This window comes from Ixodes scapularis, unplaced genomic scaffold, assembly GCF_016920785.2.
Source record: "Ixodes scapularis isolate PalLabHiFi unplaced genomic scaffold, ASM1692078v2 ptg000597l_1___fragment_3__unscaffolded, whole genome shotgun sequence".
NCBI classification, from domain to species: Eukaryota; Metazoa; Arthropoda; class Arachnida; order Ixodida; family Ixodidae; genus Ixodes; species Ixodes scapularis.
Genome location: NW_024610008.1, coordinates 1271616 through 1415794, shown reverse-complemented (window position 1 = coordinate 1415794; position 144179 = coordinate 1271616). Strand labels below are relative to the sequence as shown.

The following is a 144179-nucleotide window of genomic DNA, read 5'->3' as shown; positions in this document are numbered from 1 at the left end:
CGCTTCCTTTCGAGATCTTCGGAAGTGACACGGCAACAGAAGTGGATCACTGCAGTGTGATGCATCAGGTAAGTAAATTCTACAGTAATTGTTGCTGTTGAAGTGAACGAAAATAGATGTGCAGGCTTGGAAAGTGGTCTGACGAACTTGTTTTGCAGACTACTCAGCAAAATAACAATTTTATTCAAGTTGTTCTATGAGTCCCTATAGTCCGTTGCAACCTAAGAACGAAGGGCGAGGGTAAGACGGGCCGGGGAGGAGGAAGCAGACGGAACGCTGGAGAAGAGAGGGGAAAACCTCCTTCTCTCTTTAGCGTTCCGCCTGCTTCCTCCTCCCCGGCCCGTCTTACCCTCGCCCTTCGTTCTTAGGTTGCAACATACTATAGACACCACATAGGGAAATACAATAGGAACAATTGGGCCGATTGTTGCTTTGCTGTGACGACCATAATCAGGCGATCAGGCCTTCAAGAAGCGAGAGGCCCGTCCCGGCAGTCGTAGTTGTATGTGCGCATAGCCGTTCGGAACACGCGCGGTCGTAACCAAAACCTTCCAAACCTGCGAGTTCTCAAATAGTAAATTTTCGCAGCACATAAAGCTTTGTTTGTTTCGGCAACAAAATTTAACGCTTAATCTGGTAACAAATGTGACGGCATGCAGAAAACAGGATGCGTAAGTTTTTCTTTAGAAAAAGCTCAAACGAAGCGTAAATATCCTTCTCACATGTGCACTTTGTTGCCTGTCACCTTTTCACACCAGGCTTGCATATCACGGTACAGCCATTGTAACGTGCATACTGTTCTCTAGCATGCAGAGCATGTTTCTAATTACTCACATTTTCTAGCCGGGGGCGAGCGCGAGGAAACAGGAAGAGCATGCCGCACCAGGCTGGGGCCGAGCAGGAACGATGGAGCCGTTCTGGCTGGTCTGGCTCATGGCGACTCCTGGAGCGTTCCGCCAGCGAGGTTCAGACCAGGACCGGCGGAAGCGGCGAGCCCTGGCCACACCGACCTAGGCCATGACGATCCCGGAGTGGTTCCGCAGCGAGACTCGGGCTGTGATAGCCCGGAACAGCTTGCCTACGCAGCGCTGGCGTGGGGAGGACGATCCGCAGGCCTGGACACGGACAGCGACTGCGAGCTCTGAATGACGGGCGACAACCCGGCTCGGCGGGCCGCAGTGCCGGCTCTCGAAGACGGACAACTGGGAAGTATAGTAAACCGATTCGCAATCTTCTCGTTGTATTGTGTCACTCCCTGGGAGACGAGCTAAGCACATGCCGATCGCGCGGCGATTATTACAAAGAGACCCCACAAGTCGTGAAGACAACTCAAACTGGTGTCCAAATGACAACTCTAGAATATGCTTGCCGGCTAGCAATGCTGGGTAACAAAGACTTTCGACCTGATAGCCTCCCGGAAATTTTTCTTCTGTAAAGCTATACATTCAGGCTCGAATCGTTCACTGAAAATAAAGCTACAAGTGTCTCAGCAGACCTAATAATGCGAAATCCCCACATGGTAATGCCGCAAGCACAAAAAGAAACAAAGAAATATCCTTACTCCTTACCTTTTCTCCCAAGACCGTTTTTTCCTTCGCGCTCAGCTAGTACACTGCAGCTCAGCAGCTCGCTATCGGGGCAAATTGCCCAGTGTGCACAGACGCCGCCGACGATTCCTAGCTCTTCTAGCAACACTAAAGTTTTCCTTTCAATTTTATTTTTATTAACCTTTTTAGGTACTTTAAAAAATGTTTTTGTATTTTTGGACACATTCAATATAAAAATAGTGTTTTTGGGACCCAAAGCAATACTCATGCAAAATGTTTAACGTATCTTAGGAAATACATTTTCTGGTTTCGGTTTCGCGGTCTCGACGTTTCGCCTCGAGGGGTTTCCAGATACTCCGTCGCACCGCCGGCTGCGATGTGCATGGTGGCGACCAAGATGGGTATCGTCCACGCCGTGCTACGCACTTCGACCTGCTGTTACAAAGGTAAGCAGTACTTTGCTGTGAAGTATGCTAATTTTGAATTTTTACAAGTTCTGGATTACATAGCGCTGACGTATTTTACCCTGAAACGTATGAACGTCGGGGAAAAAAAAAGTCACATGCTCTGATTCTCGCCCGAAATCGGTGCGATTTCTAGTATATGTGCGATTAAAATCGCAGTCGCAGTGTCGCAGCGGCTCTGCAACTGGTTTCCACCAAGTTGGTATTTTGCCGCAGAGCCGGTGCCATCGCTTTCTCGTCAATCAGCCGTTCATTAGCCAGTTTTCATCCGCGAAAATAAATGTAGGCACATAAAAGCTTCTGATTTAATGCTTCGTTATTATAAATTTCTGGTTACATATTGCATTCCTAAAACATGTATGCTTATTAAGACGTTTTTGTTGTATATTAGACAAAGTGAAACGCGTCGCGTCCGTGTCCGAAGCGCCAGCCGCTCCGACAGAAATCGCGCGGTTGTTGGAGCATGTGAAACCAAACATTGCGATCGCACTCGCTGCGTCGGCTGTCGCACCGATTTTTTTTTTTCGCACAGTCGCTGCATGTGAAACTGTCTTAAGAGAGGAGTCGCATAGTAGCTCTGTGATTTCTGTGGTGTTCCGTTCCGTGCTTAGATTTGTCAGTGTTTCAGTAGTTTACTTTAGGGGCGGGCGTTCACTCTGAATTTTACATACCTGTGCACGAGGAATTGGCTGTAATTGTCGGGAGAAGGTTCCTGTTTGGCGTGGTTTAGTACATTCCTGTTTTCTGGTAGAATTTGACGTGGTGCTCTTTTCTTTTAGGCTTCGTATTCTACTGCTGCCCGAAGGAAATTCCATCGGGATCTTTCTACCAGACACGGTGTCGCGATCGTCCCTGTGTGGTTTTGATTCCAGAAAGTGGAACAGTGTCTGATGCGGGACTTAGTGATAGTGAAGTGAGTGACAGTGACGAGGAGAACTTGCCAACGAAGGGCCTAACAACAGAACTTCCAAGCGATAACGAAACTGAAGGCAGAACGCCCGCCTGTCCACTTCTGTCAACATCAAGAAAGAAGCAAAAGTCACCGCCGCAGGTTTTTGACTGAGGAAAAGAAGACCGGTGTTTTCTGGAGCCTGCGGAACCCATGTTTACGGCCTTTGATGATGTCAAATGCCGACTGAAATATTTTCAAGTTTTCATTGATGACAAGCCGCTGATGATTGTTGACGAGACAAACCTGTATTCTTTCCATCAGGCTATTGCATATACGTAAACGTTTGTTACACTGTGCCAACATGCTTACGCAAAGTACATATTATTTGAAGTGAATCGTTGCATCGCCCCTTCAATTAAGCACCTTATAAAATCAAAAGGGGTGTTTGAGCTCTGTACATCTTATTTAATTTTACAAGAAAACATGTTTTCATTCAACACCATACATATATCCGTAATGTGTGCTCACCAGAGGCACCCTGGTGTGCATGTCAGGCCAGTTTAGTGTGCCTTGGTGTGGACATTAGACCAGTCTGGTGTGGCGTAGTGTGCACATCAAGCCATTCTGGTGTGCTGTGTTGTGGAGATCAGACCAGCCTGGTGTGTTTTGATGTGCACATCAGACCACACTAGGATGATGTGATGGGCACACCAAACCAGCCTAGCGTGCTCTGGTGGGGACAACAGAACACGTTAGGCTGGTCTGATGTGCGCACCAGAACACACCAGGCCGGTCTGATGTTTACGTCAGAAAACACTAGGACACACCAAACCGGTCTGGGGGATTTTTCAACAGGGGTGTTAAGTTTACACAGCACCTCGTGTGTAGACGAAAAACACAGATGGCCTCGTGTAAAACGAACACGTTTCGACGTGTCCGCTATGGGACAGCGGTTTACACGTCTGGGCGTGTTATTTTGGCTAACAGTGTAACCAAGGCCGCTAGCTTTTCGTTAATTTCCTTTATTATGTTATCCTGGTCTAGGATCTTCTTTCTTAGCTTCTCGTTCTCACCCCTGAGGGCCTTCACAGCCGCCGAGTCTTCCTGTCTGTTTTTGTCGTGCTGGCTATCTGCTTTAGATTGTCTGTCTCCTAGCTTAGGGGTCCTAACCGTGTCGGCCCAAGAGGTTTTTCCTCTCGGCCGCGAAGCTTCTCTTCGTCGGATGATACTTCTGCCTCTTCTCTCCATGCTATCTACTCGACGGTGACTGTCCGCCCTCCTTCTAGATGCACTATTAGTCCTCTCGATGGCACGCGGTCCCAGCAGCGGGAAGTCTCCTGCTGTTATTCGGCGCTCCGCAGCGTCGGTTTTCTTTTCCCATTGGCGACAGTTAACCACATACGGCTGCTTGTACTTGTTCTTGCGATTACGCTCTCCCGTCGGATGAGGTCCCCCGCAAAGCTTACATTTTGGCTGGCATGCGAGCTCGTGCCCCTCCTCCGGGTCTACTTTCCCACAGCCAAAGCAGAACCTGTTGCCTGGGTTAGGGCAGACGTCCCTTCTGTGTCCTACTTTACCACACGCCCTACAGACGTCGAAATGTTTGCCATATAGCCCGCATTTCATCAACAATATTCCGTACTTGATGTAGTGTGGTACCTTGTTACCAGCGAAAAGCACTACCACTGTGGTGGAGTCTCCGATCCGGTGTGCCTCTACGGCCGTGGGATTGTGCTTATCGACGTATTTAGGGTAATGTCCTCTGCCGTTTCATGGATGTTTATGCCTCTCACAACTCCCTTAACTGTCCCGTCAGGCGCCGTTCTATGAGCGCTGACCTCGTACGTCTCCCCTCCCTCTTCGATTGTCGTCATTTTAGCGTACCGCGTAGCTCGCTGTTCGTCTGGAGTACTGACCACGATGATGTTCTGCTGGGCATTTATGCCGACCGTGTCCTCGCTTGCCTCCTCTCTGGTGACCTTCGCAGCCCTTGTAATCGCCGCCATGGCGGCCGGGCCCCCCATCTTTGCAATGTTAAGTCCGCCACCCGGTCTGACTACGATCTTGATGTCCTCCTACGGCATGCTAACTGGCATCTTTGCCCCCTTAGTGTTTGCCGACGTAATTTTCTTGACGTAGTTAACCCTAGTTCTGGGTCTAGATTGGCGTTGAGTTGCATCGGACTCACCACCGGACGTGCCGTTCACGATCTTCTTGAGTTTCTTGCCCGAGACTTTCCATCCCTCGGTCTCACCCGGAGAGATTCGTTCCCCGGGTACCTCGCCGAACGTACGCCCGTCTACGTTGCCGATTCTAGGCACCGTCTGCTGCGTCTTCTCTGGCGTTGCGGTGGCCGGTTGTTCGACCAGCATCTCGAATATGGCTGCATCGGGTTAGGCCTAGTGGTTGGCACCGATGGCCGTGCTAAATCTAGGCCTACTTTAGGCTACCGCGTAAATGGGCTTTAACTCAAGGGCCGATGTGGAAACGCGTCCTCTCCTCTCGGCGACCGCAGCGCCCTCTCTCAGCCATGTTTTGCGACGATTTTTTTTTTTATAATAAAAAAAAAAAACGAATATTCGGACAGACGTGATTGGAACACCCAACCGCACAACAGCCGACCATTTTCTCCTCAGAAAACTTAAAATACGCAGGACACCATGCAGCCCTGCATACACGCTCGCGCTGGACTGGGGTCGTTGCTAGGCGGTTGTTAGGCGTGACCTTAGCTCTATGGGAGCAGTCTGGAAGGAAGGAAGGTACGGCGAGAGGTCACCGAGGACAATAGATATCCAGACTCGTCCCCTATATATGACTCTGGTGACGAGGTTTCCGTGTCTCCGGTTAAAATAGGACGCACTGACATTTAGTGAGCCTCTCTGTGCCCGCTGGGTTGCCCGAACCAGTAGCGGAGGCAGCGGAGGGAGGGGGGGGGGGGGGCGGGGAAAGGGGTTGGGGGTCGAAACTCACCGCCCCCCTCCAGCCCTTCCCCCCGGGGGCCCGTTTGGTCTACTGCTCACGCCGTCGGTTTTGCAAGGGGCATGGAGCAAAGGGGGAGCGCGTGCTATCTCCAACTTATATGCTTTCGGGAAATGTGTTTCCGGGATAGAAAATGCCCAAATTAATAAAATAGTCAATATTCCTTCGGTCATGTTTATTCGATGGGATGTGGAACTTGAACTCAGATATATCGAAAACGGATATTTTGAAACATTTGTGGGGTGAAGGATGGCAATTACAAGGCAAAGTGTAATAAACAATCCTCACTAAAATGCAGAGTTCAATCAAACCAAAGCAGCATAATAAAACGAAAACATGGTGATAATACAAACCAATTTCAGTTATGTAAGTAATACTGTACTGATCAGAATTACGAACTTTCGACTAGTGATTTCAAAAAGAAATTTACAGCCTTTCTTGATTACCTCAATTATGACAAGCGTTTAGCAGGGCATAAAGTCAGGAGGGTCTCGGGGGTCTCAGACCCCCCGCCGATTTCGATGGGTCGTCTGAGAACCCCCCCCCCCCCTTTTCCTTCTCAGCATTCTGAAGTAGCCATCTCCAGAGAGAGAAAACCTATATGTTGTGAGCAGCCATGTCGCTTTCGTGTGGGACAAAATGTCGGATGTTTCAGGGACACTGTTAATTCTTCACGAGAAAGAGGATCAGAATCCACGTTGTTCGTTTGTTTTTGTTTCCTGATAATCATGCAATGTAACTCATACGTTTTAATCAAGTCGGTTGTGTGTGCATCTAACATAAGCCCCCTCCCCTCCCTTTACAAAAGAGCCCCCGAAACTTACGGGACACTATAAGCACTCGCGCCTACACATTAAGATGCAGCCGCCTGCGTTCACGGCAAAGAATATCAGGGACGACCTCCGCTTAACTTCAATGTCGCGGTTAACATTGAGAACCTAGACCGAGCAGTCGCCCATTCGAAGTGGACGCTCTCAGGTATGTTTTCAACCGTGGTAGTGAAGAGAACGAGCGCTCAGCTTCCGCCGTTGTTACGCGCAGAGTCGCTACCCAGGCAGCACACCAATGTCGGTCCGACATTGGCCTAACGTTGGCAAAGACCGGCCGCAATATTGGACAATATTGGAAGCGCTACCCTTTCCAACGTTGGCCCAGTGACCGGTGCCAATGTTGGGCCACTGTTCAGCCATCGTTCCAGCCAATGTCGGCCCAATCATTGGTGCCAATGTTGGGCCTTTGCTAAACCATGGTTCCAGCCAAGGTGCACCCACATTGGCGAAAACCGGCGTAATATTGGACAACACTGGAAGCGCGACCCGATCCAATGTTGGCCGTTATGCTGATTTTTGGCCATCGTTGCACTCGCCCAGCTCTTTGCAAGTGCATTCACCAAGTTGTTTGCAAAAAGGAAGGTAAACAGACACAAGGGATTGTTTTAAAATCTTCAAAAAGTTTATTACACACAGCTTATTCTGTAGACAGGCACAAAATCAGCAATTTGTAATATGTGAAGAGGTACTATTCAACTGTGATACAACTAAGAAGATTGCAAAGCAAACACAAACCGGGGTAATTCTTGGGTAGTGTCCAGTCTCCCGGCAGCTGGAAGAATTTTTTCCCCAAAATTCTACCGCTATTCGCCCTTCATTGGCGGTGCAATCAGTTTATCGAACGACATTTCATAGACAGATCGTCTCATCAACACGCGATGTTTCATAAAAAAAACTCAAAATACGTCTTTTTCCCTCTTTTTTTTATTTTGCAATGAACCGCTTCAGACTTGGCATGAAGCGGCGTGAAAGGGTGGGCTGGTTCGGTGAGCACGCGCCTCAGGAATACACTTGCGTTAAAATGCCCCTAGAGCGTGCAATTCGCGTAACGCATGTCAAGGAAACGTTGCGCCTCAGGAATACACGCACGACGAAATGCCCCTACAGCGCGCAATTCGCGTAACGCGTGTCGATGAAACAAAAATGTCGACGAAAAGGTGGCCACGAAACGTGTTTTCGCGAAACGCACGGAGAATAAAAAAGTCAGCATTCTACCTGCAGTTGTGACATTATTTCAGACAGATAATGGCAGGCAACTGTCGGTAAGATTGCGGGAAACTTATTCTCCCGGCTGCCAGGAGATAGGCCCTGCCCAATTCTAGAGGTTATCCGAAAGATTACCCATACAAGAGCGGACAATGATCACCAAGTAGGTTGCAGCGCACTTACTTTGAAAATACCGGACTTGAAAGGTGTAATCCGACATATATGTAAACACGGGCACTGCAGAAAAACCACTCAAACACAAAAACCAGAAAGAAGTGATCCGTGAAGATTCAACACGATGTAGCACACGCTGCCATTTGCCGAACCGAACACAAAACGATTCACAAGAATGTCTTGGGCTTCTATGAAGAAATCGACACGGGTGGGACTTTTCGAACGAGATACCATTTACCACAGAAGCGAAATCCACAGCGGACCCGCACTCCGCAGGCCGCATCACACGCGAAACTAGGTCTGGTCTTCTCGACGCAGGCATTCCGAGTTTTTCAACGGCTAATGCGTCATCCGTCAAACCACGTGATCACGCTTCTGCCGTTACCCGCGCACAGAGAGCGAACTCAAGCGATAAAACGTGTACGGTTCATTGGTCCGGCGAGTACGGACCGTCTACCGCGCCTTCAGCTTAGGGAGAGAGAAAAAAAGAGAAGGAGGACAAAGCAAGCAGGCCAGAACGGGGGTGGGGTGCGCTTACAAAAGGCTAATCTTCAGGGGCATCGCAACAATGAACGCAGCGAGAGAATTTGTCAGTTCTACCCAAGGTTGATAGTGCAGTAGATGTTATGCGTGAACTTGGGCTTTAGGCAGGCTCCGTGCTCTGCCTTATCACCAGCTTCGAGACCGTAGTCAAGTGACCCTAACCGGAGACACGATTGGCCTTAAACACGCATAGCGTCTACCCTGCTGTCAATACCGATTTAACAGGACAGCTCTTTGAAGGTCAGCTTTTGAACTTCTAAAGAAGCTCTCCAGCCCAAAAGTGGTTCTAAACGGGGCAAGTTTGAAGGCAGTATGTTTTACGTCGTATAACGTAAATATAATAATATATAAATATATAATATAATGTAATGAAGTACTAAGCGCGACTATTTTTTGCGCTCGATGTACACAAATATATCTATAAATATATAAATATATTTTTTATCAATAAATTTAAAACTGTTTGTACGCTGTTAGGTTCGTGTTTTTAAACTTCAAATTGTTTTACGAAAGAGTTACACATAAAAGACACCCCGAACAGCACATCGTCCGAATTTCAACACACGATGAATCGCCGACGCTCGCAGACGGAAGGTTGCGATGCTGCGAGAATGGTTTCTGAAAGATGCTGGGTAGGGTACTCCGAGCGCAACGGCTTCGCGACCGTTCGAAGGGCAAATGATTCGCGACAACAGAGTAGGGTCCAGCAGCTTCAGTAAGCTAACGGGGCTCGAGAGTCCCACGCTCACATTTCCGCAGAGCGAGCGCGGCCGGCCAGATCGAGGCGCAGTGTGCTCTCGCGTCGCGATAGCTACGTCGTTGCTCTGCCTACCCTGATGACATGTGCACTGGCAGTCGAAGCAACCCTCTCGAGACTTCACTTGAGTTTAATATATGACTTTATATCGCGATATACTCTCGTAAAACTGACAGTCACTTCGGTTGCGGCGTAAGCGGCGGCTTTATGTTTGTTGACACCTGCGTCGACAATGACTAAATATGCACAGAATCATTAGATATAAAAAATAGAGCACGTAGAAAGAAATACAAACATGACAGGGGCACGGACAAAAACAAGACGTTAACGCTACGTATATATAAAAAAATATATTGGAAAAGACAAAAATACTTAAATCTAAAGAAACGGAGTTAAGTTGTCAACGCCGAGGTAAGGCAGTGCGAATGGAGAGCAGCCGGCAAAAAAACTGCAATAGTCCTATAGGCAGATAAGGACGTATTTGTGATCGCGGTTATAAAGCGCCGTCGACGTACGCCCCATGAAGTTGGCTAAATAAAATTCTCGCCCGAGCGAGCTCATGAATGACTCTTTTCCAATTTCCTATTTCTGCAATGCAAAAAAGAGGTTCGCGGGTCTATAGCCTAGGCGACGTAAATATCGTTAAGCCATTGGTTATGGCAGTACCAATATTGACCAGCCTATACCAAGACATCACCAATATTAGAAAACTCTTGGCTTTGACAGTTTAATATTAACCAGCTTAAGCCAACGTATATTCAATATCGCAAAACACATTGGCTCTGAAAGTCCAATATTGTACAGGTTATGCCGGCGTATATCCAATATAGGAAAGCTATTGGCTTTGACAGTCCAATATTGGACAGCTAATGTATCCAATATTGGAAAGCCATTGGCTCTGACAGTCCAATATTGTACAGTTTATGCCAGCATATATCCAATATCGGAAACCTATCGGCTTTGACAGTCCAATATTGGATAACTTATGCCGGCATATATCCAATATTGGAAAACAATTGACTTTGACAGTCCAATATTGGACAGGTTATGCCAGTATATATCCAATATTGGAAAGCCATTGGCTTTGGCAGTCCAATATTGGATAACTTATGCCAGCATATATCCAATATTGGAAAACCATTGGCTTTGACAGTCGAATATTGGACAGGTTATGCCAGCATTTATCCAATATTGGCAAGCCATTGGCTTTCACAGTCCAATATTGGACAGCTTATTCCAGTGCATCACCAATATTGGAAAAACATTAGGTATGATAGTCCATTATTGGCCCAGGTAATTCCAATATTGGTAAACACATGGCTCAGTTGGGCCATTGTTGGGCCATTCTTTGTCCCATCAATTCCAATGTTGGCCCAATATCGTGTGCTGCCTGGGTAGGATCTTGAGGACACGATGTACGCTGGAGAATAGGGACTCCGGACAGAGGGTGTCCGCCTGTATACTGCAAACGTGACGGGAGTTTCACGTTTCTCCCTGTTGCATTTGGCAGCCGATGTGAGCAGCTCGTATTGGAGTACAGGAACTGACACCAGGCCTGAATAGAACTCCAAAAAATGAAAGCCGTTCACAACTCCCTGTAACGCCGAATTAGAGCGCAGCTCTTGAGGAGGAGTAGGGAAGGGTGCTGAGGGGAGAGTATACTCCTCCTCACCTCCTCCTCATGCTGCTCCTCCCTCGGAGCGGTGTCGACGTAACCCCCTTGAGGGGGGTCAGGAGACCACGTGACACCCCTCCGGGGGTCAGGGGGGTCGCGGACCGTCCTCACGGGGTCACGTGATCCCCCTGACCCCCCCCCCCCCCCCGAAGGTATCACGAGGCCCCCTGACCCCCCTCGAGGGGTGTCATGTGACCCCCCTGAGCCCGCTCAAGAGAGTCACGTAAACCCCCTGACCCCCCAAGGGGTGTCACGAGGCCCCCCTGACCCCCCCTCCCCAGGGGTGTCACGCGACCTCCCTGACCCCCCCCTCGGGGGCGGAGGTGAGGGGGGCCTCGTGATACCTTCGGGGGGGGGGGGGTCAGGGGATCACGTGACCCCGTGAGGACGGTCACGTGCTGACGTTTCGGCACGGTGCCAAAACGTCACCATGCCGAAACGTCGCCGCGGTCGCCGCGCAAACCGTAGCAAGTTCTGCTACGGTTTGAGTGACATGTGTGGCAACTAGTCAACGATGACCCTGGTCATTATCGATAGACCCCTCTCTCGGCAAAGAGACTTCTTGGAATTCGCGTTCAAATGTTTTCGTGGCGGATAGAGCGGGACGTATGGATAGGATAGGCAGGTGAGAAACAACTTATTTACGGGTTTTCTTGGTCATGTAGGACGCAAGCAAAGTGCTGCAGTCGATTTTTTTTAAATCTTGTAATAGAATGGAATATTGTTCTTCGTCGTTATCTGCGTGCTGTTGCGTCGACATTTGTAAATATGCGTGGTAATATTCTAGTTTTTATTAGAAGGTGAATAACAAGTTTGTGATTATTAAAAGTGCGTTGTTGGTACTTATGTGTATATTTATACTAATATTACTTTATTGCCTTTACCGCGTTTATACTACAATCTTAACTGTATTAAGGTAACAGTATTATTGTATACAAAATAAGTTTTATTTTGTTCTAAGGCAGTTCAAGTCCATAGGGAGAAGTAAATTAGTTGACTAAATAGTAAGTTTAGTACCCCTGCCACATGGAAAAGTTAATATATCAGTTCGCGCTCTTGAGTAATTATGCGAGCGTCGCAAGCTGATTTGTCGACTCCATAATGTCACTCGAAGGAAAATTAATTAATTTTGCCATGTGGCCGGGGTATAATGCGAGAATTCAGTGACTGCACGCGATAACAGCCGCTTATATGATCGTAAATGACACTTGTCTAGCTGTGTCTGCGTCTACCTGATTTTTAACAGTGATCTGTTTTGCTGTGTCCAATCAGTGCGTGTCTCGCCATTTTGCCGAAGTATTTCTGTATAAAACATGCATTCCTACAGCAATAATTGCATGACTTAATGCTTTCGACTTAAAACAATCATATTTGTCTATAGACTTCTTTTACGCATACCTCGTGCCATTTTGTGCCGATTATTTAGCACTGTAATGCTTTTTCCGTGTAATAAAATGTTTTCTAGGGCAGTTGCTATGTGCAGCATTCATTTTAGCTAATCAGACCCACGTTGCGACGGTCGATCCACGCGCGCCGCCTTCGCTTCGTCGCCCACCCCCGATGACCTTCCGTTGCTACGTCACGAGAAGAGCGCTACGGTTTTATTTCTAGGTGGTGGTGGTTAGTGTGCAGTTGGGCTGATGTTTGTATGTGCCGTGTATGTGTGTGCGCTTAATGTATATGTTCAGCTGATGCTTGTGGTATGCGTAATGTATCTACATGTGTGTATAATAAAGGTGCCAAAAAAAGCCCGAAGCTTAAAGGTGGCGTGAGCAAATAAAAATATTTTTACCACATAAATTGGGCGGTATCTGTAGTCCGTTGCAGCTCACGAAGGTAGGGCGAGGCTAAGACGGGCCAGGGAGAAGGAAGCAGACGGTACGTTAAAGAGGGAAGGAGTTTTCCCCCTCTCTTCTCTGCAGCGTTCCGCCTGCTTCCTCCTTTCCTGCCCGTCTTACCTCGCCCGACCATCCAAGTACTCTGTAGATATACGTACGATATCTGGCGGGTGCTCGGACGACACTGCCAGTACAAAATTGAAATTCTCGACCCCCGACGGATACTCAGCCGACGCTCTAAGTACTCTATACATATACGCCCGATACCCAGCAGGTGCTCAGACCACACGTCAGTTCGATTGACATACGCGACGCTCGGTGGGTACTCAGCCGACGCTCCAAGTACTTTATGAATATACGGGCAATATCCGGCGGGTACTCCGACAACTCGATTGACCTTGGATTAACACCCGACGTCCGGCGTGCACTCAGCCGACGCTGCTAGTACTCTATAGGTATACTCGGCGTCCGGTTGGTACTCAGCCTGACGGTGGCGGTACTCGAGTGATATTGTGCTGGTATTGCCCCGCTTTTGAAACGATACTGTCTAAACATCGCATAGATGGGAAGAACCGTATATTCTGAGTATTTGCCAACAATATTGTGTAGATACTCGCCTAATATTCTTGTGCCGCTTGGGGGAGCGCTTAAAATGTTTTTCCGTGCTTCCAGCGGGAATGCTAGAGCGGTGACGATGCCCACTTGTTACTCGCTGCATCTGAATTTCAGCTTCCGCTGCCTCGGCCATTTTAATGACGGCTTGGAATAGTGCCAAGTGTCCACAAACAATCACTATAGTGATTGTTGTTGGACACTTGGTCTAATTTTTAGCGTCAAGATTTTTTTTTGTTTATTTTTTTGTGACAGGATAATGATCATTTTGTTTTGTCTGGCCGGCATCCGTTGGACATGCAGTGGTACAGTACCTCGAAAAGCGGAGGGAGTTGTGTGCTGCGAGGAAGCTTTTAAAGTTGGTGGGCCGCAAGTACGACGACAGTAGAACAGTGTGTCACCACGCCCGTATTCCTGTAAATGAAGCATGCTCTGTTTTGGAAAATGACAATGCAGCTTCACCCGTTTTATCTTAACAGCGCCTCCCTAATTTTTGCGTGAGTGTCCGTACCACCGAGTTCACCCTGATTCGTATCATTGGGAAGGGGGGGGGGGGGGGGCTAAAGCCGATGACATCCCTCCCCGCCCCCCTTTCCCCGAAATAAAATCCTGGCTATGCCTCTGGCCCGAACCACAAAACATGTGTAAATGCCCCAAACGACCTCGCCGACAGCTCCGTGAGCCACCGTCCGCGTGCCAGCAGGTCCATCGGAAGAGAGCAAGCGCAAGACCAATATAAAAACGGAAACGGCAAAACAAAAAAAGGACAAAATAGTTATGTCTTGAACACTACTGGGAGGCAGATTTTCTGCGACCTTCGTTATAGATATTTCCGGACGATCGCCCTTCCTCGTTTGCTCGTCAATACGTGCGGAACCGTCACCGTTGCGTTCATTGCGTAGCTCCGTAATCCACCACCAGATATAAGTTCTCATTTTTGAAATGCTTTGAAAAAATGCTTTGGCTTTGTTAGCTGCTGATAAAGAGGGGGGGAGGGGTTGTTGCCATGCCAAAGTAGGTGTATGGCAAAAAAAGCCTGCGAGGCAATTGTTTCTACTTTCAAATGTGCTAACGAAACCTCACTTGAAAAAGTCAGCAAGCAAGCTAAGAAGCTGTATCTGTCGCTGGATTCTAGTCATCTGCTGAAGTCAATAAAACAAAAAAGCCTCAGTTTAAACATGTTTTTCACTCCGAAAACCCATAAGTTTGACTGCCCTTTAAGAGTGGTACACTCTCAACAAAAGGGTAGTCGTAGGGTACTACATTTGGGGTAGTCAAAAGCCGTCACAGATATCGCTACCCCCCTTGGTAATACTAACGACCCCACGCGCAGTCACGCGGCATGAAATCAACAGGTAGACACAGTGAGCACCCCCAAAAGCAACATGGCGGCTGGCAAGCGACAGTGGAGCAATACGAGTAAGGCCTAGCGAGCTGGACTGCTTTTTGCTAAAATACGATTCACAAGTGCGCATGCCCGTTCGCTGCCTTCCGTGCTCACTAAAACACTCCAAAACGCGCCTCGAAGCACCGGCACCGCACCTATTACGAGTAGGGGCGGTGATGTGAGGGGGGGCATACGAGAGGGTTTGTCCGGGGCTGCTTTCGCGCGGCCGGCTGCATTTACTTCGCGGCCAGAAAACATTCAGAGAAGGAATCGTATAGCGACAAATGAAATGATGTCTTTTATTGAACAGGGAATCTGCTTGCTGTGCTTGCCGCAAGTGATCCGGCGTTTTCGGTTGGTCGGTTTCGATCGTTCAACGCTCCGGCTCACCTGTTAGCATCCGTTATCCACTTTCAAGTCCCTGGTAATCCCTACCGCGTCTGTGCACGGACTACTCACCGCACGGAACACCCATTCAACTGGCTATGGGACTGATCCACTGATCCCACTGGGACGAGAGGCCGAGAACCGAACCCTTTGTGTCTGCTTCGTGGAGCTATGGAGCGCCTCCATGCTTTCCACTCAAATAAGTAGACACATAAGCGCTCGACTCCTTGAATTGGGCGGCGACACGCGCCACCTAACGGACAGCGGTCAAACTAAGAAAAAAGACACCAACAGTCTTCGCTCTAGGCGCCTCGCCTGACAACACGTACTACATATTCCACACCACACTTCACACATACGCGACATACAGACACCATACAGTATTCTACATGAACGCGGTCACAAACAGCACAAGTTACAGCATGAGATATTCACACTCTACATTCCTATATACACGACTAGTTGACACCACCTGCTTATATACTGCTGTATTTTCTGTGACCAATTAGGATGGTGACCACTGTCATATTTTGCATAAATACGAAAATACTGTGGGAGATTTATCCGTATATATTATTTACTGCTACTGCCCTTAGGAAACTGCTCGTGTCTCTTATGTAATCCACTGGAAAAGTCAACTGCAGCTTATAAATCAAATTGAATAGTCGCTACACGCCACGTTTTGATCAGCTTCGTTTTCTCGCTTGCCTACACTTCAAGTATACAGAAGCCTGTTTAATTAATTGTATTCATTATCGAAACCAATTTCAGCTATCATAACTTTCTGAACACGCTGATGCATTTTCTTTTCTCTTTTTACATATCCGAATAACTTCAGCGGCGGTTGAAGAAATGTTGAGTACACTGAGCGCGCGCAGATGATTCTAGCGAAGCCCGTCCGCCGGTCCTCCCCGAAGCGTTGTTTCATTTTTCTTCTTTTCGCTACAATTGTTTCTGCTCAAGCGCGTGTCTTTCAAATATGCGTTCTATGCGCACGCGCTCGCGCCAAGACGACAGTGCAGAATTGCCGTTTTCGGGCCCGTGCCTTCACCTACAGCGAACGCGAAATACGTATGCTGAATTATCTGAAGCTTGGTTCAGATAGAGTGCCTCAATTACCTTCTGTCTAGAGTGATGTCACCCTTTGTAGTACCCGATGCCGACAGCACGCGCTCACGGGGAAAATACAAAGAAATCAACGAAAACAAAATGTTACCATAGCACATTCAGCGCCACAGACGCGTGCAAAAACACGCTCTTTCACGCGCTTGTGAACAAAAAATAAATGTAAAAGCGGGAACAATATGGCCAGATGTCTCCGACCTAAGCAAAGCGCACATGAAGGCACCCTAGTTTCAGACAGTTGCGTTTGACTGCGTTGCGGCAGCGAGAAACCAGGACATTCCTGCTGCTTATATCGCGTGCCAAGACGATTTCTTGAATTAGATTCCACGCTTCATACGAAGCACAGATGTGCCGTTGAGTCGCTTACGGTTCTCGACGCAACGCTGTCATACGCATTCAAACTCAAGTGTCTGAACCGGGCTCAAGCATCAAAGAACGCCGAGAATATAGACGATTGCAAGCTGGGCGACTGGCCGCCGCCATGTCTCTGCTCGAGCAGGCACGCCCGTGCGATTACGAGCTTGCCAAAGCTACGTTCACCCGCGCGTTGCACACGCTTCCACGCATGGGGCACCACTTGTGGCGCCACGCTTGCAATTTTCTATAGTTCTCTGCGCTGCACCTGTCGGCTTCTCCAGCAGTACTTTTTCTAAAAAAATAAAATATACGAATAGTACGTGTATGTTTGCCAACGCCTTATTTTTGGAAATTTACTTGGAATCCTTTATATAGGTAAAAGGAACGCGTGCCGAAAGGCTGAATCCTAGTCCCCTTCAAAGTACTCCAGCTTGGATGACACACACTTGTTTGAAGCATTTTTTATCGAGTATGCTCGATGAGATGTGCCAAATGAGCCAGTGAAGGCGAATCAAATATCCCAAGACAGAATTTTTTCAAATACACAGGCATGATCTCAGATATCTGTGTACGTTCGTCCTGTCCGGCCTCAGTCGTGCTGTTCAATGCTTCATACTTCACTGCACTTGAAAGCAAAAAAATTGGGTATGACAGGCGTGCAAGGTCGGCGGAACCGAGGAGGCCATTTGCAACTGATCTGCACGCATAACTGACCGATCACACCTTTAATGAGAGCACGCTCTTGACTGAACCTCACAATAAAAGACGAAAAGAGTATCACGTCCGGCGAACATTCCAGTCTACTCACGCCTGTGCGTAGCTTCCTGTGCTTTTCTAAAGATTTGGTTAAATTTCTCGAGCAACGACGTCAGCTGCCAACTGTTTACTAGCAGTACATGGTAAAACCCGCGACGAAACCAAAATGGACAACCGCGGTACTTTTTATCTGCCTCGGGTTTTAGTAGGTGCCTACCATGGTTGCCTGTAGTCTTTGGCATGTTTGTTTTCTGCGAGTTTAGGCGAACTGAGCAAGACGCCTGTTTTGACCGGTTCAAATTTGAATAAATGGTAACCAACGCACAAATAAAACAAGTTTCAAGTACTTTTTGAGATTTTTTATGTGACTTCTACTATTGAACGGCTGCAGGTACTTGAATGTTCAATTCAAGAGTTTATAAGACGTGACTACCCCATGCTTGTCACTGGCCAACAGGGTGGTAACGCTCAATGGCTCGAGTACAGTGTGTAGTTAAGTAAGCCTGTGTGATGGTTACAGCCGTCAAAACGCATGATTACTAGGGGGGGTCCTCACTTTTTTTTAGAGTGTAGTTTCAGAAAAGGGGACCTGGCGGCAAAAATTGGTGTCCCTGTTTTTGCAAAAGCAGTTAGACCTACTTACTGTCGACGAACCCTTTCTTCTATGGGACTCCAACAAACTCATTGGGGTTTTAAATGAACATAATGACAAAATTGCATTAACGCATGCTCTTTGGACATCGAAGATTTGTTTTATTTACTACGCCACGGGAAATTCCTGTTCTGTGTCGAAAATGCATAGATAGGTTTGGGTCAGTCGCTTTCCAGAATGCGACAGGCGTGTCGGTCGGGAGCTTTGTCGAATTACTTTCCTTTTATCTTAGATAAACGCTCGCCTCATGGGAACGGAGCACTTATTTGCAAAGTAAAGGTGTGTGCATACGGTCTTGCATCACCCCCATTCTAAGTGACATCTACCTCGCACATCATGACAGATATCTTTTTGGCCTTCTAGGCTGTTGCAATGTGGTGAAACATTTTATATGCGTTGACGACTATCTCGCGATTTTAGATAGTGCCAAGCATGATGTGACCCACTCTGTGTCAGGTGCAATGTCTGTGTTTGGTGACTGCTTGGCCCCATTGGTTTTGACTCACGAGTTGGCTGCCAATAGGTCCATACTTTTCCTTGACCTCCGTCTTCATTTTTTGGAAGAGCACCTTTGTTGGTCCTTGGAACCTCGTGGACTAAAGCCATTTTTATCTTATCAATCCGCCATTCAAAATTGGTAAAAACAGGGCATCATGAGTTTGTGCTTTTCGAATGCCCTGAAGAAATCCTGCTTCCATCAAGCACAGGTGAGCTTTGACGCTCAAGTTTCCCTCCTTCGGTCAGCATATTATCAGCAACACCTATTGGCGTCGGTAGCAGGCGCTTCGTTAAAGAAAATTAAATTAGACGGCGATGCAATTATGGAAAACGTTCCTAAAGAAAGAAGAAACAAAGTCGCTGTGGTCCCCTATTTACATAACATTCCCAATGGCTTGAAGAAAATAGGAAAGCAGGTAGACGTCACTGTAATCTTCTCTGCCTGGAACAAGTTGCTAAGTTTTGCAGAAATGTCAATCAGTCTACCGGGAGGCCTCTGGAGTGCACAAAGAAGCATCAAAATTGGTTTGTTTATTGTACAGAGAAAGTTGTTTACTCTATTCCACTATCTTGTGGTAAACGTACGTAGGTGAGACGGGCAGATGCCTTAATGATAGGTGAAGAGAGCATTATTACAATGTAAACAGGGAGGTATCAGGCCACTTGGGCATTGATTGTCCTGACTGTGGCTGTGATGCGGAATTTAACAGAATGTACTGTCTTTGGAAGAAGTACCAATGCCTTGATCAAGGAGATTATAGAGGTAGAGGCTATAGTGCGCTTGGGGGAACAGTGTGTCAGCGCCCCCTCAGTTCTTTCGTCGGCTAAAGAATTAGAATTTCTTTTACGACGACAGCATGCGCGATGATGGTGCGGGTTTTAATGAGATTGTTATTGGCTTTGTGTGTTTCCTTTGCCTGGTCGTGTATATAGGCTGCGCCTTGACGATTAAAACTTCAGCTGTAAGTTCAGCGGTTGTTTGTGTCCTTTCTTCCGCCCCGTCTGTATGGCTGTGCGTTTTAAATAAGTATTTTGAACGACTGGGTGTATTTTTCGCTCCAAACGGTGCACTCGAGCAAGCGCTCGAAGAGAAGCGAACAGAGAGCGCGATGCGTCATGGGATATCAGGTGCAAACAAAAACAGAAAATAAAGATTCCCCGCATTCGTGATGTAGAAAGGCTGGCGTGGTTATGAGCTTGCCGTTGGTGGTGGTGTCAACATTGTCAACGCGCTACAACCGAGCCGTTCGAAGTGCGTGTGGAGTGACGAGCGTGTGGCTGGCCCAAGATGCACGTTGCTTATACAGCACAGTTGTCAGCTTAGGAGTGAACGGGGTGGGAAAAGCAACTTCTGTCCAAATTTTGAGTGACGGGCTAATTTTTTAGACGGAGAATGGCTGTATCCGGGTACACAAACGAGGGTCCGAGCAAGAGTAGAGAGCCTCCTTTCTGTCTTCTTAAAGTGCTTGGTACAATGCGCGATTTGTGAGTTCAGGAGGAAGGCTAAAAAGGAAAATACTGAATTCCAAAGAGAGGCGCCGCTCAGGTGGAACTTGCTACATCATGACTACGTACAAAGTTTCCCAACGTTGCTAGATTACTTCCAAAATAGGCTCCTTATGCATCTACCAGGTGCACATTGAAAGATCGAATTAGTTTTCTTGTGCCTTTCAACGAAAGACTGGTATTTTGGAGGTTATGCTGCAACATGCAACACATTCAAGCTAAAAAGGAGCGCTGAAATTTCGTTTCCGCACCCCTCTAAAGGATTAGTTTGTTCCACCACAAAGAATGCAACTGCTGACGCAAACGCTAAAAAATGAAAAAGTAAACCAACGAAAACGTCTAACCTTTCAAAGACGCTGGTTGGAGAAGCACAGTTGGCTGGTATATAGCAAGCACTTGAACGGTGGATTGTGCAAGGTTTGAATCTTATTTCCTCAAAAGACGCGACGCTCGTCTTACAACCCAACATCTTTCTGAAAAAGGCTTTGACAAATCTGTCTAAGGCGTGTTGGAAAGAATGATCACTCAACTCTCACGAGCCCAGCTTGGGTCATAGGGAAGCAACGCTCCAGGCAAACACCTTCAAAACAGCGCTAGAGAATCCAGCTAAAACAATTTCTGCTATCCTCTAAAAGGCAAGAAAAAAATTATACGAGAAAAACATTCATAGTCTGATGTGTGTCGGGGAAACAGTTCTTCTCGGTGGCAAGCAATCAATCCCTCTTCTAGGCCAAAGGGACGACCTTGCAGGCACTTCTGCGAACAAAGGTAACTTCTTTGCAATTTTGACTCTTCTTGCTAATAAAGATGTTCTACTGAAAGACCATTTCGAGGAAGCACCACGAAACGGAACACTAACGGCTAAGTCCACGCAAAACGACGTAATCAGAGTCACAAAATATCTGGGCCTTCGCCCAGATATTTTGTGAAGCCTCACAGCCTCACCGAGGCGAGGCGGTGAGGCTTCGTCGTGTGTGGTTTGGTTCGAGGTGTTTTAGTGTGAGCTTACATGCCATTGACCCCGTAAGTGACTACGTCACAACATGGCGTCAGGGTTGAAACAAACCGTTGCTAGGGACGTTGCTATGGATTATGCATAGAAACTCCAAATGAGGCTAGATTTTTGCTTACAAGTAAATAGTTCTTTATAAGCAACCTAACCTTCTTGATATCTATTTATGAAGATGTTCTTGACGCCTCAGTGTCGTATTGCAACGATGAAAACCATTTCTGAAGTATCACACTCCGCTTTGCTTTGGTAGCTGACGACACTATAGATTTGCTGGCCTCTGTTGCAGCGGGCGTCTTCATTGAATTGCGTCGGTAAACGAGCGACAAAAACAAATGCATCGCCATGGCCGTAGAGGCCTCCGGAATGTGCGTTTTTTCTTGTGAAGAATCCAGCTTACTTCAGATGGGTGAAGATGCCGTAACATCCAACCGCGTTATGCAGATGAGTTACGACAACGACCTGAAGTGCATTACCGGCGGAGTGCAGGCTAGCCTGAGAAACAGATCGTACGCCGTCGAGGTAAGTCGTTTATTCGTATTATTATTGAGGCTTGTACTAAATACTAAATGGAAAAGCTAATCCGAACAGGAGAACATACGAAGAGCACAATGAAGAAACATCACCAATGTAGACATATAATCATAAACAAAATAACCGGAGAGCGCATGGACACAGGCATACTTCTCAACGCTGTTTTACCACAGCAGTGTAATACTACTGTAAGTTTGGGCAGGATTTTGCTCTCACTACTACTTGCGTGCAAGTACTTTATCAATATTATAGTAGTAATACGTAAATATAGCGCCATATTTTAAGACATTATGACCGAACAGTATATGTGTTTTACGTGCTAGCTCTCGGTTGGTTTGGCCCTTTTTTTTACATCAAGGCAAATCTTCACCAGTGCTACATGTACTCACCTTCTGTTTTTTATCCAGTTCTTTCGCGCTTGGGAGTCTTGCGGAAATCTGAAGAAACTGCAAGAATCTTTCTCCACGCGATCGTTACAACCAGGTGCGAAGCACTTTCCCATAGCGCGAGTCCGCAAACAAAATTTGGGATCTCAACCAATCACCTGAAGTACTTTTCTCATGGGTGCAATGGGCTCTTTCAGCAGGCGATCATCTCGATCGACGTCCGGACTTTCGATAAACAATATTTTGCATCGCACCCCACTATGAATTCTTGTGAGTCTCTGAAACTCATTATATTTGCAACAAATGCAATATAAGAATATTGTCTTCAATCACACGATTCAGAGGCCGGCGCTGGCTTGGTCGGCCGACGTGTGGCAACGGCATACTTCTTGCATTCGTCGTCTGTTGCAGGCCCCTTTAGGACCGGAAGTTGCAGTCGTAAATATTTCAGAAACAACCGATTATCGGCAAACCTCTGTCGAAACATATATGGCATTCAAGCTTTCTATATCTGTGATTTTTATAAGTTTAAATCCTACTCCTGATTTTTGAACGGTCTGGTGTTCGTAGCGAAACCTAGCCATGTGTATTTCCCCATAACAAAGACCCTAGCAACGGTTTGTTTGGACCCATGATGTCACACAGAGTCAATGAAGGGGACAAGTGCGAGCCCACCGCTCCGTGCGTTCTTGACTTGCGCGCACGCTCGCGCAGTCTGGATTTCTGCAGACTACACGCCCGCGCTTGTATTTGTAGCGCACACACACGCACAGATATATCTGTGCGTGTGTGTGCGCTACAGATACAAGCGCGAGCGTGTATCGCAGGAATCGGAAGTCGATTCCTGCGCGGACATAGCCCCCCCCCCAAAAAAAAAAAGGGGGGGGGGACGAGGGGAGACGAGGGGGTACAGCCACCCCGGAAGCGACGTAGTGCGTCGATGGAGCCTTATCTCACACCGTCTTGCCTACATCCCCGCGCGTGAATGTAGACACTCTCTATTTCGAAGCGCAGCGTCACGCTTAGCACTTCCGGCGCCGCGCCGAGCTTCGTATTCCCTCCGGCGAATCACCCAGCCGCGCAGCAGTCACCAGCGAGCCAGGGTGGTTTGCGCGGCGCACCGCAGCACTCCATGCCGGCGCTGCGGCGGCTTCTGCCTTACAAAAATTAACAATGAGTTTCAATTGAGGTTCTAATGTGTTTTTATAGAGTCACATAAAACTCATAAGAAACGCATCGTTAAATGAGTTTTATCATTACCCACTCCATATCTGTTCTTTTGAATTTACTCATTACAAATTCAAGTGAGGTTATCGTTAACCAATCAATATCAGTTCTTTTGAGTTTACTCATTACAAATTCAAGTGAGGTTCATCGTACCCCATCAATAGCAATTCTTTTGTGTTTACTCATTATATATTAAAATAATTGTTATCAAGAAAAAAAAAAAGTCTACTCCCTACTGCGTTGCACCCGAAACAAATAGCGCGTCGGTGCTAGTTCTGATATACAGATTTATTTCCTGTGCTTAAAGTAATAACTGTATTCACCCTCTTTTACTCCTAAAGGGTTATTCACACGATGCATCTTTTCAACGCGCCACAGTTTAGCGAAACCAAGATTTCGCGAAATTGGTCTGTTCACAAGTGGAGTTTGACGCGCGAAACCAGTGAGGTATTGACTCACGAGAATTTCGCCAAACCTTGTCATCTGCAGCGGGAATGCCAAGCGTTTTGCATCAAAATGATATGAAGTACGCACAGTGTGATGAGACAGCCTGTTTTATTAATAAGACTCAATAAATTTCGTCAGATTCGGCTCACTGGGTTCAGTAGTCCTGCCAAACCCGGGAAAAACCGCGAGATGACCTCGAAGCATTTCGGATATTTTTGTACCGCTAATAAAGAACGTCATCCCCAGTCATCATGTTTATATACACACCCGCGCACGCTCGCGCACGCTCAGGCAGTCGGGATCCACACCCGCTGCGACTGTTGACGAATCTGCACCGCGCCCCCAATCCGTACTGTAGGCGCCTTTCAGACACCTGTAACCGAGTAGGACCATGACTCGTCGCCCGTACCGTACGCACCGCTTCTCCGCTTGTCACTCACCATGTTTGTTTGTTTTCTTTTGGCTTCGGCTCGCGTACGGAATCGGCCGAAAATCAGACTCCTCCAAAAGATCGCTCCTCCTCGAAGGACAGACGTCATAGGGAAGTCGAGCGGCCATTGGCAGCGTCCGCGTTTCTCGTACGGGCGTCGGTGAGGTTTCATCGAAAAATTGCTCCAGAAGCGAGAAACACGCGCCACTTTTTTCGGAGGCGCGCCACTTTTTTCGGAGGCGTGCCACTTTTTCGGTCGCGTTCAGACGGGGAATTTGTGTCCCGAAACCCAGTTTCGCGACACAAGGTGCATCATGTGAATAGACCTCATATTTACGGCACCCCTCTATCGCCATTTGGTCAGTTTCGGTTTCAGTATTGTAACATTTACTACTTTCGGTTTCATATTTTAAGGATCGCGTCTTCGACGCCCCATCGGTAGCGACACCAGTTCTTTGTGTTTTTTCTTCTTTCTCCGGCATGGTTTCGCCAGTTTTGCGACCGTTGGGCCGTTGGGTATAGACCTTTGCAGAAATCGCCTCCTGCGCGCTGCCATCTTTGTCTGCTGGGCTGTGGAACGCCTTCTGAGTATGCGCTGTTGATCTGCTGTGCGCTATATCGGACGCTGCGCATGCGTCCACAGCTCAGTGACTCAGCATTTTTTGCCCGCTCGCTTCGTTCGAGACTGCCGCTGGAAAGGTCTATAGACGCTTTGCAGCAGCTGGGCATGGACGCCGCCATAACTGACCTTCAGTTTTTGTTTCCTCTTATTTCGTTCATTTCACTTCACCATTACCATAGCAGGCCAGGTTATTGCCATATTAGAATCAGCTGTGTCCTTTTCTAAAGAAATCGGCCTTTGTAGAGGATCGTCGACTACCGTCTCAGTTGCTCGGCATCTCGGTAAGACAAGAGAAGGTCAGCAATGGCGGCTGTAATTTGGCGCGTGTGTAAAGCGTCTATATGTGTGTCGGGTGATTGAAATGCATTTAGACATAGAAATGTGCTAATGTAATCAAGTTTATATATATATGTGAAGTTTTCTCTTGTGCTGATTATGTTCGAAAAGAGCGCGGAAGACCGACGACGCGACAGAACGAGCAACTCAACGCAGTTGGTAAGCATACGTCTTTGTTTCCATTATACGCGCGTTGAACGAGAAGTGAACTGGTGAAGGGCGAGCGGGTTGAACATGAATACATAAAATTGAAAGAATAAAACGCAGAGGGCAAGCACAGGACAACCACTTTCTTTCATTTAGCAACGCAGACATTGCGCACTTCATTGCATTGGGCAGACATTGCACCCTGAGCGAGACCCCGACAAGATTGGTTAATAAGGGGGAAGGCTAACAGGGGGAGGGAAAGGGTGATATGGGGAAGGAAAGGAAACTTGGGAGATGGAAAGGCGATAAAGGGTAAGGGGAACTGGGAGATGGAAGGGGTGATAGTAGAATGAAGGGGGAACCACGGTGCACGGGTAGAACTACCGGGATGTTGTGTATTTACGGGGAGTTGAGATATTTTCCAAGTTCAGGCTGGAGGAATTCTAATTCCCGTCTTGATAAGGTTACTGAGGCCGATGAAACGTTGTTTTCTGCGTTGTGGATTAGAAAAGATTTGATGATTTCACGTCCGTGGCGATTGCGGTGTCCCCCTCTTGTCTTGGTTCCTGCCGAAGTCACGCGCGCATCCGATGCATTCGTTCGCGTGAACCGCGATCGGATGAATGGGGTTGTCGGTTCTTGAAGTGGCCTCGATTTCGTGCTCTCTCAAGCGGTCACTGATACATCGGCCGGTTTGTCCTATGCACTCGGCACCGCATTTGAGGGGGATGGAGTAAACTTATTCTGTGCAGCAGGTCCGGAAAGGGGTGGCGTGCTTTTTTTCACAAGCCGGCTTGGCTTCTTGTCGGTTGATCATGTTGCACATGCTTGCCAATTTGAATCGACTGCAAAAGACAAATTTCTTGTCATAGCGTGACGCAATGGATCGGATACGATGGCAAGCATTTTAAATCTGTAGAGGGTGACCTAACGTGTCTTAGGAAAGGACAAGGAAGAGGAGACAGGAACGAACGAGGGAAGGCTCGAGACCGAGGCAGCATACCGGTGTTCGGACATCTCGGACGTCTTATTTATTTACATAGCTTCCTGTATATAGTTCGTCTGCTGTAAAATAAACGGAAGGAACCTTCGGTTTCTTCAATTGGTGACCCGGGTTGCACAATCCTGCATCATGGATTCATCCGGAGATCCTCCACCGTGCGACCACCTCTCAGCAATTCACCAGCTCCGCCTTCCAAAATTCTGGTCCTCTGATTCGCAGGTATGGTTCGCCCAAGTGGAAAGTCAGTTTAACATTAGCAGGATAACTTCACGAGCGCAAAGATTTCACTATGTTGTGGCAGCTGTGCCACCTGAGATCTCTATGGAGATTCGGGACATCATTCTTGACCCGCCGGCTGCCTCTCCGTACGATGTGTTAAAAGCAGAGCTGGTGAAACGCACTTCTGAGTCTGAACAACGACGACTCCTACAACTCATAAGCTCAGAAGAGTTGGGAGACCGAAAGCCTTCCCAGCTACTTAGGCGTCTCCAACAACTGCTCGGAGAAAAGTCTCGGAACTTCGACGTTGCTCTTTTACGAGAGCTATTTCTTCAGCGACTGCCTGTCAACGTTCGCATGGTCCTCGCATCGGCATCGGGACTTCCGTTACCTGAACTTTCCCAACTGGCGGACACTGTAATGGACGTCGCCACAGCGACATCCTCCCAGATCTCCGCTCTTACCGATTACAGGCCATCCATCCTCGAAAGACCCGTTTCTAGAAACACCTGCACCCTCGATGACATACGAGAAGAATTCCGCCGTGAAATGAGAGACATTTCAGCGCAAGTAGCTGCCATCGCGACCCGTTCGACTTCACGAGCGAACCAACGATCTTCTCAACGTTCTCGCCACAAGTCTCCAGCTGCACCTCGAGCGAGATCACCCAACACCAGCCCCTGCTGGTATCACCGGACCTCCGGAGACCTTGCCCGCAACTGTGTTTCCCCCTGCCCAGCCTCGGTAAATGCGTTGACGCACCACTAGAGGCGGCGAGTGGTGTTGGTAGCCAGGCCAGCCGCTTGTTCTTTGTGACCGATCGCGACTCTGGCTTACGTTTCCTCGTAGACACCGGCGCGGAGGTAAGTGTTCTACCCACCTCTGCTGTGACACGAAGATCGAAACGAACGCGCTCGATGCTACAAGCAGCAAATAAGACAACCATCTCCACTTACGGCGAGGAGCACATGACCCTTAACATCGGACTGCGAAGGGCATTTCCTTGGATATTTCTCGTAACAGACGTGTCATATGCAATCATTGGCGCAAATTTTCTCAGGCACTTCAATCTGATACTTGATATGCACAAAAAACGCCTTGTAGATGCTACAACACATCTAAAGCGCAGGAAATTGCGTGCGCCGCCTCCGTCATTGACTGGGTGGGACGCCTGACCCCTATGTCCCCCTACCAGAAACTGCTTCAAGAGTTCCCAGCCCTAACCCGCCCGAGCAATTTTCTGCGCCCTGTCAAACACAGCATCACTCACCATATCATTACAACCGGATCACCCACTCATGCCCGTGCACGACGGCTGGCTCCAGATCGCCTGAAGATAGCTCGCAAAGAGTTCGAGCACATGCTCAACATGGGAATCATCCAAAAATCTTCAAGTCCTTGGGCGTCACCCCTCCACGTGGTGTCTAAAAAAGAGCCAGGAGATTGGAGGCCATCTGTGGACTACCGGGCTCTCAACAACGCCAACGTTCCTGACCGATATCCCCTGCAAAACATAGCGGACTTCACAAACTCTTTACAAGGCGCTACAATTTTCTAAAAAATCGACTTGGTGAAAACCTGTCATCAAATACCGGTTGAGCCATCTGACATCCCAAAGACGGCAATTATCACTCCCTTTGACTTGTACGAATATCTGCGGATGCCTTTTGGTCTCCGCAACGCGGGTAAGACATTCCAACGTTTTGTCAACAACATTATCCAGGGGCTTACATTTTGTTATGCCTATGTAGATGACCTGCTTGCTTCCAGCAGCACTGCAGAGCAACATCTTCAACATCTCCGTCTGCTCTTTGAACGCCTGAATGAATACGGCGTGATAATTAATAAGTCAAAATGTGAGTTCGTAGTTTCTCAGCTCAATTTCCTTGGCCACCGCGTGGATAAGCATGGAGTACGACCTCTTCCGGAAAAAATCGAGGTCGTCCAAAATTTCCCACAACTGTCAACAGTTCGGCAGCTTCGGGAGTTTCTGGGATTAATCAACTTTTACCGACGTTTTATTCCAAATCGCGCCTCCACCCTACTTCCGCTTACTGAGCTTCCAAAGGGCGTCAAGCGAAACTCCGCATCACTCACTTGGACAGACACAGAATCCCGTGCCTTTTTTTTTGCATGAAAAGTGACCTACCCAGCGCAACTCTTCTCACTCACCCGCAACAGAATGCGCCCATCAACATCATGGCAGACGCTTCCGTCGCCGCAATCGGCGCCGTTCCGCAACAATACATTCACAGTGCATGGCAACCAGTCGCTCTCTTTTCAAGAAAACTCACCCCGACTGAGAGCCAGTACAGCACGTTTGGCCGGGAGCTCGTCGCAATCCACCAAGCCATCAAACACTTCCGCCATTTTTTAGATGGTCGACATTTTTTGTACTTACCCTCCACAAGCCACTAACCTACGCTGTCAGGTCTGCCAGTGACAAATTCACCCCTCGTGAGATACGCCAGATGGCGTACATCTCTGAATACACCACAGATACTCTCCACATAAAGGGTGCAAACAACGGTCCTGCTGACACGCTCTGGAGTATCGTGATATCTTCCTGCTCCTCCATCATACCAGCAAGCATCGGTTTCCAAGTGATGGCGTTGGCTCAGCAAAATGACCCTGAACTGCTGAAGCTCAGTGCTTCACATCATCGACTTGATTTCAAGTCAATTGTAATTCCGACGTGTTACGTTCCTATCATCTGTGACTGCTCATCGCAAGTGCCACGGCCCTTCGTAACACTTGCTTTCCGACGCCAGGCCTTCGAATCGCTCCATTCACTGGCTCGTCCTGGAATTCAAGCCACCCAACGTATAGTAACCCAGCGGTTTTTTTGGCCAGGAATTGATAAGGATGTTCGGAATTGGGCGCGAACCTGCATCAAATGTCAAAAGGCAAAAGTTCATCGGCACACATTTGCACCTACGATGTCATTTCCACTCCCGGCTGCTCGTTACGATGCTATTCATATAGACATCGTGGGCCCCCTTCCACCATCTGATGGAAACAAATACATAATGACGTGCATTGATAGATACACTCGCTGGCCGGAAGCGCTCCCTATCCCGGACATCACAGCCCAAACGGTTGCAAAGACGTTCGTGTCTGGCTGGGTAGCCCGCTTTGGAGTCCCGTCATCTATCACAACCAATAGAAGCAGACAATTTGAGTCTTCTATGTTCCGACAACCTGTGGCACTTCTTGGAACTACCCGGATTCGTACGACAGCCTATCATCCCAGCAGCAACGGGATCGTCGAACGTTATCACCGCACACTCAAAGCGTCGCTTAAAGCTCATGAAGATCGCATCTACTGGAGCACAATACTTCCTATGGTGTTACTCAGTCTCCGTGCCACACACAAGGCGGACATTGACTGTACGCCCGCAGACCTAGTCTATGGTGGACTCTTTCGTCTCCCGGGAGAGTTCTTCAAATCTAGTCACAACCCTACGGAATATGATCCTGCTAGCTATGCGACCCAACTTCGGGCCTCGATGCGTGCAATTAGGCCGGTGCCCTCACGGTTCCAACAGCCTGATGCCCCTTATATTCCTAACAACCTCATGACCTCCAGCCACGTATTTGTTCGTCGTGACACGGTTAGAAAACAATTGGAATGCCCGTATCATGGCCCTTTCCGCGTCATGGACCGTCATGCCAAATACTTCCGTCTCGACATCAACGGCCATAATGAAACCTTCTCCGTGGATCGCCTCAAGCCTGCGTTCATCGACAAAAGCCAGTGTACACACATCAATAGTACGAACTGTTTGCCACTGTCAACAGGACGACATTCTCACCGTGCCAGGCAACCTCATCTCCTCAAGCACACTACTTCATCCCGAAAACCCGTAGTTCAACGTACTCTACGTTTCGACCTGCCAATCAACCCCATCGAAATTGGAATATCCACCACTCTCGCGCCTCGTAAAACAAAAATCTCACCACAGCCGCCCACTTGACACAAGGCACCCAATCGGAAGCAAATCCTACACCGGACGTCCTTGCTAGGCGGGGAGCCCCTGTAGAGGGTGACCTAACCAGTCCCAGGAAAAGACAAGGAAGAGGAGACAGGAACGAACGAGGGAGGGCTCGAGACCGAGGCAGCATACCGCTGTTCGGACATCTCGGACGTCTTATTTATTTACATAGCTTGTCGTATATAGTTCGTCTGCTATAAAATAAACGGAAGGAACCTTCGGTTTCTTCAACTGTAAGATATGCTGGCTATCCTTCGACTGAAAAGCATTTTCCTAGTTACTTTTCGGTTAATAAGTTGGTGGAAAACGGACACGGGGCGTTCCACCGGATATCCGAAACTCAGCGGTCGTCGAGTTTGGGTCGTTATGCTATCTGTTGCCGAATGTTGACAGGATTTCGTTTTAGCTGATGTGAGTAGCGTCTTGATGATACCTATCATAACAGTCTTTGAATGAGCACTCTCAAAAGGGAGCACCGGCTTTTCTGAACGCTGACTGAACTTCCAGCAAACGCCTTCGTTGGTTTTTTTTAACAGCAGGTCTAGAAATTGTAGCCCTTCTGAGAAAGGATGTTCCTTTTTGAATTTTAGTTTGCCTCCTGCGCTTTCGAACGAGGCCACGATCACCTCGAGTTTATCGGCTTCAGGGTGAATAATCACGTAGTCATCAACGTAGCGGGCTACGCTGCATTCCGGACTAGTGTCCTTGAGCTGTACCTGTATGGTCCTATCGACAAAAGACATGTAGATTTCATTTAGTCACTTAATTTCACTTAAAGCACGCCACCCCTTTCCGGACCTGCTGCACAGAATAAGTTTACTCCATCCCCCTCCAATGCGGTGCCGAGTGCATAGGACAAACCGCCGATGTATCAATGACCGCTTGAGAGAGCACGAAATCGAGGCCACTTCAAGAACCGACAACCCCATTCTTTCGATCGCGGTTCACGCGAACGAATGCATTGGATGCGCGCCTGACTTCGCAGGAACCAAGACAAGAGGGGGACACCGCAATCGCAACGGACTTGAAATCATCAAATCTTTTCTAATCCACAACGCAGAAAACAACGTTTCATCGGCCTCGGTAACCTTATCAAGACGGGAATTAGAATTCCTTCAGCCTGAACTTGGAAAACATCGCAACTCCCCGTAAATACACAACATCCCGGTAGTTGTGCCCGTGCATCGTAATTCCCCCTTTCCTTCCCCTTACAACCCCTTCCATCTCCCAGTTTCCCTTCCCGTTTATCGCCTTTCCATCTCCCAAGTTTCCTTTCCGTCCCCCATATCACCCTTTTCATATCCCTGTTAGCCTTCCCCCTTATCAACCTATCTTGTCGGGGTCTCGCTCAGGGTGCAATGTCTTTGCCCAAAATAAACGTCGTTGCTAAATGAAAGAAAGTGGTTGTCCTGTGCTTGACCTCTGTGTTTTATTCTTTCAATTTTGTGGAGAAGTGAACATTATGGAGTTTTAGAATAATCTCGTGGCTGCTGTGCATGCGCAGAACCAAAACAAGCTTCGGACTCGAGCTTTGGGGCCCGTTATTTCTCGATGATAGCGTGGGTACTGCAAAAGGCGGCGCCCACGACATCTCCGTTGATTGCGTCTTCGACGCCGTCGCCCGCTCGGGAACTGCGTGAGTCGCACTCGGCGACCGCGATCGGTATGGTCGAAGCGTGTTGAAAACGCCACGGATCGCTGGATTCGCAGCTCAAAGCTATCGAGGCGCGTGTACTTACGATCGCGGCAGACATGTAAGCATGCCTGGGTAATGGATCGTCTGGGCTTCGTAAGTACAACACAGCTTGGCAGTGACAAAAACAAAACATGCGGCATTAAGTATAAAACAACTATAAACATGTTAGTCTGGACAAAAAGCTTGTTTAATTTTCAGGATAAAACGTTCTAACTTTTAAATAAAAGCTGTCGCGACATCTTGGTGGCGTTTTAAGCGCGAGATGCTTGCGTTTGTGGGGTCCCCAAACGCAAGCATCTCGCATTTATATTTATTGCTGGTCGGGGCGGAATAGCCAAGTGATGAGCGGCCATGTTTTCCCTAAGAAGTTTGTAAGACACCTTGGATAATGTCGTAATATTCCGTGGTAAGTCACACAAAAGTTGCGACACTTTTCTCTTGTTAATACGGATTGCTTCTCGGGTTTTGTCATACGCAATGTTTCATGGCAAGTTTGCTTTTCGAATTCGGCGTTTGATGTCTCAATCCTCCCAATAATTCAAACTTAGTGTATTGCATCGATTGTGAAACAGGGGTGGATACAGACCTCCATTTTGGGGTGAGCGGAACATTTTTAAGGATACTAATCTCACATTCTTTCTTGTGCAAGGGGTGTCCACTCATGTCAAATTGCCCTCCGGGAAGGGGGGAGGGAGGAGGGTCGACTTTGTTGGGGTGGGGGGGGGGGGGGGGGGGGGCCCGCCATTCCCCCCTCGGATCCGCCACTGTTGTGAAAGCTGAAGTTGACACTCACCCATTCGGAGCATCTCTTTATGATCCGCATAGAACCCTATTACTGTTTCCTACCTGTCCATTGTGCTTAAAGATACTTCTTCAAGATAGTAAACAAACACAAAAAAGTAAATAAAAATACACAGGGACACGAAGTGGACACAAAACACTGGCGCCAGGGTTTACCACCACTTATTGTCTATAAGTTTTTTGCGGCGCTTGTCTACGATCATGGATCAATTGGACCGAATCGCCATATTAATTCTGCGAGATGCTTACAAGTCTTAGCTTCTTTATGTTCAAATTCGGCAGACTTCATAAGCGACTATATCTGCTCGCTTATCTTTGGTAGACCTTTTCAAAAGCCGAAATAAAAGAGTGCAACGTGGCAGCCAAAACAGTGAGCCATTGATTCTCGCAAATTCGGGGGCAAAACATACTTTTGCATTAAGGTGCCCCTGACAAGGTTATTAGTGCCACTCATTAAACTATCAAGGTACTGTGTAAATTAAGTACCTGGGTGAGCAAAAATGTAGGAATTTTAAATGTGACTTTCCGCATTTAAGGCTGGTTCACTCATACAGTGCAGCGCTAGCTCAGTCCTGTTAAGGCAACGAGTCACTGCTACTTCCATGGCTTGTATCGGTTGTTCTGAGTGTCCTCCTTTCATAAAGGACTGATGCCCCGGTTTGTAATACTGATTCAGCGCTGAGGTAGTGCTGCGCTGTGAACAGGATACCTTTCTCGGACATTGAAGTGTAGATAAGCAGATCAACGTGCAACTGTGCATCTTTTTTTCTTTATAGGTTACCAGTACAATGTTTCCCATGGACACGAAGGCAGTCCAAGGTCTCCCATGGACACGAAGGCAGTACAAGGTCAACCCATGGACACGAAGGCAGTGTACCGTATACTCGAATTTTGCATTTTTAATAAACCAGTTATTACTCCTTCCCACGGTTTTATGCAGGCATCTTCTGATCCCTGCATGCGTATATAGGCCTACATATAACTGACACTTGCACTCACTTCCCCTTCCCTCAAAACAACGGTTACATCCGGACCACATGTCATGCAAACTATTGCCGCCTTCCCTCTTAGAGCCCTCTATCTAGAAACCCATGCTAGGAGAATAATTTATAATACATTTCATTTGAAAGTCTAGATACACTGCTTTGCGTCTCTGTTGAAAATCAAATGTTTTTTTCTACTGCGTTGCAATTCAGGGTTTGATGGGCCATCTCATTAGGTATATTCCGACTCGTCGGAATATACTTAACGAGGTGGCACGTCACAACCTCAAGTACAACGCGGTAGAAGAAAACATTTGATTATCAACAGAGACTCAAAGCAGTGTATCTAGACTTTCAAATGAAATCTATTAGAAATTCTTACGAAGTGGCACGGGAAAACCTTAATTGAAACGCGGTGGCCAATAGTTTTTGTACACTACTTAGGGACTCGTTACAAAAAACCAATTGTGTTTCAACACAGACTCGAAACAGTATCAATAGACTTTCAAATTATATTCATATGAGATACATTAGAAACGTCATGCGGTAGCACGTCGAAACTTCAATTGGAGCGCGGTGGCCAATAGTTTTCGTAAACTCCTTACGGATTCGTTACAAAACGTGTTTGCATTTCTATTGAGACTCGAAAAGATGCAATGACTTGACTCCATAAACTTTCAAATGAAATTCATTAAATTTTTTTGTAAGGGTGATGGCGCTCAAAATGAATCTCTGGCATTCATGAACACTGAAGCACGCGTTCGTTTTTCTCCCCACGCAGTAAACGTCGCAGAAAAAGAAATCGAGCAGCGTTCACGGCCTTACCTCGCAGCTGTGCTAACTTGAGCAGACGACATTCCAACGGGCAAAGAGAGCTTCTTTATTGAACGTGCTATACTTATAGGCGCTTGTCACGTGACATCCGTGACCGGGGTGCGCACAGCCGATGCGCCGTGGTGCGCCGTGACTTGCAGCGCCACGCTGCTACATTCCTTCCCTCTCACATCAGCTTCGGAAGTCCTCCGGTTTGTACCTGTCCGGTGGACGCCGCACTCGCGCACTTCTTCTGGAAGTCGGTGCCTCAGTACAAGGCTCCGGTGTCGTCACTGGCGCACTTGTGGAACTCGGTAGTGGAAGCGGCTGCTGACGCGTCCGTGTAGCTTGTTGACTGCCGGCTTGAGAGTCCGCTGGCATAGCAGCAGAAGCAACTTGTGGCACCATCGGCTGGGTTTCTCGAGGCACCGGAACATCTGGGAACGTAGGCTCCTTCGGCGTAGGCGGTGCAGTAAGGGACGTCGGGCTTGCAAGGCGGTCTCGGATGTGGTCGGCGTGTGTGAACCGCACAACCTGCGCCACTTTCACTAAATATGTCACAGGACTGACGACTTGAGTCACCACACCTTCTTCCCATGACACTAGCTCGCCTCGCACCGTTTTGACCAACACAGTATCACCCACAACAAAAGACCGGTTAGCACCTCGCGACGCATCACTCTGTTCCTTCAGGTGCTGCTGTTTGTTTTGCATGGCTTTTACAAAATCATGTTTAAGCAAAGAAAGTTTCACTCGTGGCTGTCGCTTCAAAAACAGCTCGGCTGGAGTGCGACCAGTGGTACTGTTTGGGGTGTTTCGATAGCTCAGTAAAAAGCTATCCAAACGCTCGAGCAAAGAGTGTTTCTTGCCACTCTGTTTCTCGTCTAACAATTGCTTCAGCAGAGTTATTTTTGTGGTCTGCACGAGACGCTCTGCTGCGCCGTTGGAAGCAGCATGATAGGGTGGCGTCTTAACGTGCTTGATGCCGTTCACCCTCATAAACTCAGAGAACTCATCTGAAACAAACTGAGGTCCGTTATCACTCACCAGTACCTCTGCTGGCCCATAAGCCGTAAATACACTTCGCAATTTGTCGAGTGTTTTACCAGTAGTGGTGGAAGACATGGACCACACTTCGATCCATTTCGAGAAAGCATCCGCCAGTACTAGGAAGACATGGCCTTCTTTAGCAGCAAAATCCACGTGTACACGTTGCCACTGCTTAGTTGGATAGCTCCATGGCTGTAACGGTACAGGTGGAGCAGCGTTCTGAACAGACCGACATACGCGACACTGTCGTACGTAGCCCAGGCAGCACACGATATTGGGCCAACATTGGAATTGATGGGACAAAGAATGGCCCAACAATGGCCCAACTGAGCCATGTGTTTACCAATATTGGAATTACCTGGGCCAATAATGGACTATCATAGCCAATGTTTTTCCAATATTGGTGATGCACTGGAATAAGCTGTCCAATATTGGACTGTGAAAGCCAATGGCTTGCCAATATTGGATAAATGCTGGCATAACCTGTCCAATATTGGACTGTCAAAGCCAATGGTTTTCCAATATTGGATATATGCTGGCATAAGTTATCCAATATTCGACTGCCAAAGCCAATGGCTTTCCAATATTGGATATATGCTGGCGTAACCTGTCCAATATTGGACTGTCAAAGTCAATGGTTTTCCAATATTGGATATATGCCGGCATAAGTTATCCAATATTGGACTGTCAAAGCCGGTAGGTTTCCGATATTGGATATATGCTGGCATAAACTGTACAATATTGGACTGTCAGAGCCAATGGCTTTCCAATATTGGATACATGCCAGCATTCGCTGTCCAATATTGGACTGTTAGAGCCAATGGCTTTCCAATATCGGATGCATGCTGGCGTAAGCTGGTCAATATTCAACTGTCAAAGCCAACAGCTTTCCAAGATCAACTCATGCTGGCATAAGCTGGTCCAATAGTGGACTGTAAAAGCCAATTTGGATTTCCAATTTTGGAGGTATGCTGACTTGTGCAGGTCATATTGCACTGCCAAGGCCAAGGGCTTTCTAATATTGAATGTATGCTGTCATATGCTGTTCAATATTGGAGTGTTAAAGCCACAATTTCCAGTATTGGAAATACAGGGATGAAACTGGGCAAAGCAGCTTTGGAGAAATTTTGGGAGCAGAAAAAAACTATTTTCATGAGCTACTTTTAGTTTGACGAGAGTCTATCGCGCTATAAAATCATATATTAAACTCGAGTGAAGTCTCAAGAGGGTTGCTTCGACTGCCAGTGCACATGTCATCAGTGTAGGCAGAGCAACGACGTAGCAATCGCGACGCGAGAGCATACTGCGCCTCTATCTGGCCGGCCGCGCTCGCTCTGCGGAAATGTGAGCGTGGGACTCTCGAGCCCCGTTAGCTTACTGATGCTGCAAGACGCTACTTTGTTGTCGCGAATCATTTGCCCTTCGAACGGTCGCGAAGCCGTTGCGCCCGGCGTACCCTACGCAGCATATTTCAGAAACCGTTCGCGCAGCATCGCAACCTTCTTACTGCGAGCGTCGGTGATTCATCGTGTGTTGAAAGTCGGACGATGTGCTGTTCGAGGTGTCTTTTATGTGCAACTCTTTCGTAAAAAAATTTGAGGTTTAAAAACGCGAACCTAACAGTGTACAAACAGTTTTAAATTTATTGATAAAAATATATTTATATTGCCGCGCCCAGGGCTGAGAAAGCAACGCTCGGTCACGGACCTCTAGAAAGTTCTCGTTTATTCATGTACCGCACGTAACTTCTATCATTTATTCCTGCTTTTGTTTTCTAGAAAGTGCGTGTTCATTCTCGCCCGATCACGCGACGCTCGAGCCGCTTTCGCCGAATCTTCGAGATAGCGACGCACTCTAGATAAGAGGCCGCCCGCGACCTTGTCAAGGCAGTCTCGCCCTAGCGCTCGATTCTGCTGACACGCCGACTTCGACGCCCGCGACGCTCTGCTTTCTTCTGTTTCCTTCTTTATTTTTGGCACAAGTTCGCCACATTAAACGTTCATTTATTTCTGTTTATTTCTTGTTTATTGGTCACCACCCGTGACATTTTGACCAGTTGGCGGAGACTGAAATCCACACGGACGCCAGCAATACCGGTCTCGGTGCGGTACTCGTTCAGCGACAAGAAGGGGCAGAAAGAGTAATCGCTTACGCAAGCCGGGCGCTGTCTAAGGCAGAACAAAATTATTCAACGACCGACAAAGAATGTCTTGCGGTCGTCTGGGCGATAACCAAGTTCCGCCCGTACTTGTACGGGATCCCGTTTCGCGTGGTCACAGACCACCACGCCCTCTGCTGGCTCGCAAACCTCAAGGATCCGTCCGGACGCCTCGCCCGCTGGAGCCTTCCAGCGGCAGAAGCGGCCGGGCCCGACGGCAGAAGCGGCCGGGGTCTGCGCCTGGTTGGCCATCGTCGTCTTCGGCTTAGTCGTGGGTGGCAGAAGTCCGTGTTCCGGGGGTAGACCTCGGATGCGGCGACTTGACCGGGTCTCGATCTGGTCTTCGTCGGGTCCTCCGGAGCTTGGGTTTGGACTTGTACTGCGGGAACTTGGCGGGCTGCGCTGCACGAACATGCGGTACCCCGCACCTCCACCAGAATGTCACGGGTGGTGACCAATAAACAAGAAATAAACAGAAATAAATGAACGTTTAATGTGGCGAACTTGTGCCAAAAATAAAGAAGGAAACAGAAGAAAGCAGAGCGTCGCGGGCGTCGAAGTCGGCGTGTCAGCAGAATCGAGCGCTAGGGCGAGACTGCCTTGACAAGGTCGCGGGCGGCCTCTTATCTAGAGTGCGTCGCTATCTCGAAGATTCGGCGAAAGCGGCTCGAGCGTCGCGTGATCGGGCGAGAATGAACACGCACTTTCTAGAAAACAAAAGCAGGAATAAATGATAGAAGTTACGTGCGGTACATGAATAAACGAGAACTTTCTAGAGGTCCGTGACCGAGCGTTGCTTTCTCAGCCCTGGGCGCGGCAATATTACTCTATGAAGCAACCACAAAGGGTTCGGCTCTCGGCCTCTCGTCCCAGTGGGATCAGTCCCATAGCCAGTTGAATGGTGTTCCGTGCTGTGAATAGTGCGTGCACAGACGCGGTGGGGATTGCCAGAGTCTTGAAAGTGGAAAACGAATGTTAACAGGTGAGCAGGAGCGTTGAACGATCGGAACGGACGCCGCTTGAATCGGTGATGCCTCGCCTCGCCGCTGTCAACCGAAAACGCCGGATCACTTGCGGCAAGCACAGCAAGCAGTAACAGGCTTGAGCTGAGCTAGTTGGTTCATAGTTTACTTAAGGCCAGCTGAACTAGAAAAAACATACACATAAAGAAAAGACCATTCACGCCGCTGGACTAACAACTGATTTTCTTTTTCCTCCTCTTCAACTAGAAGCCACACTTGAGGGAACAATTCTCTTTTCCTCTTTTTTGCTTTCTAATCCACCTTAAATTTTTTTTTTTTTTCCTTAATTTTCCTTAAAATGTTAACCCCGAAGAAATCTTTTTTCTTTCTCGTGAAGCACGAGAGAAGGTGCGCTAACGCAGTCATCGCCTTTTTCCTCAATGGCAAGTGCCTCTAGGATTTCACGTCCCAGTTTTGTTTTGTTCTTTGACACGATGTTTACGTTGTAGAACAGTGCCGAACATTGACACGCACGACAATGGGTTGGCAAGTGTCCTCCTGCTGACAGGGTTTTCACTGATGCAGCGTGCTCCCTCGTCCGGTCGTTAATGCATCGGCCGGTTTGTCCGATGTAACTTCGGCCGCATGTCAGCGGAATGTGGTATACCACCTCCTTTTCACACAGGGCGTATGGAGACTTGTGAACTGTGCCACACCTCTTCTCGTTGTTACTTCGCTCCTGGTTGACCCGGCGACACATGGAATAGGCTTTGTTTGGGGCCGAACACACCACCTGAACGCCTTGCCGTCCAGCTACCTTTTTCAGCTTGTGGGTCATCCCGTGAACATAGGGTGCTACCACCACCGCATGTCGAGTCTTTTTCTTTTCCTTTGTGCTTTTATCCGTGCACCCTAATCCGCGCTTGATGGTCGTGCACACCTGTTCGCAAATTGCTACCAGGAGCGGTTTTGGGTACCCAGCATCCTGTAGTCTTGAGACCTGAGTTTTAAAACTTCGCTCAACTTGATGGTGACAGGTCTTCTTTAGGGCGGATATCAGGGCTGTGGTGGCCACCCCTCGTTTGACATTCTTGGAGTGCCCCGAGTCAAAAGGTAGAAAGCCTTTGCACGACCTGGCTTGGTATCTCCAGCACACGTGGTTACCTTTGAATTCCAATGCCAGGTCCGGGAACCTGATGGAATTATCCACGGGGAGTTCATGGGTGAATTTGAGTCCCAAGCAGCTCTGTTCAAAGCATCGCATCACTGTGTCTCGGCACCCGTCTCTTTCTTCATCTACCTTTGTGTTGCATAGAATTAAAAAATCGTCGACGTACCTGAAGATGCCTTCAATCCTTGGATCTTTCAATCTTTCTTGAATGGCACTTCCGCAAGCCGAGAGGAAAACATCGCTGAGGTACGGAGCCACGCGTGAGCCAATGCATACTCCACTTCTTTGTACATATGACGAATTCTCGTGCGACACTACTGTTGCCGTGAGGTACACACGTAGGAGCTCCAAGAAACTGTCCAGGTTCATGCCGGCTGCGTTTTGGAAAGCTATAACACCCTGCTGTTCGATGGTCTTTCGAAGAATTGATAGCAGGCTTGCTTGTGGTATGGAGTAATATAAGTCCTGAATGTCGATAGAAAACCCGGAAACAATGTCAGACCCCTTCTCCCGAATAAAGGCGATCACACTTTCGGAGTTGGGAATCCTGAAAGGATCTTGCGTCGTACACTGGGACAATTGCTTTGCCAGATAGATTGACACCTGTCCTTGCCATGTGTTTCTTTCGGAGACTATAGCCCGAAAAGGAACGCCGTCCTTATGTGTTTTTGCTGAAAAAAACACCGATAGGTGGGTCTCCTTTGTTCCTTTTATTTTCGTTACGAGGCTTCCTTGACGGTTGTCTTCGAATATTTCCAGGATGGCCTTTTTTGCTGATTTAGTTCTTTTTTCTTCCACTGGAATGAAATCCTCTCGGCTTGCGGAAGTGCCATTCAAGAAAGATTGAAAGATCCAAGGATTGAAGGCATCTTCAGGTACGTCGACGATTTTTTAATTCTATGCAACACAAAGGTAGATGAAGAAAGAGACGGGTGCCGAGACACAGTGATGCGATGCTTTGAACAGAGCTGCTTGGGACTCAAATTCACCCATGAACTCCCCGTGGATAATTCCATCAGGTTCCTGGACCTGGCATTGGAATTCAAAGGTAACCACGTGTGCTGGAGATACCAAGCCAGGTCGTGCAAAGGCTTTCTACCTTTTGACTCGGGGCACTCCAAGAATGTCAAACGAGGGGTGGCCACCACAGCCCTGATATCCGCCCTAAAGAAGACCTGTCACCATCAAGTTGAGCGAAGTTTTAAAACTCAGGTCTCAAGACTACAGGATGCTGGGTACCCAAAACCGCTCCTGGTAGCAATTTGCGAACAGGTGTGCACGACCATCAAGCGCGGATTAGGGTGCACGGATAAAAGCACAAAGGAAAAGAAAAAGACTCGACATGCGGTGGTGGTAGCACCCTATGTTCACGGGATGACCCACAAGCTGAAAAAGGTAGCTGGACGGCAAGGCGTTCAGGTGGTGTGTTCGGCCCCAAACAAAGCCTATTCCATGTGTCGCCGGGTCAACCAGGAGCGAAGTAACAACGAGAAGAGGTGTGGCACAGTTCACAAGTCTCCATACGCCCTGTGTGAAAAGGAGGTGGTATACCACATTCCGCTGACATGCGGCCGAAGTTACATCGGACAAACCGGCCGATGCATTAACGATCGGACGAGGGAGCACGCTGCATCAGTGAAAACCCTGTCAGCAGGAGGACACTTGCCAACCCATTGTCGTGCGTGTCAATGTTCGGCACTGTTCTACAACGTAAACATCGTGTCAAAGAACAAAACAAAACTGGGACGTGAAATCCTAGAGGCACTTGCCATTGAGGAAAAAGGCGATGACTGCGTTAGCGCACCTTCTCTCGTGCTTCACGAGAAAGAAAAAAGATTTCTTCGGGGTTAACATTTTAAGAAAAATTAAGGAAAAAAAAAAAAAAAAAAAAATTTAAGGTGGATTAGAAAGCAAAAAAGAGGAAAAGAGAATTGTTCCCTCAAGTGTGGCTTCTAGTTGAAGAGGAGGAAAAAGAAAATCAGTTGTTAGTCCAGCGGCGTGAATGGTCTTTTCTTTATGTGTATGTTTTTTCTAGTTCAGCTGGCCTTAAGTAAACAGCAAGCAGATTCTCTGTTCAATAAAGACATCATTTCATTTGCCGCTATACGATTCCTTCTTTCAATGTTTTCTGGCCGCGAAGTAAATACAGCCGGCCTCGCGAAAGCAGTCGCGAACAAACTCCCTCGAACGCCCCCCCCCCCCCCCCCCCCCCCCCTTCCTCACATCGCCGCCCCTACTCGTAGTAGATGCGGTGCCGGTGCTTCGAGGCGCGTTTTGGAGTGCTTTAGTGCGCGCGGAAGGCAGCGAACGGGCGTACGCACTTGAGAATCGTATTTTAGCCAAAAACAGTCCAGCTCGCTAGGCCTTACTCGTATTGCTCCACTGTCGCTTGCCAGCGGCCGTGTTGCTTTTGGGGGTGCTCACCGTGACTACCTGTTGATTGCATGCCGTGTGACTACCAATGGTGTCGTTAGTATTACTATAGGGGGGGGGGGGTAGCGATATCTGTGACGGCTTGTGACTACCCCAAATGTGTGACGCCTTCTGACTACCACTCGTTTGGCCCTACGGCTACCCTTTTGTTGAGAGTGTATGACAACCAAACTAGTCTCCAGGATGTATTACTTCAGAAAACAGTGATAAGAATTGTGTGCGGCGTGCTTTAATATGATCATACTAAATAACTTCTTGGGAGGCTGGCTGTTTTATAAATACTAAAAAAACGCTGTTTTTTTTTACTTTGTATGAAGTATGAAGAAAAATGTCATGAGACGAATAGCCTCTTAGTCTTTTTTTGGCACCACTTAGAGACAAACCTATAACATACTCCACTGGTTACTCAGATATCTTTGTAGTAGAGGCATCACACGAAGATTATGATAATAAGATGATTAGAAGGACCTTGCCCACATTACTGAACCTGATTGCGCGCTATAATTTTGACATAGAATCATTTAGCACACGTGATAATATGAAAATAAATGTGTTATCAAAATAAATACTTTATATTCTATTGATTATGCAGTAGACTTTAGTATTGCTTTACCTAATTGTTTGCTAAGTGTTTGTATTTTATAATTTATTGGGCGTGTTTTTCGCAACTGGTATGCACCTGTGTGCGGCTGAGGACCGCTCAAACTGCTTGTGCACCTTCTTTCCTTATTTCTCTCCATATCTATATGGTATATGAAGCTATGATTATTTTTGGAATCATCTCCCAATCAACATATTCCTGAAAGATTATGTAACACATTTTCATTAACTCATGTGCCGTGATAATGATATCTAGTTTTTTCTTGTCTACTCATGTGTATTTTACTTATATTTTTCTTATGTAACTTCATAGCTAGTTTATAAAATGTTTGTAATGCTGTCATGCTTACATTTTTGTTAATAAATGCATATTTTATTTTATCAACTCATCCCTTTAGTAATATTTTGAATAAATAAATAAAACATAAATGTTTGCACAATCAAAAAGCTCTAGGGACCAAAAAGCAAACTAAATAATAAAACAAGGCCATTCTTGATACTGAGGCAAGGAAGCGCAACGAAGCTCTTAGTTCTGAAGAAAATGAGTCAAATAACGTTGAAATAAAACGCCGGTACGCTCCACAACCAGGCAAACTTGCACCTTTTTTTGCTGGCCCCCCTTGTCGCATGTGTGTAAAAGTGCTGCGACAAAAATAAACTGATCCTGATTCTGATTCTGGTAGGGTTGTCTTGCTGCATGCCCATCCGGGAGGAACAACACGACGCCGGGGGTTTTCAAAACAAGAAGCTACATTTATTAGTGTAACAGAAATGGGTTGTTATTATTAAAGTATAACAGTGTCGTGGCGTTCGACCTAATGCCCCTGAATAAAAAAAGTAGCGACATATTTTCCCTCCTCCTATGCCGTGGGTACCTTTTATCTTTATGTTTAGCTTTTTTATACCGGCGCGTCGATATCAGCGCCGCCTGGTTTGGCCCAATATAGCAGATGGCTTTCCTATACTTGAGCCATAGCGCATTTAAAGACTGAAAGACACGCGAATACATACAAACAGGTTAAATGCCACAGTCGCAGTCTGCCGGCCTCGAAGGATATGCTCAAAGGAAGACGATGAAAGCCGTGACGCTGCACAGTCGGCGTTATTTGATTGGCGACATGGGCTCATAGCATGCACTGCAATCCAGCAGCATAGGCCTTCTTTCTCTCTTCTCCTCTGACGCGCACACCTTTTATCTTTATGTTTTGCTCTTTTACACCCGCGCGTCGAGGGTAGCGCCGCCTTGTTTAGTACAAGTTAGCAGGTGACATTCTTCAAAGGATGTCGCTACTTTAAGTATAAAGGGGCTTTAGTTCGATTTACACGCCTCCGTGCCCTCGGTCTATCTCCCCCCGATTCGTAGGCGTGTCCCCTCTTTTATAGGCTCACGCGCCTATCCTTCATGTGCTGTGGTGCGTTTCGGACGCTTCAGTCGAACCATATCCGCGGGCTCCTCCCGCCGATATTCTTGGATAGGAGGCTAGCTGCAGACGTGTGTCTGCCCAATGATAGGTTATTTATTTATTTATTTATTTTTTTTTGCGTAGTTTATAGGCAGCGTTCACTCTAAGTGAGATACCAGCCCCGGTACTCAAAAGCGCAGCAAAAGGAAAACCGAGCAAAATGATCGTCATGGATGGCTCGATCATTTCGATATTAGGCTGAATCCGACATCCCGAGGGAAAAAGTGATGCTGCGAGCGTGATCCCCGCTGTGATAGTGGCTATGGGCGGCTCCCCAGTAGGGTTCATCGGCGCCGGCCGTAATTGTTTCCCGACATGGTTACCACGTGACCACCCAGACTCTCACGGCCCTAATGGCGCATCACACTGGAAGCGGATCCGCGATCGCTTCGCGAACGCGGATCCGCTTCCAGTGTGATGCGCCATTAGGGCCGTGAGAATCTGGGTGGTTCGCGAGCGACCCCGTTCAGACACACCGAGAGGCGGTTGGCGGTTTCTCGGCGATCATGCGTGATCTTTTGAGACTTGCGTTTGGCACCCCTGTTTTACAATCCAAAATACACTTTAATCGACGATCCAAAGTGAAACTTTTGCTAATATTGCATTCGGAATATTTTTCTCCGGGATGTTCGCACGCATCACGAGTTCAGGCAGCGAAAAAAGAAGCATGGACCCGCCAAACTCGCCTGTAATTCCCTCGACTTCATCCACAAGCAAAGCCCAGCTAGGCGCGCCTTGCAAACTCAGAACAGGATGCCCCCGACCTTTTCTTCGAAGTGGACCTTATTTTCGGGATAGAGGGCCAGTTTTCCCCCCTCGTTGTTGTTCGCTCTTATCATTTTTGAAGTTGTGAGCGGTGGGGTGGACCGTGGTGCGGGGGAATGTGTTCGGTGCTAGCCGGTCGTGGCTTCGTTGGTGGCGGACTCTGCTCTTGTCACTTGCTCGTCGATCGAGTCTACTGTTTGTTTGGCATTAAGCTCAAATAACCACCGTATAGATTACCTCTGTATCGTCTGGTACGTACACTTTATTCCTTCAGTAGGTTCCCTTTATTTATTTTATTAGTAGTAAACGTTACAGGTCGAGCTAGCGCAGGCACCCTGCCCCCTCCGCGGCAGTGCGTTGGCTACGCAATCAAGCTCACGACGTCTCTATCTGCCTTTGTGGTGGTCATGCACGGTGTCGAAAGCTTTCGTTAGTTTACGCTACTATCCTAGTGGGTAGAAAAGCTGACATTTCGGTCGATCAGGGGCGGGTTCAGACGTTCTACAGGCAGAGATTAACAAGGCAGCGAGCTTCGGCTGTGGCACCCGGAATAATAAACAAACTCTTACCCGAACCAAATCACCGGTGCGAAGCCCGTTATAATTTCGAGTCAATTCTTTTCGTGGCGGATTCATGTGATGGACGTGAACATCAAGTTTCTCCATTGAGTTGTCGAAAGCTAAGACTACAGCGCTAGGACTACTGCGCCTTGGACGCCTCACCAGCGAATGGTGCTATCTTGTTTCGAAAGTCACTGACGTCACGTCAGCATCGCGTTGTGATTGGTTGCCGCTTTGCGGTTCGTGAAAGCGGTTGGGAGAAATCGGCCCCGAAGCGGTTGGCAAGAACGCGCTCCAACCGCTCGATCCTAGCCGCTTTGCGGTTGAGAACGCGCGGATCCGCTTCGCGAACGCGGATCCGCTTCCAGTGCGAACGCGCCATTAGGCGTGCGAGGGTTGACCGGAATTCCACAATCCCTCGCTCACTTTCACCACTTCCGCCATTTTCTCGGTCTGCCTGGAAGTAGTATTTGGGCACTCTCTTTGGAAGTGGCCGCGCTGTCCACAGTTGTGGCATTGGTTCGAATACCTGTTTGAGTCGCCTGCACAAGGGCGCTCTTCGGACGTCGTCCAGTGGCCCCGGATTGAACCAAACTGGAATGCCTCCGGTTGCTTTGATTGGGCACTCTGCGCCCGTCACGTGGAGGTCTTGGCGCCGGGATCGCCTCGGGGCCCTCCCAAGCACATGCGGGTTGGAGAGAGTTTGCGGCCAAAGGCTGTGGAAGATAGCTCTTCTGAGAGAGGAAGATTTCCACTGTGCTGCGGGTATGCCGGGCTGGCTCTACCGATATTATTCTTTTTACGGTCATCCGTGATCAGAAAATTGTTTGGATACTGCGATTGATTTCAATCATCACGGAACTACAACTAATAATGTTTTCTTTAGAGTTGTAAGAGGCATTATGCGAAAAAGGCGCAGTTTTTCTAAAGCAATCAATTTCTTTAAGTTTGTTTCCTTTAATAGTGCGTACTTGTGTCTAATATCCCTAAACTATATGAAACTATATTGGATTGACTAATCTAGGTGTAATCGAGCGTGTTCATTTTGAATCATTTGCGTATTATTTTATTGTTTTATTTCGCTGATTTGTTTCTACAGTTAAAAAAGAATTTGTGAGTTCGCAAAATTGGACAGGTTGCATAACAGGAGAACGATCAGTGAATTGATGTTTTTCTGTGTAGGATCACAAATGGTATATTTGATTCACTAGCGCTACTCAGTCAGGTCTACTTGCTCTTCGCTCGTAGGTCCAGGAGAATTTAATCTTTGTTTAATTATCGTGCTTTATATCACGGAGAAACCATGAAACGTCTTCAATTGAAGCGCAATCACATAAAACATATTTCTTGGAAAGTTAGCCTAGATACTTTTGATGAGGGGTATCAATTTAGAAAGCCTTCTGCTACTATTGTTTTCTCCATACTTTCTGTCCTTTTATTGCGTTCGAACAATTATACATCTGACATTGATAAATGTATCACTCCGTCAAGCTCCGTCAAGCTGTTTGTGGGTCACTAAATAAAATAAGTGTCCTAAGCGTCTTCGAGGATGCTTGTTGCATATAAATGGATATGAAGGGAATTGTGAAGGTACCACTGGCGGCCGCAGCACTTTTTTCTTCATTTCAACCTTCTAGTCTTCTTTAAAGTGAAGTTGGCACACAGCACTCCTAAATATTGCCTGCCACTGGCTTTTTTTGTCTCTGTATTGCGGTAAGGTGTTCAGTAACCATTCATCCCGAAGGCTTTCATTAGAGGGGAGCTCCAGGCATTACAGAGCGTGGTTTTTAGCCGTATTCAGTTTGGAGCACGGCACGCAACATCTTTTAATCAGTGCGTGCCTCGCAATTCAAGTGAATATCTAGACTGATTAAGTTGCATTAAGGAACGACAGATAAATTAGCCTGCTCACACGAGTGTCGATAAACACTGTAGAGTTACAAGAGCACCTGTAGTTTAGCCGCGTTCACTAATTGATGCTTGGAGCGTCCGGTATATTCTTGCGGCTGCGTCTTTAATTTTCCTCGAGAGCGCAAGCCGGAAGCGTTAGTTTATGGTCGGCGTTTTGGGGCAGTGACAGACAATGCCTGGTGACGGCGATACGGGGGGTTCCTAACAAAGAAGTCGCCGGGGAAGCTACAGGGTAAAGTGTCTCTACTTTGCAATTACCATTAGTACCTGAAGCGGAGACGCGATTGCGACTGGGTTCGAAGGCTGGTCAGAAGCAGTAACCACATATTAAAATTTCGTTGATCGGCGCGGCTCAACCTCGGACAATTCTGATGGTCTTGTTTCACTTCAGATATTGTTACGCTTAGCCCTGCCCATCCGTCCCCAAGGTAATAAAATATCTTGAAGTCTTAAAGAAGGTGTGTTTAAAGGAGCTGTGCAACGATTTTAACGTTGAAAGAATTGGCATCTTCTACTTTTGACACTGTTCATCTTGTCACAAAAGACAGACAACACACCTCCTTCCTTAGAAATGTTGCGATTCCACCGCGTAATCGCGAGGCAAAAATTAGAATATTCCCCGACCTGGAGCCGCGAGCGGAGGCCATGAGAAACACGCGGCGTGACGTCAATGGGGAATCTTGTAGAAAGATAGCAAGTTGTGCAAATACCTGCTCGATAAAAGGTAACTTTTCTATAAATATTGTCGTTGCAACATTTATATAAATACGTCAAAATACTGGTAATCATCGACAAAACTTTTATTTTACGGAGTTTTAGTGGCGCCATCTATCCTAGGTCCACAAAACCGCCAGCTCTCTCTGCTACCGCGAACAGTCGCCACAAGCCGGAGGGGGAAGGGGACAGAGCCGGACGGGTACAGCTGGACCCGCGTGAGACTTTCCTATTTTCACCATATTGTTCGCGGTGCGCCAACACCTCCTAGAGATAAGGCCGTACCACTCTTCTTGCGACGTCTCAAAGGAAGGCCATCGGGGGCGCGCGTCGAAGCGAAGACAACGCGAGTGGATCGACCGTCGTAACACGCTTTTAGTCGCCTACGCGTGTCTTATTAGCTAAAATTAAAACAGGAGATAGCAACGGCTCTAGAAAACATCTTATTACACGGACAAAATGTTACATCGCTAAATAGTCGGTACAAAAATGCACGAGGTATGCGTATCAGACGTCTATAGAAAAATGTAGGTGTTTTAACTCGAAAACATTGAGTCACGTAATTATTACTGTAGGAATGCATATTTTATACACAAATACTTCGACAAAATGGCGAGACACGCAGTGATTGGACTCAGCAAAACAAATCACAGTTAAAAATTAGGTAGACGTAGTCAACGCGGATACGGCTAGACAAATCTCACTTACGATGTTATCGCGTGCAGTCACTGAATTCTTGCATTATACCGAGTTCACATGGCAAAATTAATGTAATTTCGATCGAATGATGTTATAGGGTCTGCAAATCAGCTTGCGACGCTCGTATAATCATTCAACACCACGAGCTGATTAAATCCCATATAATTTATTTAAAATATATTAAAGGACCAGTGCAACAATATTCTATTGGGATGTTTTTCACTTGACACGAGCTTACTGACACACCTGGGACTCAAGGATACTCACACGCAACGCCACAGGCCAATAAACTCCTTTGTGTAATTTCAAGGACAAAAGCGATCATTTTCATTCAATCTCTCCTTTGCAAAATTTGATGACGTAACGTGGGGATCGCAGTACACCCAAGTGACGACATTTGAATGCGGTTCATAGAGTGGACCCGAGCCCTGTGTGGGAACTCGATTTGGGCTCGTGATAAATACTAGCTCGAGAAGCATTCGGGTAGTCGCGTGCGTCCAATCGCTGCAACGACGACAACAGCCGAGCCATAAGAATGTCTGGAACTCAGCGCGTGTCCTGTGCTTTGCCAACCCCAGCGCGTGTCTATGATCAACACTGGCGGCATATAATCGGCTTCAGATCACGTGGCCGCTTGTTCTGGCTGCGAGTTGAGGGGGTGAACGCTGCTCGTTTTTCTTCGATTTTTTTCTGGGACTTCTATTGCGTGGGGTGAAAAACGAACGCGTGTTTCGTAGGTCATTAACACTAGGGATCCGTTTTGAAGCGGTATTTGCGCAAAGTACAAAAGTTGTTGTATCGCTCCTTTAACTTGTCCATGTGACAGGGGTACTAAACTTACTATTTACGGTCAACTAATATACTTCTCCCAATGGGCTGGAGCTGCCTTAGAACAAAATATAACTTATTTTGCATACAATACTACTATTACCTTAATACAGTTAAGAATATTTTATAAACGCGGGAAAAGCAATAATTTTTGTATAAATAAATACCACAAGCACAAACAACACACTTTCAATAATCACACAAAATTGTTATTCACCTTCCAGTAAAAACTACAATAGTACCACGCATACCTACAAATGTCGACGCACCTGTACACGGATAACGACGAAAAACAAGTTTCCCTTCTATCACGACATGAAAATGAAAAAAAAAAGAAACAAATATTGAAGCATTTAACTCGCGTCTAACATGACCGAGAAAGCCCGTAAATAAGTTGTTTCTCACCTGTCCATCGCATCCATACGTCCCACAATATCCGTCAAAAAAAAAAAAAAAAACATTTGAACACGAACTCCAACAAGTCTCTCTCTGTCGAGAGAGAGGTCTATCTATAATCGACCAGTGTCATCGTTGACTAGTTGCCACACATGACGCTCAAACCGAAGAAGGACTGGTTCCGCTAATCCACGTAAATGCCGTAGTACCAAGTGAACACGACAAAAAACTACCCGGGACTGCGGTGATGACAGAAAAACGACAAAGAAAGAGGCAAAAGAAGTCTCAAAAGAACCACATGAGAGCAGCGGTAGCATTCTGAGACGAGGCTTCACGTTGTCGACCCATCTCTTGCTCGTGTGCGCTCCCTGAGGCGACGAGAGGGTTTTTCTTCGGTTCCCTTCCCTTCTGAAAGGTATCAGCGTTCCTTTTCAAACAGTCAGCGGCTCACACACAACGTAAATTTACCAGAATCGGAGCCCGTATGAGGGAAGAAAATGTCACATACTGCGCCGCTGGATCAGAAACATTTTTCTCACGTCGCTACCAGACATAGTTTCTCACGTAGTTACGCCATGGCCTTCCTTCTCCGACATTGTGACGTAACCGCTCGAAGCGCTACGGCTTTATTTCTAGGAGGTGTTGCCTGCGCCCACCAGCACGTGGTCGCGCGGTCGCGAGCGGATGAGTTCTCGCTGCTCAGTGATAGCTTTAGAGAGAGAACTTTACCGAAACCCCGCGCCTACCCCATCGACGTCACTTCGAACGTGACCCGGAAGACGATGTACGAGTTGAGAGGTGGCAAAAACCTGGATCTTTTTCATTTTTTTAAATAAAAACTGGGGTATCCAGGCAAAATCTGTTTTCTGTAGTTCGCTTCAAAAGTGTCAGGCATCAACTTCCACAATTATTTAAGCAAGGCCCTCAAATTGTTGCACAGCTCCTTTAAGCATCTGATATTACCAGAGTTTGTCCTCGAGCGCGGGACCATCCATAGATCAAGATAGAAAATGGCATACGTAGTTCTTTCTTAGTTACAAGAAACAAAGTGAAGGCCAATTACTCTCAGTTCAATTACTCTCTTGTTCAAAGTCATTTTGTATGCTAGACCAAATATATATTCACAAAAATTCTCATTCCAACATTACTTCATTTTTTTCTAAATAACAGACAGTGTGGCTATCCTACCTATGGTAGCATACCAAAAGAAATAACCCTTTTCTGCAATTCATAGGGAAGATAAACAAGAGAAACAGTGATGTTTTCCCGTACCAAGACACAGTAATTAAAGCTGGCAAAAAACAAAGATCTATAAATAAGAGAGAGCAAATCACGCACATACGAGCGTAAAGTAGCTTTATGCTTGAAATGTATACCTACGATATTTAATAGATTTTTTAATAATTTGGGGAGCTCGGTCCGGCTCCATGTGTTCGTTTAGAATCAACCAAGACAGTTGAGATTTTATAGTATATTTACATGGCATCGAGACTAATTGCAGTGCTTAATATCTTCGACCTGAATATAGTAGGTTTTGTTTTCTTGCCGCTTATAATTAATTACTAAAAGATCAAGCCCCGAGCACACATTTAGAAATAAATAGCCAATCATGAAAAGTTCAGAGATGTTGAACTGAACAATATACGGTACTGTCATTTGCATAACATTTCATGCTTTCTTTGCTGTCAGTGTTTACTGAGTCGTTGATACTGAGCACACAACGGTCCCAGAACTTTGCTTCAAATGTCTCCCTTTGTCCGTGCCATACCGTGAAATGTTCCGCAACCAGGCATCCCGAAGGCTTTCAGTGGACGGCACCTTGTGATATCGGATATGTGGGTTTCTTACCATACTTGATTTGCAACATGGCACGCTACAAAAATGCAGTCTTGTCCAACATTTGCCATGAAAACCCAGCAAATGTAAAGATGAGTGTATAAAACGACTGAGAAATCAGGCTACTCACACGAGCGCTGACAAACGCTGGGGAGCGGTAGAAACGCTTTCACTTTGGCCGCGTTCAACGCTTCCTCCACTGCTTTGGCTTTTGCGGTTTCGCAATTATGAAGCGACTCCACTATCCATCACGGCAAACGGAAGAAATTCTACCCATCGCGAATGCTCTTATTTAATCGGGAGAAATCGGCAGGTCGCTTTTTGGGGAGCGAGAGAGGGGATCGAGGTGTGGTGCAATGGGTATAGACCCTCATAACTTAGACTTAGTTTATAAGACCATTCGTGTGTGTATTCTGAAGAATCATACAATACATTTTAATTGTGTTCGAGATTGAGTACGCCCCGCATTCAGGCTCTTAATAGGTACACCATATCTTAGAGTGTTAGATTCGAACACCATTTTAGTGCCTTTAAAATATGAACCCATTTTAATAGTGGTAAAAATAACACCATGTGTATAGGTTTTTGTTACTTGAATAAGAGTGTTAGGTATGTGAAAGAACAAAACTCGCAAAAAAGAGTTATAATTTCGATTGTTTCCACGGTCACGGTGTCGTCTCTAGTGCCGTCGCGACGATGTCCCCGGCGACTATTTCGTTCGCTTTCCCGTGTCCATTGTGGCCAACCAGAAAGAGGGCACTTAGAGGTCTCCCTTTTCCGTAGTGTACTGCTCTGTGAAATACATTCCGTGCGTGGGACGGCAAGCAGACGCTGAGCGAACGTTTCTTTTTTTGCGGTCACCTGATACACAATGGCAAAGCGGCTTTCCGGCACAAACATCTTAAAGGACACATGCAAAAAAAAGACATTTTGAACAACCTAGATGGGAAAATAATGTTATAAAACAAATTTACAACAAAGAAAAAAAAAGCTCGATGTACACCTAAGCACCTTTTATGAGTTGTGAATGCAAAAGTATGCAAACAGCACGTCCTCTCCCTTTATTCGTCTGCTCTTTACTTTTCGTCGCCGGTCAGCGAGCGCGCTCTCCTGGGCGGACTGACCTTGGACGCGCCGTGTGAACGGCGCGCTGACAGACACCCAGCGCCATGTCGCTGAAACTGACGCGCAGCGGCCAGTGGGAGCCTCGTCGACGCGCGCCAGCCAATGGGACAGAAGCCGAAAATCCATCAGCTTAACTCCGCTCCTTTAGGGGATCGGGGAAACTAGGTGCCGTTGCCTAGGTTTTTCGCGTGGTTTCATTGCTGGGAGCAGGCTTCACTTGGAGAACGGATTTAAGGTGCTGTTTTCGCGCTTCAAACTGATGACGTCGGCTCAATCTATGGTACAGTTAATGATTTCGCATTAAAATTACAGCTATATTTACGGCGCAAAACGACTTTGCAGTTGGCTCCCATGGGAGCCGCCGCGAGGCTCGTGGTAGACCTGTGCATCGTCGCGCTGCGTCGCCGCCGCCTCAAACTCACGCAGCGGCCGCACGTGAAAGTGGTGCGCCGACGGTTTAACGCATTTCTCCACGCCGGCGCCGGTGTCCCAGGGCAAGTTCGTCTGCTCCGAGGCGCCACCGCCGTTATCTGACCGGCGCACATGTCTATCGCGTCTGCTTGAGCATTTTCAGGAGCCTCCTTTGGGCTCTAAAGGCATACTTGTTAAGTAATCCGTTACAAGTAACAGATTACTTGTAATCCGTTACTTTTTTAATTAATTTTGTAATTGCCACGTTATTCTTTTAAAGGTAATTTGTAACACAATTTCATTGCGAAATATTGATAATGGCTACTTTATTCACTCGTTACTTTAAAAAAAAAACTATGAGCATAATGGAGTAACTGGAGCAATACAAACTGAACATTCAGCAGCATAAAGCAAGTTCAACAAAATAGAAAACATGAGGAAGGAGAGAACAGCCGAAAAGAAAACACGATATTTTGTATGACCGTCCATTAGAACCACTAAAAAACGGACATGCATAATTAATAGAAATACAAAGATCAATTAAGACAATGCCGAGTAGGCTCTCCATAGCCTTCCATCGTGTTTTCCTTCTTCTCCCGAGCAGAAGAAATTCTCTGCGTGTTTATTTGGTTTTGTTTTTTGCACCGTTTCACACTTTCCATCTTTTTTGACGTCTCCCACCACCTGCACAGAAATCAAACGCGGGTTCGTACCCCTTCGATTCATGGGTTTACAACTCGCGTAACAGAAGATGTAGCCTCGCGCGAGGGGGTCAAATTCTCGTTGTCTTTGATGTGCGTTACTTCATTCTTGCACGCTCTTGATGCACTGCTGAAAAGCACCCGGCGCGAGGCTAAGAGCATCATATTCGAGGGTATGGACGATACTACTTTTGGTTTACCTGTCTGGGCATGGTGGTCGAGTCCACTCCTCATACCATAGCCGTAGACTTTGGGGGGGGGGGGGGGGGGACATCGGGGCTCGTGCCCTCCGCCCGGGCCTTGATCCTTACTGAGACGCTGTTTACGGGCCATGTAACGATCTTCTAGTAGTGGCATGTAAACAAAATAACGCCCACGTTGCCTATATCGACAAAATACATGGGAAATGGAATCCCAGCGTGCTTTCGTTAGCTTCTACGCCGCTGCTTCACACTACAGTCAACTGTTAACATAAAAGGGGGGGGGGGGGTAAGGTCCTCTAAGAAGAACTGACAGAGAGAGAGAGAGAGAAATGCGTAAAAGTGGTGTGATCCTCTATTGTTTTGTGAGACCAATGGCCACCGCTTCTTTCACTTTCTATGCCCCCCCCCCCCCTCCCCTGGCCTCCACGAATATTGGCATGAAAGTGAGAACCGATGAACGATCGATAACCCGTAACTGCCACTTTTTCTCCGACCGGTCGAGTTTTTGGAACATCTCTGATTCAGCTGTTCAAAATTCATGACATTAACGAGAACATGCAGAAACCTAGAGTTTAAGCGCCTACTTTGCCTGCCAAAATAACACACATTGTCATCACCAAGAACAACGAACTCTTGTCTACGGAAGCACATCAGGGTAACCTGGAACACCTGCATTCTGCATTGGCTACACGTTCTAACGTTAGAGCCAAGTTTTTCTTTCTTTGTGAAGAACAGGTGAAAACCCGAGTCAAAAGGAAGCTTTCGTAGATCGCTTCTTTAGCTCCGAATCTCGTAGCGGAGGTAGACGGTGCTACTGAGCACACGGACCGCTAGCTTTGTCTGCACAATTCCAGGGATCATTTCCGGAGGCCATAAGCTAGCGAGATGGTGGGTGTGGTTGTAGCTTTCGCTGTCTTGTCAGCTTACAGGTGAACAGACTGCACCTACACCTTTTCTCCTAAATATAATATTTTATTTTTACAAGGACTACCATAATACGGGCGTATGAGGAATAAACAGTAGTGTTGCAGAACATTTTTGAAAAATATTAGAATTGTTCTTATTCTTTTCTTGATAAGTGTACGGAAAAAGAAAAGTGAAAGTAATTTGTAACGTAACGAGTACATTAATCCGTTACTTTTCAGAGAAAGTAATTTGTAACGGTAATTCATTACATTTGAGGCTCGGTAATTTGTAATTGGAATCCATTACATTTTTCAAGTAGCGAGCACAACTCTGTCTAAAAGTTACTTATTAATGTTCGTTTCTTGTTGCACTTCGAACGAAGAGGAATAGGTACCCTTTCGAGACCATAGGAGAATTCTGAAAGAGCGGAAGCACCATGTGACAAATAGCGACCATTTAGGTAATAAATAGAGGGAACTTTTCTGCGGTGGCCGCGGGCGCCAACTGCAAATTCGTATAGCGATATAAACATAGCTCTTACCATTTTCTTTTTCGATGTACATTCGTTTTATGTTTTTTTTTGTTATTTTTTTTTCCAACAAAGGCTGTTAAAAAATATTCCGATTTCCTTTCCGTGTGCCGTTTAAAATAACAAGTCGCATCCTTTGCAGACCCGTTAAAACTATTTTGATGGGTTACGTGGTTTTCGGGATAGATCGTGGCAAACTCCTCCAGGCCTATCAGAAAACCATTACGGACCTATATACACTATATACTTAAAGGTTTTGGAAATATTTCTGGGCCCCCATAAGATTTTTCAATAGCGCCGGCAGTTACCACCCATTGTTCTAATTGTTCTATTGTATGCCTCAAAGACCTCGCGGCACGATACGTGCGGTGGTGCCTACTCTTGCAGGAGTTCGGCTTTGCGATAAATTACAAGTAAGGGCGGAAACACAACAACGCCGACTGGCTGTCACAGGCCTATATCACGATGGACATAGACGACGGCGATGTTATCCTCGGGGCGCATAACAACACGCATATGGCGGTTCGGCAGCGGCGCGACCAAGACCACCGCGAGCTGATAGCGCAATTGGAAAGCAAAGAAAAGGGTGTTCCCCAAAGCCTTTGGCAGTGTGTTCTGCACAAGAATAACTTTTAGTCTTGAAAGTGACCATGGATCACGGTTGTGCCGTCAGACCGATGTGAAGAACTTTTCGAGGCTCGTCACGACAATCCCGCCGACGGACGTCTTCAACGATCGCACACATTCGCGTGAAGTACTGCTGGGCGAAGCTCCCAGATTCCCTCTGTTAATACATTAGAATATATCAAGAATGCTAGTTTCAGAAAACGCCACCCAGACAACATGACAAATTTCAGCTTGTCGCAGCGTCAGGAAAAACCGTTTCAGCAGACGGGCATGAATTCGCTCAAGTTCGTTTCATACATCCACGGCCATAAACAGGTGAGCTACAGAGGTCACAGACTGTTTGACGCGATACCTTGATACAAAGGCCCTATATAATCTGCTGTAGATGCTGCCAAGTTTGTTTTAGAGTGTATTATTGTACGGCACGGCGCCCGACAAGGCCTACTCACCGAACTCGGGTCCGCTTTGATGGTGCAGATAACGCTATAGTTCCTTCCTTTAAGTCACACGAGCCATCGCAGGACAAGTGTATACGATCCGTACACAAACGAAAGGTCTGAGAGACTTAATGAGATAATTGCTAACATGACTGCCCTGCACAAAAATGTGGAGCACAAAACGTACAATTAAGGGCTGCCCTACAGTACCTTTGCGTACTAGATTGCGGTTCAAAAACACAACCGGGAGCGCGCCGTTCCAGCTTGTACACTGCGGGTAACTTACCACCACGTTCGACGTCCTTCCTCAGGAGCCAATTGGCCATGGCAGCCACTAAATAAAGCAACGACGGCGCTCAATTTACATATGAGAGTGCTAAGGAGGTTTGTCAACTGGCAACGGTCAATGTTTGAGACCATCAGAAATCCGACGCAAACCGGAACAACGTTTGTCGTGGCGTAGTACACTTTGAGCCCGGAGGCCAGATTTGAGTTTGGACTTCGATACGGCGCCGCGGTTTCAACGAAAACAATAAAAAACAAAACTTTGAACCATACAAGGTTCTTTGCCACATACGCACATCATTAGATGGCACTGATGAATCCATTTAGCCGACGCGCAAGTAACTCTATTAAGAGTTCTGCACTGATGTCCAGATGCCATTTCGTGCGAACGGCGGCGATGGCAGGAATGTTGTGACTACGAAACAAGAATTGGTGTTCGTGAAGACAAGTGTAACACCGAAATTCATAATCAAATGATGATCAAACTGCAGCCCTTAAGTGTTATTAGATGAGGAGGCTGAATGCAACGATATTTTTATTAGTCATGTGCAAGTTTTTCAAGGCAAACACAAATAATAAACAAACACCTCTATATTTGCATTGGTGTAGATTTTTAGCCATATTTCAAGCGCAACTTTAAACGTTAGCGACTTCGCGAATCCATGGATACCGTCCATCTGCCCGTCCTTTTATTTAGCGCATGATTTCAGAGTTAACGGGTTAGCAAAATTGAACTGGACACGCGTGCATCTTCCGCCGCAGCATTCCTATAAGAAAAGAAAAAAAAATAATTTTATATTCTAATCTAAACAAGTTTTTCCACCGAATATGACGACGCTGTCTATATTGACAGACACCAATACGGAGTGAACATACCAACCATTGTTCTTTTTATTGTTATTTACTCGAACTGTGAGTGGTTACAACAATTAGTTATGAACGCGTTGAAGGAACTATGGATCATGTTCTTAATGAATGTTTAGAATTGTTTTTGGAACCATGAACGCGGTCCGTGCGGGTGAGATAAACGGCCAGGTGTATAAAATATATGGTCTAGTAGTCACGATAAATCTATCACCTAAAATTTCCGAATTAACTTTTATAATATTTAAACTAATCGTATGCATAGCACCAATCAGAAACGTGCCGAGCGTCATCGAGATGCACTAAATAAAAAAATGCAAAAATATTTGGAGCGCACGAAACTTTGCTCTCATTCGCGCAGCACGTGGAAGGCGTTTAATGCGAAAACGTGGATGATTAGGACTATCATTTGCGCTCTCCATTGCCCGACTGATAACGTGGTTTTTGATGGCGCTCAAAAACGTTCTAACCAAAATCATAGGTTCACTTTATTAATAAAACGTTACATAACGAATCATTGTGAATCAATTGACTTATCTTAAATTATTTCACAAACTTCAGTACACTTCTGCGGTACGCGATCGAAGCCTTGACTTTCTTTGTAATAACCTAAATTCAGCTCGAAATCGCCGTGCTCGTTTTATTTTGTCTTACTACCATCATGAATAAAAGGTTTCATTAACGAAAGCTACTTTAAACCTTTATCCTCTCTCTGTGCGGAGAAAAGTTTCTAGATTACCCCTTTTTTATAGGATTTATCATCAAAATCATAAACTGAAAAGTGAGTTGTTTTAGAGCCGTCATAATTGTCATCCCATGCGGAGCATAGTCATAAGGTGGGTTTCCCTCATTGTCGCACTAACATGTACTTTTTTTCATTAATACTGAAACAAGCAACAAATGGAACCACCTGGATACCTCAATCGCCACCATAACAGATTCTCATTTTCAAAACTGCCATTGAAGCTTTTTTTGTCATATTAACCCGCTTTTTTATTTTCTTCTATTGCACATGTGACGTTTTTGTTTGATTGTTATAACAAATCCCTTCCTTAGCGCATTCGGACCTTTGAGGCATTGAAATAAATGTATAAATAAATAAATATTTAAATAAAAAAATATCGTGACAATTATTTTAATTGCTTCCTCTGCCACATAGCCCACCACAAAATGCGTCAATGTAGTTTTATTACTTCTTTAAAGCAAATCTCTAAAGCAAATAAAACACCCTGTATATTTCACAGATTATGTTACACATTTATATACCTCGGCTTTTTTGGAGAATAAGACAGTAAAGACGCTAGTTCGCCTCTAATTACTAAACATTCTTGAAAACCATTCCACAAGTATCGAATGTGTAGCACGTCACTACAATATATTAGATTTTATATCTTATTTCGAGGAATTACCACCCGTGGATGCATTTTATGTAATACGCACCAACTATTTCTCGGAGAGTTTTTAAAAATAAAACAAAAGTATTGCAATGGGCTAAGCGTAATACCGTACAGTGAATATACAGCGAAAGAAGTGCCTCAGAGAAAAATGGCACTATAAGCAACTTGCAATGGTTTGGCGCAAACTAGCGAGTAAAGCGAAAAAAACAACATTTGGTATGACTGGAAGTGGAGGCAACAATCTTAAAAGTTGAGCTAATAATCCGTTGGGGCCACATAATCCAGTCTCTGAAGCAAGAAATATTGGGTCGGCCAGGAAGCAGTGGTCGCATAACATGCAACTACTGCGGAAGCTACAGCCCTGGCGGGCCAATCGGAATATGGCTACCTATCCCTGGAGTTACTGCATACTGCGAAGATGCATCAGGCTTTTCGCTGCCTCCTGCTCTAATGCGTTGCGCCAAAAATAAATTGCCCAGTCTTTTACACATAGTGAGAAACTTGATTGATGAAAACTATGGCCTCTTTTTTCAGCTAGAATTTGATGAGCTTTTGCAAGTACCTACTGATACCATAAAACGTCATGTAATAAGGGCTAGTGGAAACAATCATATAATAAAATTTAAAAAAAACAATGCCGTCATTTTAGCTCCAAAGATAGAAATCTTGACCTTCCAAGTTATATTTATTTAAACTCCTCGCCTATTGAAATAGGTAGCATGTTTAAAACTTTGGAGGTGATTTTCACTAATCACATTAGTCGGACTTAACATGGGGATTACATCAGTTCGAAAATACCTTGTGTCAGTGCTACATTAAACAGACATCGCCATGTCATTCCAACTGGAGATAGTTCTTTTTTTTTTTTTTTTGTATAACTCAGTATTCGAATCCCTTTTGAAGTACTGCCATCTCCTCTGGGGTATGACAACCAAACTAGTCTCCAAGATGTATTATTTCAAAAAACAGTGATAAAAATTGTGTGCGGCGTGCTTTATTGTGATGATACTAAATAACTTCTTGGGAGGCTAGCTGTTTTATAAATACTGAAAAAAACTGCTTTTTTGGTACTTTGTATGAAGTATGAAGAAAAATATTATGAGTCGAATATCCTCTTAGTCTTTTTGGCACCACTTTGAAACAAACCTTTAACATACTCCACTGGTTACTCAGATATCTTTGTAGTAGAGGCATCACGCGAAGATTATGATCATAAGATGATTAGAAGGACCTTGCGGACATTACTGAACCTGATTGTGCGCTATAATTTTGATATAGAATTATTTAGCACACGTGATAATACGGAAAAAATTGTGTTTTGAAAATAAATACTTTATATTGTAATGATTATGCAGTAGACTTTATTATTGCTTTACTTAATTGTTTGCTATGTGTTTGTAGTTGATGATTTATTGAGTGTGTTTTTCGCAAGTGGTGTGCACGTGCGTGGGGCTGAGGACCAGTCAAACTGCTTGTGCGCCTTCTTTCCTCATCTCCCGCCATATCTATATGGTAAATGAAGCTATGAATATTTTGGAATCATCTGCCAATCAACATATTCCTGAAAGATTATGTAACACATTTTCATTAACTCATGCACCGTGATAATAATATCTAGTTTTTTCTTGTGTACTCATATGTATTTTGCTTATAGTTTTCTTATATATCTTTATAGCTAGTTTATAAAATGTTTGAAATGCTGTCACGCTTACATTTTTGTTAATAAATGCATTTTTTATTTTATAAACTCATCCCTTTAGTAATTTAATGAATAAATAAATAGAGCATAAATGTTTGCACAATCAAAAAGCTCCACGCACCATAGAGAAAACTAAATAAGAAAACAGGGCTATTCATGATACTGAGGCAAGGAAACGCAACGAAGCTCTTAGTTCTGAAGAAAATTAGTCAAATAACGTTGAAATAAAACGACGGTACGCTCCACAACCAGACAAACTGACAGCCTTTTTTCATAGGATGTAAAGAAAAAAGAACTTGCACATATTATTCCTGTGTTTGATGAATCATGCAAAATTTTTCTAACACCCTTATTTTAGAGATCATAGTTGATACTAATTTGGAAGTTAAAATACCGTAACAAACTACAAGTTGAACGCAAGAACCTACTTAGCATTCTCAGTAGCAACAATAAATTATTTGCCCACAGCTTGCTGGTCGCGTTCAAGATGGGATAACCACAATCATAGGAGACCACCAAACCGGTTTCATAAAAAGAAGAAAGGTATAAACAAACATATGTATCGTGCGGTCTATAGCTTGGCCATGCAATCGAACCTCACAAACAGCTGTGATAATAAAAATGCTACAAATTGACCTTGCAAAAACCTTTCCCATAGTGGAACAGTTCTCTCTTTTTCTGAATTATGAAATATGTTTATATACGCGAAAACATTCTTAAGGGCCTGCAACTTTTTTACCATATCTCAGCAAAATATTCTTTACGGAACATTCTCAAGATTCGTTCAGGCTTAATGCTCGGTGCGCAAGAATGACCTCTCTCGCCAATTCTCTTCGAGATATATTTGGAGCTCCTCTGCAGACACATCGCAAGCAACAGCATGGTGCACGGTTCTTACTTCCATGGTTGTGAGGTGAAGGTCTTAGCTTACGCCGGCGACCTTGTGATTGTGGGCGCGGATAAATACAACATAGTACAAGCAATATCGTGCAATTCAGATTTGTGTGCTTTATCTCGTTGGTTTTATTTATTTATTTATTTATTGAAACACCTTAAAGGTCCTTGTTGGAAGGAGATTACATAGAGGGGGGGATAAGTACAGCATATATGAAACACACAAAAATTATAAAATAAAAACATGCACAGCAGTGCAAACATATACATTATTGTAAATCAAGCAACAAAAAATAAAATCTTCCACAGTATTGCCAACATACAAGGAATCGTGTCAAACAATACCTAAATGGCTGCTGATCGTAGAACGAGAGTTATCAGGATTAATCTCGGTGACGATGCGCTCTGTTAGATAATTCCACCACACTGCTGTTTTTTTGAAAGAAGGAATACGAAAACGAAGAAAAGCGGCAGGTGAAATGGTCAATCTTACATGAGTAATTAAGACGAGGTGAAACAAAATGCGACTGTGTTAGGGTGTCTTGGCTGAGAGGTGGTGCACAGTAAATGCGATGAAAAAGGCATAAGCAACAAAAGCTTGCGTCTTAAGGCCACTTCTGAATGTCGGCTTTCTGTTTTAATAAGGTGACGCTGGAATGTCGAGAATAATCAGAAAAAATAAAGCGCGCGACACGGTTTTGAAAGGCTTCTATTTCAGTGATCGAATATGCTTGGTAAGGATCCCATTTGCTCGATTCGTACTCAATTTTCGGTTGAATCAATGAAAGATATGCAGTTTTGTTTAAGTGAGGAGAAGCACAACGAAGTGTATGTTTTAAGCAGCCCAAAGAAAGATTGCACGATTATAACAGTGACCGAATATGTACCTTCCAGGAGAGATACGAGTCGACGTGAAGACCTAAGTATTTAAAAGAGGAAACAGACTCAACAACGTTAGAATCAATAAAATATAGTTACGTGAAAAATGGTATCTTCCCTAGCAAATGAGATGAGTTTGCCTTTAGAAGGGTTAACTTCATGGGCAAAGTCGAGCACCACACTGATAGATTAGTGAGGTCATGTTGTAGTTTCATGCTATCTTCTTCGTTAGAAATTTGCCTAAATACAACGCAGTCATCTGCAAAAATACGGATGCGGGAGGAAATACATGAAGGTAAGTCATTAATATATATTAAGAAAAGCAAGGGTCCAAGGACGGTGCCTTTAGGAACACCCGGAAGACACCGGAATAAAAGTTGAACTATGAGAGTTCACGACCGTGTACTGACTTTGGTCAGAAAGACAGTTTTTGATCGACAGGATGATGTTACAATCTAATCTAATCAAAAATGTTTGAGGTTATGCTTGTTATGGATATGGGCCGATAGATTAAGCGGGAGCTGCGTTCACTTGATTTAAATAACGGGATAATTTTACCGACCTTCCAGTCACTAGAAACTGAATGAGAAACCAAAGATTGTTGAAAAAATTGCTGACAATATGACACTGGAAATTGTTTCAATATTTATTAAAAACTTCGCATTAATTTTGTCACCACTCGAAGAAGAAACCTTCAAGTTATCAATTGGTTTTGCAACACCAGATGAATTAATCGTTATACTTTCCATTTGATCATGTTCAAAAAAACGTATCCAAAATAGGCAGGGCTTTATTCTCACATGAAAGTACCGCAAAAAAAGCAGAATTCAAAATACGAGCACGTTCGAGGTCAGATAGTGATTTTCCTGACATATCAATAATATTTAATGCATCAGTCGATTTAGGATTTATTACTGTCTAATATTTTTTGGGGTTTGTACGCAACACATTGTTAACGAACAGAAATAGTTTGGGCTCCTGGAGCGTTTAGAGGGGAAGAACACCATCCACGTTTGAAGACAACATTATTTAGGAGTGTCACGTAGTGCTATGAATATTCCCAAATCAATATCGGATAATGTCTGAACGAGTATGAAAACGGCTTTTAACATATAAAACATGATATACGATTTAATTGTTGCCGATTATGAGTATTTACCGTTTTCGTTGTCAACATTAACGTACCTCCTCTGATCAGCCAATGCTGGGGGGGCGGGGGGGGGGGGGGGGGGGGTGACGGCTAATACGTTTCATAGAATCACGCGACACTAATTTCGTTGTTGTTTTATGAACCGATGCTAAGAAATAATTCAGTTGCATCTGCTAAAGATGGGGGTTCTCGGCTTATGAAAAATATTCGTACTGCAGTTAATTGCCAAATGGAAGTATTTTCACCAATCGCAACACCCGTTTCTAACATAATTGCAAATATATATCTGTGACAAAATGTTTTTGAACCAGAGATCCAAATAGGCGACGCGCGCAACATAACGTTCTGAAGTCTCATAAGTAACCGGCACCCTAAATTTGAGAAGAGTTAGATGTAATCAAGCTCTTTTGTTTTTTTCACAAAAAGAAAGAATGTGTGAAAAACAACTCATGATCTCGCTCCCAGATCCGTTGTATCGTTTACACCGTTTTGAACCACCGGATAAATGTGATGTAGACCAAATAAAATGAATGAGCGAATGTCGACACCATCAAAGTTTAAGACTTTCTCCTTTCACTTTTATTCAAGGCCAGTGCCAATGGAAGAATATATTGAAATCCGAGGTATTGAATAAGTATTCCCAATGGACTGTAGGCTTTTAAGACAACTGGAACGTTTATGCATATCTTAGAGCACAGCTTTTAGGCGCCCGTGTCCGTGTTGAACGGCGTCAGCGTCGGAGTAACAGCGGGTTGCATTATGGGACGTTTCCCATAATGACGTCACGCGTGACGTCACGTGTGACGCAACGAGGGCAAATCTTACCGACAAATTTGGCGTGAAAATTCCCGATAATATTTGCGGGAAATTTTCCCACTCAGTTTAGCGGGAAATGTTTTTCCGCTAAATCAGACAGGATATTTTTTGTTTTATTTGTTAATATAGTTCTTTTTCCTGTAACGACTTTTTTTAAAAAGAAAGCTAAACATTTTTTTGATGTTCAAGCAATATTTTTTGCTACTTGGATTTTTTTTCACCACCTGAATAGCGTGCTTGGTACACTTGTAGCCTCATGGCTCGTTCACACTAGGAGCGAATCCACGCAGTTTCAACCATAAAGCGGCCAGGATTGCGTGTTTGCGACGTGTTTTTGTCAACCGCTTCGGAACTTATTTCTCCCAGTCGCGAACTGTGAAGCTGACGTGACGTCGGTGACTTACGAAGTTGTCACCGACCTCACGACGGTAGCTGCGGAAGCGTACTAGGCGCTATAGTACGAGTGTTGCAACAAAAAAGCAAGAAAAAAAAAAAAAAAACGTGGTGTTCATGACCATTTTTGATCTGTCGCGAAAATTATGGCTTGTAATGTCAATTTGCTTCGCTGCGGTGGTCTGGTTCTAAAAGTTTGTTATTCGAAGGAGTACCAGAGACCGTCTCTGCTCCGGCTTTTTTGTCTGCGCCCGTATAGCCATCAGAACCCATGACCGATCGCCAGAAGTGACAGGTTTTGTATCCACTTCGGCAGACACGTAAACGCATGAAAGCTACCGACACCGTCCATGACAATCAATAAAACCGATGTAGACGTCGTGAGCGCAATCGCGTAGTCAACGCTACCGTGACGCTTCTACTACCAAAATAAATGCAGGGATCCTACTCAACAAATATAATGTACAGTCGGGGACAAAAGTCTGCAGGACACGCGAGCTGCGACTGAAACGCATTGCTCTGCGATCTGCCGGCGGGTCGCCTGGTTTCGAGATCACAGAAAAGCGCATGCGCGTCCTACTGTACCTGCCAACATGTGCGCTTTCCCGCTCTTCTGCGGCGCGGCGCCTAACTCGGAATCGGGCGCGTGGTAGCGCCTCCGAGATAGCGCTTATTGACATGGCACCTATAAAGCAAGAAGTCACGGCCGTTCAACTGAGTGATAAGCTGAACTGGTTATCAAGCAAGGTGCGCTGACACGGCGAAATGCGGTGCAATGCCCCAGGCGGTATCTGGAGTTAAACAATGTGTAACAGACGCTCGTAAGCTGCAAGAACTAGCTCCGAGGCGGTACCGAGCGCCCGATTCCGAGTTAGGCGCTGTGCTATCAGCGCGATGACGCGGCTGCCATGACACCTCGCTTTCTTATCGCGATATGAAAGTGAACGCCGAACCGTCGACCGCTCCGTGCTATCAGTGTCATGGCGCTGATTGCACGGAGCGGTCGACGGCCCAACGTTCCCCTTCATATCGCGCACGACTGTACGACCGGCTAGCGCCGAACAGATTCGCCGCACCACAAATGCCGCTCACTACTCCGAAAATGGAAAATCGATTCTCGGGGTGTAAAAAGAGGCACTCTTGTTTTGAAAACGAGGTCAGCTATTCATACGGGAACCGTCCAATCTGAATACGAAAATGGTCCTGGACATCTTTCTATTCACCAGGAGGCTATAATTTAGCAGGGCACGCCCAGCTGGGCTCTGCTGGTGGGCAAGCCCGAGTAACTTCAGGGAAGCGCCAGGGAATGGTCGGTGTGGTTTCGCGGGTCCAGGCCTCTTATCTTGCTGTCTGAACTCGGGATGCGTCCGAACAGCACGAAAACAAAATCTTCTGTACCAAAACAGCTAAATACTGGCTTTTCATCACAAACTAAGCCCTATCTTATATTGCAGAAGAGAATGCCAAACGCAAGTTCCGAAAGATCACTTGTCTTCACCGAAACACCGCAAAAAGCGTCTCGGTGTTTCTGAACGGGGTCGCTCGGGAACCACATTCGAAACTGCTTTGGACACGCAGCTCAACCGCCAGTGTGAATGCGCCATTATAGTGGCACGGTCTTTGGAAAACAAGAAAGCTCGATACTTAAAAGGAAAGTGTCCACAACTTCCTGCGTAAATTAAAAAAAAAAAAAATCGCGATTGTGGTGGGACAACGCGTGCTCAGAGTTTCTTAATCTGAAGAGTAAAAGAAATTCGTGAGGGCTTTAAATTGTTCCCAATAATAATCACCCAATAATTATATGAGGTCTATTTGTCAGGAAATAAACCATAATAGGCTTGAATATTTTGCTGAATGTATAAAGATTAGTAAGCGTAGCCGACTTTTCCCAAAATTAGCCTCGCAATTTTACATAATATATTCCATTACGTAAAGCATCCTGTATAATGATGTATACTTTAATTGACTGACGTGTTCACAGGGAATATTTTTGTTGAAATGTAAATATATATCTTATAAAAATAAAATCTGCATAGTAGCCGAGATAAACAGTAAAATTTAATGGCGGCTGTATGGTATGGAACGTGTCTCTCTAGCGACAGGGATCGTGAAGTTCTGGGCATTCTGGGGACATGATTTCATTACGCATTCTTTTGCAGTTTTGTATCATACAAGGGCGTAATTAAGCTTTATTAATCCTAGTTCGGTTTTATATATATATATTAATAATTGCGGTGGCAGAACTCGACATGTTTTTTTCAGGGAGGGGGAAGGGAAACGGCTGAGGGTGATGGGATGTTCATGACTTGAAGTGGGAAGGAGGAGGTGGTGTCAAAACGCATGTGATGGATATAGGATCGTCTGTATTTTAGGGGAGGAAGGCTAAAACTTAATATGCCCCTTCCCGCCCTTGCTATGCCACTGATTCACTGTATCTCCTCAGTACTAGCAGTACCACTCTGGTGACACCTTTTTTTCACGTTTTTTTATGCTTCGCTGCATCTTGCTCCCCTACCAGAAAACGTTGACATCCCGACAGAAAGTACTAAGACGTGTTTTAAGTGCAACAAAGATCACTATTCTTAATATGCCAGATGTCCCAACCCAAATGCAGCTAAGTGTAGTGACGACCGGTTCCGTGTGCTGCGATCGGTTGTATATATGGCCATACTGTCCTTCAGAGATTGTATGTCGTGCTGCACCCATGCTCAGAGACAGGGCCAGCGAGAAAACAGCGATGTGCTGGAGGTGTCTATGGCAAGAGGTTTTATTCAGAAAATGGTAGGAATACGACGTTTTTATTACATAACAAAAAATACGATTCTTAGCGATGAGGCAAGCATCAACGATGGCGAAGAAAAAAAATCATTGGAAAGTGCTCCAACTGAAGTGCTACTATAAGCACTAAGGAGGTACGAGCAGTCTTGTACACGTTACTAAAAAAAAGTAATCGATTACAATTACTATTACTCTTGGCTAAAAAGTATTCGATTAGATTACTTGATTACTCTACGGCAAAAGTAATTGGACATTACTTAAAGAAGTAATCGTTACTTTTCCGATTATTTTATTGTGTAAAGACACATCTTTAGCGCTCATAACAATGAACTACTTCCAACCTATATTTCACATTTGCACAAGTATTGAAGAAGAAAAACTGGCTCCCTATTCGTGGTCGTTGCACCTTCACAATGCGGACACAAGCATTGAATTCGTTTGAAGAAGTTTAATGATTTGGGCGTTCGCCAGTATGTGTGTGGGGGAGAAGGGGGGGGGGGAGCGAAGGGGGTTCTAGATCTTGTTAAGCTTAAGCAAGGGTTGTCGCTCAAAGTTTGCGTCGCTCATTTTATTATTCACATGTGGATGAACTCGCATGTTATACAAAAGAGCAGCAGCTCCAGGATTTGAAACGGATCATGTGTAGTATCCATTATCGGAAGAGATCACTCCGTCCACTTCTCAACTCGAAACATTGCTTGTCACAAAGACCACGTAGGAGAAATGGGGAAATATTTCAACTGCCTTTGTTATATTTTGCATCCGCTTTAGGCATTCTTCGGTTCTGGTTCTCCTACGGGCTGCGAGTAGGTACCCTAAGCAGGATTTTTTTATTCTTTTTTTTTCTGTGTGTGTGTGCGTGAGGGGGCTAGTTTGAACGAAGGACTCACAAAGCTACATTCTGCTTCCTCAAACTTCGCCCTGAATGGCCTTTGTCACGCACTGTGGCTTCCCTGCCTGGGGCTTCCCACTCCAAGTCCCAGCTCGAAAAAAAAAACAAAAAAAAAACGGACATTCTACAGAAACTGTACATAGAAAGAGATTGACCTCGTTTCCTACAGCTCCGCAAAAATCTTCCTTTTTTTTCCGTTCGAAAAAAAAATGTATTTTTGCCATTTTATAAAAAAAGGCGTGTGCCGGGGGGGGGGGGGGGGGGGGTCCCGTGGACAAATTGTAACGGTTACAAGTAATTTTATTACTTCAAAAAGTAATCAGATTACTCTTGTGATTACTGCCTAATAAAAGTAATCAACTGATTACAAAATTACTCCAAAAACTCATCGATTACAAGTAATTTGATTACTTGTAATGCGTACGGTAGAAGTCTGGGTACGAGTAATGAATATGAAAGTTCTTGAAGGTAAGTTAGCGTTCAAATTATCCCCGTGTGTGTTGCAATAAATAAACAAGAAAGAACAATAAAATATATGTTCTCGAGAAGACTGGAACCAAGCACTTCGCGCACGTCGTCGCAAGAGAGCGACTCTCCTGACCACTCTGCCACCATGCAGATTGCTCACTTTATTGCAAGGGGGATTGCACAAGTCCCCTTTTTATTACAAGTGAACCGCAGAATTGTTGCATGGTTCATTAAAAGGTGGGCATTTGAAGAAGCACCTTACGCATGCCGAGCTACTCGGGCTTGGAATCTCATGTTGAAACAATACTTTCAAATTGCTAAATTAGAATGGAAAAAATTACGCACTTATTTAGCATTGCCGCCGGCATGCCCGACTACCAAGCGTGCTCGCCATAAGCTGCGAAGCTCCCAAACAAAAAACATATAGTATGGGGCAGAGCCATCATTGGTCACGACCAAGAAACTAATGCCAGCCCCGCATATGTTCCATCGCTTCCTAACGAGCGCTGGTGAACGTGTAAGAAATACACTGTATAAAAAATATTAAAACTTTTTTTGGCAGGGTTTGGTTGTTTGCAGAAAGAACGCTCAATCGCACCTGGGACATCTATGCCTCTTTCTCTAAGTCATACTTTGACAGGCAAGGTATTGGCGTGTCATTTAAAGAGGCATGTCTTTACTGACGGTGGAATACACATTTATTAACTTGATTAAGCACACCTTCACTACACTCGGAAATCAATGTGTGATACAAAGAATTTGGTAAAATACTAACATAGCTTTCCCATCTGTATCATAGAAAATAGAAAGGTACTCTAAAAAAACTGGCAGCCAAAAACTCGGTGCATCCAAGAAACAAAAGAACTTTGCTGACTGGTCGCGTCACGGGGAGAAGGAAAAACGGCAAGTGAGACGACAGTCTTCTCTGAGTGAACGCGCATAAGAAAGGGTACTTTGCTCGCACAGAAACATAAAACGTGACACCAGTTGACTCGCAAACAAATTTGCTAACAGCATACCTCTGTAATGCACATGAAAAGAAAAAAAGATTGTCCTGCCTCCTCGGCTTGACACTCGATCTCCTGATAAAAGTAGCATACACTGGCTGAAATGGCTGCACGTTCATACGAACACAATGTATTACTTGCTGAGCGTACCATAATTTTGCGGCGAGAAACACATTGCATACCGTCACTCAGGCAAGTATTGACGGATCACGCCTATTGCAACGAAGGCGCTCCTATCTGGGCCGGCGGTGGCTCCCAATTAATAGGTATTGTCAGCTTGATAACTGTAAAGGAGCACGGCAAGGTATACCTGCAAGTTTTGCACTCCAAGCACTCGTTTTCGAACACTGAAAGCATTGTGGTCCAGGCTACATGCCAAAGCCCGCGGCCCTTCTTCCAGTTTATGGCAGCCCGGTTGCCTTACTAGATTGTTTGGCAAGTGTAATCATGGTAGGACACTTCGCTTATTGATAAAAAGAGAGGGAAATTGCAATATTATTAGCTTAACCAATCAGCTTAATCTCTTCACCAAAACGATCGACACTTTTTTTTTTTTTTTAAGATGCTTAAGCAAAAAGCTTTCAATATATACTGAAAAATAATGGCGACGTAGTGCACGATTGTTGTAGGATGATAGAACATTAATCGGCTGTTTGCACTCCGTGCTGGCGATAAGCTTCAACGTGCAGCCTTAAAAGGCCATATTGACTTTTTTAAAAGGGCATTGCCAGCATTCAGACGTTTTAAAACATTGAAAAGGTCGCCATGCCTAACATGGTAAGATATCTTCTCTAAATCCAATTGAAGTATAGGAACTCGGCCCATGCCACCGTCGCATGTTTTGAAGACTTTAACGTAAAAGTGTATATTGGTTGTAATTGATATGCCTGTGATCCCTTACGTTCTTGGGCTTCAATTAGCTGACAGGCCGTTCTCTGAAATTGACGTGCTATAACATTCGCAATCATTTTTTAATCAGTGTTACTTCATGTAATTGTGTGGAAGGCAGTGATTTGGCACAGCGTCTCCACGGCGTCACTTTTAAAAATATGAACATATATGTTCGCGTAGAAGACGGCGGCAACGCTTTCCATTCATACGTTGCACAAACCACTTCTAATAAAGAACATGACAGTGCAATCTTACGCTCCTTACATAACCCAGCGTCTATACTTCGTTTCAGCTTAGGTCCGAGCCCGGACTATGTTATGAGCGGAAGGGCCAATTATACAGCGCAAAAAGCGCAGCTTCATGGCGTGCTCTCTGCGCTTTATAGAACTAGCCGGCGGAGGAGCACGCACAGAGAAACGGCGAATACCGACTGGTCATATCAACAGCAGAGGGCACGCCATGACGTTGTGCCTCGTTCGCTGTTTGATTGGCCCTTCGGCTCATAACATCGGCCGCGCTCGGACCGAAGCTGAAACGAAGTATAATTCATCGGATCCTGCCGTTTGTGAGTTGGGCAAATCCGCAGACGTTACATTCTTCTGTTTTTGTTGTTATTAAATTTTTTTGATATATATATATATATATATATAGATATTTGCGTGTGTGTGTGTATATCTCCCTGAAAAAAGAACCTTGATGAAAACTGCAACAACGAACGGTTTATTCTTCACCAAGGGCTTTCTTTTTTTCAGCTATACCCACACCTTCGGCCGCCCGCCACCATGCCCGTTACACACACACACACACACACACACACACACACACGCACGCACACGCACACGCACGAACACACACACACACACACACACACACACACACACACACACACACACACACACACACACACACACACACACACACACACACAGACACACGCACACACACACACACACACACACACACACACACACACATATACATGAGTTATTTCACCTCAAATCGTGCCGGCAAAAAGAATCGATTTTTTTAATTTCGCTGAAAAAAAATATATGTTATGGCGTCGTTTCTAAAAACGCAGTAGCCACAAACGGCAAGTTCGTCGGATTTTTTCTTCTCGACTTTCGAATTTTAAACGAGGCCGCGACGGAAAGCAGTGTTTTTCACATCCGTCGTGGATCGGACGTTTCGCTCGATCTTCCGCCGTGGATTTTCAGTCCACATTAAAATAACTTTTTTCAAGCAGTCTGCGAGCACAGGTAAGGAGCTCTAATACCATAAAATAAATTTAGGCCTTTTGCTTTTTTTTTTTGTAAAAATGTCAAAAACGCCCCCTTGGTTAATTGTTGGCGATCTTTAAACAATTAAATACAGGCGATCTACTAGGGTGACATCAATATTTTTTTTTGTCTATGGAGAGCCCAAAACACGTTCTTTATATATATTAAAAAATGATTCCGCCGTATATATTATACTTTGCGGTATGTTTACGTTCACGTTATGCTAAAATCAAAAAGTGCCATATTTGAAATTGACTTTCTCCAAAAACCTTTTTTTTATATTTTGCTAAAATGTAGATATGATAGTTGTCTACTCGAAAAGCAAGTCGAAAAAGTGTGTATTTTGTTTGTATGTTCTGTATTTAAGCCTCAATATCGGAAAATAGACGTCTTGGTTTTGCAACACCTAAGTCAGACATAGCGACCCGTGCGTTTCTACGAATTCTGAAAAAGTTTCCGTGAATTTTTGTTGGCGTTTTGTATTCAATTATAAACGAAATTTGTGGTATTGAATAGTTATTTATGTTTTGATAAGAGCGGTAGACCGCGAGCTACATGTCTAATTAAATCAGCAGGCCTAGTAGACCTTCAATATCGAGGAGGCACAGACGTTGTACTGTTTAGATTTATAAAACTTTCACAGTAAACTAGCATACTAGCTATTAGCTGTCATATTACTAAGACATAGAACGTCACCACATCATTGATATATTATATACAACTCTTTCAGAAACCACATGCTAGGGTTGTTCACCGCACATCGCTCAGATCACCATGGAATGGCCCTTTTACTTCCGTAATACACAAAAACAACCCGAAACACACGAAGAGATTGTCATGGCGAGGGGCAGGGATTAAAAATAAATAAATAAGAATAAAATTACCCAACTCCGATCTTAACGAAAATTGCGTTAACAATATAAAAGATTTAGGTTCGAGTGGTGGCAAGGCGATTGGTCCGCGCCTGGTGGAGAGTCAAACAAAGAAGTCGACGACACGTAGGGGTAAAACAACAACAAAAAAAATTAATCAAGACGGAAAAACTCAGTCGTACACGGCAAAAACAAAAAGGAACTCCTCCGGGCATTCCGCCTTAAAAGAGATACAACCAAATTCGTACAAAAACGCTCTCTACAGCGCCGTCAGGCCGCTACACCATGACGAAATAAACCCAGCAAGTAAACCATGCTAACAAAAAAGGAAACATTCAAAAAAAAAAAAACGTTCAGCAGAACCGCACTTAAGAAACAAAAATCAGCGGTGTGACGAAACACACACGAAATTAAAAAAAAAAAAAAATCTTAACTGACCGACGCCGAGTCCAGTCCCACGACACTGAAGCCTGGCAGGATGACGGCGCCCAGATGATGCTCGAATCTGTTCTTCACTCTGTTCCGCACAGCCATGACGGCTGTGCGGAACAGTGGCTGTGCGGAAAAGAGTGAATAATAGATTCGAGCAGCGATGCGCGAGAAGGTAACCGAGACGTAACACGTCTCGAGGTTCATATCGGTAGAGGAGCTTTCGAGGTAGTTACTGCAGTTACTGAAGCCTTCTCTTTCCCCTTCCCTTTTTCAAAAGAACACCTCAGCTGGCGCCAACTTTTTATCTCGGGAGAATACCACTCTTCACAAACGGTTATTAGCCCCGAGAAGTTCGCGTGGCGCCCCCTTACGGCGAACCGGGGTGACGTCACGGCGAGGAGAGAATTTTTCCACGACTCGCCCCGCTCGCCCTGTGGAGGCTTGTGACGACGCTAGCTGTCGGCGCGCTCCTTTCCATTTAATTTTTTTTTTTTGGGCGTGTTTTTCGTAGGAAGTGTAAATTTTTAAATGTGCCTTTATTGAGATATGGCCTGTAGCTACAGGCGAAACTTCAAGCAACATTTTTAGCGTGGTTGACAGGGCAAGCAACGCATGAATCACAGCTGGCATATGAAAATAAAGTATGGCCACAATTGCAGGAGCATCACTATAGATTTACATCTTGCACAATAAATGCTGCTAATGGTCTGAATGAATTGGCAGGTTATGTATACTATTTTTTTGGTATCTCTGTTTTTAAACAAGATCGCCGAAGCAGAAAAGCTGCATGCTGCTCGTGCAACATATAGCGCAGCTATCATTTCCAGGCGAGCGCGGAAATCATCGCCACAAAAATGCGTAAGTATTGGGTAGGGCTATACCCAGGGGGAGGGTTTCGGGGTTGTAACCCCTCCTCCCCTCCCCCCCCCCCCCCCCCCCCGATTAACATGCTAAATACAGTCTGTGCCATGGGGAGAGAATCGCAAGTAAGACAGCCCAAGTGCAGGGGCAAAGTAAAAAAAAACAAGGAACATTTATTTTATACACTGCTCGCATTTGACCTTTGCTGGATTCGGATAGTATTTCAATGGACTACACGGGTGTTATCTGTGGACTTGTTTATATCAACCTTCAAGTAATGTATAACAAACGTAAGCGAAAGTGTCTAGCTCGTTATTACCTAAAATTTATATTTTACTTAAATCGAATTGTCCTGAAGCTAAAATACCAGAAGCTATTCTCACGCAGACTGTCGCCCTTCACAGGTTCCACATTTTCTGCTACTAGGGCTGCTTCTAACACTGAACAAACGTCCGAATGCTTGCTTTTACTCCTGTTTTCCTCTGTTGTCAGAAAGTCCAGCTGTAGGGAGTTTGAAGGGTGAGGAAGCCTTTGGGGGACCTGGAGTAGTGTCTCTTTTAATTGGAAATGACAATTCAGACTAAATGGTGTATTTTCCAAGACTTGAATAAAAAATGCCAGGAAAACGTATAAACATTCCAAATTACGGCACTGTTGCTGTGCATATTTTGGGAAGTTCAATACATATCATACAGGCAACTGGGGGCAATTCGGCCGTTTTTGCTGCTACCATACAAACTAATTTCCAGTAATTGTGCATCTTCTAAGAAATATGCCTGCATTCGTGTATAAACTATATCATTAATTCACGAAGAAGCAACATTTATGTAAAACAACCCTGTTCCACGAGCACTTGTGTCGTGTGGACGGACGGTCGGCGGACTTGCCTCCGCCGATAGCTTTCGGAATTTGTAACCCAATTTTAAAGGTAAAAGTGCCAAGCACGCTTATAAAATGTACGGAAGCACGTCAATATCGGCCTAACTCAACCTCCTGTACACCGGGTAAACGAAGTCCAGCACCTCGAAGAGCTTGCGGCACACAACGCCGAACCAAGAAACCGGTGCTGGGAAGCGAGCCGATGCGAGATCGCGGAGCGGAGTCATCGCCCTGACGTCACGGTACACCTCACCCAATCAGGGCGCGGCGACCGCAGCGACGCTTGTGTTCGCTCTCGGGGCTAATATTTGGCAAGGAGGCTGGCTTCGACCCAACTAGTCTCCGAGCTTTGCTGTTTCCTAAAGAGAAAACCCTTCGGTACTATTGGTTCCCCGCGGAGAAAGATAGAGCACAGCCGTTTCAAGGATAGGGCGCTCGAAGCATGGGCAAAAATGCGGTATCGTTTCACGCGTGCACGGATGGGTGGTTTCAACATTTCACCACATCCCTAGCGGAACCGGCCCATCTTTGTGTGTGCGCCTGCGGGATTGTTGTCCCGCGCCACCGGTTTTAGCGCGCACGCGGCGCTGTTTTGGCCGGCAGACCTGTTGTTCACGGTCAATATTGTAGGGCCGTGGTGTCCTCATCCTCCCAGGCAACAGTTCCTTTGCTTTCCCTTCTGCAATACTCTGACTGACTGACACCTCCTGCGTGGCCGTCACTGTTCGCCGCGTCAACGACACATTCCTACCACTTCACTCCTCGTGACACAGGGTGCGCTGCTCGCTTTACTGTCACGGGTCGTCCTATCTAACACAACGAGCGCGAAAGGTCCTGGTCATCTGCTGGTTCCGAAAGGGCGGGACGTTCATATAGGCCAATGAGAGCCCCGAATCAACGCGACGTCTTCCGATTTCTACACATTAAATATTTACGACGTCTGCTGGTTTGTTAAGAAGCGCTCCTTTCTCATTTGAACTACTCCCCCCCCCCCCCACTGTAGCTTGCTGCCTATACTAAAAGTTAAATGATAAATAAATACAACAGGGTAGAACTACTGTATTTTATTTTTATGTGCGAACGTTGAAAAAAGGCAAAAATATTTCCAAGTTAGTGAAGACGCGCAATTCACAACTCCGTTTCGAGCCGTAAAAACACATTTTTCTAAGATATTGATGCTTAAATATAGATCATTCAAACAAAATAACACTTTTTCGACTTACTTTTCCCGTAGACAGCAATCATATCTACATTTTAACAAAAAAAAATAAATAAAAAATGAGTTTTTTGAGGAAATCGTTTTCAAGATCGGTACTTTTTGGTTTTAGCATAACATTCACGTAAACACACCGCAAAAGATATTTTATACCGCTGAGTCATTTTTAATATATATAATTAGCGTGTTTTGGGCTCTCCATAGACATAAAAATATTGATGTCACCCTGGTAGATCGCCTGTATTTAATTGTTTAAAGTTCGTCAACAATTAACCAAGGGGGCGTTTTTGACATTGTTACAGAAAAATAGCAAAAACGCCTAAAATTGTTTTATGGTATTAGAGCTTTTTACCTGTGCTTACAGAGAGCTTGAAAAAAAATAATATATTGTGGACTGAAAATCCACGGCGGGAGATCGAGCGAAATATCCGACCCACGACGGGTGTGAAAACACTGCTTTCCGTCGCGGCCTCGTTTAAAATTCGAATGCCGAGAAGAAAAAATCTGACGAACTTGCGGTTTGTGGCTACTGGTTTTTAGAGACGACGCCATAACATTTATTTTTTTCAGCGAATTTAAAAATTTAACTCTTTTTGCCTGCACGATTTGAGATGAAATCATCCATATATAATTATATAGAATATTTTTGGCAAAAACTGTACGCGTTGCTCGTCAAATACGCAAACACCATTCGTTGCTCTCATATTTCTAGCGTCTTTGTCCTGTTTTGGTGAGGAAAATTGCGCTTAGGCAATCGAAGAGAGGTCGCATTTTGCGCGCGTCTTTTAGCAATCGCATAGGACTCGACTCAATCCATCGGAAATCCAAAGCGCTTTCCTCGAAATTCCTAGTAACAGTAAAGGTATCACGAAAACTTAGTTCTTGAACTTCATCCTTTTGAATTTGCCGCAGACAAGAAATCTGCAGATTTGTTCAGTCTTCGCCGTGTCGTCTGTATATTCGGACGTTACTCACCCCACATCTTCCACAAGGCAAGCCGTCGGGCAAATTACGCTTAGTCCAGGAAGTTTGACCGTTAATGTTTTTTCCTTCACATGTATATGAGCAGTCAGAAAATCCAGTCAACTAAAAGAGGAATGTTTCACAAAATCTTAATCAAAACGGTGTATTGCATCTAACCGTAACCACTTAGCCAACAATTATAAATCATTGCACTTACGGTGCTTATTTTGCTGGATGTAATCTAATTATACATATAGTGCCCACCCAAGTAAATTTGATGCACCGGTGCATATTTATGTAACAAAGATTCTACAGCCAATTTGAAGCTTTTATTGTCTGATCCGCTTGATTTTTGTAAGAATAAAAAAAAGCTGGAATATGTTGCTAATCTATTACCAAGCAAAAGAAAAAGACAAAAAAAGAACAGAAATCAAGAAATAAAAAAGGCACAGCATTCTCATTTTAGACACTTTTGAATTCACTATGAGAGAATTGACTTGAACGGGGAAGCACATGTGAGTGATTGTTGTAAAGTACCCCCGGGTACAACATAAAAAAAAATGGCGGCAACTTGTACTTCCACCTTGCTTATCCGTTCGAGACAAGAACTCCATACAGCCAATGGTCTCTAGTTTTGCTTGGTAATGCAGCCGAGGTTTCTTTTCTTTTTTTTTTGTCTTTGCATTTTCGCGGCGATACACAGTTCCCATTTGCTTTGTATTGTTTGAGATTATTACCACTACTTTTTCTTCTCTTTCTGCTTTTTTTATTGGTTTATGGTGCTGTGAAACATGCCTGGGACACTTAGCTTCTCTAAGAGGTCTGAAAAGACGCCAACAACCAATATGCTACGTCTAATTGCGTACAAACCTAATTTCAGTGTACCTTCAAGTTATTACTCTTGCGAACAACGTGTTCCTAATGCAGAGGTAGGTCAGATGTCGACCGCTAATAAACCAAGACGACTGTTCATTCGATCCGCTTCTCATTATTGGTCTTCCTGGTATAAAAATGGTACTCAGGCTTTGAGTTATCTGTAAATCTTAGATTTCCCTCATTTACATATTTTAAGGTATGTACTCTTCATAAGGTTATGCAAAAGAAACAAAACATATCGAGCGTCGTTTCACACAATTTCTCGTTTTTGGACGCAGTAAAATGTATAAATTAAAGTCGTGTTTAGTGGCGTGTGTCTCTTCAGTGTAAAGCAGAAAAATAATAAATTTTCCTTGTCTAAGCTTCTCTTTATCAGCAACGAGGGCACACGTTATATGCCGTACTACAGAAATATCACAGCAAGTTTAGTTAAGCGTTTTAATGTACAGGAAAAAACAACAACATAAAAAGCTTGAATGAAGCATAAAGATTCACCTCCACAATGAGCTGGCTAGAACTAAAAGTAGAATAAATAGGTAGCAATTCAGCTTGTTTAAATTATTGGAAAGGCCCATCGAGAATTTAGCTCATTGTTGAGCCGGTCCTTGGAGCAGAATTTTCCAATAGAGTTTTACCTACTTGACTAACAGTCCAAGGTACTCATGTTTTCAAGCCAGGTCAGCTGCTTACCGTGGTGCCAGAGCTAGAGCATACCCTTGTGATATACTCTCCAAGTCCCGGACTGCACTTGTCTGCGTCCTCTTTCGGACTTTGGACAGCTGAAATATACACATTTTGCTACTCGCACGAAAGGAAGGTTATTACATCAAAACTTCAAACACACTTTAAAGCTCAGTAGTATGTTATTTAAAGGCTTTATTAGATGTATTCAACGTGAGTTACGTTAAGATGATTCTGCTCACTAGAGCTAAAGTTTTATATCGGTAGTCTAAAGGTGCCCAAAATACATACGACAAATTTATAAATATATAGCAGGAACCAAATGGCGCTCAGCCGTTTGAAAAAAAATACGTTTACATTTTTTGACCGCATGCAATATAATTTAGCGCTCGCGTAGAAATAGCTCGCTAGACGTTCGTCCCCATTTCTTTCCCTGTATATCACCTGTTCTTTTTTTTTTCTGGTCGGAAGGTGGGAGGGGGAGGAGAGGATAGGTTTCTCTACTGTGAAAAGCACCCCACACACTAAATATTGTAACACTCATAATCGTGTAAGAAGGGTGTAAGTAGGAAAAACACGCTTCTTACACCCCTTTTGCACGGTTTTTGAATACCGGTGGGTGTCAGATCGGTGTAGCGGCAATTTACACCACTTACATCTCCTGTTTTACGCCACACTTGTAGCGATGGTGTCCGAAATCATGTAAATTATTGTGCACTCATAAGTGTGTAAAAAAGTGTAAGTAGAAAAAACACTCTTCTTCAACACTTTTTGCACGGTTTTCGAATATCGGCGGGTGTCAGATGGGTGGGCTGGGAATTGACACTTTTTACACCTCTTTTTTTACTCCACACTTGTAGCGATGATGTCTGAACTCGTGTAAAAAGCGTGTATAGGCGAGTTTCTCGCACTTCATTCACAGGGTGTGAAAGGGGCGTAATGGTGATGCTGTCAAATACACCAATGATTTCATAGCCGTTCATTTTATTGCTTCGGTGAAACTCTTGCTGGTATACGGCGGTGCAAACATCAAGTATAATTAATCGCCACACGAAGTCACGTATGATTAGGAAGTGCTAGAAAATAGTTTTTGCAACTCCGATCGAACTCTCCGTTCGGCACAAGCCGAAAATTATGCGTCGCGCGTGCATCAGGTTTATCAGCTTAACTTCGGTCTAAAATATCGCCTCCGTTCGCAAAAAATGAACGAAGACGTGGAAATATACTGCCCAGGCAGCACACAGTATGGCGCCGATATTGGCCTCAAATCGGAAAGATTGTGCCGACACCACCTTGGTCCAGCCAATATCTGTGACGAATGGGATGGGTCGCGCCGACGCTATCATGACATACTTTACGCGACGCCGTTTTTGGTTGGGTGTAAAGATGTCCTTTTCGATTGGGCTATTTCGGAGAGGTATTTCTATTTCTTGACCACCGCAAATCCGGCTTAAAAAAAATATACATGTTTAAGTAAAACGGAATCTACTTACATTTAGCCCGAGAAAAACCTCATGCGCTGAAGATTTACACAGACTGTGGCGCCCTCATTTTGGGAAGTACAAACTCACCTGACTGGCCTAGCACTGGTTATAGCGCCTTCGCTGAGATTTGATCTTTCTGTGGAATTCTGAAGGAAATATGCCGCAAGACTACCGAAAGTGCCGGATTCATGACACCCCCACTATTGTACGCGACTCATTATGTCTGCGGGGTGAAACCAAAATATCTAGCTTTTTTCTCTCGTTTTTTGTTTCTTCATTGGAACGCGTGAAACCGCGTCTCTTGTCTCATGCTCTTAGCGTCTTAGCTTTGATCCGTGCGTCGAGGGCGTTCGAAAATATTATTTTTTTTTTTAAATATTGGCTTTGTAATATCGCGGTCCTTACCAGAGCAGGCAGGCAGGCTTCTACATGAGTGGCAGTTTGAGACGCTCAAAAATGTACTACCCTAAGCAAGAACTGGCGAGTGTCCTTTCACGGCGGTGCTTTCATGGGCTACACAAAGCAGCAGAAGGAGATTAGATGCTTCGTCTACCCCCTTCGACCTCGTCTTCTGACAAGCCTTTCCACTTTCTTTTGTGCCTTCGTGTGGCAGTGAGCGGGTGCGAAGCTGCTTCTAGCGAATCAGAAGGGTGGAGCAAAACACGGGACCGCACTCCGTATGGCGAGAAAGCTTGAGCGAAAATTTGTCACGTGACTTGCTGTGACGCGCTGATGGGTTCACTGGGGTCGTAGTCTTCGCAGTTTACCAAGTTACGGTGATGTGTGGGGGCCACTTAGGTCCGGCTTCCGAAGAACGCTCTATAGTTTTCTCCTGCTTCTCATGCGTTGCATTCGTGACCGTGGTTTTTCGTCGTGAACAGCAGGGAATACACCCATGCCAACGTTTCGGTAATGGCCGTTTTCTTCGTCGTAATCTATAGAATTATTCTGCTCTGTTTGTTGGACGCGCTTCGACAGACAGCTGAGCTGCTCAACGGAGACTGCGATACTTTTGTTGACATTCTCAGCATTGCCTTTGCGTTGTTCTGGGCTTCCCGAATTGGATTATGCATCTATCACGGATGACACGAGATCGCGGTTTTATTCTTATGTACTCTGCAAGCGTGCTTCTGATAGTAGTCCTGCTTCCGTCTCAATAAACCATTTGACTGTTCACAAACATGAACTGCCGCTTGCGTCCCAAGCGACTCCCGATCTTTGGAAGCCTGTCTAATTTGATTACGTCACCATTGCTAGAAAGCATAAATGCTGCGTGGAAAGCGAAATTAGAGATTTAACTAGGGCCCTCGGTTGCACAATTTAAAGGGGTCCTGAAACGATACCCCGTTGTCATGTTCATGGTCTTACAAAGATTTTCCTGTCCTAGCCTCGCGCAAGTATACTCGCAGAGACCGCCACTGATTCAGAAGCGTCTTGGTCGTGGTGAAATTCCGAAGACAAAAGTAAACTATATCTCTCAGTCTTGCCTTCGCAAACTTGATGACGTGCGCGTGAAGGTATCTTTGCCCTTTTGTAAGCTTGTAATTGCACGCACTTGCACGCACAAGCAGAGACATGGCGGCGGCTAGATTACCTGCTTGCAATCGTCTATAAAGAATTTAGTAGAACCTGCTAGACCCTTGATCAAATCATAAAAAAAAGTGAAACAGGCATTCTTCGACTCATTCGCATTAATTTTTAGTGCACTCGTTTGGGTTATTGCATTCTATTTTATGGAATTAGGTTATTGCGCCTTTTTTACTACCACTCCCGGCGGTGGTACACCCAATGTAGAGGGCGTACTGCAGGCACAACAGCCTAATAGGAAAGTGTACTATACGGAATAACAACTTTATTCAAGGGTGTTCGGATTAACGCTAACATTTAGAAGTGTTATGAATAACACCCTTTTCTTAGGGCGTTTCGCTGCACCAATAAAGGTGTTAGTTATAGGACAAGCCATTTACACCCTTGAGGTTGTAATGATGTTTAGTGTGCAGGCCGAAGGCGAGAGAAAAGTTTAACGAGACGCAAGCTTGTCAATCCTTATGGCCTAGGTTGGACCTAATGCGATTTTGTGCAAGGCGTTAGTTAGTTCAAGGGTTCTTTTTTTGCCTCCCTATGGCACTTATTTCGCCCTCCAAAGAAATGCTACTTTGCGGAACGAGGGTTTATAGGACTGTCCAACACCCTCCCCTTCCACTTAATGTATCTAGGCAAGAGAGGGATCACACTCCTTAAAAGCTATGTTTTCACTCACTCAGGTTTGCCACATCATTTAACAAGTGCCACACGATGCAAGAGGAGCGTTCTCCTCGAACCCTAGATACAAAAATAACTCCTCCAATAGTGCTTAAGGCGGCTACTAGGCCGACGCCAGCCAACAACAGCCGCACGTCGAAGTCTTCAGTGCTTCATTAACTGTCTCGTCGTTGGAACGTTTATTGTAGTTCCATATTTTAGAAACCTTAAATGAACACTGACATTCCCCAAAATTTATTTTTGATTTTTTGCCAGGCGATTCATTAGGGTGTCAGAAGACTACCCAATCAGTATTTTGCTACCGTGTCTCATATATTTTTAATAAAGTAAAAAAAAAGAAACACAACTGGTCCAAACCGAAACCAACAACGGACTGAGGAGGAAAAATTAATATAGACGAGCAGAGAGGTGGCGGAAGTCTCGTGGCCGTGATACTGCACCCCCCCACCAACCCCCCCCCCCCCCCCCCCCCCCCCCCAAACAACGCATTTGCAGCTTTTGAGAAGGCACAAAAATATATGTCGTATTTCTTTTCTATTTTTAATATTCTGTGCGTGCTTTCGATGGCCTACGACTTTGATTAAATTTGGTGGTTGCGGCTAAACCTTAAAAACGGCCCGTGACCACGGAAAAGACAGTGACTGCGACCCAAACCGGCCAGTTGTGGGTCGGCGGTACTCGGGCGGAAAGAAACCGAATTTCGAGCCGCAAATTCTGTTCTGGTTAGTTTGGGTCTCAAGTGTGATGTACAAATAAAAACCTTGGCGGGCATAAATACCCTGCCAGTGTCCCTTTAACTACGGGTCGTTCTTTTAGCTGGGCATGCAACAAGGTAACTTACCCCAAACTTGACTTCGCAAACTATAAGGCCCTATGCGCTACAAAAAAAAAAAAAGAAAAAAAAAGAAAAGAATTCTGCCGAAAGAACCATTCTGGCTGCGATTAAAGACCGCACAAACCATGGGCGCCTGTTTCCATGTTTCGCGGCGTCCCCATCGCCGTCGGCGGCGGCATAACCACGCTAAATTTAGAGAATAATTGGGGTTACTTTATCTCAACACCAGTTCAAATCCCATTAAATTTAGCGGAGAATTGACGTCACGAGACCTCGACCGCAATTCATTTCCCACTAAATTTAGCGAGAAATTGAATTGCTGTTCAGGCCCCGAGACGTCAATTTTGCCGCTAAATCTGGAGGAGAAACTGAATTTGTTCATAGGTGACGTGACACGAAGTCATGTGACTTCATTAACCCCGATAAATTTAGAGGGAAACTGAATTGGTGTTTGAGGTCGGGTGAAGTCAATTTTGCAGCTACATTCAGCTGTAGAATGTGAAGGTGAGGAAAAGGAGCATACCCTCCCCTCCCCCTCCTCAAGAGCTGCGCTCTAATTTTGCATTACAGAGATTTGTAATGCAAATGCTTCTCCCCGTCCCTTTCTCATCCTTTGCTATCTACCCAGCTTTCCTCTCTCCCCTTCCTTCTCCCTCTTTCTTTCTATGTCTGTCTCCTCCCTCCACACCCGCCGACACTTCCCTCTCTTCCCTCCCTTTTCTTTACTCTCGGAAGCACTATCTCCTTTTTTCATCTTTTCCCTCACTTCACCTCGTTCCACACTCTCTCTTCCCTTGTCTCCTCACTCCCCACTTACTCCTCATTCACTCCATCCTCCTGCCCCTTCCCCTTTCCCTCTTCGTTACTCTACCCATGTATCTCCCCTCCCTCCGCACCTACTGCCGTTTCTCTTTTTTCCCTTCATTCTCCACCCCCTCCTTTCCTCACCCGATCATTCTCTCTCCCAACCCCCCTAACTTCTCTTCCCTTCCTTTCCCTTTCTCAGTTCCCCCTTCCTCCTTCGGTGCCCGCCTAAGGTGCGACCAACACGACCAAGCCCTATCCCATCAACCGCAACAAATGTTGTTGCACCTTCATTGCAGATGAAGGTATGTCTAAGACAGTTGATTTAAAAAAATGGAATCTTCATTCTGCGAAACGAGTATATAGATTATTTTCTAATCGACTGTCAACGATCGCTGCTTTTATACGGCATTTTATGAACCCTAGGTTTTTGGAGATGAAAAGATATTGTCCAATTTTCATTAAAGGGGACCTCCAACAGTATTTGAGCGTCGACTTTTTTTGCGGTTTCTACACTCTAGTGGTCCCGGAAACCCAGTGGACAGCGAAAGAGTTTAAAAATATTAACGCATCATATATTAATTTGACAACTCGGAAACACCTCCTCCGACGGTGGCGCCGCGAGGTGCCGAATGCGCGCGCATAACGGCGCTCCCTTTCACAATGCGTCACATTCTCTGGGTTTCGTGATTGGCGAGAGCCGTCCCAGGAATTTTGAAGCGAAATAAAGTATATCACACGTTAACCGTCATTATTTCTGTAACAAGTCATTTTTATAGAGCTACTAAAGTTGCAAAGTAAAGCTCAAAAAGGGCGAAAACAACGCCTCGTCGCTCATGCGCGCCTCCCAGCGGCGCCCGCGACGTACCATCGCGAGCAGACGACAAGTGATCCGTACACACAATGCACATCGTATTTTCACTTGTGAGCCCCCGGTCCCGGTCGCGTATTGTGAGACCCCCCACGGCAAAGCCCCGCGAGAGAGAAAAGAAGGAGGGAGAGGAGGAAAGGGAGGAGGGAAGAATATCGCGATTGGCTGGCGCAGTCACGTGGTACGCGCGCGCTACGGGCTGTTCTAAGCTGCGTGCAGCCCCCCTCCCCCCCCACTACCGCCGACGCGAGCAGACGCCCTGCCGTTTTGTTTTGGAGTACTCCACGCCCCAGTCGAAAAAGTGCATTGGTGCAGTCCTAGATATTGGAAGGTATCGTTAGTGTGAAACTGGATAACATACGCGCACAGGTCTCAATGCTGACTGGGCAGCTACGCTACGGCCGTTTTATGCTTTCTGCCGTAACGTTCGCGTACTCCAGGGCGGAAGGGTGCGTTTAGGCCTAAGGACCCGTGACCGCTGCCAGCGTTCCGAAGTCATTTACGGCCTGGAAATAAACCCAGCTCGTTTGGCTTTCGCTAAAACGTCCAGTGTAGCTAATGTTTTATTTCATTCGAACGACGCGCCGCTGCGGTGTTCTGTAGTCTGCCCTACAGCGATGCCCAACTCGCCGCTTGGCAGCATTATTCACGGGTGTAACATCATTCGCCCGTTGCTGGCCCCAACAGGAATCGCGCCAGGTACGTATGAGACGCCAACGGAGCACAAGCGGTGATCTGGACCGCGAGTGCACGTCTGAATTGTGCTTTGCATATACACTGTCACGCCTCTGCAAGAATCAATCGCGCTCCCCGCAGCTAGTCGAAATGGAGAAGTGCATTGTCAAGCCTGTAACCCTGCGGCGAAATTGATCTATACCCGATGTCAGCTTTTTTGTGCTCCACTGGAAACGGTACTAAAGCGTGAACGCAGCTGCTTCGACCAGTGCTTTTTTTTTTTTTGCGTGATCACTCGAGGGGCATGTCCGCGGGCAGCGTGCACGCACTCGTACACCCACAGTAGAGTGACGCGAAGTGACGTAGCGATTGTTACAAATTTAGCGAAGGAAGCGGGCAGTGAGAAAATATTCCACAAGCCGACTGGCCATCTACTGTCATCGTCCTCACCTGCAGCGACGACTGGGCACGTGTGTGAACGAATTGGTTGATGTCAAGGGTCGTCCCCGCTGTGCTTACCAATTAGCCTCTGCAATGTGATATGCCCACTGTTATGTGTACGCATGCTGCAGACAGCAGGTGTCAGATTTGTCCTAGCTATGCTTACCTCAGAATATCTTCAAAGGATTGTATTCACACATGTCCGCAAGCCTCGGATAGTTTTGCCCGAGTGACTTGGAGCCTGTGCTCGACACAGGGGGGCTATGTTGCACGTTTTGGACTCCCAGAAGACTAGGGAGAAGGAAGTGACGTAGGTGTGAATGAACGTTTCTTGGCAACTTCTGCAGATACTGTCATCAGCGACTACACCAATCAACATCCAGCGAGCATCGTTGACGTCACTTCCTTCTCCCTAGTCTCCTGGGAGTCCAAAACGTGCAACATAGCCCCCCGGTGCGAGGGCTGGCTTTGCCTGCCTGACCTCCATCTTTCTTTGCGACTACAAAAAAGCTGGCCAAACTGGCACCTGGCATTGGTGAATAGGTAGTCTAGACATAAAGGGAAACCGAGGTCAGCCAGCGTGAACTTTGCTTCAGCAACAGGGTTTCAAAATGCAGCCGCAAAAAGATGCACTACATGTTGGGCACATTGCCATTGACGTTTCTGTTTCCAGCAGCTACAAAAATAAGCACTCTCATCTCAGTTTGTCCTCTTTTCCAAACTTGGTGATGTTAACCACTTGCAAGGTTCCATCAACCCAAATTTCCACTACAGAATACTGACACTTCTGGCTGCATGACCTCCACTGGGCCATGTGCAGTCAAATCATGGAATGCCTAATTTTTCTGAAACCAGTAGGGAAAATATACGAGGCAAGACATTCTCAGATGATCAGCATGGTCGACTATATATGCAGCAGACCCGACAACAAAACTCCCTGCACACAACTTTAGAAATCCATCCATTTATTTCAGGCACAATGCACTTGCGAGCAGGCAAGCACGAAAGCAAGTTTACATCACGAGCACTGGCAGTGCAACACAAGGCGCGCAAATATGCCCAACAAAAAATATGAAGCATAACGAAAAAATAATGGTTATCTCATTATTGAAGACGGCAATAGAAACAAGGTTGTCGTGATTCATGTATGTGCACTACACAGTAAACAGCGTCGTGACAACAGGAAGGGCACAAAAAGTGCATTAAAAACAAATCGCAATAAGGAAACCTTGCACTCTATGCAACCAAAAAAAAGAAGAAAGCCTAATTCCTACCAATAAAATCATACTATTTTAAAATAAAATAAAATACTATTTTCTATCAAAAGAACAGATGCGATGCGAATACACGAGTCTTGGTCAGTCATGTATCGGAGCCGCTTCTAGCATCTCCCTTTCCACTTCCTTTCCTACGCCTTGCCACTTGCACACCGTTCAATGCAGATGAACATCCATAAGCTTTGCAGTGCATTGGCAGGTGTGATCCATAACCACTGATAAGTGAGGCCGCACTGATTACCATGCCTCTTACCACAAACCAGCAACTTAACCTTTGGTCCCGAGCATTGCAGATATTGGAGAACTTGCAAAGGGTCGTAATGATGACAACCACACAGAATTTGGCTGCTACTCTTTTCAAGCTGTGCAATATTTTATGTACATAAGGCATGACTTCAATTTTTTGTGATGTTTCTTGAGTACAGTATTATGGCTTTTAAGTTCTGAAAGGGACAGTGACACCCCCCAAAAATTGCTTTTATTTTTTGCCAGGCAATACATTATGGTGTCGGAAGACTACCCTATCAATATTTTGCGACAGCGTCACATATATTTTTTATAAAGTAAAAAAATGCAACTGCTTGAAACCGAAACTGGACTGGGGAAGAAGAAATATAGAGAAAGTTACCAAAAATCACATGGTTTCGCAACTTTTTTTTTTTTTATTCAACATAGTTGCAGCTTTTTACAAGCCACGAAAAATGGGCATCATATTTTTTGTCTATATTTAGCATCGGGTGTGTGCCTTCGATTACCCACGACTTTGATTATCTTTGGTGATTGTGTCTCAACCATAGAAATCGGCACGTGACCATGGAGAAGAGGGTGAGTGCGACTCAAACCGTCCAGTTTTCGAGCGGAAAGAAAACGAATTTCGAGCCGCAAATTGTGTTGTGTAGCCGCCGCATTTGTTCATTTAATGGAAAGAGTGTGATTTTATCAAGAGGGATTAGGCTTTTTTCTGTTTTGGTTGCGTCGAGTACAGGCAGTTTCCTTGTTCTGGTCTTTTTAATGCTCATTTTGCGCCCTTCCTGTTACATCATGACGCTGTATTTAGTGCACATACATGGATCACGACAATTGTTTCTATTGCCACCTTGAATCACGAAGATAACTTTGTTGTTTAATTTATTTTTTTTTCCGAATGGGCTGTGTTGTCGTTATTCATCAAGATAGCTATGGCATTGCGCCACGTGTGTGTGCACTACATATGTTTGCTCGGCAGAATTTTTCAGTAAACCTTTTAGTTGCAAGTTAGCGCTCGTTTTGCGTTCTGCTTCTTCTGTGTCCCGTGTTTCTTGTGCTACTTGTCAGTGATCCGGAAAAACGTAATGCCGCGCTCCTTTCACTCTTTGCGCACCATCTCAGGACTCTGTGAACGAGAGTATGACTCTTTTACTCTGGAGCAGCTTGCACAGAAAGTCGCTTTTTGCCGTCTAGTGGAAAGAGCGCAAGCGCGTTGACTCCCGGAGCCGCTACTGAGCGCATCTAATCATCATCTGCACTGGGGTTTTGCACCAAAAGTAGTATAGCCTCATTTCACTAGGGCAATAAACAATTGTTCCACTAGTGCAACAAAACAGCAGCCGTTCCACTAGTGCAACAAACAGCAACCAACGAAAACAAGCAAAAGAGTACACTGGATAGATTACCTGTTTGTCGGAGCTCACCAACCCATCTGGCGCACACGACGTAGAGCACACTGAATGCATATTTGTTTCTCTAGAGGGACCTAAGCTGGCAACAAGACTATGAAATAGACAAACAAGCAGTGTCGGATGACACGGCTTTCGTGTTTAACTCCCTGGGCGAAAGCACACTGACAAACGCAGTATCGGTAGAGGGAGTTGGTTTTCTTGAGTAAGGATTTTAAATCAACCACTTCTTTATGTGTTGTTGACTCTTCGGGTGACCAGTGTGTTCACAACGCCATTTTACTCGCACCCCAAGGTATCTCTACCGCCAGTGTTTGCAGACATAATGGTATGAAAGATGAAGAGGATAAACCATAGCAAATGGGATCATTGTCACTTACAGGTCTGCAATGTTACTAGAACACTCAGTTGGGAAACTCGCCGTCGAAACTTGGGCCGCTGGGGTCCACCGAGACCGAGCTAAATACGACAACAGCGCCACTCTTTATCATTTGTCTGTACTGTGGTCACCTTGAGCTTTTAGAAAGCATGTTTTTGCGTAAAAACAAACGGAAAAGACTCTTTTTGTATGAAATTTATTGGAGTTTAGTACCAAATGATGGGCACGTGATGTTTTTAAAATCTTTAGGTTGCAGGGTTTTGCAGCACAATTAATATTGTTTTTATACAACCATGCCTCACCGGTGCTTTCAGGTAGCGCGTCCCGACCTAGGTGCATTTTAACTTCAGTAGTAAGTCGCGGTGCGTTCGCTGGGGAGACGGGGGTGGCACCCCTGTAACCTCTTCCGCTGTATTTGTTTTGGCTCAGCAACGGCCGATTAAAGCCAAAATAGAAGTAACGTACAGTTCCTCCAGTGGCCGCTGCGGGAGAAATGGCGGCGTTGTGTTCGTCATTAGCTCGGTTCTTGAGGACAGATCGGGGCCACTTTTTCAGATTAGTCTCTGTGGCAGTTTTCCAACTGAGTGTTTTATGGCGAATTCCACTGGTCGTTTTGGAGCGCGCCGGGATCGACTTTTCTGGAGTGAGCCTATTTCACTGGGCGATCGAAATCGAGGCGACCCCGTTCGGATCGTGTGCTCCAGTCCGGATTTGGTCAACTGATCCCGGCGCGCTCCAAAACGCCCAGTGGAATTCGCCATTAGTAACTTTGCAGGTCTCGTTGTGGAAGGGTTGAGAGGCTAGTCATTTTTTGTGGCTTGTGACATAACTGGACACTGGAGTATCTACAAATGGAAGCTGACTGGAGTCATTGTCAGCACAATAAGTAATTGATCTCACGTTTCATTGTATGAATATTTAATATTAAAAAAAAAGTTTAATAGAGTATTAATAGTCTCATCGTGGTCCTGAGTACAAGTTAAGGGAAAATAAACTTATCGTCATATATAAGCCAGCCACAGTTCTGAGTGCGAAAATATTGTGCCCAAACCTCGCTGTCAGCGTTCTTTGGTGGGACTGCCGCTCTGCGATTGCGACAATAAAAGTCAGATGGGCCTATTTTGTGCCTGTCAGGCAATTGCCGTCCTTTTTATGTTGCCTCTCTCTCTTGTGACAGCACGGCGCTATGAGGTTTTAAAATTAATACAACACGACAAACAAGGACTTGTTCGTCGTCAACCGTTGGTCGGAGTTTGTGGTGATACGTCAATGTCTGAGGTGTCCAGGAAAAAATCGCTGTTGGGCGTTCCAGTAGTACGACACAATTAGAAACGACCAAGGACATACTGACTTTTGGTTTGCAGCTAATTAACATGTATAATTCCTGAGCAGAACGTAAGACTATCAAGGGGAATAACAGTGAATAACCTTAATAAAAACATCAGCGCGATATCCACCACAATGAAATAGCGATCAGACTGTACCAAAACTCCAGAAGGACAAAAAACAGGACCAGTACCTCTTTTTTGTGTGTAGAGCATGTAGAAGTTAAAAGAGACGGACAACGCGAGAACGAACCCGAAGACTGTTCGAAGAGCACCGACTCCGAGCCAAGGAGGATTCTCCGAAGATAACGGCGCCATTTTGTCCATATGGTGGTGATGATGATGATGATGGTGGTGGTCGTGTGTGTCGTTAGCGTCGTATTTGCGTGTTCCAAAATGCACTCGATCTTTACTCTAGTGTTACGTGTTTTTTTTTTTTACTTAGGCGTTCTAAAACCTGACCACGTCCCACCGCATGGAGAATAGAAGGGTAGGAGAGGGCATGACGTCGGCCGCGTAGCCTCCACAAGCCATGCTCCCTTGACGCCTCGCCTCTTTCTCATTTCCCTCCTTACTCTCCTCACTCACCATGCCAACGTGACCACATCACGTGACCATAGCTAGCCTTCGTCTTACTATAGGCCACTAGAATACACCACAGTCTAGCCTTCGATCTGATAAAACCTACCGGACGGATCGCGCGCAAGCCTGCAAGGAGTCTTTCTACAATCAACCATCCATCTCACACGTGACATGTCACGCGCACCAATCGCCAGGGAGATCTCTGGTCACGCTGGGCACAGAATCGTTTAAACTTTTTATGACTAGGCTTCACCAATATTGCAACGTGCCCCCTCCTAGTACTTCTAACCTCCTTGTCCCACCGTTACTAGACCCGCGTCCAACGTTTTTAATTGGTTTTTGTCAATTTGTGATGTCACGTGACACAACCCGCCAGAGCACTAGTGCGCCAGAGTAACTCGAATTCATTTGGAATACGGCCTTGGTTTCGTTGTTTCGTAACCATAGCGTAATTAATTATTTAAAAAACTAAAACATTTAAATTTAATTACTAACACTGTTTACAAGCGTTTATTTGATTTTGAAACCTACTTAGGCGCCTTCCAATCCACAGAAAACTGCACGCACATCGACATCATCAATGGCGGCCGTCGACGGTTAAGCTGCAGCTGCGCTCCTCTTCTGCACTATAAGGTTTGGAGTGTGTCTTCTACATATACGGTTTAATCGCCTAGTCGTAAAGTTTGCTCTGGGGAAGGTAAGAGTGGGTGCCCATTGTCCAGGCAGGTGTTTCCGCTTCTCGAGTGCTCGCGCAACGAAAGCAGTGGACGTAGCTTCATGTACGCACGTATGACACCTTCCCCAATAAAGCTCGCGCGCACGGACGCACACAATGTTTTGTTTGAATTTCTAAAAAGCTTTGAACTCGCGCCAAGGGGTGGGGGATCATGGTAGCTAGCGTGAGCAACGCAAAAGGAATAAGTCTCTTAGCGGAACCTTATATCCCTTTTTGAGGCTTCTACGAATTTCCTTTACAATTTTAGCGCTCTGCCTACTACAAGAAAAAAAAAAAAAGAAAAAAAGAAGAAGAAGAGAGAGAGAGAAGACATCTGAACAGTTGAACAAATGAGTCAGTAAAGAAGAGTGTGACATAATTTTGTTGACATTAAGGGCTTCAAACTGGGAGAGGCAAGAGTTGATAGTACACTGAGTATACTGAGCACCTCTGCAGTTTTAAGCGTTAAACGTGTGGTGTAATGAACAACCTGACAGCACTTGAGCACCTGCTGTGCACCTGCAGCTCCCACATAGCTCGCAAGTGTCGCCATTGCTGGGTACTGACAGATTGCTCCAGTTAGTGGTTTCTTCAAACTACAACTTATGTGGTGTGAAGCTAACACGACGAACCGAACGCTCGCGGCGCATAAAATATTGGCATGGCTGAGAATGACGTCACATGCAAGCTGTGTACCGTAACCACAGAAACATCCCAGGTACAGTCAGCATCAAAATGAGGTGGAGCGACGGCCAGATTCAGCTTACCCCTGACGGGATAAGCCGTGTAGAGCAAGACTGGAACAGGCTGCTGTGATTTTATGCAAGGGGGAGGTTAATGGTAATGATAAGCTGTGCATTTAGCCAACAACAACTGATTGTAAATAAAGAAAACATGACAGGCGTGATGATGCATCAAAACCAACAGCTGGCCCTGCAACGAGTTCTCCCAACCTTGGAGCCTCGCCTATGCATGAAATCTCGGTGGTCCGTTCCAGCCTCGCTCTCAGTGCTATCGCGACAGTGGCACCACATGTGAGATTTTTGCCACTCCGGCCGGTGTGGCGGCAAGCCAGCTCATTTTGATGCCGCCTGTACAAGAGCGAATCCAGCCAACGTGTTGAAAGCCCATTGAACAAGCTGACCTAGCAGAGACGATTGTTGCACCTTTAGCAACAAATACAAAAATCGCACAACCGAATATGCTTACTCTTTGGCCTCCCATCAGCAGGAGGATGGTAGGACTCTTTGCTAAAAAATCACACTTCATTAATGTAACGCCCTCGCTAGCCCACACAAAAGCTGGTTACATTTTGAACAACATATTACTCTGATCATATCTAACAAAACTGATGTACACTGACTATTTACACCTCCACCCGCCCGCTAAATTTACCAGCCGTGTTTATTGTTTTTATCATGCCCTAGACTTGGAAGCAAGCCCTATAACACCTTCCATGTTAAGACCCGAAATCACAGCATGTGTGTGCTTACGCTAACTTCCTACCAGTCCAGACGAAAGATAGTTGCACTCTTAAAGGGGCCCTGCAAGGACTTTTTTTACTGGTTTTTAATTTGCACCGAACCTGAGCGCATTGAACGTAGTAACTCGAATTTCGCTTTATTTTAGAAGTTATAGGCAAATTAAAATTACAAAAACAAGCAAAAAATAACCTCCTTCATGAGGTCCTTGGTCGCTTGAGTGGCCGTGAACTAGAGAAGGGGTAGCGAGCTCAGCGAGCGCTCACGGCTGCCGCACTCCGTTTTGACGGCTCAAGAGGACGCCACTAAAGCATGTTCTGGATATGAAGCGGGCAGCCAGGGTGGCTCGCAATACATGTGCTGCGCAATTAAACACCAATTCGGCATGACATTTCATTGGCCACAAACGACAGCAAACATACGGTAAAGATCAGTTCAGAACAAGAGCCACTTCGCGCTGCCATACCGCGCAACGGCCAAACCGCAAGCGAAACCTGCTTCGAAGGCCTTCAGAACGCTCGGAACCGGTTGTATCCTCGAGCCGGTATACAACCACAGCGCCGCCGCGTACATCCGGGACCTTTGTAACTCACTGCTCGTTCGTGCCTCATCCCACTACCCTTTTCTAGTATGCGCAGCCTTTTCCACTGCTTGGTGGCGGGTATGTCGACGGGTCATTTCTTGTTTCCGTACTTTATAAACTGCATTTGTTTCTTTTCTGATCTAAAATACTGAACAAAAGCTACTTTCATAAGTGATTGAAACAGTTGTCAAGATGTGGAAACCACAAAAAAGGTAGATGCTTAAATATGATTGCCGGGCCCCTTTAACAAACCACAAACTCTTACAATACGTGAAGAATTCATTAGATGCCTCTGCCACAAGTGTTATGCACAGGCTTAAAGTCGCTGGTGCAAAAATGATTTCATAGAGATGCCCCTGTGCATTGTCTGTTTCATGACATTGGCTGAGGTGGGGGGAGGGGGCATACCATTTTGGATGGTAAGAGCGACAACCTCTTCTGTCACCCCACACAAACCCTTGCGAAGGAAAGCAGATAGCGCTATGACTTTGCTGCGTAACTTGAGGCAGGGGCTTGTAGAGAAGCAGAGAGTGAAGTGTCTTCCAATACCAGCTATGACACTACCGTAAAACACTGATAAGAAACTACAGCAAACAAAACCACATATAGGCATGACTTGCCAACATAAACCCGTGTACCGTAAAATCCTGAGCAAGCGCCCACTCAAAATTTCTAGACATTTCCTCAGAATTTAGGGATGGGTGCTTCATAGGTCATCAATATGCAAAAAATATGTGTCCAACATATGGAAGGTTACTTAAAGAAGGGGATGGACAACAATGACTTCCAATAGACAATATGCGAAATTGTTTGAACGCCTGGCAAAACTCTGTGCGCTGCCATCTTTGTTGCGTCGAGATTTCTCTGCTGTTTGTCACTTTCATAGCGTTGTCGGTAGCAATTGCGGCCTACTGCTCATTCTCATCGCTCCTCATTCACACCTGCGAGCTAAGGGTTAGTATTGTTTGACGCCTTTCTTGCGCATGTACATGCTTATTGCCACACCGGTCGCTGGTTTCTCGCCGCAACCAACATGGCAGACATAAACTTCAGCTTGAAATTTGGCTTTGAGTGCCGGCAAAGGCGCGGGCACGGGCTTGGGCTTCTGGTTTTCGAGAGCGCTTTCTCTGCGCGAATGTTTGTGCGAGTAAAGGATTTTTCAGAACTACGCTTTTGCACCCTGGCCTTTGCCAGCACCGAAACCAACTAGTGAGACAGAGCATGCTCTTCGGCGCCTCACTAGATGGCACTATGCATTTCGCATATTGTCTATTGGCAAATGCACTTACTGACCCGAAGTTCACATATATAGGTGAAGGAGGGAAAAGGGGAAAGTGAAAGCTGCCACAGTGACAAGAGAAAAAAAAGTAATGTTTCACCCTCACCTCTTTTTCCTTCTCCTATACATGGTAACTTGAGGCCAATAAATGTTGTTGCAAGTTAGAAGTCATTGTTGTTGTCTGTCCCCTTCTCTGTGTTACCTTCCTTATGTTGCATACTGTTATCAAATCGCTTATTTTGTACTTAAAGGGGCCCTGCAATCATATTTAAGCGTCTACCTTTTTTGCGGTTTCTAAGTCTCTTGGAGTTCGGGCAAGCCAGCGGGCACGGGGAGAGTAACTAAATATCAGTGTGCCACATTTTAACCGGACGACGCGGAAACCTCCTTCGCCGACGGGAGCGACCCACAGTACCGAAAGCGCGCAAAATGTGACGTCTTTGGTCCTGGGCTTACTACTGGTCAGAGCCGCTAAAAGCTTCTTTTTAGTCGAAATACAAAATGTAAGTGGCGCGAACCATTTTAATTATTTATAAAAATAGTTTTTGTTCAGTATTTTAGGTCAGAAAAGAAACGAATGCAGTTTATAAAGTACGGAAACAAGAAATGACCTGTTGACATACCCGCCACCAAGCAGTGGCACCGACACGGAAAGGTCCCTGATGTACGAGGCGGCGCTGCGGTCGTATGGACAGGAGGATCCGACCGGCTCCGAGCGTTTCGAAGGCCTCCGGCGAGAAGCTCTGTCTTGCGGTTTGGCTGTTTGGCGGTATTGCAGTGCGAAGTGGCTCCCATTCTGAACTGATCCTTACCCCATGTTGCTGTCATTTGTAGCCAATGAAGTGTCATGCCGAATTAGTGTTTAATCACGCAGCAAATGCAATGAGAGCCGCTCTGGCTGCCTGCTGCGTACAACCTATTCAGAACGTGCTTTGGTGGCGCCCTCGCGCTGTCGACACGGAGTGCGGCAGCCGTGAGCGCTCGCCGAGCTCACTACCCCTCCTCTAGTTCACGGCCACTCAAGCAGCCAAGGACATCATGAGGAACGTTATTGTTTGCTTGTTTTGTCATTTTAATTTTCCTATAACTATTAAAATAAAGTGCATTTTGATAAAAATAAAGTTTAACTAAGTTACTACATTCAGTGTGCTCAGGTTTGGTGCAAATTAAAAACCAGTAAAAAAGTCCTTGCAGGGCCCCTTTAACTTTGTACAAAAATATCCTTAGCCTATTTTGCAAATGTTGCAAAAAGTGGGGGTGGGGGGTTATTGTTGCATGGGCAGATTCTTAATATTTCACGGTAGGTAAAGAGAAAAAAAAAGTGTCTGTGAGAAGTTGAGGCAGCTATGGTCGGAGGTGACAACAGTGTTCTTGCCAATCTCCTGTTTAGTGTCCGGTTCCGTGGTACTTGACGTGAGGCACCCACTCTTGATGCGGAAGTGCAGATCATGTACCTGCTTGCTCCTCTTGGTGCCGGAGCCTTTGGAAGGGCTGCCAGCGGACACTGGACCTGCGCCTCTAGTGATGTCCGGTCGACACCTGGCAATCTCTGTGGGCTGCACCTTGATGCATCGCCCGTGCTTCCTGGCACTGCTGTAGGCCGCTTCCAAACCAGGTGCAAAGGAATCGCCTGCAGCTCCTTGTGCGCTTCATTTCTAACAGCACCTGCTCCAGGCAATGGTACCGCCACTGTTCTTTTTGAATCTGCTGCAGTACGTCAGCAGCATCCTTTGAAAGAAAGTATCATGGTGTATCTTTTACTAACAACCCGTTCAGGACCAGCTAATATTCATCCTTTCTTTGTTCCTCATGTGTCACTACTTTCCTCTCCTTGCAAAGTTCCATCCTCTTTTTCAACTACTGCCTGTTAAAGAGACTGTAACAGATATGTAGATAGATAATTGACAGTTGCCAAGGTGCTGCAGAACAAAAACATTGTGCAAGTTTTAGCATGTACAGAGAATATCATCCCATGAGTCGACTATGCCACGCTTTCATACGATCCGAGGGCCGTTTTGAGGGGGTGCGGCAACCGCAGACGAGCCTGCAGGGGCCTCATCACGACCAGCATGTGTCAAAGGAACCAATTAGAAGTTCCTAATGGTGGCCGTGTAACCCATTAACATTCATACAATATTAACACAAAGTATGGTCTGTGACATATGAGCAGGGAAAGTAGGCAAAGTTTTTCCATTACCTTGTTGGGTTAGGAAGTTCCCAGTCCATGATCCATGACATATTCGTAGCTTGGAGGTAGCTTTCCAGCCACTGGTAAGTATCTCGGTCACTAGTGAGAGTGACGTGAAGCACGTCGATGTTGTCAATGCAGTTCTCGGTGTCTCATATCTGTCCACCTCGCACGTAAAAAATCTCAAAGTCCATCATCATCACAGGTAGAACGAATAATGGAATTCAGCTGCTGTAATGCAAAATCTTGCAATTTTCACGCCCTCGTGTCGGTAGGCACGAGTGTGTTCGCTGCTTGTAGCGCGCATGTTTAAATTTGCAAAAATAAAAATGCATGTGAGCTTATTAGTTGTAAAGGCTGAACTGCAAATTGTGCTAGAACTTGGATTGTATAATCTGTTTTCTTTAATTGAGAAGTTCTACTGAGGGGCGTCTGCTTTTTATAAATGGCGGGGCGTGCTGGCTGTAGCATGTAAGACCTTGCTGCGCAATCACGTAGAAATACAAGTTGAACAACATATTTAGACTTGCTTTGGTGTTGTATGGATATGCTTTACTGGTGCGTTATCATAAATTATGATACAATGCTTCCCACACTTGCGGGAACAGAATCTGCTCTAGAATCTGGTTAAATAATGCATACTCATCGATATCAGTAATGGTAACAACTATGAAAATAGCAAGAAATAGGAGGCGACATACCAACTCAAGGCGGCCAAACAAGAAAATCCCAAGTGAAGCCAAAAGTAGAGCTCGCGGTCGGTGGGAACGCCCCTGTGGAATTAGGGAAAGGACTCATTGTTTTTTAGTGTAACAGAACATGGTTTATTTCGAGTGAAAACTGATTTCAGTAAAGCAAGCGAAGGCACGTCCACCTTCGACCGTCGTTTGAACAAGAAGGGAGAAGTGGCCCCCAAGCGTGGGTAAAGAGGGGGGCTCGTCATTTATGACCCCGCGGTGGGGCGCGGTCTCCCTGCGGCTCCCCGTCCCTCTTCGCAGTTTCCTGAAAAGGGGCCGGTGCCTCAATCTCGGGTCGTCCTAGTCGTTTGCCGCCCTTTCTTCTCTGCTCGGGCATCTCCAAGTTCTCTTCTTTTTATTTTACAACACGTTCCCCCCAAAATGACAGCGTCATTTTTTTTTTTTTTGTCCCGTTATGCGATTTCAAGAGGGTGCAATAACTGTACTATAGGTTTTTTGAGCGTTGACCCTCTGGGCATCTTGAGCAGGCATGATCATACTTTGCCGTCTCTTCCCGGAAACACCTGCTGGATCCTAGCGAGTCCCCACTGCTGTCGGGGTCGCAGGCCGTTGCGAAGAAGAACCAGATCACCCCCTTCCAGCAGTTTTTCTTGGCGTTGTTTCTGGCTTTGCACAATCCTCAGTTCCGCCATGTACTCTTGGCTCCATCGGCGCCAGAAGGCTTCCGTTGTCATCTGTCGGTGGGTCCAAAACCTGCGAAGGTTGGTGTGAACACCTTAGACATCTTTCCTCCCTATGCTTGGCTGCGTCGTCAGTCGTCTGCCCGTTAAAAAGAAAGACGGACAGAGTGGCACGGGCTCTTTGGGTTCAGCAGGGCAGGCAGCTGTTGCACGGTTTTTTCTTTGCAGAAGAAACAGCTATCAAGTTTCGTTCATTGATGCAGTAATGCTGCGGAGGATTGATAGCGTTCTTCAGGACTTCCCTTCTTCTCGTTTTTCTTCTCTGCCCTTAATCCACGTGGCTGTTGCCTCGTGCCTATAGCTTGTTGTGTAGCTAGGTTCCCGCGGTTCTGGACTTCGACTCTCAAAAAGGCAAGCAGTCGTGAGATTAGTGGCACGATACCTCGTTCAATGGTGCTTGTCTCCATCGGCCGTTCCCGAGAGTCCTCAAATCTCGTGGACATCCCACCAGCTGAAGCGTCCAGCGTCGACACGTCTGATGCCTGCTCGTTCACGATCGTTCTGTTAAAATTCAGCAAGATTTCTTTTGTCAGTGCACGGTAAACCATTGGAAACAGAGGAGCACCAAAGGTCTGATGCTTCTGTCCGAGTGCCTCCAGCCTTTGGAGATGGGAGATGATGGTGTCGTAGAGTCAACGGAGACCCCGGACGTCGTCGGCGTTTCGCACTGGCTGTAGATCTAGGAGCTTCTGCATGTGTGTCTGAACGAGGATGTCCTCATTTCTGAAGCGTTTCTTCAGCAGAAGCACCGCGTCCTCGTAGCACCGTGATGTGAGAGGCAAACCCCTGATGGCACTTGACGCCTCGCCGGTCACCGCAGCCCTGTGGTACCCGAACTTGTCGAAGGTATTACTTGCTCGAACTGCTCCCAGAACTCTTGCCAGGAGAAGCTTTTGCCGTCATACTTGTGCAGCTCGAGCTTCAGGTGCTTCACTCGACAGGCAGTCGTTGTCGCGTTTCCGTTGTTGTGCATCGCCGATGAATCCGAATTTTGTGGTGCCCTTGCTCGGACTTCCTTCAACTCTTCCTGAAGTGTTGCAATATAGGTGAGGACCTGATCATTGTATTCAATTGTTTGCACAAAGTTTTGCTCGGCTTCTTCCGGCACCAGTGGCTCGATGGCGGCGTCCACCTCGTTCAGTTGGGCTTGGAGGGCACCAAGCCTTGCGGAAAAGATGCTGAGGTTCTTTTCGTTTTTCTCATTGCTTTTGATGTATGAATCAATTTCAGAAAGGAGTTTGGTCACCTGTGTTTGCAGGGCAGTTCGTTTCCCCTTGAGTTGTTCCATGGTCCGGAGCTCGTTGCCTCAGCCGTTGGCGAATCCAAGATGGCTCCTGCCTTCTTCTCGTTCGTCTTTTTCCCTTTTCTGTCGTTGGATGTTCTGCGTTGGAAGTCACGTCCTAATTCCCTTCATTCCCGGGTTTCGGCACCAACTTTTTAACAGTGTGGAATTAGGGAAAGGACTCATTGTTTTTTAGTGTAACAGAACATGGTTTATTTCTAGTGAAAACTGATTCAAGTAAAGCGAGCGAAGGCACGTTCACCTTCGACCGTCGGTCAAACAAGAAGGGAGAAGTGGCCCGCACAAAGCAAGGTCCAAGAGGGGGGCTCGTCATTTATGACCCCACAGTGGGGCGCGCTCTCCTTGCGGCTCCCCGTCCCTCTTCGCGGTTTCCTAGAAAGGGGCCGGTGCCTCGGTCTCGGCTCGTCCTCAAAGTCGTTTGCCACTCTTTCTTTCCTGCTCGGGCATCTCCAAGTTCTCTTCTTTTTATTTTACAACAGCCTCTAAAGGTGTCCTTTCTTGTCTATGGAAGTAGGAAGCTTCTGGAGGCGACATGAGGTTACCAGGGGTGAAGTCAGAAGCGTGGAGGGACACGCCCCCAATGATAACCAAAAACCAAGAGATGCTATTGGACAGCTGTTGAGCCAGCTCTCCTTTTCGTCCACAAGCGTCTCTTGGTTTTTGCTCATCGTTGGGGGCGTCGTGTCTCCTCCACAAGCTTCCTACCTCCATGCGAAACGGCGCTCTGTTGTTTGCAGACCAGTGGCGTCGCTGCGTTTCCATAGGAGCTAAGCCTTTTTCTTTCTTTACTTTTTGCTCAGGTAAAATCGCTCTTTGCAAATTTTACAAAAAAAATGCACCATCCGTGGGCAACGCTGCACAAAGTCGTAGAGCGATAGGTTAAGAAAGCGAATTTTCCGGTCGATTTAAAGAGCCTGGCGTCTCCTTGTATCACCCTGTAGAATGCTTTCTTGCTGCACTTGTGAAGACAATTGTATCTGTTTTTGTATTTTATCCTCGCAGTACATGTATTGCAGTATTTGTGCTCCAGAATAGGTTTTCGAGTATATCTGACCAGCCCTGGCTATCTTTTTCCTGGTGGGCAGCTTCTATATAGCATACATATGGTCTTCGTCCCAAATTCAGAGGCTAGAAGTATTCGATTTCATGTGGCAGACTACCTACCGAGCAAGTGCCCACTCAAAATTTTGAGATAGTCACAAACCATTGGGGGATGGGTGCTTGTTAGGTCATCATATTAACATGTATATATGTGTACTGTGCACATTTTTTTTTCTTTCTTTCAAATGTTATAAAATTTGGGGTTGGGCACTTGGAATGGGCAGACGCTCTAAGCACTAGAACAGCGACCACGATCATCATTCTTGACCCCAAGTACACATGGTTTAAACTTTCAATGTTATTTTACACTAATAGGTATGGGGATGGGTTAAACTAGTTGGTACGTGTCTGTTATATGCATTGGCTTGTGCAAAATACACAAACACACACAGGAAGGAATGGGGCTCTGACCGCTGTCTACAAACTAAGGTTTACTACTCCTTCCTCTTCATTCCTGTTTACTGGGACCACTAATGGTGTTCACTTTTTTGATGGCTACTTAAAAATGATTACCCCTCTCATTGGATTCATATGTGCAATGTTTGACAAGTAGTGAGCCTGCTTAAAAATAAGCAAGCACATTAGAAAAGAACCATGCCAGTGTGTAGTTTTACTTTTCCCACATCATTTTAACAGCAATCCATCGAGCTTGGCATGTTGTAAAATTGTGAGTCACCATTGTCGAGAAACATCACAGAAAACTTGGGCGATGTGACTTTCCTCCAAGACATTCCAGCTTGTCTCACTACCTGCCCCGCAGTTCCATGAATGTGACTTAGAACTCTTATGCCTTGGCACCCTACTCACTGGATCTGGCACCATCGGACTTTCATCTATTCCCTGCGCTCAAACAAGATCTGTAAAGACAGCCGCTCCAGCAAGGAAGCCGTCATAGACGCTGCACGTGAGTGGTGTGAGGACCAAGAAAAATTACTTTTTTCTCAGTGGGTGGGCTCCACTAGAAGTGCATAACACTCAAAGGAGACTTTGCAGAGAAATAATAAAGGGCCATTTGCATGTGACAGTCCCATCAAAAATTGGCTCACTACTTCTCAAGCTTCCCTTGCAGACAGGTTGTGTACCAATCTTTAACAACTTCCTACAGTACTAGCCCACAGTTCTTCGTTATGCTTCATATTTTTTGTTGGGCGTATTTGCGCGCCTTGTGTTGCACTGCCAGTGCTCGTGATGTAAACTTGCTTTCGTGCTTGCCTGCTCGCAAGTGCAATGTGCCTGAAATAAATGGATGGATTTCTAAAGTTGTGTGCAGGGAGTTTTGTTGTCGGGTCTGCTGCATATATAGTCGACCATGCTGATCATCTGAGAATGTCTTGCCTCGTATATTTTCCCTACTGGTTTCAGAAAAATTAGGCATTCCATGATTTGACTGCACATGGCCCAGTGGAGGTCATGCAGCCAGAAGTGTCAGTATTCTGTAGTGGAAATTTGGGTTGATGGAACCTTGCAAGTGGTTAACATCACCAAGTTTGGAAAAGAGGACAAACTGAAATGAGAGTGCTTATTTTTGTAGCTGCTGGAAACAGAAACGTCAATGGCAACGTGCCCAACATGTAGTGCATCTTTTTGCGGCTGCATTTTAAAACCCTGTTGCTGAAGCAAAGTTCACGCTGGCTGACCTCGGTTTCCCTTTATGTCTAGACTACCTATTCACCAATGCCAGGTGCCAGTTTGGCCAGCTTTTTGTAGTCGCAAAGAAAGATGGAGGTCAGGCAGGCAAAGCCAGCCCTCGCACCGGGGGGCTATGTTGCACGTTTTGGACTCCCAGGAGACTAGGGAGAAGGAAGTGACGTCAACGATGCTCGCTGGATGTTGATTGGTGTAGTCGCTGATGACAGTATCTGCAGAAGTTGCCAAGACACGTTCATTCACACCTACGTCACTTCCTTCTCCCTAGTCTTCTGGGAGTCCAAAACGTGCAACATAGCCCCCCTGTGTCGAGCACAGGCTCCAAGTCACTCGGGCAAAACTATCCGAGGCTTGCGGACATGTGTGAATACAATCCTTTGAAGATATTCTGAGGTAAGCATAGCTAGGACAAATCTGACACCTGCTGTCTGCAGCATGCGTACACATAACAGTGGGCATATCACATTGCAGAGGCTAATTGGTAAGCACAGCGGGGACGACCCTTGACATCAACCAATTCGTTCACACACGTGCCCAGTCGTCGCTGCAGGTGAGGACGATGACAGTAGATGGCCAGTCGGCTTGTGGAATATTTTCTCACTGCCCGCTTCCTTCGCTAAATTTGTAACAATCGCTACGTCACTTCGCGTCACTCTACTGTGGGTGTACGAGTGCGTGCACGCTGCCCGCGGACATGCTTCAGCCCCTCGAGTGATCGCGCAAAAAAAAAAAAAAAGCACTGGTCGAAGCAGCTGCGTTCACGCTTTAGTACCGTTTCCAGTGGAGCACAAAAAAGCTGACATCGGGTATAGATCAATTTCGCCGCAGGGTTACAGGCTTGACAATGCACTTCTCCATTTCGACTAGCTGCGGGGAGCGCGATTGATTCTTGCAGAGGCGTGACAGTGTATATGGAAAGCACAATTCAGACGTGCACTCGCGGTCCAGATCACCGCTTGTGCTCCGTTGGCGTCTCATACGTACCTGGCGCGATTCCTGTTGGGGCCAGCAACGGGCGAATGATGTTGCACCCGTGAATAATGCTGCCAAGCAGCGAGTTGGTCATCGCTGTAGGGCAGACTACACAACACCGCAGCGGCGCGTCGTTCGAATGAAATAAAACATTAGCTACACTGGACGTTTTAGCGAAAGCCAAACGAGCTGGGTTTATTTCCAGGCCGTAAATGACTTCAGAACGCTGGCAGCGGTCACGGGTCCTTAGGCCTAAACACACCCTTCCGCCCTGGAGTACGCGAACGTTACGGCAGAAAGCATAAAACGGCCGTAGCGTAGCTGCCCAGTCAGCATTGAGACCTGTGCGCGTATGTTATCCAGTTTCACACTAACGATACCTTCCAATATCTAGGACTGCACCAATGCACTTTTTCGACTGGGGCGTGGAGTACTCCAAAACAAAACGGCAGGGCGTCTGCTCGCGTCGGCGGTAGCGGGGGGGAGGGGGGCTGCACGCAGCTTAGAACAGCCCGTAGCGCGCGCGTACCACGTGACTGCGCCAGCCAATCGCGGTATTCTTCCCTCCGCCCTTTCCTCCTCTCCCTCCTTCTTTTCTCTCTCACGGGGCTTTGCCGTGGGGGGTCTCACAATACGCGTCCCGGTCAACTAAAAGCAGTACGAGGAGCCAGGGGAACCCTTATTTCCTTTTAGTGCTGTGACAGACTTTTCACTGTTCGAGTGAAGTGCGGCGACGGGACCCAGCTTATATGGTGCCCGACCGCTCACTAGTTTGTACCTCCTACTCACCGAGGTGGCTCCGGTGGCGGAGGTGCGGGAGACGAGTCTTCCGCGGCTGTCGACGCGGACTGAGGCAGAGACGCGTCGCAGCGCTTACGTGGAGTGTCCTCGTACGGCGCGACGCCCAGATCCGCACTCATAATCCGTTAAGCCCGGTAAACTCATCGATGATGGCAACCCGATCCCAAAGCTACGATGGTTGCAGCTAGGCCTAATGGCCAACGAGCCGACCGGGCCGACGGGCTATCAACCAAACTCGCTTCTAATTGGCCAACCGCTTCGCTCCAATCGCTAAACTGTTTAATTTTACGTGATGAAGCGCAATGTTTTGCTTATTTAAAGTTGTTTTCTGGAATATTTATTTTGCTAATAACTCACAAAATATTGCGAATTTCTGGAACATTTTTTTTTCCTCGGTGTTCCTGCTTTCATGGAGCTCCGTTTCAGCGCGAACTTCAAACCGGTCAAAAAATTGTTGGTGTGCCCCTTTAAGAAGCAAGTATTGCTCATGAGGCTCGTAACTAGTTTAAACTTCATGCGACCTCCGTACTGAAGCTTTGTTTGAAATATATTTTATATATGTGCAATAGTTAATACAATACAGGTATATGAATACTTTTATTGAAAACAGCCCAAACACCTCTATTTATAAATTTTTTTTTGTAGTGGGGACCATAAATGATGAAGCCTTCAACTTATCTGCCTCATCATAAATTGGAAGATGGTGCCCCATAGAACCATTCGGTACACGAAAAAATTAAAATGACCCCTTTTATTTCAATTTGCAATTTTATTTCTCTTCACATTACACTTGAATATATCATAGTAATAAACACAAAATGAATGTTAACAGTCTTTCTATATTCGTAAATAAATGCAGCAAAATATTTTTTTTTTATTTTTACCATCAGTACTTCTCTTTTCGGCCTTTGTAGGACAATTATAAGGTAATTATGTTATATTTCTGCATGGCATAATGTTCATTAAAATAAGGCGCTTATGCACATGTGTTACGCCAAAAAAGTAAAAAGGTTTCATTCATAAATAAAATGTAACGCAAATATAACATAATTTTTTTTTATCGGTAAAGGTAACCTGTTTCTATAAGATACCTGAAACTCGAACTTCCCTTTGCGCGTGCATCGTACTGTTGCCGTGCCTTGTTACGATAGACAATTGTTGAGGCGCTGATAACTGAAGGAACTAAACGTTTAATGCGGCAAACTTGTGGCCAAAACAAAAATGAAACGGAATATAACAGTAGGGCGTTGCGGACGTCGATGACAGCGTAACAGCAAGATCGTACGCTGAGCTGAGACTGACGTCGGCTAGCCACGGGGAGCGCCTTTTGTAGCCGCGTGGGTTTCCGGAACATTCGGCCTAGAAAGTTCGGCGCGTAGAACATTCAAGCCGCAAACAAGCAAGAGGATTCTCGAATTTACCACAAAATTGAATTCCAATAATAAATAAAAGACGCGCCACTTCAAGAAATCGAACCCTGTCTTTTCGCGTGGGAGGCAGGCACACTAACCGTTAGGCCACGCGCCCGCTGCCTAGTTGGCCAACTGCGCGCGCGGCAATATCGCTGTCGGGGGTATCGAGGGTAGCGGAACAATCTACTAAAGCTTTTTATTAAACAAGGCAACATAGGTTGGTAACACGCTCCATTTTTTTTGCAGGTAGTGGGTAACCTATTTCTTTACCTCTTTCTGGAAACGCCTACAACATTATGAAGCTCATACCTTATGCCTTTCCTCGGTCAACTACGTTCTGTACTGCCAGGTATCACTCGTTTACTAAAAGCAAAGTTACAATTATCTCCTTGCCATTAGGAAGCCGTTTAGGCAAGTCAAGTGAATTAATCGTTGTACTACCTAATAGGAGCAATAAACGTATGACGTATAGAAAAAAGTCCACAGGAGTCAATGTTCAGCATTGAGCAGGCTACTTACCATGTATGTAAACTGAACCAGTGAGGAGTACGACCGAAAGTGGCAAGATCACCATCCTGATCATGTTTACGTTTCAGGTGTATCGAGGAACGCAAGGTTTGTACCACCTGAATAACAAAACGTGCTATAGCCTTCTTCACAATTAAAAAGTAAATGGCTAAACTTTGACTTCTCATCACGAGCTAGCTTTGTGCAAAAAGCTCGTAACACTGTTTGGTTGCTTTTCGTATAAATAAATTATAGAGACTTCATAATATCTGATAAACGTTGCATTGGTCCCTCATCAGGTTTGAAAACGGCAACAGACCTTTTTTTCATTTTTTTAAGCACTGCGATCCTTACGTATTTCGCAATCTTCAAATATGAGGGGTGAAAACTCTGGAAGTTTGCGGCGCTGCCTGGAGGCTAAGCTTTTCGTACGCGAATAACGGTGTGACCAAGCCATTTATGCAGGTACCGAGCAGCGTAATGGCGCCATTTAGACAAGCATTTTTGATAAAGCTGCCATAGAACATGCATCTAATCTGATGCACCATGCATTCAGGTTGCCTTTCTACACGGCTTTCTTGGGAGGCGATTAGTAGAGAAGTGTACAATATCAGATGCACTGTACATTTTAGACGCAAATTAAGACAGTTATTTTTCATAGTGAATACACTCTACCTTATGGTATACTTTGCTGCAGCCATACAAAGGTTTTTGTTTCTTCTTGTAACTAAGGCGCACTCCCTCGATATGTTAGGTATATTTTTTTACTTCCTTATTATTTAAAGACAGTTCCTGATGAACGCATTATTTACAATTTGTAAACGCGTTGAAAAAGCCTGATATACGATTTTATCCTAATACCATATTTATACTCAAAATATATAGGGCCTTGATTATGAATTAATTAAAGCATATTTTTAAACAAATGTGAGAGACGAGCTACTTCTGGAACTATATGTTCATAAGGCTCGGCGGACCTTGGACGTGTGAAGCATCGCCATGACAACTGGATAATTAGCTAAGATACGTTACTAAACTTTGATGTAGTAGTTTTAGTCTCATGTTGCAATTGATTATCAAGTACAATTACTGTAAAACAATTTCGTAAAATTTAATTGCTAAGGGCCCACAAAGTTATCCTCAAGCCGTGCTCAGAATGACGCAAAAGAAAAGTAAGTAGTCGTCTTTCCTACGTCACCTGTGTCGTCGGCATGCCTGCTAATGACATTTGCCTGTATAATGACAGCAGAATTGAAATGACTGCGTCCCTCTTCCAAGCGTCATTGTGGGCAGCGATGCGAACATTGATAAGCTAATATCTAAGAGCTTTTTAGATATCAATTATTAAGTTTTCACGTTTTATCTCGATATAAATATTAAGCGCAAAAAGAGCACCGCAAGCTCAGCCCACAATGACGGGTGGTAGAGAGAAGTCGCTGTTTCAATTATGTTTTCATTATCTCGGAAGTGTGTTATTCGTAGTTCCGGAGACGACGCAAGTGACGACGCAACAGAAACGACTACTTCAACGCTAAATCAATTTACGAAAATATAATTTCTCTCTTAAATGTTCGCAAATTAATTGCTTACACCTTTATTATAGTAATTGCCATAAATACAGTAATTGCAAAATAACACCTAAAACTAATAATTAATAAAGTTAAATTACGGATTTCAGTTAGTTTGTCAGGTTGCCATGAAGATGATACACTCTTTTCCATCAAGCCTGATACATAGTACATACATGGCAAAGACGACACTCGTCAAACTCTCACCACTTCTAGAAAAAAAAATCTGTCAAATTTTAAATTACACTACCTGTATACTCTAGAATGGTAACTAATTATAAATGTGGTGTGGTAGTGTTGCGTGTAAAGTATTTTGGAGGATGCAAGCAAACGCATTTATCAGTTAAGAATAAACCAACTAGACAACTATATATGTATCTCTAGTTTTCTATTGGATTTTTGTCAAATTATAGCAAACCCGTAATCGGTCAGCCATATTGGCCTATAAGGATTTTTAATGCAAGATTTAAAAAAAAAGGTAATTTGAAACCCCACTTTTTATTGCCGCTAGCGGCTAAGAATTTTCTTTTATGGGCTTCATGCCACGCAGCATATATCGAGGTTTTAGTTAATTATAAATGCCGCAATGTAAAAAAATATTTATTTTGTCGTGTAAAAAATTGGATGAGTTTTCAGATCTAAATACACTTTTCCGAATGAATGCGTATAGATCAAACAAATGAAATAATAAATGGAGCCAATTGCCCTGAAAAGCGTCACGCCATCTAGCTAACCATGCGATGGCTGTTCTTCGTCAATATTTCTTGCATTTTAAATGTGCTTATTACAAGAATGATTGAGCTTGGCCATAATTAAAGTACTACGTGCACAATGGAATAGAACAAGTTGAACATAGAGAGTGAGCTTACCAAATACTTCTTCACTAAAAGGAAGTTAAAGTATCACTCTTTATCCTATGGCGTGTGCCGCTCTTATAGCACCGCTTGAGGTCACGTCACCTCAAGTAATAACCGTTAATAAAAAAGTTACAGAAATAAAAATAACTAAATATAAAAACCTGGGAGCGAATAGACAAACGCTGGGCTTGCTAACCTGCCGCTCATGCGAACATTTCTAAATACACAACAAAAAAAGCACAGGTGTTGAACCGGGATGTTTTCTTGCGTTCATTCTTGACTCGAAAGGGCTTTCAGAATGATGTACTAAACTCAGAGAGAAAACATTGCCAAGAAAGCAGTTTCTAAACTTATTTTGACTCAATAAACTGTTCAAATAAATATCTGGCAATCGCATGCAAAACTCAGGTCGAGAAACCGCTCCTAGGTATTTTCGTTGTTGAAAGCGGATACTACTTTTTCTTCTAGAGACCATACTCGCTCCTCTTACTAAACAAAAAGAGGTAAAACATGTCTCACAATGGTTCAACCATATTCCTTTTATATTTTTTATTTCAAACAAAACATCTTATTGGCTAAAGCAAAACACAAGATTCTTCTTTCACAGAATCCTGGTACCTGGCTCAACCCTCAGCAAAGGCAAAGACAAAGGAAACAGCCCTCCAAAAATTAATTTCGCATTTCAACTCGACAATGAAGGCACATACGAACAGACCAACAACTGAAGGTACTACCTGCAGATCGATACATTGGTTTTATAATATTGAAACTGCCCTGGCGTTTCTTCCCTGCCTTCTAAAATCGATATCTAATGTTGATCGACTACGCTCAAAAAACATGCATGGTCTCAGTGAACTATGGACCCACACTCTTATTGAATTTGAGGTACGTTTTTTAAATAGATGTAAGAGTGAGTCTCGTAATGAGCAATAACGGAATTTCAAACAAATGAATATAAAACATTTGTCCGTGAGGCTGCTTTATTTCCTTGAAGCAAACTCTCCATCATTTCCTTCTTCCCATTCCTACCAAGATAATCTGCAACCATTTGAATCACGCGTATGTTGTGATGTGTCCTGAAAGTTGGAGACTCCTGCGCCGCGTCCTGTTTCTTTTTCAACATAAGCCCCGACATGCGATAAAATTTATCCGAAAAGAAGCATTCAAACCAAAAACGGAATCTCACAGAAAACTAAGCCACAAATTGTAACACCGTAGTAAAACATTTATAATTATAAACAAGTACTGCTCTTCTAAATCGCCATAGCCCTTAAGTAAAAAAATTTTCGTACCAGGCGTACCAGTGTACCATTCTACGCCTGTGTATTTGTGTACCTGCACAAGGCGGCAGCTTGCAGAATCACACCTGCATCAAGCGCAAGCCTGCACACAAAGGGTTAAGCAAGCATGGAGCTTGCATGACAAGACAATGTAGAATACGCTGGAATTGTTTTCTACATCGGATAGCCACTTTCTGAACCCTCTATTTTGCTGATTTCACCATATTTCGCACGTGTTGAACTAACAGTTACGGCCGTCGTGATACTTTAAATTGAAATGAGCGAAGCTAGCCGAATGTCCATGTGCCCAGATGGCTTGCAGTAACGTTTTTTCGGTCTTAACTCAAATATACAATTATTGGTAGATTTTTCGTATGATTGATTTTAATTGACTACCCCAGGCTAGAATTTGCAAGAGGTCATGTGCGGTATAAAGGCCGACACCCACCCGCGGCACTAGTGTTGCTGGCGTTTCCGAATTCGTTTCTTCAAACAATGATTGTTTTGTATTTTAAATATATTTTTATAGAATAAAATATTTAATAAAGTTGATAGCGAGATATATTCCAGCAATAACTCGATAATGATATCTCACGACATAGCGAGGTGTATTTGCCAGATATTATTTCAATCTTAGTACCGACCTCTAGTGTCGAAAACACCAGATACAAACCTGTGTAATTAAATTAAGAAAACAAAACAAATACGCATAAACATCTTTATTAAAAATAACAGTACGCCTCTGTAAGGATAAATAGTAAAGACAATGTAAATCAAACCCAGATCATGCAATATCTAGAAAAGATTTTAGGAAGTGTGGCATAAGGTGACCTTGAAGAAAGCACATGCCATAGAATATTGTTAAATAGGATTTTAATAGTGCCAGGGAAGCCTAAAGCATAAAATTTAATCAGTTGAATTGGAGTATCAACAAAAAAGTAAACCAAATAAAACGCAGATAATTTAATTGAAAAAGTTCTTTTTTTTTATTAACGACATTTTCTTACTCTGTAGCGTAAGTAGACAGTGCGGGGGGTATGCGATTTCGGTAGGAGAGCGCATGATTGTTTTTCCCAAGTTTCGCAGCATGACCTTGAATCGTTTTTTTCGGATTCCCGGAAAGCACAGTAGCCTACCAGAAAAGGTAATATATGGAGTTGGCGAAAATTGTGAATACTTGGTTGTTAGGCTGAGCGGAAGCGCTGAGCGTAACAGTGACATACTTGTTCTATACTCGTTGCAAGTAATCGAATTCTTTCTAATCAATTAATTTTTGACCAAGTTTTTTTTTTCATTTGATTGCATTTATTAGTAGATAAAGAGTAATCTACTTACTTTTAGGACTACTGGAGCTTTTTATAATCGATACTTTTTTTTTCCCTTCCGTTTCTAATGTTGTCCCTTGTTCGCCCTACTTTCTTAACAAGAAATCCTCAAACCTTATTTTCGACAGGAGAATGGTTTACCAAAATTGTTGGGTCTAGGAGGTAAGCAGCCCCTAAACAAAATGTACCACACACATCATTCACAGGTTCGTCAGCAGCGTCAGAGTAACAGCGTGGTACGTGTATCCGGGTGACGAACATAACTCTCAGTGATTTGCGTTATGAGCAGGAAAATACGTCGGACGTGGAACCGCGGGATTCTGCTTGCTCTTCATTCCGTCGTAGTGTAACCAACCGGGTTTTCCCTGGCCGAACTGGAACATAACCCGTTGTCTTGGGGCTCCCCGTTACGCCTACTGATATGTTGCGAGGCTGAACGTTCCACATGGTTGAAAAAAAACCGAGTCTCCGGGTAAACCACACAACACTAGAAGTCTCTATTCCGAAATCTGGTTATATAGGCACTTCGATACAAAAAAAGGGGGGAGAGGGTGAGAACCCCAAAGAATGCCACTTTCCACCAATGTAACCTTTGACTAAATACCCGCAGTCTCGGGGCTTTTTCAACCATGTGCAATGTACACCAGCTCGTTTGCGCCCTTACTTTTCGAACGTTCCCTTTGTTCCTTGCGCGGAAGCCTTGAAGAGGCTCAGGAGCATTCTGAAGAACAGATGATGCTTATACGAAGGATTATTTACATCGTGATGTTTTGGTAAGCCCTTCTGAGAAGAGAAGCATCTGTGGGGATCCGAGCCCCGGCTACTCTAGACCCCTCAAAGTGGCGAGGAGATGTCCGTAGAAAGCTCCTCGAGGGGAAAAGGCACTCTTGTCGAGAAACGTCTTTCCAGACTCAACGGATGCAGATCTCTCACGTGGTCAAACGCCCACCAAAGCATATACCTCTTGCCGTTTCCTGATGAACATGGGAACAGAGCCACTTGCCAGCTAATACACCGTGACCTAAACGGCTCCGCTTGTATCCATCGTCCGGTCGTCCGTCAGCACCCGGCTCGAAGGCAAAGGAATCGCGTCCCCAGGTCTCAACAGAAGGTATTGGGAAAGGGGGGGGGGGGGGAGGGCTGGCACGCTGGGCGTCACCCGGAAGCCGCACCCCACCCTCGCCATGGCGGTCGGCTAGTTTGGCGGCGCCAGCATGCCGTGCCAGAGACTGGTAACTCCAAGGTTGGCCGTTGGCACTGCCAGGAAGCCGAACCCACTAGCTGGGTAGCCGAGCACATCACTGGTCAGAAGGCACTGGGAAGAGTACTCCGATAACCCTGCGGTGATACATTACATCCTAAATTTCCTAAAGTACCTTACTCAACACTTTATTACAGCTAACATGACTGAGGCGCGCGCACCAGGTAAGTGGTACTGCAAGACAAAAAGCCACAAACACACACACACACACTCACACACACTAACACGATTGTTTTTGTTCGACGAGGTTGACAAAGTTCTGCTGTTCAGTTCTGTCAAATCAAACAAATTTTAACTGCAGTGGGTAGGACCCGCTGAAGTGGATAGGAAAAAAATCAAGCAGCCTAAAGGTATATTTCCTATTGCTCAACTTCATCCTTCCAGAGAATAATACGCTATAAAAATTTAAGAAGCGGCTTTGTCTATTGCAGAAAGGTGTTGCTCAGCAAATCATATTACCCACCACGACACGCGTGTTCAGTTTCAAATGGAACCTCCCTCTTTCTAACAATCATTCTGCTTGTCGGCAGCATTCAGAGGCTGTCGACTGCATGTTTTAAGCATATTTGCGTTTCGCATACAACCAGGAACGAGGTGTTAAACCAGTGTGAACACGACGAACAATCCTGTATATAGCATCGACTGTATTAGAAACAAATACATATGATACGATAAATGTTCTTTCGTGAATATTCGTATTGGCTAATAATAAAGTATGTTTTTACCAAACATTTGTCAAAACTCCGCTCAAAAAGAAGGCTATTAGATTGGCACAGTTCAAGGTAATCCTGCTTAAAATAAGTACGAAATGGGGATAATATTAAATTACAAGATTACAAAATCCGGGCTAATAATAATCAACAATATTGGGAAATGGATGTATCATTTGTAGCCGAAATTGGGGCAACATGTAAGGTAACCGGATAACTACAGTGACGAAATTGAATTGTGATTGCATTCCAATATTGGAAAAGCCGGAATATAATTGGTTAACAAAGTTGCACTACAGTGGCATATCATTTGATAGCAATTTTGGAAATCGTTACATAATATTAGACAGCAATATTGGAAATTGTGGCCTAATATTAAGTACCAATATCGGAAATCCTGGCCTATTATTCAATACCAGTATTGGAATTTTTGGCCTATCACTTGGCACCGATGTTGGAAATCCTATAGAATTATTGGAATGGAATAACATAAATCGTGGCGTAACAATGTTAGAAATATTGGTATTTTTTGATAAATTGGAATGCCAATATAAGAATAATAATGGTAGAAACCCCTAATCATCATTGACCCAGTAAAGAAAACTTAATTGGTCTAATATTTGGAACGGGTTGCGGGCCCATGTTGGGTCTTATATTATCACCTAATCAATCCAATTTTTTGCCCACGTCGGCCAACACTAGTATTCTGCATTATTATTTATGTGCTATTGTATATTTTAAATTATGCAAAATTATTTCGTGTTATAATTGATTCAGTGGCACATTTACTTGCTAACGCGAAATAACGTGGTCTTGAAATATGTATGCCTGCAAAACCGGTATTGAGCCACGGCGGCCTCATTGTCACGCAGCGTATCCTATCGATGTTCTTGGTCAGAAGAAGTGTAAAGTTTTGGCGCTGCAGATGTATACTAATTTTTTATTATTTCTTGCTGTGAATTTATTTGCACGAGCCTATCTCATATCTCTGGTTCGGGCATTTCATTTGTAACAATGGGAACAAAGAAAGAATAAAAGAAACGAAAGGATGGAAGCGAAAAACGGCAATATCATAATGTTTGCTTGAAAGTCTAAGTGCAGTGTTCTGCGTATAAAAACAGCGAATACAAAGGCACCGATGTCCAAGCAAAGCTTATTTTTCATATGACTTTGCTTGACGCACTTGACCACAATCGGGAGCAGCAACATGCGGCTGCAAGTTCAGGCGGCAAGGGCATTGAGCGTATATTGAACTCGGGAGAGAAAGAGTAACTTAAGAAACACCTTCGACATTTCTTTCCAGCTAAACAATTGTTCTATTCTCTTCTTGGTAGCCAACAGTGCAACATACACTGCCTCAGCGGTTCACACTTTCGGTAATGTTAACAAAAGTCGCTGCTTTGTGGCGTCGCAAAACAAGCGACACACCTGTCTGCAACGTAGAAGATTCAGATGTTCAAAGTGTCAAAACGAGCTTTTGCCAGGTTTGAACGTCCTCAAATTTTTGGTCTCACCGGCTTTGAGAAAACAGGCACACACACACTCACACACACAAACACGATTGTTTTTGTTCGATGAGGGTGGCAAAGGTTTGCTGTTTAGCTCTGCCAAATAAAACAAATTTTAACTGCAGTGGGTAGGACCCGCTAAAGTGGATAGCACAAATATCAAGCAGCGTAAAGGTACATTTTACTTTGCTCAACTTCATCCTTTAGAAAATAATACGCTATATCAAATTTAAGAAGCGGCTTTGTCTATCGCAGAAAGGTGCTGCTCAGCAAATCATATTACCCACCACGACACGCGTGTTCGATTTCAAATGGAACCTCCCTCTTTCTAACAATTATGCTGCTCGTCGCCAGCATTCAGAGGCTGTCGACTGCATGTTTGAAGCATATTTTCGTTTCACATACAACCGGGAACGAACTCTTAAACCAGTGTGAAGACGACCAACAATCCTCTATATAGCATGACTGTATTAGAAACAAATACATATTATACGATAAATGTTCTTTCGTGAATATTCGTATTCGCTAATAATGAAGTATGTTTTTACCAAGAAATTGTCGAAACTCCGCTGAAAAAGATGGCTATTATATTGGCGCAGTTCGAGGTAATCCTGCTTAAAATAACTACGAAAGGTGGGATAATATTAAGTTACCTGATTACGAAACCCGGGCTAATAATAATTAACAATATTGGAAAATTGATGGATCATTTGTAACCGAAATTGGGGCAACCTGGAAGGTAACCGGATAACTACAGCGAAGAAATTGAATTGTGATTGCATTATAATATGGGGAAAGCCGGAATATAAATGGTTAACAATATTGCAATAGAATGGCGTATGATTTGAAACCAATATCGGAAATTGTTACATAATATTGGCCATCAATATTGGACGTCGTAGCCTAATACTGAATACCAATATCGGAAATCCTGGCCTATTATTCAATATCATTATTGGAATTTTCGGCCTATTACTTGGCACTGATATCGGAAATCCCATGGAATAATAGGAATGGAATAATCTAAATCTTGGGGTAACATTGTTAGAAATATTGGTATTTATTTGGATAAATAGGAACGCCCATATAGGAATAATAACGGTAGAAACCTCTAATCGTCATTGACCCAGTAAAGGAAACTTAATTGGTCTAATACTCGAAACGGGTTGCGGGCACATGTTGGGTCCAATATTACGACCTTATAGTGACACAAACACATGCACTAGGATCGCAATGCTGGTTCTCACGAGCGCCAGCCTCTGCCAGCGCTCGTGGCTTGGGAGCCAGGAAAATAAAAAGAAAGAAGTTGACTCTAGCCAAAGCTCTGGTTCGAACCCCTGCATTTTTCCTCCGGTGCCTATAGAACACCGCCAAAAAACTGGTGACCCGGACGTCCGACCAACATGAACCAGAGTGCTGCTGGCACCTCTTCCAGCGGCGACGGAGCTTTCTCCACAGTTCACCTTCGCCTTTCAGCCTTCTGGGCGAAAAACCCTCGGGCCTGGATTTCCCAAGTCGAAGCGCAATTCCACCTGCGGCACATCACAAGCGAGACCGCCCGCTACTACCATGTGGTTTCTGCTCTTCCCCCAAAGGTGGCTGATGAGCTGGACGACGTACTGGCGTCTCTCCCTCCCGACGACGCCTACGACTACATCAAGCCGACGATCCTCGCTAGGAAGACGGAGTCAGAGGCTTCAAGGCTACAGCAGCTCCTGAACACAGAGGGCCTGGGCGACCGTCGACCCTCTCAGCTTCTTCGTCGCAAGCGCCAGCTGTTAGGTGAGCAAGCTTCGGGCACGAACAATCCGATTCTACGGTAGTTGTTTCTCCAGCGCTTGCCACAAGGCATTCGCATGACGCTTGCACCAGCCACCGATCTTCCACTCGATCGCCTTGCCGAGATGGCTGACCGCGTCGAGGAGTATGCTGCGCCCGCCCTGTCAAACGTCATGGATAACGCTCATCAGTGTTCCGCCATGCGAGCCCTTGAAGCCCGCATCGAGGCCCTGACAACCGCCGTCGCAGCACTCGACACAAAGAGAAACAACTCGAGACGTCGTCGGAGAAGTAGATCCCCTCGACGTCGCAGTCCTTCATAACGACGGACTGACGTCCTCTGCTGGTACCACCAGGAATTCGGTAGCGACGCACGTAAGTGCCAACAGCCGTGCGAATGGCAGGAAAGCGCTCCGGCTCGTCACGAGTGGCGGCAAGTGCCGTCGGCCCAACAACAAGCCGTCTGTTTTTTGTCACAGACCGAATAACGGGCCGCCGTTTCGTCGTCGACACAGGAGCTGAAATGTGCATAATTCCACCTACACATGCAGAGAAGCGACGTCCATTGCCCGGTTCGCATCTCGTCGCGGCAAACGGCTCAAACATTCCAACATATTTCAGACGATCTCCGACCCTGGACTTCGGGCTTCGTAAGATCTTTCGATAGATTTTCATCATTGCTGACGTGACCTACCCCATCTTAGGCTCAGATTTTCTTTCACACTTCGATCTGGACGTCAGCATGCACCATCGACGCCTTATTGACAGGAAAACTCATCTCGCTGTGAACGGCGTATCCACAACACTACCTCCCCTTTGCATCCAGAACAACCTGTCTCCTTCGAGATTTCCAGACATTCTTAAAGAATTTCCTGAAATAGGGAAGTCCTCCAACATGGCAGAGCCGCCACCGCATGCAGTGACACACCACATCGTCACCTCCGGCCCTCCCGTTTTTGCTCGCCCTCGTCGTCTGTCTGGCGAACGCCTGCAAGTAGCACGACGAGAGTTCGATCATATGCTAGAACTAGGCATAATTAGACCATCCAACAGCTCTTGAGCATCACCACTTTACATGGTTCCTAAGAAAGACCCAGGGTACTGGAGGCCGTGCGGTGATTACTGGGCGCTAAACACCCATACACGACCCGATCGCTACCCACTACCTCACATGCACGACTTCGCCGAACACCTGGCAGGAACCTCTATATATAGCAAAATCGACATGGTGAATGCGTTTCACCACATCCCCATCGAGCCTTCAGAAATTCCGAAGCCAGCCATCACAACACCATTTGGCCTCTTCGACTACGTTCGCATGCCTTTCGGATTGAGAAACTCCGCGCAAACCTTTCAGAGATTCGTCCACGAAGTTCTTCATGGACTGCCTTTTGTATTTGCCTACGTGGATGACTTGTTGATCGCGAGCAAATCCCACGAGGAGCACACAACACATCTGCGCCTGCTCTTCAAACGCCTCCGCGATTGCGGGCTTACAATCAATGTGGCGAAGTGTACCATTGCTACTATGGCACTGAAAATTTTAGGGCACAGCATCACTCCCGATGGCATCGAAGCTCTCCAATCTAAGGTGGAAGCCATACGAGACTTCCCACAACCCAAATCTCTACGTAAGCTGCGGGAATTTCTGGGCCTCATTAATTTTCATTGGCGTTTCATCCCACATTGCGCACAAATTATTCAGCCTCTCACAGACTTACTCCGAGCTCCGAGCAAGTCCTCGGCACAACTATTATGGACCACAAGCGCAGTGGAGGCTTTCATCGCGGCCAAGCAAGCCCTTGCCGATGCCACACTACTCGTGCATCCTGTGTCAAACGCCCCGACGCGTGTCATGGTAGACGCGTCCGATGTTGCTGTCCGCACTGTCTTACAGCAGTACGGCGAAAATGGGTGGAATCCGCTTGGATTTTTCTCACAGAAGCTCAAACCTGCGGAGACACGCTACGGCACGTTTGGACGCGAGCTCTTCGCAATTTATGCGACCGTTCGGCACTTCAGGTACTTCTTGAAAGGCCGAGTTTTCCACGTACTAACTGACCACAAGCCCCTGATTCACGCATTCGTGGGAAATCACAATTCCTACTCCGCCAGAGAAATTCTACACCTCTCGTACATCTCCGAGTATACCACTGATCTACGCCATGTCGCTGGAACGGACAACACGCCAGCAGACGCACTCTCGCGCATTGACGGTGTTTCATCACCTCCTGTTGTCAGTTTTTCGGAACTGGCCTCCGCACAACAGGAAGACTCCGAGCGGCAAAAGCTACGAGCGTCCTCTACATCTCTGCAGCTCCAACCCGTCCCACTGCCACTCGCCAACTGCGAGCTTATCTGCGACGTGTCAACCGGCACCCCCCCCCCCCCCCCCCCCCCCCGAGACCATACATACCGCAACGATTTCGACAAGCCATCTTTCATTCCATTCATGATCTTAGTCATCCGGGCATTCGTGCAGCGCCACGCCTCGTTACGGCACGATACATCTGGCCCCGGATTAACGCTGACATCCGTCGATGAACCAAAACACGCAGCAAGTGTCAACGTTCAAAAGTACTTCGACGCACGAAGACACCACTGCATGCATTTCGTCCTCCAGATGTCAGGTTTAATCACGTCCACATTGATATTGTGGGACCTCTACTATCGTCAAGCGGTTTCCGATACGTTTTGACATGTTTGGACAGGTTCACGCAATGGCCGGAAGCTGTTCCACTCACCGACATAACAGCGGCGACAGTCGCCCACATATTCCTATCTACATGGATCGCGCGGTTTGGATGTCCGTCCACCATCACGACCGACTGTGGCCGACAGTTTCAATGTAAATTTTTCACGGTCCTCACCAAGATATTGGGCGTACGCCACGTACACACCACTGCACAACACCCTTCATCCAATGGTAGGGTTGAACGGCTGTATCGCCAACTCAAGGCAGCACTGATGACGAAAGAAGATCGTGCTCATTGGGTTATCCACCTTCTTCTCGTCCTCCTTGGAATCAGTTCTACCTTCAAAACAGACATCGCTTGCACCTCCGCCGAGCTGGTCTATGGCGCTACGCTTAGGTTGCCTGGAGAATTTCTCACACATGTACCATAGGAAGATCCTGACATCCCGTCCTATCTTTAAGAGATGAGAAATGTTTTTTCCTCCCAGCGACCAGTGCCACTTAGACAACAGACTTCACGGCAGATTTTTATTAGCGACGACCTCCAGACCTGTACACACGTATTCGTGCGAAGAGATGCTGTACGAGCACCCCTCACTCCACCTTACCACGGACCGTATGAAGCTCTTTCTCGAACAGAAAAAAATATCACGGTCAACATCAACGGACGTCACGATGTGGTCTCGCTGGACCGCGTGAAATCTGCCTATTTAGCGTCTCCCGTGACAAGTCCTGTCGTTTTTCCGCTTGAACTATCTAGAACAACTACTCAAGTCACCAACACCCACCAGCAACCTGGTTCCAAAACAATCGTTACGTCGAGCACAACCACAACTTTTGCTCTGCGCAACAAGGGGGAGGGATCCTATAGTGACGCACACACATGCGCTAGGCTCGCATGGCTGGTTCTCACGAGCGTCAGCTTCTGCCAGCGCTCGTGGCTTGGTAGCCAGGAAAATAAAAAGAAAGAAGTTGACTCTAGCCAAAGCTCTGGTTCGGACGCCTGCATTTTTCCTCCGGCGTTTATAGAACACCGCCGACAACGTAATCAATCGACTTTTTTGCCCACGTCGGGCCAACACTAGTATTCTGCATTATTATTGATGTGCTATTGTATATTTTAAATTATGCAAAATTATTTCGTGTTATAATTGATTCAGTCGCACATATACTTGATAACGCGAAATAACGTGGTCTTGAAATATGTATGCCTGCAAAACCGGCATTGAGCCACGGCGGCCTCATTGTCACGCAGCGTATCCTATTGACTTTCTTGGTCAGAAGAAGTGTAAAGTTTTGGCGCTGCAGATGTATACTAATTTTTATATTATTGCTTGCTGCGGATTTATTTGCACGAGACTGTCTCATATCTCTGGTTCGGGCATTCCATTTGTAACAATGGGAACAAAGAAAGAATAAAAGAAACGAAAGAATGGAAGCGACGAACGCCAAGATCATAATGTTTGCTTGAAAGTCTAAGTGCAGTGTTCTGCGTATAAAAACAGCGAAAACAAAGGCACCAATGTCCAAGCAAAGCTTATTTTTCATTTGACTTTACTTGACACACTTGACCACAATCGGGAGCAGCAACATGCGGCTGCATAGTCAGACAGCAAGGGCATTGGGTGTATATTGAACTCGGGAGACAAAGAGTAACTTAAGAAACGCCTTCAACATTTCGTTCCAGCTAAACAATTGTTCTATTCTCTTCTTGGTAGCCAACAGTGCAACATTGACTGCCTGAGTAGTTCACACTTTCGGCAATGTTAGCAAAAGTTGCTGCTTTGTGGTGTCGCAAAGCCAGTGCCACACGTGTGTGCAACGTAGAAGATTAACATGTTCAATGTGTAAAAACAAGCTTTTTGCCAGGTTTGAACGTCCGCAAATTTTTGATCTCACCGGTTTTGAAACAAGAGGCCCACACCCGTTGTAATTGGGGCTACATTTATTAGACAGCGGGGTAAACCCACGTCGAATGCTACAAAAGCAAAGTTTCATTGTTTCATTCGTGCAGAAAGTACTCAACTGATTCTTAAAAGCGAACATTCAGAACTTTTATGCAGTACAGGCTACATACATTTAACATAATCAGAAATCGGTAAAGCATAAACCGGACATTAACTGAAAGAGGAGGTAATCATTAGAAGGAGCTCCAGCCGGCACAGCCAATAAAAACGTTTCTCCTAAAGCGATTCCAGAAGAAACATCACAACACACTGGTTGAATATTCTTGAAAGTACAATTCATCTACAGCAGTGGTTCTCAAATGGGAGTCCGCGTAGCACTGCCTCATCAGTCAAGGTCGGCAATAAAAGTCGTATTCTTTTCAGATTAGAAGAAACATTCCAATCTTCGGGTGAGTTTTCTCGTGTGTAAGTGAATAAGAGAGGTCTACTTCACACCAGCCCTCAGAAACTTATATCAATTTATTAAAAAATTATCAAATTGAACCTATACCTTTCCATGCCCCTCACCACGAAAGGGGTCTCCCGTCATCTCCAACAATCCACAAGGGGTCCGTGAAACATCAATAGTTGAGAACCACTGATCTAAAGCATGACATTTAACAAAAATATCGTGATGGTCGTCTATGTGTGCATATATATTGCGCGTATAAAGCGCCGTATTTATATGCGCAATGTACATTGCGCATGCGAATAGTTGCGGCTGTGGCTTGTCTTTTGAAACGTTAATGATTGCCCTATTGGAAAAACTTACAAGAAACAAACCTTCTGCTTGTACAGTTCTGGTATGACACCAACATAATTTCTTGTTATTAAGAATGCAGGTAGTTTGGTTTGGCGTTCTGCATAACTGGAGATACCGGCACCGCTATGGCTCCGGGTCTGTGTATACTGGCAGCCAGCTTGTTTGTCGATATGATTCGGTGTGGCTGGTATGATTTTGCGTCCGATGACGTAGGCGACCGCCATCTTTCCAACAAAACGCTTATACCACAGGACCACCGGTATAACAAAAGCATACATGCAGAAAGACGACCGCCACCTTCCAACAAAAACGTCCATCGTTCACCGCCGGTATCGTTACATACACCATGAATGTCGAAAAAGAACATAAGCCGTGTTTACAAGAATGCGACTAAGTCGCATTGAATCCAGTTGCCGCATTCAATATGCGGTCATGTAAACGGCATAATGCGCAAAGCGCATCGCATTTTGGAACGGGGAGGATAATTGCAAGGCGCTCGCTGCGGCAGCGAGTGAACAGCTGAGAACATGGCGGCGGTCAACCTCGTGGGCGGCGCGGAGAGCGGTCCCGCAATTTGTTTTCCCGAGAACAAACGCAAGCTTTTATTGCGATCATAAGTAAGCCGAATATAGCGGAGCTGCCCGGTGAGGGCGGCCCCGTCCAAACCTTTGCGAAGTACGACTTGCGCGTCCCAGGGGGTCACAAAGGCTTTAATGCAAGCACGAATGACACAGAGAGCTCCGAGCACAGTAGAGCACTGCATGGTAGCGCAGAACGAGCAGCTCCTACCTCGGTGCCGTTCCTGGCTGCGCAAGAGCCTCTCGGACTCGGGGTCCGGTTGGTCCGGTCGCGATCGGCGAGGTCTGGCGCTGCGAAACGCGAATGCTTCCTCAAAGCGTGCACACAAACGTCGCCTCTCGTTCAGAGTGAACCGGCGGCCCGCCCTGGAGTCCTACTCGCCTTGGTTTTGATGCTTCTTCCGTCTCCCAACTTCTTCCACAGCACCGAAGACACCGGGCACGATCTTTACGTTCACTGAATGCGTCGAAAGGCCTCCACGTGCGATGCACCGGGAAACGTGGTGCGGCTGGTGCCGGAACGAAACTCCATAACTTCGACTTTTCAGTCAACGTGCACGGCAACAAACCAATCGTGACACCAAGCCGCAAACCCACACCGTGGCCGGCGTCGGAGAAAAGCGAAACCGAAACGTAAAGCTTCCGCCCCGTGGCTACCGCTGCCACGCCTTTTCTCACTTCCCGGCTTCCACGCTTCCGGTCGTCGCGGAGATGGCGACGTAGCGGTTTTGGCGTCGCTGGCTCGTTCTGCGTTTTACGGGACAGATGTTTTACGGTCCGTTTCTACTGCATCTCTGGCTCTCAACTCGACGGTGCCTCTCATAGTTCAATCAGGCATGGTCAGCCTGGGTCAGGCCGGCTCGACTCGTCCGATCGCCGGACCGCAGGCGACTTCCAAGTTCGGCCGTGAGGCCTAGGATCCGAAGGCGTCTGTCTCCGCAAAGCGGTAAGCGAATCTCGTCCCGTTTTCGTTCTACTTTTAGATTGCGTTAGGTGCGCTACAGTGTAAGCATGCGTGCCAAGTGTTCGTGACAATTTTGAGCTAGAATAATTGTGCTTCATTGCGGTTTGTCACTTACCGAAAATGTAAATCGAGCAATGAACGAGGAGCCATGCTTGAAAACGATGTATGTACTCGATGTTAACTTCTACCAGGGCGGCTTTAAAAAAAGTCAAGACTGGTTACGGTTGGATGCGAGGCTGGTCCCAATGCAATGGTAAGCACTTAGAGCGCCTTTCTGAACGGCATGTAAGCAATTTAGCGATCAACGAGACGAGCGACGGCGAGAAGCTACGAGTGCCGGCGCCGAGCGACGAAGATTTCTCACTCTCGCTGCTTGCGCCGCTCGAGTCTTGGGCCTCTAGAAAACGTCGCTCATCGCCTTGGTCGCTCGTACCAATCGCTTTCATAATGTGTGTCTCGTCGCGCGGCTGACTACCGTGTTTATCCGAATATAAGTCGACCTCTTTTCTTTTTCGGAAATCGAGACCAAAGAATTTCGACCTACATTCGCGACCAAATTTTGCGACCCTACCGAAGGCATGAAGCTATCGAGTCACCGAGCCGGGGCGCCGCTTCTTGTTTCAAAAAGCTTTTGGTGCTCGAAGACAACCAAAATGAGCCGCCCGCGGTGGCCGGTGCCGCTATCGCGGGCATCTCTCGGACGTCTGGTTTCGCCATCGCGCCTCTAGCCACTAGCGTTCCCCTTGCTGGGCAACGGGTACGGAGAGGAACGCCATGCGCCATGCACTTTGCCCTCCATCCTTTCAAACGCGCACAAAAAAAAAACAAAAAAACTGAGGTTCCTTTTGTTTGTTGCTTGAGGCGGGCTCGGCCAGCGCTCGGCTCGCGTGTTGCTCATGGCGACACGGCGGCTTTGCTTGCGTCTTTGTAGTTTGTCTTTCGTCGCTTCGCACCTTGTTTCGTTTCTTCTTGTCGTCATTCTACAACGGTGTCAGTGAAGTATTGTTGCGAATTCGCGAGGATGTGTACCAAGCTGACGAAGCTTCGGACGACGATGACATGTCCAGAAGTTCTGACGGTGATTGAGTTTTTGGCATCGCTCCGTGATTTAGCTGAGAGTGATGTAAATACAGGTTTGTTTCTTTTGCCCAAAATTTACAAGTTCTTAAAAATAAAAAAAGGCCGACCTATATTTGAATTATTCTTTTTTTTATTTTCGGTGTGTACAACAAATAGGGTTCGACCTATTTTCGAGTAAATACGGTAACTTTAATTTTTATTTTGGGTTACGTCGGACGTAACTCGAATGCTTGACAGTTACGTTGGGCGTAACTTTAATTTTTATTTCGGGTTCCGTCGGACGTAACGTTAGACACTGCGCTACACTTAAGCAAAATAGGGGCTGCTGGTTCATCATATAAACCAACCATTTGTGTTTAATTAAAATGCATCACTGGCCTAACAAAATACTGCTATCCTATAGGAATGTAGCGCTTCAGATAAATTTGTTAATTTTTACTTTTAGTTCCTGCCCCACCAGATACAACATCTGGCCTAAAGCAGTGTTCCGGATCTCCTTCCAAGACCTCAGGCGGGTCGTCATTCAATCCAGGAGTCGGCGGCGTCCCATGGGCGTGTTGCTGGTGCTTCTTACTGGATGGTGCTACCGAGGGAAAAGTGGTCGTGCTTCGGAAAGGCAAGTATGGCCGTCGTAAGTATATATATTGTTTTTACCTTTGCTCGAATCCACTTTTAACAAATGCATAGTTCGCATGTGTGCATCTCTCAGTGCTTCTACAATCAGCTGTTATTATTTGGAGTGCTCCAACGCTCTCAGCGCTAGTTTCTCTGGATCATCCAAATGGAATGCAACACTAAACCACATATGTTCTCGCAACAAACAGTGCTTTACTGAAGCACTGTGGAATCCGCTCTAGCTTTATAATGCAGCACAAAATAGTTGACTCCAAGTATAGCTACTTTTGTGACTCCGTTTTACCAAAAGCTCTGCCGAAATAAACTTGCCACCTTATAGGTAGTGCAAAAGAGCCTCGCGTGACTAACCTGGAGAAGGGCATTTTTTTCATAGGTCAATTTTTTCTTAAACCAATATCTTCAGCCTCCTTGAAATGTTAACATCATGTGACACACGGAAGAACAGTAAACCCCTTAATGTTGGCGAACCTTTAATTTTCGCGTCCTTTTGTTTTGCGGAATTCAGTGGCTGCGATTATGTCCTCTGTGACCGATTCGAGAAGAAATAGGGGCCACGAAGATAAGGCGTTTTTACTGTGCATCGGAGGAAAGAGGAAGTCACTTTTGTTTGTATGCAAGAGGAAAACCAATAACAACAATTACGGTGTCGCCACTTTGTGAGCCTATCTGTTTCTATTGGATGATATAATTTTTTTTTAGTTCGTTAAACATTGTTGCCTCTACATTGTGGGATGTCGTCTTCAACACGAGCAGTGGTTTTCCTCTGAAGCAGGCAGCATGGACGCGTGCCGCAGCACAACATAGTTCGTTTGCAGGTGGTACCGCAGTTTGAAGGATGGTTCGCACAATATGGGGGAATCACAATTCAAAGTTCTACCTCGGGCGTAGACAAGATTTGCTCATTCTAAATCATTTTGTCTAGAAATCGGGGATTTGCGACGAATGGTACCCGCATGGATGGAAGGGCCAGACAAGCCTTGTGAGCGCTTCGTTTTCTAGCCTCTCAGTCCTGAACCCACTCACGCACCACATGTGTAGATGTTCTGATAGGTGGGAGCACTTATTTGGAAAATGTGAATGGCAACTGTTATCCTTATCAGAACTCTGTATTATGATGAAAGGTGGACTGCATATTTGCAATACTTTTTCTCACTTAAAAATATGTCATACTAAAAATATGTAGTATAGCCGATGACAAAAAGAGAATGGCTGGGCGTCCTTCAGCACGTGCTTGTGCTTTTCACACCACTTTGGACAGATGTGCTTGCTCCAGGCTAATGAGGCGCTGAAACGTCATCGAAGGTAGCAGACGGGCTGGTGGTAAAACAACGAAGACTTCTCCCTGCCTTTGTCATGCTGTGAGTGAGCATGTACTTTTATACTCTCACTTAGCTTAACCTGCACAGAGCTGAGGAGAATAGGCTTGGCGAGTGCTCTTACTGCATGTGCATTTGTAGTGCTTAGGCACCTTCTAAATCAAGAACCTTGTGTATGTTACCTTGAAAAACATCATTTTGGGGGTACAAAAGGAAATGTACGGCATATTTTTGTTTCTATTGTCCTATTACGCATCGCAGGCACATAGCCCGGGGCGAGCACCATGGGGCCCGCCCCCCCCCCCCCTCCCGAAATCTTCCATTTTGCGTGGGTTCTCCGATCCCCCTCCTCCTCATACAGCGTTTTGTCATGAGTGGGCCCCCCCTAAAACAAATCCTGGCTACGTGCCTGACGCATCGACTCCTTCAAGTTAATGCGGAGTCGACCCACCCTGTTGAAAAATTTAATGCCTGCCAGGTAATTGTTTTGCATTTAGTTAATATATCAGTATTCAGTTAGGTATCCCAAGTCATTAGTTGGTGAGATACAGTCTCTCTGTAAGTCAGTCATGTTTAACATTCATAAAACTGCTTGTCAAATAACGGCACTGTCGAGGACATGTACTCGGGTCGAACAATCGCTGTGCACAAGCTGGTCTTGTGTTTACAGCAAGCATCCCGGTTGGAACGTCCTACCTCGCAATGTAGCTGAAGACTAGGTGAGGGTCCCACTCACAAACATCTGTACTTTTCATCTCTTTAAGCTGGACCACTTTTGACATTACAAGCCATTGCAGCAAAAACAGTGTGACACATGATTATAAGCTCGACGTACCATGGCATCCAACTTGAAGGTCACATGGCTTGCAGCTTCTGCCGTGGTTAACTTTAAGCTGAGGGAGTTTGGAATAGTGCTCTCGGTTTTATTGTTGCCCGGCACGGTTAACAGTTTGGTGATATAGTGCTGCATAGAAAAGTCTGCATTCATGACTGTATCACCTTATGAATGCATACTAGCTGCTATGATGATGATGATGATGGTTGGGGGTTTAATGGCGCAAGAGCAACTTAGGCCATATTGCGCCGAAACAGAGGTTTTTATAAGGAGCTTAGAAATGCAATCTAAAATAACTGCAAGCTACAGCTGGTGTAAAAGGCCAGTTTTATGCAGAAATTTTATAACTCGATTGAACGGTACCAAGGGTTGATCACGAAGTAGTAAATATGGATGAAAAGGAAGATGATCCCGGAACAGTTCTGGGAAACGTGATTGGCGCTGTTGATTTAAAGATTTACAATTCCACAGGATGTGCAGGACAGTCATAGCTTTACCACAGTTGTCGCAGAGCTTAACATCCTCATTACAAAGAAGGTGCAGGTGAGTCAAACGGGTATGCCCAATTCTTAAGCGGCAAAGAAGAACTTCAACGTGACGTCTTTATGAAAAGAGCTCTCCCATACCCCCAGAAGGGGCTTGATGACGTGGAGCTTGTTATCTTCTTCCATATCCCAATCCAGCTGCCATGACTTCATAATCAATTTCTGTATGAACGGTTTCAGGTCTTGGTGTGGCAATCCAAGGGGCAGTTTTGGGCACTCTTTCGCAGAAGCAGCAAGCAAGTCTGCTTTCTCATTGCCGGAAATACCTACGTGGAAATACCCAACAGAATTTGATCAGGTGTCCTTGCTGAAGAGCTCGATTTAATTGAACCCGAAGACATTGCACAAGAGGGTTCTTGCTGTCTGTTAAGGACGAAATTGCTAGAAGAACGCTCTGGGAATCGACAAACAGAATTATTTCGTGATATTGTTCTCCAATAAATACTCCACAGCCATTAAAATGGCATACAATTCAGCTGTAAAAATACTTGCAAGAGTGTTGAGCTGTCGAACTTTTCTGAAAGCATTGGAATAAACCGCACATCCCGCAAAAGTTCAGGTTTTAAAACCCATCAGTGTATAAATGCAAATAGTCCTTGTATTTCTGTTGTAAATCGAAAAACTCCTGTTGAAGAACAAATGGTGAAACAGCTCTCTTTCTGTACTTGGACAGTAACCAGTCACAGGAGATTGGTAGAAGGTCCCAAGGTGCAACTCTCTCATTGCTCTTCAGCAAAGCAGCGTCACTAAAGGGAAGATGGAGCGATGTTGTCATCCTTTGAACTCTGAAACTCAGTGGCCGCACAATACTAGGCTTGTTTTCAAAGAGTCGGAAGGATCTAGAAAGTTGGAGGGCACCAAAAGTGGGATGTTGAGGATAGCTGAGTATTTTGTAAGCATAGCAAAGACTCAAATATTGCCTTCGTCTTTCCAGGGACATTTGATGTGTATCAGCATACAAGCTCAGCACAGGTGATGTTCGAAATGCCCCCGTGGCAAGTCGGAGCCCCAGATGATGGACGGGGTCCAACATCTTTAGGGCAGACGGACGCGCCGACCCATAAACAATCGCGCCATAGTCCAGGCGGGACCGCACCAAGGAGTTATAGAGTCGTAAGCGGCACCGTCTGTCAGACCCCAGGACGTATGCGACAGGACTTTGAGGATGTTTGATGAACGTAAGCATTTATGTTTCAACTCTTTCAAGTGGGGTGTAAAAGTAAGCTTTTTATCAAATATTATTCCTAAAACCTTGTGGGCCTCCGTTACAGATATAGCAACATCATTCAAGTGTAACACTGGGTCTGGAAACAGACGACGGCGGAGTGAAAAGGGAACACAGATTGTCTTTTCGGGGGAGAACCTAAAGCCATTTTGATCAGCCCACCTGCTCATCTTATTGATTGTGAGCTGCAGTTGCCGTTCACAGCTGGACAAGTTACAAGAGGAAAACAATGTTTGCACATCGTCCACATACATTGAATAGAATACAGATGGTGGTATAACCTTAGCCAGACTATTAATTTTCACGGCAAAGAGTGTAACGCGTAATACTCCACACTGAGGGACGCCATTCTCCTGGGGAAAAACATCCGACAAGATGGAGCCCAACCGCACTTGGAAGGTCCAACCCATTAAGAAACTTTGAATGCAGCGAAGCATGCGACCTCGGACACCATATGAGTACAAGTCTCGAAGGATCCCATATCTCCAAGTCGTGTCGTAAGCCTTTTCTAGGTCAAAGAAGACAGAAACACAATGCTGGCGATGGACAAATGCTTCCCGAATAGAAGTTTCCAGGCGGACAAGGTGGTCAACCGTGGAGCGGCCCGCTCGGAAGCCGCACTGATTTTTATTAAACACACCCTCTGCCTCTAAAAAGTGGACAAGACGGCGATTAATAAGTCTCTCATAGGTTTTGCCCAGGCAGCTTGTCAATGCAATCGGGCGATAGCTCGTCGGTAAAGAGAGGTCTTTGCTGGGTTTCAGTAGAGGAATTATATGCGCCGTTTTCCAGCAGTCAGGAAAACAAGCAGCATCCCACAATAAATTAAAAAAAGTTGAGCAAACTGTTTAAACATTCAGGCGATAGTCTCCTTAACATCTCGTATTGAATCCTATCTGGCCCAGCCGCAGAATCTTTTTTGACGCCGAGAGCCAGTTCAAGCTCACACCGTGTAAATGGCTTGTTATAAGGAGCACCCTGACCACCAGACAAAGGAATGGTTCGTTTTTCTGCTACTGATCGAGACTTCTTAAAAGATTCACAATAATTGGCCGAGTTAGACACTTCCTGGAAGTGTCTACCAAGAACATTTGCTTGTTCTTTAAGCGATGTTGCTGATGGAAAAAGAGGTATCCTGAAAGACCGATAGTCTCCCTGATCTTTCTAAGATGATCCCACACTTCCTTTGAAGAAACAAAACTACTCAAAGAGGTTACAGACTTTCTCCACGAACTGCCTTTAGCTTGCCTTCGTGTCCAGCGAGCTTTGGCTCTTCTTTTCTTGAATTCAAGTAGATTCCTTTGAGTGGGATAACGTCTGAAGATGCACCATGCCTTGTTTTGCAACTTGCGTGTTGTGGAGCAGTCCTTGTTCCACCATGGCTTGCACCTCTTGGGGAGTCGTCCAGAGGTCTGGGGGATACTGTGTGATGCGGCATTTATAATCGCTTCAGTAACGTACAGCGTGGCATCTTCAGGGCTCATATTTACGAGAACAGATGAATCTATAAGAGCCTCCAAACGAAAAAGAGACCAATCAGCCTTTTGCAATTTCCACCTTGGAAGTCGTGTCGGAATGGAAGGAATTGGCATCGTGCTTTCTAAAACAATAGGAAAATGATCGCTCCCAAAAGGGTTATTTAAAACAGTCCATGAAAAGCATGGAAGTAAAATTGGTGATGCAATAGAAAGGTCAATAGATGTAAATGATCGATGTGCTGCATTAAAAAATGTAGGTTCCCTCCCATTGAAAAGACACAACCCAGATGATAATAAAAACCGCTCTACGACACCTCCACGTAAATCCTGGCGAGCACTACCCCACAAAGGGTGGTGGGCATTAAAATCGCCTAAAATCAAAAAAGGTTGAGGTAGTTGTTTTACAAGTGACTCAAGTTCACTGATATGCAGTGGAGAGTTAGGTGGCAAATAGAGAGAAACAACAGTGATCAAGCAGTCAACAAGAAGGCGTACCGCTACAGCCTCCAAGGGCGTAGAAAGGGGTACCTCCGAGCAAGCAACACCACTCTGCACCACCAGTGCCACTCCTCCCGACGTATTTGGGGAGAGTCTATCTTTCCTAAAAACTTCGTGCCGACGTAAAATCTGTGTATGAGTGTCATTTAAATGTGTTTCTTGCAGGCTGAGGGCGATTGGTCTCAACTCGTCCATAAAATAATTTACATCATCTATACTTCTGATAAGGCCACGGCAGTTCCACTGCATAAAATGGAAATTGGTCATTGTTTAAAAAAGGAGATTAAAATATGAATAAAGAAGAAACACTGGGTGAATAAATGAAATTTCTTAAGCTGCTGCATGTGGCATAAATTAATTTACAATCTCACGTTGGAGGGATCACAGGTTTTTTGCTTTTGTGTTTACATTTAGAAGTCTGCCACTCCATGTCGTCTTGGTCAGTCGCATGAGTGGAGACTTCTTCACACTCATCCATAGCCTCAGTTTCCTGAGGTGAGGCTTTTCCTGCTGGTTTCTTTAGGGTCGGGGAACGGGGCGCCATGCGCCGCCCGCGACCAGACCCAGCCAAAGGGGCAGAGGAGGTGCTGGGTGGAGCGTCACCCAAGTCCACCCGTTCCTGTTCCTTAGGCGCTGCAGGTGCGGCGCGAGAGCCATGCCGCTCCTTCGATGATGCTCTCTCCAGGGAGTGTCGGCGAGAATGTACACCCTTCTCCCTGGAAGGAAACTGCGGAGGAGGAACGGTTGCAGTAGCCACCGGCCCATCCTGGGTCTGGGAAACAGCCAGAGAGGACAGAGGCTGTTGTCCCGCTGGAGCACGAGGGTTCGCACTCTGGCCGGGAGGGTCGGTAGACCGCCCGGCCGAGATCGCACGCCCCGGAAGCTGAATCTTCAGCTGGGGCGTGGGGGACTGCCGTGGCTTCCCATAGTCCAAAAAGGACGTCTGGGTTGCCACTGCAACCTTCAGTGGTGCAGGTCCCCGCTGCACCACTTGGGCGTAGCCGGCTTTTTGGCCGAATGCAAAGCGACGGCGTGCTTCAGGATAAGAAAGGTTTTCTTTGACTTTCAAGGTGAGGACCTCTTTCTCGTCTTTCCATGTCTTGCATGATCTGGAGTATGCTGGGTGAGGTGCTGAGCAGTTTACGCAGTGTGGGTTGTTGGTACATGCATCGGCTTCGTGGTCGGTCTTGCTACACTTTGCACAGGTGGCCTTTCCACGGCAGCTTTGAGAGCCATGGCCAAATCTCTGGCACTTGAAGCATCTACGGTGGTTTGGCACATAAGGCCGAACCCTGCAGCGCAGGTACCCAGCCCTCACAGCTTCAGGAAGGACGGTCGATTGGAAAGTGAGTACCACATGTTTTGTCTTCAGCTCGTTCCCGCCACGACGCATGGTGATACGCCTTGCAGCTGTGACACCTTGGACAGAGAGGCCTTCAATAATTTCACTTTCAGAGCTATCAAGAGGGTCATCCTCGGAGATAACTCCTTGAATGCTGTTTAACGTTCGGTGGGAAGAGAGAGAGACGTCATAGCCAGAAACAGACGTTAAGCCTAATAGCGCACTACTCTGCTGATTTGTTTCCACCTCAACAAGTAAATCCCCAGAGCTCATTTTCTTTGCTTTGTAGATTCTCCCAATTGCACCTTCAAGTACCTTTGCTACTAAGAATGGGGACATTTGTGAGAGTCGTTTATCACCTTCAGAATGTATAACTAAAAACTTGGAGAATTTCGAAGGAAGGTCAGGTTTTTTTGCAGCGGTGGCTTCGGTGCGGACCCTTTTCAGGGCCGATCAATGGTTTTTTGCCTAGAACCCATAAAGATGGGAGAAAAGTTCAGTGCCCGGGTGCACCGCCCACCCCGGAGCCCAACAAGGGGGTAGGTAATGTGCCATAACAAGAAAGGCTTGGCTGACACAATTACACTACCAGTGCTGCCCGAGCACTATACCCTAGTGTGGTTGCAGGGACAGGACCTGTTTCCACTCAAGGTTAGCCCTTGCCGCCTAAGAAGGTGAAAAAAGAAGGAAGAGAGTGCAGAAGAAAAGAGAAAGAGGTGTAAGGAAAAGTGAAAGAAGGAAGAAGAGGGTAGAAGAGGCGACTGACTGAATCATCCTGGTCGGGCCAAGCCAGGACACCCGTCTACGAGGAGCAGGGGTCGAAGCGGTGTATTGCCTCGCACGGGGGGCCCCGAAGGGTCCAAACATACCCCCGGCTCATCTCAACCACCAGGGTCCACTTTTCCCCGGACACGGGTACGCCACGCACAGCCAGACGTGGGTGGGCGAACCCACATGGCTCGAGGTTCGTAGTGACGCCACTCACCAAGCACCTACAAAAGTTGGTGCCCCCTGCGTGCGGGTAAGGTGGCCCACGTGGCTGGGGTCAGTGGTGACGCTACTCCACATGCACCTAGCAGCTAAGGTGCAGGTGCCCCCTGCGGGGCTCGGGGTCCGTGGAGACGACATTCTCCAAACACCTGCTTTCACAGGTGCCCCCTGCGGGGACTAGCTGCTAAACTCTCCGTTCTGTAGAGAAATGAAATGCACTTTGCTTCCAATTGCAGATACTTCTGGAACTTCATGGTATGAAGCACCTTATGGCTCCAAGCTCTGACCGATCTTGTTCTGTGGTCTGCGCAGGCCCATTGCAGGGAGTCACTCCGAGAGCCTCACCAGAGGTTCCTACCCGTGGTCGTTCTAAATTTTTTTTGTTGCAGGTATGCATCCTTTCTGTCTTTCCCTTAATTGTACTCGGGCGTTTTCTTTTCATTGTCGCAGATTTGCCTCAGAATTGGTTCAGCACACAAATGGACGCTGTACAACTGTATCCTACATATTTTGTTCAAGATAACTTTTCTTTGCGAAAGTTAGATTTTTTATGAAGGTTAGACTTTTTGTATTTATTTACAAATTTATTTGAGTTTCCATGGGCAAACCTAAAACGTTATGCCAGGGGCAAGGACAAGTTCACCGCTTTAACTTGTTCTCAACTGATTGCAAGAAATTTTGTTAATTTCGTAAAACCTTTTTCCAGCACTTGCTTTTCAGCATGAAAACAAAATATACATTGGACATATTCTGTTTTTTAGACTGCTTGCTCATTCTGCAGGTCTGCCTTCTATAGATGTCGTGCTACTGGAGAGCAGGCGAATTTGATTGTTGGTTATGCCATTGCTTTCTTCTAGGCTGTTTTCTTAATAGTTCTTTTAAATTTAAAAATTTTCCTAAAAAACAAGTCGGGAACAATATTTAGTTTGACTAGTTGGCTAAAAATAATGATTTAGTACCCTTTAGTCAGTAAAATAGATACTCTGTGTCGCTGTTAGTGTCAAGTCGAGATCCACGCTTTTTAGGCATTTTCCGCAGAGTAGTACCCATTTTTATTGGTTAGCCTCTTGGTGTGCCAACTAAACTCTTTCTATCCAGACACCTGCCCTTTCCTTTTATTTGGCAGGCTCTGGCAATAAAGTGATCTAGTGTTATTCCTCGGTGGCTTAAAAACCTAAAGCAAGAAGTTTCTCCATGTTTAAACGCAAACTTTTATTCAGGCAAAATGAAATAAGCCAGTAGCATACGACGCGTAGCCTTAGGAGTGCTCCGCGCCGACAGCGTTGCGTCAAAATGGCAGTCGCCTCCTCTTTGCTGCCTTCTCTCTCCCTCCTTCGGCGCTCTCCTCCCTTTCCTCCTCTCCAGCACCTTCGTCACCACACCCACTAGCTAAACTCTCCCACTATACGGCTCTGAATTGCAGTAGTAGTTTTTTTATAGTCTTTAAAATTAAATGTGAATATTTGACAGAAATATCTCAGGTCGGGGTGAAAGAGGGTTAAATGAATGCATTTGAACATTCGCCTTAATTCGGTACCCATTATTTAAAGGCCTTAGTGGCCTTGTCCTGGGGCGTGACCATGACTGTGGCTGTGAAGGAGCAGTTCTTTGATAGGTACAAGTACAAAGTACAAAACCAAAAGGATCTATGTGCTGATCACGAAAGAATTTGCTAGCCATTCTAATGTAGCTTTGCCAAGTACTTGATTGTGATTTGTTTTTGTTTCCAGCTACTTGGGTACCTCAAGATCTGGAGATCATAGTGGCCACAAGCTTGGACTCAATCTTCTTCTGTGGTCCGGCCAGGACCATGGGGGAGGTAATCCCAGCAACAAGAGCATCACAGTATCTGCCTGCCTGTGACTTTCGATTAGCATCACGACAAGGGAGTCCTCGCGCCACCAGGTGTTAGGTATGCTACTCGAAATAAGCATTCTTACCTATTCTTTAAGTGAATCAGCAAAAGCACTACTAAGCCTAAAATGCAAAAAACATATTCAAATCTTGGGTTGGATGGAGTTCCAGTTACAAAAAGGAGTCTGCAGACATGATTCACATGTGAACTTAAAGCCCGCGGATGTAGGTTCGACGGAGTCACAGAAATAACCTCCCGCAGATGGCATTGCTAGTGCTATACCCAAACAAATTCTTAAAATAATCATTGTGTTACGTTGGTGTCATCAATCTTATGTACCTACCGCACCCAGCAGTCGGGAGATGTGAAATATAAAAAAATTGAAACTTGCACATTGTCAGCTCTGCAAAGATAATATATTGGACCGAGCATAGCACGTTCAACTTAAGAAAACAATTCAGTGCAGGCCTACTTTAAAGGTTCACATATGTGTTATTGCCCTTCATAATGGAGTAAAAACTGCTTGAGTTGTGGCCTACTACAGGCTTTCTATTAGTGTTAAAAAGTTTATAATGTTTTAAACAGCTCGCATCAAATATTTTCTTGAAATACATAGGTTTATGGAAATTATTATGTGGATATTTGCAGACAGTCATGGTGAGTCCAATCTTTAATGCCAAGTGTTCTACTTATTCAGAGTTGGTTGAGTCTGTAAATATTGTAGGTCGCAAATTAAATTTTTATGGTATGCAATGGGAACAATCATCCGCAATGACTAGCTCTACCTAGGGGAGGGGAAATTTATACGTTTACTACGGCAGGATGGTTTCGCAAAACTAAGTATTTAGTTTATTCAACTCCTGCACTAACCTTATCTCTAGACACTTTTTATATTCTTTACGATGCTGAGATAAGATTCTGGTAGTTTTTCCAGAACTGCGCTACACATAACCAGTTCATCATTTTTCTCGGAAAGCATTCGAGAGAGCCAAACCCTGTAGTATATGGATGGAACTCACAGAATGATTCGACTGGCAGATTGAAATATTCGCCACTGTAACAGTAATAATGACATGTCACTTATGTAATGCTCATTGTTGCAGATCAAACTGCTTTTTCCGTCTACACTCATTTTCGGTAGACTCATTCAGCGAACTCGCACCCGAGAATGCAGCGCTGGGTTCTGCGAAGTAATTTTCATGAATATAGATGCAACAGGTTTCTTTGAGTGTGCGTCTAACACGAATTCTTTATATTGAATGTGCTAACTGTATTCATGACCATATCCATAATTGTATCCACATTCCAGCTTATTTTTATTTTGACATTGAGTTTTCTTCAGCACTTTTCTCAACATCTGTGCTTGTTGAGCCTTACTCAAGTCCATACGTCTTGTCTTTCGCTATTACATCAATATATAAAACTGTTGATGCCAAGTAAGAATTCAAGGTACCGAATCTGTCGTGCGAGTTAAATAAGAACCAATAAAAAGCTCTACAACCCTACTGAAAAAAAACCATTTGGCGCCTGTATGAAAATAAACGGGTCCATACCGGTAACAGTTTAGCCATACCGGTCACCAGTTTGCCAAAAGGGTCGTCCGTATGGCTCAAAAGGGTCCCCCGTATGAGCCATAACGGTCACCTATTTGGGCAAACAGGTCACTCCTTTGGCAAACGGGTCACTCGTCGGGGCAAATGGGCGACTCGTTTGGGCAAAGTTGTCGCACGTTTGCTCAAACCGGTGAACCTGTTGCACAAGCGGGTGACCGTTGACCGTAAACTGTACCGGTTTAATCAAACGGCTCTCGGGAGCCCGTTTGATATTGAACGTACAGATGGGCGGCGTGGGCACGCCTAGCTGTTTCAGCTGTGGCAGCCAATATTTCCGGAAGGCTGGGAGCGCCGGTTCATTGATTTCAGATCGTCCGCGTAATACAAGTAATTGTGTTTATATTTTAAGTGCGCTGATGTGCGCGTATACTGCAACTAAAACTAACACGTTTTTTTTTTCTTTTTTCACGTAAACGCGCGACGTTGGTGAGCCGATATTTTTCACAGAACTTTAAAACTTTGTCCATTTGTTTGCCTCAATTTTCTTATTCAGCTCGAATCTCTCTCGCAGAAGACGAGACCGCATGAAAGAATGTACTTCTAGAGTCCGTTTCACTTCATTTTAAGACGCGGCGAAGGTAGCGCGCGAACACCTGGCTGCTAGAACATCGAGCATTACGAGAGCACGCCCGCCGTTGCAGCAGTCAAATTACGAGCTCGTGCTGGGTGCTTCTTTGGCTCGGGCGCAAGCTGAGCTCATGGCCGACGCCATTTCCAGCGTGCGTGCTGAAATGCGCGCCTTTCGCCTGCTTTCCAAGGCTGCAAACGCGACGTGCAGTGGCAACTCCAAGAGAGGAGAAAAGCGCGTGTACAGCGGTGTTGGTACAGCGGTCCGTGCACCCTCCCCTTTAGCAATGACTGCATTGGCACAAAAAGCCAACCGCAGGTTTTCTTTTTTTTTTTATGGAATGCATGAGGAGAGGGTTGCGAGAGAGGGGGGTGGGGTGTCCCGGTGTCTTGCTCATTGACCTCGCCGTCGCCCCCCTCCTCCTCTCTGGTTGGCTCTGTCACGTGACCAGGGAGAATGTAGGGCACGCTCCACGCTGATAAGCATTGCCAGATCCGGCTGCGCGCGCGTTGACAGTCGCTTGTTTCTTTGCCTGCTTGTTTTCCGTTGCCACTTCGTTTGTCCTGCCTGCTTCAATCTGCCGCCTTTCCCTGCGGTCTTATAAGAATGTCTCTCGACAACGTATGGGATGCGCACCAAATCTTCGAAAAGTCCTACACGTATATCGGCAACAAGCGATTCTTCAAAGAAGTCAGGAATTCTTGCTGTTTGGCTGGGTTCGGCAAATGACAGCTTGTGCGCCGCATCGTGTTGAAACTTCAAGGAGCCTTCCTTCACGTTCTAGTGTTTGTGTGGTTGTCCTGTTTTGACTGTGTCGACAAATATTACGGATTACATCTTTCAAGTCCGCTATTATTATGGTAAGTGCACTGCAACCTACAAGTTGGAAACGATTGACCGCTCTTCTACGCGTACTCTTCCAGGTTATCCGTAGAATTATGCAGCGCCTATTCACGCGGCAGCCGGGAGAACAATTTCCCCGAAAGTCTAGCTGTATAGTCTAGAATTACCTCGGTTCTTGTTTGCTTTGCAATCTTCTGAGTTGTATAAAAGCTTAAAGCGCCTCGCACATTTCACAGATTGCTTGCACGTTTGTACTTGTCGTCAGAAGAGGTAATAAACTTCGAGGAGAGTTGAAAACAATGTTTTGTGTCTGTTTTCCTGTCCATTTTCAAGCACCTACGCGAGCGCATTTGTTCTACGTGTTTTCTCCATGTTATAAATACGTTTATGAGTTTCGGGACGTCTTAAATAAGTTTAAAATAACCAACCTCCCAGACGATACCCATTTAGGGCTAGCGAATCATAATGGCAAGTTCAAACGTGTGGTCACGTGCCAGGTCGAACGGGCACCAGTATCAAACGGGCACCTGTATCAAACGGGCTTCCGTATCAAATGGGTACCATTTCGAACGGGTACCGTTTCAAACGGCTACCCGTATCCCATAATCACGTTTGATTCAAGCGGATCGACAGGTTTGATTCAAACGGGTCGACCAGTTTGAATTTCAAATGGTTTTTTTCAGTAGGGAAAGGAAATTTTGTTAAAGGAGGCTGTATGGGCATTCAAATAGCACATGCCACGCTAAAAAAAAAAAAAAAAAATTCATTTAGGTATACAAGGATGACAGTGCTGTGCCGTTTCTGAATGTCACAAAAAAAAAAAAAATCAGTGCCATAGGAACCGTGCGCATCTAATTCAAGCCCCGACCAGGGCGCCCCTAGCGGCAAACGGGTCCATCGCATCGGGGAGCTTCTGCCAGTCGCTGCGTTGGTTGTGCCTTGTAGTGGGTTAGCGTTGTAATTTCTGAGATGGCTATTCCGCACCAAGAAAGCCGCAACAATTGCTGTGTGGTCGGCTGCAACAGTACGTCGAAGATCGCACACGGCACGAAGTACTACATCGTCCCTTCGAAGCCGTACGGCCGTACGAGGCGGAGTACTGCGCGACCAGGCTACAGGTGCGACTTGTGCGTCCATACAGGTTAGTGGCGTTTCTTACCTTTCTGTTCGCGCTTTGTTTAAGCTGCTGACGAATAATACGATTAACTTTTTTTCTATTCTAGCGAAAATGGAACAGAATCGACACCGACGGCAAACTCTAAAGTGTGCGGCAAATACTTCACCGGAATCGAGAAGCGGAGTGCGGTCGCCCACCTAAGCCTACACTTGGATGTTTCCATCAGTCTACAGGAAGATAGTAGTGGGAATCGCGGAACGGCGCGAAAAAAATCGCCCAGTTATTGTCAAGCTGATTCAGAAATAAACGTACATAATTACCACGGTCCACTCAACGCCAACTACATTTTTTGCGGGCACGCTTAATTTTGTTAGCGGAGTACGGCGCTCCGTGACATCCACTTGTCCGTCGAAACGGACCTCCTTCACGTCGTACACGCGGCCAGATTCACGAAGGTGTATCCCTTCTTTATATTGGTACTACGGAAGAAGCTTTCTAGATTCGTAACCGCCTTAAACCCCGTCGTAATCACCCCGGGAACACTGTCCGCTGTGCTGCTCGTCGCCATTGCTTCCCCCCGATGATTCTGCACCGGCTACCGAAGAAGTTTTCCGGATTCGTAATCGCCCTCTGTCCTCTGTGGTGTTCGTTGCTTTTACTTCCCAATGATTCTGCGCCGAAGGCACCGGCTACAGAAGGAACTTTCCGAATTCGTAACTGCCTTAAATTCCTTCGTAATCACGACGGGGACACTGTCTGCCGTGCTGTTCGTCGCCATTGCTCCCCGATGCTCCTGCGGCGGCTACCGCTAGGTCGCGGCGAACAATAGGCGACCGCCGCGACACGGCCGGCATGCTCGCTTCCTATACAGTGTTCCTTATGGAAGTACAAACTGTCGAATTCGAAGCCTAAAAGCTTTATTCAAGAATGTTCCTTAATACAAATGTATTTAGAGATCTGAGCCTGTGACTAATCCATGACTATGTGGCAAACATTCATTTGCATGTGCATTATGGTTTACAAGGTCTAGTCTGCATTGATTTATTGCATTCATGCTGAAACTGGGAGGGGTTCTCTGGGTATGAATAAAGAGATAAACATTTCTTGAAATCAAAGCATTTGAGAACGGACAAAATGAAGTATCTGAGAACGGTATCTTAGATTCTCTTTTCTTTTTCTTATCTCTAATTTTCACTTTATTTCACCTGATGCATTTAGTTTTTAGCGCAGCTCTCAGCACCCGTTTTGGCGTTTCGCGGCGTCACTGTCGGCGTAACCGCCCAACTAAACTTGGCAGGAAATTGAATTAATGTTGCAGTCATGTGACGTTAATATTTCCACTAAGTCTAGCTGAGAAACTGATTTTTTTTTTATGTATGACGTGACACGGTCACGCGACGTCATTTTTTCCGCTACATCTAGCGGGAAAACTAAATTGGCGTTGAGGTCACGTGACATCAATTTCCGCGCTAAATTTAGTGGGAAACTTAACCCGCTAAATTTAGTGGGGAACTTAACCCGCTAAATTTAGTGGGGAAAATTTCCCACTAAATTCAGGGAAATTTCCCGCTAAATGGGAGGGAACAGAAGAGGAGGGGGAGGAGGGGCATACCCTCCCATCCTCCTCTTCCAGATCTGTGCTCTAATTTCACATTACAGAGAATTGGAAACGTCTCATATTTCATCTCATGTTTATTCAACTTTTATATTGCAGGTGCGCTTGCAGCACAAATCTGGGTTGCGCTGATCCTCTACGCACAAGTTAGGAACTCCTGAGTGGCAAGAGTGGGAGTTTGGTCTGACAGCTCAAGGGACACCATTGTTCAGTATTGAATTTTTAATTATCTCCGTTTGAGCAAAGTTAAGCTTTGCTGCGTGAAGTTCTTCTAAAAATAAATACCTGCAACCAAATTTACCAGGTCACGACATTTCGCCTCTGCTCTTAGTGCTCCTGGTGAGCCTCGGATAAGAGCTTACAGGTGTGCAAACATCATGCTTGTTTGAAACCACTCACTGATGTAGAAACTCGCTGAAATCGGGCATTCCAATGAAACACTCGATGTCCACAAGTCTTTCTTGTACAATGCAAGCGGGGAAGGAACCATACAATCGTATCGTATTGGGGGACATTCTACAGGGTGTTTTTTTTTGTATGTTTTACAGATTTTTTTTTAAAAATCCGTAAAAGGTACATTTACGCAGTTTGTGCACGTGAGTTATATGGCCAGGGCGGCATAGTATAAAAGGCTAATTTGTAATGATCAGTCGGCTTATTACAGAGATGTGCCAAACTTCTTTCAGAAAACTAGATGGAGGTTCATTCTTGCGTAGTTTTATCCCGTGAATCTGAATATCCCGGTCGTTTTCCACAAAGATATAACTAAACGTGAGAAAACAAAACAACATTCTACCAATAGTGACATCGTAAGAAGACCTTTCGGCCGCCAAGCGTGTGTCGCGTAAGGGCCGGGCGTCCAATCGCAAGTTTTCTACCTATGTTCTCCCGCACTGGCACCAGTCGTGACATATTTTTCTGCCCTTTTAAAAAAAATAGCATGTGCGTGCATAGCTTTGATAGGCGCTGAAGATACGTGACCAAAGATTTCGAAAGCTGCTTTTGTGACGTCGCTCTTAAGGGAAGTGCCTCCAGCAGTAATTTACAAATGAATCTATGCAGCCTCGATTAACCAAATTGACAAATAATTTTGATATTTGATATCATGGAGGTCAAAAGGAATATTTTAATGTGTTTCCTAAAATGGAAACCGCTTCAGCCTCCCTTTAAGTATAATATGTTTCTTAAAATTTTAGTTTGTGAAAATAGATCCATGGTTTCAATTAGAAACTTGCTAAGTATCATAAAAACACACAAAATCAACTTTCTTTGTGAAGATATAAGACAAGAGCAGCATTTTACGGCGTTCTAAGAAAATAGTCAATTTGGACGCGTTTCCAGACTTCGGTTTCTTACTAGAGCGCGTCTTTGCGCCTGTAATCCTGCTGCCCGGTGGCCGATCTTCTAGAAATAGAACTCTTGAGGTTGGTTTACGTTTGTGGGATTCAATTTTTATTTGATATTGTGATGTCTAAGGAAACGTGGTGTTTTGATGAAAGTGACGTTTGCAGTCTTCCAATGTATGATGGATACTATATGATCAGGACAAATGGACACGGAAGAGTGTATCATTAATCTTTAGAA

The 144179-nt window shown here is 45.6% G+C and overlaps 1 protein-coding gene across 1 annotated transcript; it reads right to left on the bottom strand.

Moving 5' to 3' along the window:
- Positions 1-58292: 58292 nt before the first annotated feature.
- LOC120845984 lies at positions 58293-107881 on the bottom strand. Its single transcript, XM_040217556.1, has 4 exons — positions 107818-107881; positions 79798-79886; positions 78244-78354; positions 58293-58370 (listed from the first exon to the last, which is right to left on the bottom strand). Exons 1-4 carry the CDS (start codon positions 107879-107881, stop codon positions 58293-58295), a joined length of 342 nt encoding a protein of 113 aa, XP_040073490.1.
- Between the last annotated feature and the right edge of the window lie 36298 nt (positions 107882-144179).

Bases quoted from the DNA above. Each gene is read 5' to 3' on its own strand.
- LOC120845984 (XM_040217556.1), bottom strand. From the start codon at position 107,881: ATGATCAGGATGGTGATCTTGCCACTTTCGGTCGTACTCCTCACTGGT. The intron at 78,355-79,797 runs GTAAGCAGCTGA...TTCCTCTTTTAG, and splicing joins GCTCTAGCTCTGGCACCACG to TTGACTGGATTTTCTGACTG. The intron at 58,371-78,243 runs GTGAGTAACGTC...CTTTTCTTATAG, and splicing joins TGCCTTGTGGAAGATGTGGG to GAATGCTGCGGCGGAAGATG.